The sequence below is a fragment of the Sorex fumeus genome, unplaced genomic scaffold, assembly GCF_029834395.1.
Source record: "Sorex fumeus unplaced genomic scaffold, SorFum_2.1 ptg000014l, whole genome shotgun sequence".
NCBI lineage: Eukaryota > Metazoa > Chordata > Mammalia > Eulipotyphla > Soricidae > Sorex > Sorex fumeus.
In genome coordinates this window covers 24,046,819-24,190,997 of record NW_026606071.1, presented here as the reverse complement: position 1 = coordinate 24,190,997, position 144,179 = coordinate 24,046,819, and the positions used below count along the sequence as shown (strand labels likewise).

Sequence of the window (144,179 nt, the reverse complement as noted above, 5' to 3'; positions counted from 1 at the left end):
AAACAAAAGAAGGGGAGGAAGAGCAGTCAAAGTGTAAATGCGGTTTAGCAATAGTTACGATGGGTTGCGTTCAACTTAAGGTCTGCTGTTTAAGAGCGAAACCAGCCTTGGTTACTGAAGTTCTCTGAAATAAATCCCTTAAAACAATGCCCAGTCTAAACTAGGTCTGAGAAACTTCTATGCTGTCAGGTACTAGAAAAGCAGGAGGGGGAATTATTTTTCCCTATTCTCAGAGGGAAAAACTACCTGGGAGAGCAGGTTCTCATCAGTTAGTAAAGAGTTTTTGTTCAGGTTTTTCAAAAGCTCAACTGGATAAGCTTTGGCACAGGATGGAATGCGAACCCCACTTTCCCAGTTTGGTGTGGTCAGACCTGGGGAGCAGGATGTTGTCGATTCTGATTAGATATATCCAGAGTTCCAAGCCTCGGGGGCCCTCTTCATGAAGTGTTTTTACAAGGAAATACGCAGATGAGCATAGACAAGGCTTGGGAATTTGCAGGTGCCTTGGTACAGAGCTGTGGGATGCACCCAAGCTAAGCCACTTTGGAGCAGTGGTCCAAGGGTGCAAGGAGAGAGATCCCAGCGAGGCAGCTGTGCCTGCAAGGTCCACTCTGTGATGCAGAAAGTTTTCTTCACTGTGCCATGGTTAAAGAAAATCATCTATCCCTTCACACTGGTAAGATGGTAAGTCAGGTTTTATTCAGGAACAGAGTGGGTATAGGAACCGCTGCAACTGAGACTTCATCGGTGAGGGAGAAGCTGGGCTCAGCTCCAAATATAGCACCAGCAAGTAGTACAAAAATAGCCATCGAGTTGGAAAGGGTCACTTTAAACAAGAACTGAGTGTTGGAAGTAGGTAAAGAGATATACATGATAACCTTTCAGTTACCCATATTGCAAACCATAATGCAGGGGGGGGGGGAGAGAAAAGAGAGAGAGAGGAAAAGTGTCTCAGAGGCAGACTTGGTGGGGTGGCAGGAGGGAAACTGGGGACATTGGTTGTCAGACATGTATGCTGATGAAGATTTTTTGGAACATTGTTTGAGACTCAATCATGAACAATTTTGTAACTATGCATCTTATGGTGATTTAATTTAAAAAGTTTTAAATGTAAGATAATAGTCATCATGGCCCACATCCCAAAGAACAAAAGCAACCGGTGTTGGCATGGATGTGGTGAGAAAGGGACTCTCCTTCACTGCTGGTGGGAATGCCAACTGGTTCAGCCCTTTTGGAAAACAGTATGGACGATTCTCCAAAAATTAGAATTGAGCTTCCATTTGACCCAGCAATACCACTCCTGGGAATATATCTTGGAGAGGCAAAAAAGTACAGTCGAAATGACATCTGCACTTCTATGTTCACTGCTGCACTATTCACAATAGCCAAAATCTGGAAAAAAAAAAACCCGAGTGCCTGAGAATAGATGACTGGTTAAGAAAACTTCGCTAAATTTACACAATGGAGTACTATGCAGCTGTTAGAAAAGATGAAGTCATGAAATTTACACACAAGTGGTACCACAAGAAAAGTATCATGCTAAATGAAATGAGTCAGAAAGAGAGGGATAGACATAGAAAGATTGCACTCAGCTGGGGAATATAAAGTAACAAATTGGGAGACTAACACCCAAGAATAGCCAAGATAAGTACCAGGAGGTTCACTCCATGGATTGGAGACCAGCTGCACATGCTGGGGGAAAAGGCAACTCAGATAGAGAAGGGAGTACCAAATAAAGGGTGTTGGGAGGATCCTCCCAAGATGAGAGACTATAGACCATGCTGAAAGTAGACTATAGATCAAACCTGATTGCCACTCAATGCCTCTTTTGCACACCACAGCACCCAAAAGGAGAGAAAGAATAAAAGGGAATGCCCTGCCACAGGGGTGGGGTGGGATGAGGGGGTGGGGGAGTGTGGAAGGGATTCCGGGAGCATTGGAGGTGGGGAATGGGCACTGGTGGAGGGATGGGTACTCAATCATTGTATAACTGAAACCCAATCACAAAAATCTGTAAGTCTACAACTGTACCTCGTGGTGTTTCACTAAAAAAAAAAAAAAAAGAAAAGAAAAAAATTAAATCCAGTTTGAGAACTCAACTGACAATAAATAAATAAATAAATAAATAAAATAATAGTCAACAAAATTAAAGAATAGTTATCAAAATTGCCCTGGCCTAAAAACAGATGCACCAGCCAACCTGGATTCGATCCCTGCCACCTGTTTGGTTTCCCCAAGACTGCCCTGACTGATTCGTTTGTGCAGAGCCAGGAGTAAATCCAGAGCACCATTGGGTATGGCCCCAAAACAAAACACCAAAACCAAAATAATAATAATAATAATAATAATAATAATAATGATGATGTATAATTTAGTTTATGCATTCAAGCCCTAAAATAAACCCAAGAGTATATAGCGATTTATTCTTTGGCTAGGAAGGTAGGAATACTGAATGGGAAGAAGTGAGTCTTATTAAAGCAGAGTTTAGGAACGTTATTAAAGTAAAATGAAATATTTTTAAAAAGCGTAGTTTAGGGTAGGGAAAAGTTTGGGGGGCTAGGAATGGAAGTCGTGTTCAACAGCTATAGGGTTTTGGTTATATAAGATAGGCAAGTTAAGAGAGTTGAATGGAGTGCCATTAATTAATAGCATTCTATTATACAATTAAGAGGATAGGTCTCCTGTTAAACGTAGTCCTCCACACCCACAGAAAGGCAAGAGAAAAAGGCACAAGAAACTTGGAGGTGATGAACAGGTTATTACACTGATCTTGGAGATGATGAATAGGTTATTACACTGATCTTGGAGGTGATGAATAGGTTATTACACTGATCTTGGAGGTGATGAATAGGTTATTACACTGACCACTGATCGTGCTATATGGGCTGTTCATATATGCAAACTCATCCAATTGTTTTTGGTTTGTTGAGGAGGTGTTTGGTTGTTTTGTTTTGTTTTTTGTTTGTTTGTTTGGGATTTTTTAAAATTGTTTTGTTGGTCTGGTGTTTTGTTTTCATTTTGGGTTTGAGTGCACCCAGCAATTCTCAGATATTATTACTGGCTCTGCGCTCAGGGTCACGACTGGCAGGGATCAGTAAGCAACCATATGCAGTGCTGGGGATATCAAACCTGAGTCAGCACCTGCTGTGCTAGCTCTCCACACACTCATCAAATTGTACGCATTAAATATGTGCACTCTTTTGTATCTCAATTAAACCTCAACAAAGCTGCTTTAGTGGACAAAACACACACTAAAAATGGTGTTCTACTTTTGAGTGAGTTAGTTTGCCATTAAATTAACCATGACTTTAAAGACTGATCAAAAGCATCTGCCTCGCAAGAAAGAGTAAGGCTGCAAGTTTGAGCCCCCTCCAGCTGCCCACATTTGTTGGGTTGTTTGTCTCTGCTGTTGCAATGGCTGAGACTCCCACACAGGAGCTTGGTCAAACATTAAGCTGTGGTGCTCACCAGGACTTCCGCAGCAGGGTCGCACAGCTTGCACGCGAGGCCACTGCTCCTGAGACTCATTCTTTCAGTTGCGGTGCTCAAGCACATTCCAGTTGCAATGCTCACTAGGGGTCGCTGTAGTGCTTACACACAAGTTTGCCACCGAACACACTCCAGGCCGCAAGGTTCGTCCAGTACGCCTTGGAGGATGGGGAGGGGGTATTGCTGGACCACACCCAGAGGTGCTCAGGGGCTGCTCGTGGCTCTCTGCTCAGGAACACCTCTTGGCCATACTCTATTTGGATATCAATCAAACCTACCTGAGGTTTAACTGATACACAAAAGAGTGCACATATTTAATGTGTACTATTTGATGAGTTTGCGGGAGAGATAGGTGCTGACTCAGGTTTGATATCCCCAGCACAGAGATCAAACCACAACTGGTCAGAAGCAGTAGTTTGCAATGCAAGTGCTATTAACCCCCATGCTAGCTCTCGGCCCTTTTGCTTGTACAAATTTTTAACAGAAGAGTTCACCAGGGTTTACCCATTTTAGTATCACGACTCAAACACTTGAGGCACTGGGAATCACAGATACTTTAATTTTTTTTTTTGGCTGGGGGGGTGGGGGCCACAACATACAATGGTCAGGACTTACTCCTGGCTATGTGCTTAGGGATGACTCCCGGAGGACCTCAAGGGACCCTATGTAGTGCCAGGGATCGAAACGAGGTTGGACACGTGCAAGGTAAATGCTTTACCAGCTGGACTATCGCTCTGGTCCTTGGGGATGACAGATAGCAGAGCTGCGAGGGTCAGTCACCCCGTGGCACATGTGGTGGGTCCAACATTGAGTGCTTATGTTTGCAGGACAGGAGCTTTCCATTGAGCAATCCCCTGACCCACTGTTTTTCTGATTTTAAAATGGTCACAGATGTGTGTGCTTTATCTCTGAACCCCCTTGGCAGGGGTCCCAGTATCCAAGCATAGGCTCTGCAGTCAGTAAATAGGAAAACCAAGTGGCGTGGTTCTGAAGCTGGAGATCAAGGAGGCAGGTTTCTGCAAACGGTGATTTCCTGACTGGTGACACTGTAACTGATAAAAACTGTTGTGGAAGCTTTCCACTTCAGCAAATATCTTTCTGATAATAAAATACATAGCCGCTTCCTGGGTCTGCAAATTTGGCTTTGAGATTCATTTCTACACACTCAGCAAAGAATCTATTTGTTCAAAGTCTCCAAATTGTGACTGCTTTTCTAATGAGACCAGCTTGAATGACTCCGTTCTCTCCTAAAGAACCAGCCATACAGCAACTTTCTATGCCCTATAACAAAGGGCTGTGAGAGTAAAGGAGGAATTCCAGGCCGGCGGATCATTCAATAGACTGGAGTGCATGCTTTGTGTGCAAGAGGCCTGGGTTCAATCCCCCGCACACACAGCTCCCAAAGCACCACTGGAAGCAACCCTGAGCACTGAGCCAGAACACTTAGATGTGGCCCTGAAAACAAAGGGAAAAAAAGAATTCTAAAGGTTTCTTTCTAATTCTCACAGCAACACATTTGATAGGATTCCATTTGAGAAGAGAAAGTAGGCTAAAATGAATGTTACTGGGTCATAGTCATAATCATTGAAGAGCAGAAGTGGAATTTGGTGCCTTATCCATCTGTGTGCAAAAACTCAGGCCTTCCAGACACTCGAGAACAATGTAAGTCCAGCCTGACAATCAGATCCTCCGGCTCACTGTGGAGTTAGCGGTAATACTGCTGCTGCCTCTGCTGCTGTTGTGATCATTTGGAGGAAGGGTGGCAGTCCCAGCAGTGGTTAAGGTTCATGGGGTGCTGAGGATCAAATCCAGAATCTCACACATACAGGGCATGTGCTCTACTACAGTAGTTTTTCAATCGACAGACCAGTGAAAAATAGAAGCATTTCTAAGACAGGCAAAATGGTGTCTCCATCCAGCCCACAGGTGAGGCTCCTCTGAGGGAGCACTATGGAACGCCACTGTGTTATCCAGGTGTATTGTGTGTGAGAGGCTGATTAGTTATTCCATCACTGGCAGGAAATTTCTGCAGACCAGCACCTGTTCACAGAAGACTGACTGAAAAACACTACCCCAACCCTCCAGGCCCCAGGGTATTTCTTTTGTTCGTGGGGAAGCACCTAGCAGTACTCAGGGGCTCCTGTCTCCATGCTCAGGCACCACTTCTCTCTCTCTCTCTCTCTCTCTCTCTCTCTCTCTCTCTCTCTCTCTCTCTCTTTATTTATTTATATTTTTGGTTTTTGGGTCACACCTGACTATGCTCAGGAGTTACTCCTGGCTCTGCACTCAGGCATTACTCCTGGTGGTGTTTGTGGGACCATATGGGATGGTGGGAATCGAGCCCGAGTCAGCCGCGTGCAAGGCAAACGCGCTTATCTGCTGTGCTATTGCTCCAGCCCCTCAAGGGCCACTTCTGAGAGTGTTTGGGGGACCATATGTAGTGTAAGGGATCACACTTGGGTTGGGCTCATACAAGGCAAGTGCCTGAACCCCTGTATTATCTATCTGGCTCCCAAGCATCTTTCTTTTTTTCTTTTTTCTTTGTGGGTCACTTCCAGCGATACTCAGGGGTTACTCCTGGCTCTGCTCTTAGAAATTACTCCTGGCGGTGCTTGGGGGGACCATATGGGATTCTGGGAAATAAACCCGGGTTGGCAGTGTGCAAGGCAAAAACCCTACCCACTGTGCTACGCTCTAGCCCCAGCATTTTCATGCCCCCCTTCTCTCTCTGCCTCTCCCCCCTCTCTGTCTCCTCTCTCTCTCTCCTTCCCTCCCTCTTACCCCCCCCTTTGATGACTCTCCTCACTCACTCACTCACTCCTTCACTTTTTTTTCCCCACAGGTTCCACCTGACAATGCAGGTGGGGAACCTGAAGGAGAAATTTATACGTCAGGCCCTGGAAGGTCCCACTCGGGTCTAAACTGGGAGGAAACAACAGCTGATGGCAGAGAATGGGTGGCTGAGTCTGGAGATGTGGTGCTTCAAGTCTTTGGGCAAAAGCATCCTGCAGAGGTTGCAAGCATGGCTGGGAGAAAGCCCAGTTCCCTGAGAACCTGCCACAGGTACACTCTTGGAGCTAAACCTGGAGATGCAGCTGAAGACTACTGGGTCCCACAGTGCTGAGCTCAGGCCCGAGGCACACTTGCCCTGCATGTGGCTGACCTGGTTTTGATCCCCAGAACCACATATGGTTCCTCAAGACCGCAAGGAGTGATCCCTGAGTGCCTAGTCAGGAATAACTCCTGAACCTGGGCTGGAGTGATAGCACAACAGGTAGGGTGTTTGCCTTGCATGCAGCTCACACGGCCGTCCTGAGTTCAATTCCTCCACCCTCACACCCCCCTCGAGAGCCCGGACAGCTATGGAGAGTATCTCGCCCACACGGCAAAGCCTGGCAAGCTACCCATGACGTATTTGATATGCCAAACACAGTAACAACAAGTCTCACGATGGAGATGTTTCTGGGCCTGCTCGAGAAAAATCGATGAACAACAGGAGGACAGTGACAGTGAACCCCTGACCCTCTCTGGGTATGGCCTCGTTTCAAAAAAAAAGTCCCCCTGGTGGGGGCGAGGGGGACTCCTGTCCTGATCTTACTGGGGACTACTGGAATGGGAACCAGCTTCCCAGGAGCCACTTAAGCAACGACCATTTTTCCTCAGCAGCCTAGAAGAATCCTGGCAGCTGGAGCTACGTCCCCTCCAGAGAAGGTGAGGCTAGTGCCTTGGTGGACGCACAGAAGTCGCTGTCTGCTGTGCCAGAGGCTGGGTCCCTGTTCTTGTGGGCCTTGCTGCAGCCCAGAGGCCTGGGAGGTGAGCCCAGAGTGGGAGTTCCTCCTCTGCTCCACCTCCTCCAGAGGTGAGTGAGAGCCATGTTCCAGGAAGCGCTGTTTCCCAGTTGTGACTCTGGGTACAGACCCCCGGGGCTTGCCTGCTTGGCCAGAACTCTCACAGTGGGCCTCTCAGGACTGGGAAGAGTATGTGAAAAGTTGGCCCTCCCCTGGGCTGGTTCAGCTCCTCTGAATGGGGTAGAGCCTCTGGCTCTAACAGGAACTACTGGAACGGGGAAGTTAGTGGGTATACTGGCCCCCATACTGGCCCCCACCCACTGTGTGTGTGTGTGTGTGTGTGTGTGTATGCGTTGGTAAAAAGATTTAGGGCGACAATTCTGCTGTCCCCACCTCTGCCTGCCACTAAACTCTTTCCTTGCTCCGGCCCCTTGGCATTTTCCTTCCCTTGAAATCCTATTTTAGAATTATTTGAAGGATGGGGCCGGAGCGACAGTACAACAGGTGAGGTATTTAACCATGCCAACCCAGGTTTAATCCCAGACATCTGATAAGGTCCCCCTGAGTCCTTCAGGAGTGATTCCTGAGACCAGAGCCAGGAGAATGCCCTGAGCACTGCCAAATGTAGTGTGAAAAAAAAAATAAAGAATTTTTGGAAGACAAGTCATTTTATTTATTTATTGCTTTTTGGGTCACACCCGGCGATGCTCAGGGGTTACTCCTGGCTCTGCACTCAGGAATTACTCCTGGTGGTGCTCAGGGGACCCTATGGGATGCTGGGAATCAAACCCAGGTCAACCGCGTGCAAGGCAAACACCCTATCCACTGTGCTATCACTCCAGCCCCAGACAAGCCATTTTAAACTATTAAAAGCCTATTTTACATATAAAGTGCATATATGTGTACACGGGCTGGAGCGATAGCACAGCGGTAGGGCGTTTGCCTTACAAGCGGCCAACATGGCCGACCCGAGTTCGATTCCTCCGCCCCTCTCGGAGAGCCCAGCAAGCTACCGAGAGCATCTTGCCCGCACGGCAGAGCCTGGCAAGCTACCCGTGACGTATTCGTATTCGATATACCAAACACAGTAACAACAAGTCTCATGACGGAGACGTTACTGGGCCCACTCAAGCAAATCGATGAACAACGGGAGGACCGTGACCATGATAGGTGTACATATAATAAAAAAGGAGGTAAAATTTTACTCTCAAATCACCACCAAGTCTTCTACACACAAACACATGTATACAGCCACAAATCATTTCGTCTTCTCTCCTTAAGGCTGGAGTGATAGCACAGTGGTAGGGCGTTTGCCTTGCTCACAACCAACCCAGGTTTGATTCCTCTGTCCCTCTCGGAGAGCCTAGCAAGCTACCAAGAGTATCCCGCCTGCACAGCAGAGCCTTGCAGCTCCCCGTAGCATATTTGATATGCCGAAAACAGTAACAAGTCTCACAATGGAGATATTACTGGTGCCCTCTTGAGCAAATCGATGAACAATGGGAGGTGCAGTGCTACAGTGCTCCTTAAGGTTACCAATGACCTCATTATTACTTTTTTAAAGTTTTTTAATGCTTTTATCTAACTTTGTCTTGGGGCCACACCCAACAATACTCTGGGCTTACTCCTACCTCTGCACCTAAGAATTACTCTTGGTGGTGCTCGAGGCACCATATGAGATGCAGGGGATCAAACCTGGGTTGACCCAATGGATATGCAAGGCAATCGCTGTAGACCTTGTGCTATCTCTGTAGCCTCTGACCTCATTGTTTTAAACACAGAGACTTTTTCCCCTCTCCACCCTCGGTCATCTCTGAAGTGCTTCAACCTGATGGCTGAATTCTTATTTAAATCCTTTCTTTATTATTCACAGGGTATTTGCCTTGCACATGGCCAACCCTGCCAAGCCAGCCTGGTTCGATTCCTCTGCCCCTCTAGGAGAGTTCGGCAAGCTACTGAGAGTATCTCGCCCACACAGCAAAGCTCGGCAAGCTACCCGTGATGTATTCGATATACCAAACACAGTAACAACAAGTCTCACAATGGAGACGTTACTGGGCCCGCTCAAGCAAATCGATGAACAACGGGAGGACAGTGCTACAGTGCTTTATTATTAGGACATTGGGATACTTAAAAACTTAGATATATACTGAAACTATAAATTCTTGAGTATGTATTACTAAAACGGTTCTTTTTGTATTTTTTTTTTTTTGGCTTTTTGGGTCACACCTGGCGTTGCACAGGGGTTACTCCTGGCTCATGCACTCAGGAATTACTCCTGGTGGTGCTCAAAGGTCCATATGAGATGCTGGGAACAGAAACCTGGATAGAACTCGTGCAAGGCAAATGCTCTACCCGCTGTGCTATCACTCCAGCCCTGTATTTGTTTTTCATTTTTATAGTTTAACAACATAATTAGAAGGGCTGTATAACAAGCCACTTGTTCGTAATCATCTGACAAAATTAATAAGGATTCCTTTATTTTTCTTACCTAATGCCCAGGATATATTTAAATATTATTTTTCACTATAACATAAAGCAATCAGAATTTAAGTAATATTTACATGTTTTATTTGTTTATGATGATCTCTAATCTTTATTTTATGATTGTCCTCCCTAGCCCTTTCTCCCTTACCTCATTGATTTACTGGAGACACAGTCATCTTTTAGACTGCTACAAGTATTGGACATGGTTGAAGGCTTTCTCACATGTCACTGAACTTGCCTCCATCCCCACATTTCCCATAGGACGGTCGTTAGATCTAGGCAGTGGATTCAATTTGTCCTGATTCTCTCCTTGTAGATGTTTTCACCAAAGGCTCCACAGAGGCGCAGAGACACAGCTCAATGGGCAGAACACATGCTCTGCATTCAAGAGAACCTGGATTCGGTTCCCTGTACCACATCGTCCCCCTGAGTGCAAGAATGAGGAGGAACCCCTGAACACTGTTAGGTGAGATCCCCCCCACCCCCGCAAAAAAAAAAAAATCCACATCCCATAAAAGATGCTGGAAGCCGCCGAACCTAGCAGGCCTGGTCTCTAGACCCAAAAGTGGGGCGGCGTGGTCAAACCCTTGCCCCGTTGGAAAGCGCCGCTTTCACTCACCCACTGCTGCTTCCGCTGGACTTTACAGAGCAATTTCGGAGATCCATCATCCAACTATGCATCTCACCAACCGATCTCGGAGAAGAGCCGCAGCCACTTGGAACCCCGTAGACCTGGTCTCCTGGTCCAGATCCCTGGAGCCCTTTCGGGAAGGCACAGGTCGCATCCTTGCGGGGGTTGCGGGGCTCAGCATCCCACTCACCCATGCCCGCTTCAGCTTGCATTTTACCTGCCCGGGACCATGCCTGATCTCAGGGAGAAGCCGGTCCATTACCGGGATCTCTGTGGCGGTCTCTGGACCCCCACCCCGGGAGGCCGAGTCCCCGCCCCGCCCGATGTGGTTCACACCCACCAACTTCCGCTTCCGGGCTCGGGACCCATCACAGAAGTCATCACCTCACCGAACCTGGGAGGCCCCAAAGGGTGTGTCACTCATCATCCTAGTGACAGAGTTGCTGGAGTCCAAGGCTGATGATATGCGACTTCCATGGGACTTGGGTACCAGACCGAGAGGTCAGCGGGTAGAGGCGTTTGCCTTGTTGGCGGCCAAGATGGTTTGGTCTACGGCATCCCATGTGGTCCCGTAAACCCGCAAGGAGGGATCCAAGTTGCAGAGCCAGGATTCGGTCCTGAACACCGCCTGGTGTGGCCCACAAACAACAACAAAAAAAGAATTTGGGAAAGGCACACTTTATTTTTTTTATTTTTTTTTTTTTTTACTTTTCCACCTCTAACACTCTCTCTCTCACACACACACAAAACCACAAATCCTTTTGGTCGGCTTTCCTTAAGGTTACTAATGACCTCCTTATTTTGAACAAGGAACCCTATCCTCACTCTACCCTCTGGTAATCTCTGAAACGTTTCAGCCTGATGCTGTACCTTCTCTGTTGGAAAAGCTGCTGGTGAAAATCACTGGTATCTCGAGTTGACCTCTCTGGTATGGCCCTGGCACAATATTCTGTCCTTAATTCTGTTTCTTGTTTGTGGGCCTGGGGGAGCTCTCTTGTTTGCTCCTTTTTCTGCTGTCTTGGCCATGCCCTCTGAAGATCTTTCTTTGCAGGATAGAAGGAGGTACTCCATAATGGTTCTGGGGCATCATTAGATTACACACACTGGTGCTCGGGAGGCCATGCATTGTAAGGGATTGAACCTGGGGCCCCATGAAGGCAAGGCATGCATTTCAGCCTTTTGAACCAGCTCCCTGACTCCAGTCTTGAAATTCTTGAGGCAGGAAGAATGCCAGAATCTTTACACCACCAAGTATCTTGTTTCTTCCAAGATTTATGTCTTTGAAGTTACTAGTACTTTGAGTCCTTTTAAGCCTCTCACCCTTGAAAACTGCTGTACAGTCTCTCCTTTGAGAGCCATCTTGGTAGAACTATCTCTGCACCCTGCCTTCTTATATTCAAGAATGATCTCCTTCCCCAATAAACTTTGTTTGGGAAAAGAGTTCTGGCCTCTTGAACAACAAATTTCTATTTTTTTTCTTTTAATGTTTTTATTTCCCTGTGGTTCTGAGTATTGAACCCAGGTCTCACACATTCAGGGTAAACCTTCTATTTCTTGAGAACCTGAGTTCTGCAAGAGATGTATAACTGGAAAGCATGTTGGGGGATTCGTGGCAAATAATCATAATAACATAAAGGCTGGAAACATTTCTCCCTTCCCTTCATTACTTTTGCTGTTGTGAGGACCAGCTTTCCCACACATGCCTAGCTGTTAAGCTCTCACATTTTTTTTTAGCTCTGGTGCTGGCCAGGGGTTAGTCACACATCAGGCTGCAGTGCTCTGCACACTTGGCCAAGATGCTTGCTGAGGGTTGCACTTCTTTAGTAGTGATGTTTGCACACATGCTCTTCATATAATTCTCTGAGCACCACTAGGAGAGATTTCTGAGCACTGCTTGGTGTGGCCCCAGAACAAAAAGAAAATTCAGTTTCTCATCAAGCCCAAGATTTTGAAATAAGTATGCAATGAAAATTAGTATGCAATGATTCCCTCTCATTCCCTCTGAAACAAGTGACTAATCACTAAATTGAGAGTCTCTGATCTAGCAAGGGAAAAACCCTCTTCAGGAAGACGTGTGGTTGGTGCCTTTCTATATCAAGATGAAATATTACTTAATTTATCTGATTTTGCTTTTACTCTCCATAAGTCATTGTGGGGGTATGGGTTGAACAACACCTGAAAGTGCTTGGGGACTACTCCCTGCTCTGCACTTGTTGGGGGTGGGTGAAGATTATGCAGTTCCAGGAATCAAACAAGGGGCAGCAACATACAAGGCAGACACTTGACAAGTCATTTCTTCAGTGCTCTTATCATATTCTGTTTTAGCCAAATGTGCCCTGTTGTTGCATTTATTAACCTTACATGCTTCAGTATAATGATAATTTTGGATTTTCTTCATGGGGAGTACTTATTGCAATGTTTTGATAGCTTAAATGACAGGGAAAATAAGATATTAAATATGCTCTTTTGATGATCTCCTTAAATTCCGTAAATCTATGTTCACTGGAGATGACTGGTAGATTTTAAAGCTATAAATTTGCAACTCTGTTGCTAACTGACTGGAAGGATGCAAGAGATGCTTCCAGTTTTCCATGTCACTGTGCTTGTAATTCAACAAACAAATTTATCCTCACTTTTCTTCCTGGACCTCATAAAATGTAAATGGAAAATATTAAATGGCTTAATAACTGGGCAACACCAAATAGCATGCTTGGCGTGACTTAACATTTCTTAAGTGTAGAGTCTCATTATATTAAATAGATCTCATTAGTGTAATTATACAGTGCAAATAGAGTGTACAGCACATCATATCATTATTTCATTTGAAGGAAGAGCTTTCTATGTTGACTGTTGACAGTACCAGGTTCTATTTCTATTTGTCTAAATAATACGTATTATTGGTATATAAGAGGTAAAAAGAACAACTATGTCTTCAGTTTTCTATTTTATTTTTGTGGTTCTAGGGAATCAAACTTAGGGCAGTGTCCTTACAAAGCAGTCTTCTACTCCTGGGCAACACCCCTGCCACTTTAGCAGTTTTCATAAATAATGAACAATTTTGGCCACAAATATCTGGGCTACAGTCTGATATGATCATACTTTATGTAAATAATTATCTAGTGACAGTGTTCTGAATACTACTCCCAAATCTGGCACCTTGGCAAATGGGATCATGAAGGAATGTGAGAGGCAGCACTGCAGGAAGAATCTCTCACCTTCCACTGGAAATACTAAAACTTAGTGTGGACATTGTGACCTGCCTCAGAGGTCACAAAACCTGATAAGAACCTGATGAGAAAGGTAACCTCTCTTCACTCAAGGAGGAGACTTTTTTTTATGTGGGCATCATTTTATTTTTAAATTTTTTTAAATTATCATCATTTTTTTTATTGAATCACTGTGAGATACAGTTACAAAGCTTTCATGATTGAGTTTCAGTCATACAATGATCGAAAACCCATCCCTCCACCAGTGTACATTTTCCACCACCAATGTCCCCAGTGTCCCTCCCACCAACCCCACTCAGCTCCTCCCTCTGCCTCTATGGCAGACAATTTCCTTCTTACTCTCTCTCTACTTTTGGACATTATGGTTTGCAATACAGATACTGAAAAGCCATCATGTTACATACTTTATTTACTTTCAGCACACATCAAGGAGGAGACTTTTTTTTTTAAATTTTGTTATAGAAAAACATTTTCTTCAGAATTATTTTTATTTACTTTAGTTCCAATAGTGTAAATATTTATGATATCATGGTGCAAAACTACTAAACCCCACTAAGTGCCCGTGACTCTTCATTCCTGTTCCATGTTTCTTCTGGTTGAGTCTTCTTCCCCTCCCTATTGTTTGCTAATCAATGATTTTATAATCCAATGCCCAGAGTTTGTCATTGTTTATTATTATTCTCTTCTTTTGACTTTCTGTGATACAGAGGTAAGTCAGATCATATGATGTCTGTCCTCCATCTGACTTATTTTGCTTAACATGATAACAAGAGGACATCCTTATGTTCATGATACCAAGAGGAGTTGGTGTGACCAACTCCAGCTGTCTCTTGCCAGCTAGTATCCTTTGTACGTTATTTATTTGGGAAGGTAGGTCAACACCTTACAGTGCTCAGGGGCTATTTCTGGCTCTGTGCTTAGGAATCACCCGAGGAGTGCTTGGGAGACCATATGTGGTTCCAGGGATCAAACTGGGTCAGTCAAATGCAAGGCAAGTGCTTTTACCTTTAGACAATCTTTCTGGCCCATTAGCTAGTACTCTTTCTATCTCTCTCATTTTCATCACATTCTTCTATACAAAATGCTGAGGTTTAACTCCTTTCTTTGAGTCTTCATTTCCTTGCATATCACGTCAAACGTATTAAGTTGGTAAGTTTCTCTTAATATGTCTTTTGCAACAAGAGTCCTAATTGCGAACTTAGATGGAGAGGGGAAAAGATATTTTCCTCCCCTATGTCAGTATGTGATTTGATCAAAATGAATTTTTATATTATTTTTTTTTGTTTGTTTTGGGGCTATACCTGGGTGTGCTCAGGTCTTACTCCTGGCTCTGTGTGCAAGAGTCACTCCTGACAGTGCTGACAGGGATCATATAGGATGCTGGGGATTGAACATGGTCGGCACATGTAAAACAAGAGCCTTGCTCTAGTATCTCTCTGATCCCCAAACTGAATTTTAATACAGTGGACAAATCTGGAGAAGGTACAATGCTGGCTACTATTAAATCACATCATTTGTAATGTTGTTACTTGTTGAATCAATATTTAGCTTTAAAGCAAAGGTCTTTTTTTGTGGATTTTAGGCACACCCAGAAGTACCCAAGGCTTACTCCTGGCTTTCTGCTTTGGGGTCATTCCTGGGCAGTGCTCAGGGGACTATATCATATGTGGTGCCAGGAGTCAGTCGGGGAGTTGAACACATGCAAAGGAAATGCTTCACTCGCTCTACTTTCTCTTCAGACCCCAAGCATAAGTTTAAAAATAAACATTATTCATTTTTTAGCCTTCCCTTCTGTTGCTGTTGCGGCAATGACTGGAGTTCCACACTTCGTTGGTTAGGATGCTCACACACTTGGTTGTGGGCTGGAACACTTAGCCTCTATGCTCACTGGAGCAATGTGCTTTTTATTTCAGTGCTTGAAACCTGCTCCTGGAAAGCAAACTCTTAGCTCTGCTGCTCACACACATTTTGGTAGTTGTACTTGTTCACTCTGGTCCTCACCGGGGTGGCACATCTGGGAGCAGTGCTTGCACATCTTTAGTTGTGGTGCTAACACACGCCTGGCTGTTTGTAGGCAGTTCATAGGCTGTTCAACGTGTTCCAGTGCCAGGTAGTGCCACACAGCAGAGCTGTTGGGACCACACTCACTTTGTGTGGGTGGCACAGGGAGCACAAACTTGTGGTTTCATGCTTGTAAGGCTGGCATTTCTGATCCTTGCAAGCATGGAGCCATCCCCTGAACCCATGATTTTTTTTTTCTTTTGTTTTACAGATTTGTTTAAAAAAGAGTTAGGGGCTGGAGCAATAGCACAGCTGGTAGGGCATTTGCCTCGCACGTGGCCAACCCGGGTTTGATTCCCAGCATCCCATATGGTCCCGTGAGCACTGCCAGGGGTGATTCCTGAGTGCAGAGCCAGGAGTAACCTCTGTGCATCGCTGGGTGTGACCCAAAAAGGAAAAAAAAAAAGAGTTAAATGCTCAGGTATAGATAGTGAGCTACATGAGGGACAAGGTTTTTTGCTAACAGCACTGGCCAATAAGTGAAGTTTGGTAGTCATTCTTGCTACTGAGAGACAGAGAGAGACAGAGAGTTCATCTATAGACTGAACTTTACATGTGCCAAACAAAATTAGTGCACTTTGCAATAACTCTTTTCTTCAGTTTTAGAGTTCAAATATAATTTTTGGCGAGAGGAACCCCCCTCCCTCCATCACCAATCCCCTATCCCCCCATCCTCCACCCTGGTGCTCAGGGATTCTTCCTGGTTCTGTGTTCAGGAGAGACTTTAGGTGGTGTGCATATTCACTGCCAGGAATTTGAACCAGGATCAGCTGCATGCAAGGCAAGTGACTTAACCCCTGAACTATCTCTCCCTTAAATATAATTCTAAACACCAAGTGGTGGCCTGGGACAAAGAAGTTGAATGGCCTTAAGTTCCCTTTCTCCATCTTTACTGTGATTGTGTTTTTAAGGCTATTATTTAAATGTCAGCATAGGTGAATCAGAGGAACTGTGCTCGTGGTTGGATCCATTACTGTCTTTATTTAGCTAAATCCCTGAGAAAGAAAGAGACTTAGAAAGCATAAGTGAGTCCACAACATGGCACCAGGGTGTCTCTGTAGTTGAGAATTTTGTCAATTAACATCTATGTAAAAGTTTATTGTCTATTAAGGAGTAAGTGACAAAAATCAAATTAAGAATAAGTAATTCACTTTCATGTAAAATGTATAACTATTACAAATAAATTTTATAAATGCATAATTAAGACTCACAGTAATAATACCAATTTTTCAGGATCATTTAGGGGAGAGTTTTTTTTTTTTATCATGGCTCTTCTTTAGAATTGCTGGTACATGGCGATCACCAAAAGCAGCAGGACTTTAATTGATTTTATTATTGTGTTTAAATTCTCCACAGTGTATTCCCTTATTGCCTGCTCCTGGATCAATGATTCCCAGTTGCACCTCCTATGGTTCCCCACTGTTTCATAGTTAAGCTGGTTAAAATTGTTCTTGTTGATGTCGTCAGATTTTATAATGCGTTCAGGGAATCAAGAGGACTCCTCCCCCCTTCCTAAACAAGCAAATCTAAAATACCTTAGGTACTAAAACATGATAGCCCAATAATGTGCTGTTCTGTGTGCTCAATTTTCCTAAATGAAAGCACTCAAGAGTAAAAAAATATATATAAACAGACATAAGGATCAAAAGTACAAATTCCTGAAGGCCCAGACAAAAGTGAGCAGGTGGGCCAGAAGCAAGCTCAACACAACCTCCTCCTGCAGGATCTTTGCAGGGACACGGCCCATTATCACCCCCAGATGGTATTCTTTTCTCATGAGGAGCTGACCCTCCAAATGACTATGTAAGATCACCTGATTTTAAAATGTGGAAAATTAATTCAGACTCTAGAAAACACTCTGGGGGCCAGCAAAACACATTTGCAGCTGCCACCCCCCACCCCAGGCAGCCGATTTCCTAGTGAAGAAATCAGAAGTAGTGATTAAACTATTACAGAGGTCCAGGAAATATGTTTGATTCACTCATCTTGTTCCTTGCCCGAAATATGACATTTTAGAAAAATTCTACTACACTTACATCATCTCCATAATCTGCAATTTAACAAGAAAAGTAGCATAATTAGAGTGGAGAGTTGAGGCTAGTCTAAACTCCCAGAGCAATCCTTTCTCTTTGAATAGTGCCAAGGATGGCAGCCATATGCCTACTCACTAGTGAAACAGCAAACTTATTTAACCACTGGCAAACCTCAGTTCTTTTTTCCAGTGCAATTAATTAAAAGATCACTTTACCTCCCTTGGTTATTAAAAGAGGAAATCCTTCTTCCTAAGCTCAGGAGAGCAGCTACCAGTTTCCCCAGAGAAAGGATTATACCACAAAGATTCTAGCACAGAGTTCCACATCTTTGCCCACACATCTGCTCTGCACAATGCAACACAGACACCTTTCTAGAGGTGAGCACCTGTTTCGGCCCCAGTAGTTCTGATCCTGTATGACTGTGAGGAAGGATCTGTTAAGTTTTGCATACATCTTTGGGCATAGATCTCATTTGGCATTTTTTACGGAACAGACATAACTGTCTTGATTGAACACAAAAACTGTACTCACGAAATGACTAGCATTCACAAAATGACTGAACTTATGTCAAGCCAGACTCACTGAGAAAAATGTTTATAATCTGAAAGTTGTTTTATAATGTCAACCATATAGAATGTGAAGTATTCCACATAAGTCACAAGAAGCATGTGAAAGAAAATAAAATGTTTCAAAAGTAACAGGGAATAGAAATTCTATAGCAATAGGAAGAGGATATAGAATAGATTGTAGTATTGACACTCAAACTGTAGGTTTAACCACATCAAACAAGATGTACATAGATAAATGAATGTGGATTAAATATCACTGTTAGTTGGAAGAGAAAATGTATTAATTTATGAAAACAGTCCTACTCCTCATCATGTTCCATAAACATACAGGAATAAAACCTGTAGAGCATCCATTCTGGGTAAATAGATATTTATTATCTAAAGAAAGTATTCACCAATGGACAGCTAACATATATACACTCCATGCTTTACAGCCATCACTCAGACCATCTGAGATAATGATAACTAACTTAAATTACATAGTTTATAAAACTGGGTATTTTATTTAGTGCTTTTTTTTAAATTTTGGGAGCCAGGCCCAGCAGTCAGCTTACAGTGGATATCCTTGTCTTGTGCCTGATCTGAGGAGGAAAACTTTCAACTTTTCACCATTGGCTGTGGGTTTGTGGTAGATGGCCTATACTCCTTTGAGGTATGTTTCTTCTATTCCTATTTTGGGGAGAGTTTTTTTTTTAATCATAAATGGGTGTTGGGCCTTGTCAAAACCTTTCTATGCATCAATTGATATGACCATATGAATTTTGTCTTTTTGTTGATATGATATATTAATTGATTTGCATATATCATCCTTGCATACCTGGGATGAACCCTATTTGATTGTGATGTTCAACTCTTTTGATGTATTGTTGGATTTGGTTCATTAGAATTTTGTTAAGGATCTTTGCATTGATGCTCATCAGGGATATTGGTCTATAACTTTTTTTTAGTAATGTCTCTGCCCATTTTAGGTGTCAAAGTCACATTGGCTTCATAGAAGGAATCAGGAAAATTTCTATTTCCTATATATTTTGGAAGAGTTTGAAGAATATGGGGACTAGGTATTTAAAGTTTTGGTAGAACTCACTACTAAATCCATCTGGATCTGAGCATTAATTCTTGGGGAGATTCTTAATTACTGTTTTAATTTCTTTACTTAATATTTCTTTATTCAGGTTTTCTGTTTCTTCTTGGCTTAATCTTGAGAGTTTATATGATTCTAAGAATTTATCTGTTTCTTTTGGGTTCTCAATAAAAGTTATTTGTAATAATCTCACGATTTTTTTGTATTTATGAGGTGTCTATTTTGATTTCTCCCTGTCATCTCTGATCCTATTTAATTTGATATTTTTCTCTTCTTTTCTGAATGAGTCTAGTTAAGGATTTGTTGATCTTGTTCACTCTTTGAAAGAACCAACTCCTGATTTCATTGACCTTTTACAAAAGGTCAATGTTTGTTGTTGTTGTTGTTGCTTGAAATTTCTTATCAGGTTTCCATGCCTCCTGATGTGAACCCTTGACTGCAATTCCAGAAATCCTCATGAAAAATATTTCTATAAACAGGAAATGGATTGTCTTGTACAGACATAACTGTCTTGATTTGGACACAAAAATGAACTAAAAAAATATCTAACATTCACAAAATCTTAAATTTACGTATTTTAAGACAGATTCACTGAGAAAAAACATGTTACTGCCTAAGCATTTTTTTGAAAACAGTAAGTAAAAAACATATCTGAACCGCAGTTGTTTACTGATTTAAAAAAAAATGGGTGTTAGAGTTTAAAAACATAAACTACTGAGGATGAAATAGCGAAAAGAGCAGATAGTCAAGACAAGAAGACATAACAAACTAAGGTTATAGAGCAAAAAGAACAGATGGTTGATGAAAAAAGAGATGTAAGCAACCTAGGTGAGAAATATAAAAATGGGCCTCAGAGAGGCCATTTTGCCAAGCTCAGAGCAACCTCTAGTACAGCTTCTGACTGCCAGACCGCCTCACTCCAACACCACATAGCTTGGTCCCTCGATAAAGCTGACACTGTGGTTGATTCTTCAGTAGACTTTCCACCTGCTGCTAATGACACAGAAGCCTTGATCAGATGCTTGTTTTTCACCTGAAAAATAATAGTTACTGGAGAAGACGTCAGCCTTTTACTGTTTTTAGCTGATTTTGATTTTACTTACAATGCAATGCTGATTCTGTGTGTGCTACCACATAAGAACCTGCCTTTTATTTAATTAAAGCATTGAGAGTTTATTAACTACTTTACCACCTCCTTTGATAAAGAGTCTGTATCTTATTTCGCTAGCTGCAAAATTGTGCTCTATCCCTGGGAAGCAGGAACAAGGACTCTAGATTTCAGTAGAAATGTTTCTTGTTAGAAATGTTTCAATAGGGGGCAGATAGATAGTTGCTGAGAACGTGGCTAGAGTTTTAATCCTGGTTCAAATCCCAGCACCACATATGGCCTCTCCAGTATCTCAATCAGGAAATATTTAATTAATTTATTTATTTATTGCTTTTTGGGTCACACCCAGCTGATGCTCAGGGGTTACTCCTGGCTCTGCACTCAGGAATCACTCCTGGTGGTGTTGGGAGACCATATGGTGTGCTGGGAATCGAACCCAGGTCAGCCGCATGCAAGGCAAATGCCCTACCCGCTGTGCTATTGCTCCAGCCCCAGGAAATATTTTAAAAGATAAGTTTTATTCAAATTAGAATTAATAACATAAACTCTTCTCCATATTCCTGCAGGGAATAAGAGCTCTCAATGCTTTTTTCTTTTATTCTCCTAACTTTAAGCACTATGATTTACAAAACCATTCATAAACCAGTTTTCAGGTATTCCTTGTTCAAACACCAAACCCTCCACCAGTGCCCTGTGTGGTTAAGTTGCTCCTGGATGTGAACTCCCAAGCAACTGTGTCTCTGACTATAAATTCCTTTTACTACCTAGGAAAGGTTTCTCAAGGTTCTCTTCAATCTAATAAATGCTCAGGAACATATTGCAGCCTTGTCTATCTAGCAGAAACAAGCTTAAGAAGGATGCTAACACAAGGAGATAGGCCTCTCCCTGTACAAGAGAGAAGACATGGAAAACAATAAAGTCTTCCCTTTTCCTAAACAGCTTTTATTATATGATATCCAGTGTATTATAATGCTGTTCAAAGTGGTTATGTCTTGGGCTTACCTTTTGCTTACAGACAACAAAAGTTAGAAAAGATTATTGATAAAAATCAACATCATATTGTAATTTCTGAAGTAATTTATGAAAAATTTCTATTACCAGGGGGCTGGAGTGATAGCACAGCGGGTAGGGCATTTGCCTTGCACGCGGCTGACCCGGGTTCGATTCCCAGCATCCCATATGGTCCCCTGAGCACCGCCAGGAGTAATTCCTGAGTGCAGAGCCAGGAGTAACTCCTGTGCATAGCCAGGTGTGACCCAAAAAGCAAAAAAAAAAAAAAAATTCTATTACCAGATGTCTGGGCCAAGTGTGATATTTTAACATCACCCAAGAAAGAAAAAGAATAATGATATCCTTAATCCTATTAAATGGAGAGAGACCAAGTTACTAACCCATCTTTCCTTATGGAACCTCGGTGGAGAAAGTGAATGGTTCTAATAAAATTGACCAACTAACTCCATTAGAGCTTTATTAGATTAACACAAAGCTTCCTTTAAAAAAAATTTTTTTTGTGATTGTTACTGTTGTTTGGGCCACACATATCCATGCTCAGGACATCATAAAGTGCTGGGAACTGAAGCCAGGTCTCATGCATTCAGAGCATGCACTCAGGCTAATTAACTGTCTCTCTATCTCAGCTCCCCTTCTAAAATATCATTCCTTATGACATGTATATTGATTTAGGAAACGCAAACAGTTCCAAACAAAATAAACACAAACAGAAGAATGCCAAGCATATTATAATAAAAATAGTTAGAACTAAAAAGATAAATAGGCTCGTAAAGGCAGAAAGGGAGAAGAAAAAGACAGATATATAAAGGAATGGCCACAGAGCTTACATCAGAGTTCTCAAAAGAAATTCTATAAATAAGGAGAGAATGGTAATGATATAGCCAAAGCCTTGAATGTAAAACACCTCTGACTAAGAATCTTCTCTCCTGCAAGGTTATCACTAAAATGTGAGGGAATGAGAGGAAATGATAAGGGGAAAAAAATTCACATAAACAACAGCCAAAGATATTCACGGCTTCTAAGTCAGCTCTGTAAGAAATACTAATTAGTCTTCTATAAATGGCAAGTCATGCTATTTAAAATCAGAAAGATACATTTTTTAAGAGCATAAAATGGGGGAAAGAAGGAGAGGAATGAAAAGTATGATTAGAATGAACTGAAGACTTACTTGCTGTCATCTAAAACAGGAACTAAAATTAGGACTTCAGGTGTACACTATATGGTTTTCTCAAAGTAAAACTACTTTGGTTTGGGACTAGAGTGATAGTAGAGAGAATAGGGCAATTGCCTTTTCCCCAGCATCCCATATTGCTACCTATGTACACTAGGAGTGATCCCTGACTGCAGACCCAGGAGTAAGCCCTAAGCACCAATGGATATGACCCCAAAACCCAAAAGAAAATAATAATGATAAAATTACTTTGAATAAATTAACAAGAAAAGGTAAGTGAAAGCAGATTGCAATGCAAATAGTATTTAAGTGCAAGTCATGAAAAAAAGGAAAACCAAAGAAATAAAATTAAACTGCAAAAACACCCATATTTTCATAGAAAAATGGCAATAAATTACCTTATGTCAATAATTTACCAAAAGGTAATGGACTTAATTCCCCAAAAGGCAGAGTGATTGCATGGGTTGACAAAGAAAATATAACCATCTGCTGCTTATAGGAGATGAGCTTTAACTTTCAGAACAAATAGCCAGTAATCACAGAGGTAAATGGTACCCTATAACAGTACCTAATAAAGACACCCATATTTACTTCAGCCAAACTATTGTTCAAACTAAAGATGGTAATGATAGAGAGACATGAACATTCTGTGCATATTAAGATTTAATAAAGGGGAGGCTGGAGTGATAGCACAGCAGGTAGGGCATTTGCCTTGCACGCAGCCAACCTGAGTTTGATTCCCAGCATCGCATATGTTCCTCTGAGCACTGCCAGGGGTAATTCCTGAGTGCAGAGCCAAGAGGAACTCCTGTGTATCTCCTGGTGTGACCCATAAAGCGATAATAATAATAATAATAATAATAAAGGTTAGGAAGCAGGAGTCATCCACTATTTTGCCCCCCAGGTCAGGACCCCTGTGAAAGGAAAGGTTGCTTAACTTGGCTCTGCCCCAACCCTCAATCTGAGCAGTGTATTGGAGGCCTACTTGTTAGGAAGCAGTACTAAGGAGTCTCCCGCCATTTTGTCTCCCAGTCAACTAGCCATACAACAGCACACAAGAATAGCACCTCCTGACAGCACAAATCACAATGGGAAAGCAATGTAGATTCCCACCACACTTAGTGAGCAAGGACAATAGTCCAGAGGACTCAACCAATAATAACCAAGTAGGTAAACTCTGTGATTTAGTTATTTGTTTATCTTATCTTAAGGATAAGATAAAATCTTTATCTCTGATAGATTTAGGATTTAGAAAATTTTGAGGAAATTGAAAAAGCTCAAAGAAACAATTGAATAGGCAGGCAATAAAACACAAAAGGAAATAAGAAGAAATGAGAAATGAGCAGAAATGAGAAACCTGCAAGACAGAAAGAACTTAAGAGTTTGGTATGTGGGGGCTGGAGTGATAGCACAGAGGGTAGGGTGTTTGCCTTGCATGCAGCCAACATGGCCAACACAGGTTCGATTCCCAGCATCTTATATGGTCCCCCGAGCACCGCCTGGAGCAATTCCTGAGTGCATGAGCCAGGAGTAACCCCTGAGCATCACCGGGTGTGACCCAAAAAGCCAAAAAAAAAAAAAAAGAGTTTGGTAGGTGAAATAAAAGATTCGCCTGAAGTTCTCAGTAACAAAGTATCAGTAGCTGAGGACAAAATCAGTGAACTCCAAAGTGAGATGCAGAAAATAAGAAAAAAAAAAAAGCCCTCAAAATAAGTGTACAGCAGACAAGAGAACTCTGGTTCTTGATAAATTCAAGAAAACAGCATAAGAATTCCAGGGGTCTCAGAGACCCAGAAAACAGCATAAGAATTCCAGGGGTCTCAGAGACCCAGGAAGGCAATTCCAATGAAGAAGCTTTAGTAAAAGAAATTGTTACTGAGAAGTTTGATTACTGGAAAAGCAGAGTTGAAAAGCACATGCACCCAGATTCAAGAGGCCAAATGATATTAGCTAAAAGAAACCTAAATAAAATGACTCCAAGATGCAACCTAATATAGAATAATGAAAGCACCAAGAACAATGAAGAAAATTACATACAAAGGAATATCCTTAAAATTTACAGCTCCCTTCCCATTTGACCCAGAAATACCACTCTTGGGAATATATCCCAGAGAAGCAAAAAAGTATAGTCGAAGTGACATCTGCACTAATTTGTTCATTGCAGCACTCTTTACAATAGCCAGAATCTGGAAAAAACCTGAGTGCCCAAGAACAGATGATTGGTTAAAGAAACTTTGGTACATTTACACAATGGAGTACTATGTAGCTGTTAGAAAAGATGAAGTCATGAAATTTACATACAAGTGGTACTACATGGAAAATATCATGTTAAGTGAAATGAGTCAGAAAGAGAGGGATAGACATAGAAAGACTGCACTCGTCTGAGGAACATAAAGTAACAAAATAGGAGACTAACACCCAAGAATAGCCGAGATTAGTACCAGGAGTTCTGCTCCATGGCTTGGAGGCCAGCCACACATGCTAGGGGAAAAGGGAGCTCAGATAGAGAAGGGAGCACCAAATAAAGGGTGTTGGGAGGATCCTCCCAGGATGGGAGGAGCATGCTGAAAGTAGACTATAGACCAAACATGATTGCCACTCAATGCCTTTTTTGCAAACCACAACACCCAAAAGGAGAGAGAGAACAAAGGGGAATGCCCTGTCACAGAGGTAGGGTGAGATGGGGGGGATAGGAGGTGGGAGGGATACTGGGATCCGTGGTAGTGGGAAATGGGCACTGTTGGAGGGATGGGTATTTGATCATTGTATAATTGAAACCCAAGCACAAAATTTGTAAGTCTACAACTGTACCTCATGGTGTCTCACTAATAAAAATTAAAAAAAAAAATTTACAGCTCCCCAAAGCATTATACAGATATAGTGCAGTCCCTATCAGGCTAACCATGATATTTTTCAAAGAAATATACAAAACACCCCTGAAATTCATATGGAACAATTACCCCCCCCCCCCCAACGAATGGAGCGATAGCACAGCGGTAGGGCGTTTGCCTTGCACACAGCCAACATGGCTGACCCGAGTTCGATTCCTCCGCCCCTCCCGGAGAGGAGAGCCCGGCAAGCTACCGAGAGTATCTCGCCCGCACAGCAGAGCCTGGCAAGCTCCCCGTGACGTATTCGATATGCCAAACACAGTAACAACAAAGTCTCCAATGGAGACGTTACTGGGCCCGCTCGAGCAAATCGATGATCAATGGGAGGGCCTTTACTTTACTTTACCCCACGAATAGCTAAAGCAATCCTTGGGGGAAAAGCAGATGGATGACATCAACTTCCCTAACTTTAAACTGTACTACAAATCAGTCGTAATTTAAACAGCATTTAAACAGTAATTTAAACAGACCCGCAGACTAATGGAATAGAGTTGAATATTCTAACACAGACTCTCAAGTATATGATGACTTAATCTTTGATAAAGGAGCAAGAAATGGAAAGTTGAGCAAGGAAATCCTCTTCAACAGTGGTGCTGGGAAAATTAGACAGCTACATGCAAAAAAAAAAAAAAAAAAACCACTCAGACCTCTGTCTAATGCCACACACAAAAGTCAGATCAAAATGGATTAAAGATCTCAATATCAGACATGCATCCATAAGATACACGAAGGAAAATGTAGGCAGAAACTTCCATGATATTGAAGCTAAAGGCAGCATGTTTAAGGATGAAACATTATTGACCAAGCAAGTGGAAACAAAGATAAACAAATGGGACTACATTAAACTAAGAAGCTTCTGTACCTCAAAAGAAATGGTGACAAAAATACAGAGAGAGCCCATGGAATGGGAAAATTTATTTACCCAATACCCATCAGATAAGGAGTTAATATCCAGGATATACAAGACATTGGTAGAACTTTACAAGAAAAAAATCTTCCAGTCCCATCAAAAAATGGGGAGAGGAAATGAACAGAAACTTCCTCAAAAAAGAAATACAAATGGTCAAAAGGCACAAGAAAAAATGCTCTATATCACTAATCATCAGTGAGATGAAAATCAAAATAATAATGAGATATCATTTTATACCACAGAAACTGACACACATCAAAAGGAACAAGAACAACCAGTGCTGGCATGGATGTAGGGAGAAAGGGGCTCTCATTCATCATTGGTGGGAATGCCAACTTGTCCAGCTTTTTTGGAAAACAATATGGACATTCCTCAAAAAACTAGAAATTGAGCTTCCATCTGACCCAGCAATACCATTTCTGGGAATATATCTCAGGGATGCAAAAAAGCACAGTAGATATGACATCCTGCACTTGTACGTTTATTGAAGCACTGTTCACAATAGCCAGGATCTGGAAACAACCCGAGTACCTGAAAACAGATGACTGGTTAAAGAAACTTTGGTTCATCTGCACAATGGAATACTATTAGCTATTAGGAGAGATGAAGTCATGAAATTTGCTTATAGGTAGATGGACATAAAGAGTATCATGCTAAGTGAAATGAGCCATAAAGAGAGGGACAGACATAGGATAATCACTCTCATATGCTGGATTTAAATATAGTAGGGGGATAACTGGTGCCCAGTAGAAATAAAAATGAAAAGCAAGAGAACTGGTCCTTGGTAGGAATTTTGCCACCGAGGGAGCTCGCGGTGGGGTAGGTAAGGTGGAATAGTTCAGGGAAGGGATCACTGTGACAATGATAGAGGGAAGTGGCTACTCTGGACTAGGTCTAGGTAAAAAAAAGGTAGGTCTAGGTAGGCCAAAAGAAAAAAGGTAAAGTGACATGCCTATTACCTTATCAGTAACAACAGTATGGTAAGCCACAGTGCCTAAAAGGGAAATACGGAAAATGAAAAACAATAAAGAAAATAATGCCTGTCGTAGGGCCAGGACGCAGGCAGGAAAGAAACTGGGGACATTTGTGAAGGGAAGGGGACATTGGTGAAGAAATTGGTATTGGAACATTGTACACCTGAATGAAAAACTTTATAATTCACAGTGATTCAATAAAAAAAATTAATAGAATGAATGGGAAAGTATTTCACTACCTCAACATATATGCACCAAATGAATGGGCAGTTCTACAAACAACTGCCAACCTACCTGAGGAGATGCACCAACCAGTCTGGCCCCATTCTCAATGTATTTTCTCTGTTTTAGAGATTCACCCGGGTATCTAACTGAGATGTATATATACTTTCCTCCTTCTCTTCCTCCCACATCCTCCAATCCCTACCACACCCTCATCTCCTCCCCACACAATTCAATAGAATATCTTAAAGCCTCCCTCTTTTTTTTAATTGTTGTTTTGGTGCCACACCTGGTGTTTCTCAGGGTTTACTCCTGGCTCTGAGTTTGGGAGCACTCCTGGCAGGTCGGGGATACCATATGGACTTCTAGGGATTGAACCCAAGTTAGACATGTGCAAGGTCAGTGCCCTGCCACTGTACTATCACTCCAGACCAAAGACCCCACTCTCAAGGGCCGGAGCAATAGAACAGAGGGTAGGGAACTTGCCTTGAATGTTCTCGACTCAGATTGATCCCTACCACACCATATATGGTCCCCCAAGCTCTACCAGGAGAGATTCATAGCTCAGAGGCAGAGTGAGCCCTGAACACCAACCGGACTGGCCCCATTCGCAATGTATTTTCTCTGTCTTAGAGATTCATCCAGGTATCTAACTTAGATGTATATATACTTTCCTCCTTTGCTTCCTCCCGCATCCTCCAACCCCTACCACACCTTCATCTCCTCCCCCACAACCCTGTTTCCGACTCTATAAAATAAAGAGTTGAGAACAAAATTTCATTCTTATCATTGGACAGATCAACAAGAGAGAAAATCAGTAAGAAAACACACAGATCTCTAGGAGGGATTGAAAAAAACTGCGATTAACAGATATGTACAAGGCTTTCTACCTCAAAAAAAGCTAAGTACACATTTTTCTCCAGAGCACAAAAACATTCTCCAAGATAGATTACATGCTAGGGCATAACTTGTGTCCATAAAGTCATGAACATAAAAATCACATTGGGGCTAGAGTGATAGCACAGCGGGTAAGGTGTTTGCCTTGAACGCAGCCAAACCGGCTTTGATTCCCAGTATCCCGAATGGTCCCCCAAGTACCGCCAGGAGTAATTCCTGAGTGGAGAGCTAGGTGTAACCCCACGCATCGCCGGGTGTGACCCAAAAAGAAAAAATAATCACATTAAGCATCTTTTCAGATCACAATGCTGTGAAGATAGAAGTTAATCATAGAAAGGAATTTGGGAAAAGCTCTAACATTTGGATACTAAATAATGTATTATTGACCAATCAATGGTTCAAAGAGGGAATCAAAGAAGAAATAAAAATAGTCTTAGATATGAAAAAGAATGAAAATGCAAACTATTAGAATTTATATGACATAGCCAAAGCTAGAGTAAGGGAAGTTCAAAGCAATACAGGCTTACATGAAGCAGTTGGAAAAGATAAAAATCAATTATTTACCTCACATCTCAAGAAATCAAAACAAGAACAAAAACTGGAACCCAAAGTAGGTAGAAAGAAGGAAAGAACAAAAATTAGAGTAAGGTCAGAGCTATAGTACAGAGGTCAGTTCTTATCTTGCACGCAGCTGACCTAGATCTCATCCCTGATACTACATATGGTCCCCTGACCATAGAATCAGGAGTAATCCCTGAGCACTGCTAGGTGTGGACTCTTCTAAAACAACAAAATAAAATTAGGCATAAATAAATGATATAAAAACAAAACTATTACAATCTAGAAAACAATACAAAAGATTGATGAAACCAAGTGCTAGTCTTCCGAAAGAATAAACTAGATTGATAAACCCTTAGTCAAACTCATGAAGGAAAAAAAGATTATTAAATTAGATCAGAAATGAAAATAATACATACAACAGATACCTCATAAATACAAAATATACTAAGAAGATACTATGAACAACTTTATGCCCCTAAACTCTAAAATGTAGAGGAAATTAATAGTTTTTTTTTAATATTTATTTATTTATTTACTTTTTGGTAGGAGTACTGCTATCTACTCAGCCACTGATTAGCTGATTGAATTGTGCATGAACTCCATCTTACTTTTTTTTTTTTCATTTTTTATAACTTTATTTATTGAATCACCGTGAGAGCAGTTACAAAGCTTTTGGGTCTAAGTCTCGGTCATACAATGAAACACCCATACCTTCACCAGTGCCCATTCTCCACCACCAAAAACCCCAGTATACCCCCATCCCACACCCTCCCCCTACCTGTGGGGCAGATGATTTCCACATTACTCTCTCTCTACTTTGATCACATTCAATATTTCGACACCAGACCCACCATTATTATTTGAGATTTTACCCCAACACTCAGGTCTGCTGAAAAGGCAACAGTAGACAATTTGTGTTCTATTGCTGGTTATGAATAACATATGATGTCGCGTGGCTGCAGTAGGGCCATGTGGTTTTGAAATTCCGAAATTTTAACACTTAAATCTGGAAGGATTTCTGCCAAAAGCCACTGGGTTTTGAGATTTGTTTCTGAGTCTCTGGGATCATGACTGTTAAGCAGCTTGATCAGGAGCCAGAGAGGCCATTCATGGGCGATGACTTGGGGTCTCATTGGGGTGGGGAGGACAGGCCCGGCTCCCCCCCCCCCCAATCCCGTGAGGCCCAACAAGTTTCATCACTGTGGGCCCAAGCCTGACTGTCCAATGGCCTCTGGAGGATGACGGTCACCAACCCGCCAAGAGGGAGCAGGCGGAGGGACAACACCCTTTCCCCCCTGGGGTGGCCCGGCAACAGTAACCTACTGTGGGGTCCGGATGCATTTCTGCCAAAAGCCACTGGGTTTTGAGATTTGTTTCTGAGTCTCTGGGATCATGGTCGTTAAGCAGCTTGATCAGGAGCCAGAGAGGCCATTCATGGGTGATGACTTGGGGTCTCGTTGGGGTGGGGAGGACAAGCCCGACTCCACCCCCATCCCGTGAGGCCCTGTGTGTCTCGTCACTGGGGGCCCAAATGTGACTATCCAGTGGCCTCAGAAGGATGGCGGACACTGGGCCGCCAGGGGGAATAGGCCAAGGCACGAAACCTATTCCCACCTGGGTTGGCCCAACACCGGTATCCTACTGCAGAGACCAGATGCATTTCTACCTAAAGCCGCTGAGTTCTGAGATTCGTTTCTGAGTCTCTGGGATCATGGCCATTAAGCAGTTCAATCAGGAACCAAAGAGGCCTTGCCTCCAATTATATAGCTGAACCAGAGGTGGTTTGTGAGTGTGTTTCCCACATACCTAACTTTTGGCTCTTTACTTTCTTGGTAAACTTTGCCCCAAGTTTTTGGAGTCTGGCCAAAGGCACAGCAGCAATTTTGGGGTATCTGGAAGTCTGAAGGCGCCATGAGACTGCTGATGCACTCGCCTCACAGGTACAGATTGACCTGCTGGCGGCACCATACCCTCTAAATTAATACAGTTTTGAAGTAAAAAAAATACTCCCAAAGCTGAATCAGAAGGAAACAAAATCTGAAATGACAAGTTAGTAGTAAGGAAGTTGAAACAGTAATTTAAAAAAAACCCAAGTGCCTAAGGACAGATGAGTAGGTTAAAGAAAGTATGGGATAAACATATAATCAAACAATACTGAGCTGTAAGAAAAGATGAAATTTTACTTTTTGCTAGAAAAGATGAAATTTTATCTTTTGCTAGAATATAGATAAAGCTATAAGGGTTATGTTAGCCAAGTAACTCACCAGAGGGAGAAGCACAAGTACTTGATGATCTCCTTCATACACGGCACATAAAGAAGCAAACCAAGGGAATGAACATAGCCAATGAAAATTTAAACTTGGATCATGACAACAAAGCTGAGGTTACCAAGTGTGGTGAGGGAATCTAAAGTGTGAAGGAAAGGAACATCTAATACGAACAACATTGTAAAAAAATTGTTTTAATTTAAAAAAGACTCAAGGTGGGAGAGTTAGGCCCTTTCCCACTGTGCTCAGGGCTTGTTCTTTCTCTGTGCTCAGGGATCATTCCTGGCTGTCCTTAAAAAAAATAGTTGAGAACAAAATCCTACTCTCATTATTGAACAGATCTACTGGTTCTCAGCAATCATATATGGTTCTAGGGATTGAACCCAGGTCAGCTGTGTGCAAGGCAAGTACCTTACCATGTACTATCTCTTTGGCTCCAGTTTAGTTTTTAAAAAAATTATTATGTCTTGTGGTTGTTTTGAACCATACCTGGCAGTACTCAGTGCTTATTTTTCGCTCTGTGCTCAGGGTGTCCTTGGCAGGACTAAGGTATTATATGTAGTGTGGGGAAAGCCAGGGTAAGCAGTATGCAAGGATGGTACAGACCTTAAGCCCTGTACCATCTCTCTAACCCCCAAATTGAGGTTTGTTTTTTTTTTAAAGAATAATTTTCTAATTGTAACATTCCAAATACCAGTAGTGATGCTGTCTTAGGGAAAGGAAGATAGTGTTCCCCAGAATAATATGGTAAACCCTGTTTCTTCTCCTCTGAGTAGTGTTCCCAGAAGACTTTCTTTTACATCACACACACACACACACATACAAAATTTTTCTGAGACCCCCTGTCGATTGCCTCGAGCAGGCCCCAGTAACGTCTCCTTCATCCTAGCCCTGAGATTTTTTTAAAAAGTACCATATTCAAGGCTCTTTCAGAGTTAGGAGAATGAGACCCTTCATTGTTACTGGTATTTGGCATATTAGGTACGCCACGGGGAGTTTGCCAGACTCTGCCGTGTGGACAGGTTACATTTGGTAGCTTGCCAGTTTTCCAAAGTAAGAATGAGATGATAAGATGTCACACGGCCACATGCTTCCGGGAGCTGGGTTTTATAGTCTCTGAGTCTTGGCCGTTGATGGGATTACACGGCACCAGGGGGCCAGTTGGTGGGTGTGACCCCCGACTACTGTAATTTGAAGGATCTGGGTGGAGGATGCTCAGCCCTGATCCGAGTAGGTTTGGAGATTTCAGCCCCGGGACCTGCGTGCCTTTGTTCCTCTGCCGGTACCTTCATGTGTGCGGAGAGTGGTCTCAGCATGGTGGTGGCTGGTTCTGGAGGTCTTCGGCTGCCGGAGCCCTGGTCGGGGCAGGGAGGAAAACTCAACCCGCTCCCCTCCAAGGGACCCCGGCAAGGACAGCCAGCCGCGGGGGCAGGAGACTCTGCGCTGTTCTCTTCTCTTCTGAGATCCCTGGAAAATACTAAATATGGCAGGTTTCAGAAAACATGCAATGATTCACAAAATAGTAAATTTCCCTGAAATCCTTTTTTTAAAAAATTTTATTTATTTATTTTTGCTTTTTGGGTCACACCTGGCAATGCACAGGGGTTACTCCTGGTTCATGCACTCAGGAATTACCCCTGGCGGTGCTCAGTGAACCATATGGGATGCTGGGAATCGAACCCAGTTCAGCTACATGCAAGGAAGGCAAACACCCTACCCACTGTGCCATCACTCCAGCCCCCTGAAATCCTTTTATTTGGTAGATGTTATTCCTACCTCTTTTTATTATTCACTAAAATATGGAACTATTTTCTCAGAGTCTAATTATTAAGCTTCATAATGGCATAATATTAAGAATCAGAATGCCTGGGGCTAAATTCTAACTCTGCAACTTACAGTGAAGTTTCTCTTATCAGCTAATGAGCTGACTTACTAGTTTAACCAAGGCACCCTACTACCTAGCTAATGATTGTTGCACATGTTACATGCTTGAGGTAGCCTGTAAGTTATCTCTAGAAGATCCACACTTTAGCTTCAACCACCTTTGAATAACATATCAACTACAAGGTGTGCTTAAAATGTCAAAGTGAAGCTAGCCTGAAGAAATTAAGACATTGTTAAAGGGTTTTGGGTAGTTTGGTGGGGGTACGATAACTGTACATAACAACTGTAAACATTATGTAATACTTATACTGCCTAACCTATAGTAATAATGTTCAATTTAATAGAAACCAGAAAACTTTTCTGGAAGGAATGGTTGAAAATGTTGAGAATGCTCCTCCACTTTCCTCCTAAAGGATAAGTGAGCAGAAGCAATCATCAGAAATCCAGAAATCTTCATTTGTACTTATATCAGAAGTGTGTTTCAGAGGACCAGCTCATGAGAAAATTCACTGATTTCTCTGGTGCCCACCAGTCTGCAACCACCCATCCTAATAATGAGTTATGTTCTCTTTCCCTAAAAAAATTCTTCTGTGATCCTTCTGGCAAGAGGACAGAAGTCTGCCATCTTCCAACCTACTGGCTTGTTGCCAATAAAAATCTTTCTTGACATGTCACTGTCTATTGGATGATTGGCCCCTTAGCAGAAGAACTGAACATTTGTACTCACAAAATGGGGAGTTTCTCAGAAATGCTCAACAAACTATAGGGAATAGAATTAAAAGCCCAGAGATAAGCCTTCAGCTACATGGCTAGTTAATCTTCAACAAAAGAGCTAGGTGCATGAAATGGAGAATGGAAAACCTCTTCAATAAATGTGTCCCAGATCCATAAATGACACTGAAGTAAACATAGGCAGAAGTCTCCATGATGTTGACTTCAGAAACCTCTGCAATGATTTGATGCCGTTGGTTTAGAAAGCAAACACAGACACACAGATACAGACACACACACACACACACACACACACAAAAGGGACTACATTAAATTAAAAAAATTCTGCTGCTGAAAGAAACTTTAACTAGGATAAAAGACATTCAACTGTTTGGAAGAAAATATTTGCTCACCACACATCTGTCAAAAGGCTAATATCCAAAATCTATAAATAACTCACAAAACTTAACAACAGCTTTATCAAACAGAGACAGGAGCAGAGCACGTTCTTCTTCACAAGATACACAGACAGACAACAGGCATATGAAAAAGTACTCCACCACTTATCATGGGGGAAATGCAAATCAAAACAAAAATAAGATATCATCCCACAACAATGAGATATCAGCCCAAGGAGATTGGCATACATCAAAAAGCTCATACACAATCAATGCTTGTAAAACCCTCATCCACTGGTTGGTTCAGCCTATGGAAAAGAGTTTGAAAACATCTCAAAAAATTAAGAATTGAGCTTTTCTATTATCCAGTGATTCCACTTCTTGGCATCTCACCAAGATTACAAAAACATTCATTTTAATAGGTATTTGCACTCCTTTGTTCATTGCAGCATTATTCACAATCTGGACACAACACAGGTACCCCAAGTATGATTAAGTGGATAAAGAAGTTGTGCAATATAGAAGCTGGAGAGATAGTACAATGGTAAGATGCTTGCCTTACACACAGCTGACCTGAGTTTGATCTCTGGCATCCCATATGGTTCCCCAAGTACTGCCAGAAATAATTCCTAAGTCAGAGCCAAGAGTACCCCTAAGTATTGCCAGGAGTGGGTCAAAATTTTTTTTTAAGTTATGCACTATATATACAAAGAATACACTCAGTTATGAAAAAAGATTAAATACTTCAGTTTATTGCAACTTAAGTACATCCATCATGTTGGAGCATCATGTTGACCAAAGTGAGTCTAGGGCAAAAGGACAAAAATCAACTGACCTCACTCACATATGGAGTGTAAAGAACTATAATAAAGGAATAGACAATGGCCAGCGATAATAGATGCTGAGAGTTTGCTTATAGGACTGAGTTTTCTAAGTGATGGGGTAAAGAGGGGAAACTTGGAGTGAAGGAGAGTACCTGGGGACAGTGGTGGGAGAATGCATGTCCTCTGATGGTGAAACAACATCGATATTCCTGAACCATTACTGTTTCCCCCCCCCACTTAATTTAAACACTGTGGTCTACTAAGTTGTTCATGATGTATTTGTTATAGGCATTCAGTATTCCAACACAAATCCCACCACCATTGTGACCTTCCTTTCACCATTGTTGCCATTTTCCTAATCACCCCTCAAGCTTATACCCATAGCAGGCCCACAGTAATTTATTTTATATTGCTTGTTATCACTAAGTGGCTAATGGAATTACAAAAAAAATTCCTCGGTAAAAGAAAATTTGTGAAAATTGTTATATCTCACCATGGGGACATTAAGTCCTTGACTGAGGGTTTACTAAACTGTTGTTTCTAGTTGAGCCTTCTATGTTAATGAAACATTACTATATTGTAACTCACAGTCCCAAAATAAAAAGGAAGAAATGTTGAATTTTAAAAAGGGCTTTCATGTGATTAGAGTTAATTGCTAGAACTATTGGTAAATACTAATATTGCTGATGCAAAGGAATGACAAATGGTGACTAGATAGGCATTTCCAGCAGAGAGCTGTATGAATACCCCATTATTGAATTGGGCATTCAATAGGGTATCTGTCTGTGCTCAGATAATACTGAAAACAAATAAACTGAGATTATTAGCAGTGGTTTCTGCGTAATCAAGGAACTGGGCAAATATGGGAGAGTGTACATCCTTATGGACTAAGGAATATTGCAATTTGAAAAAGCTTGTTTGTCCCAAGCTCCAGTGTTACTCTGATTCATCACTACCCCACTCACCTTGACTCCATTAGAGGTATAACAGCCTAGATTTTCTAGGCATGGTGTTGTAGGGAGGGAAACTAATTTTCCATGAGCCCTTCATGGTCTTTTGCTGAGACCCTCTGAAAAAAGAGATAACACAATTATGTATGTATAGTAGCACTGTCCTCCCGTTGTTCATCGTCGATTTGCTCGAGCAGGACCAGTAACGTCTCCATTGTGAGACTTGTTGTTACTGTGTTTTTCATATGGAATATGTCATGGGTAGCTTGCCAGGCTTTGCCGTGAGGGCGAGATACTCCCAGTAGCTTGCTGGGCTCTCCAAGAGGGGCAGAAGAATCGAACTCGGGGCGGCCGCGTCAGCCACGTGGAAGGCAAATGCCCTACCCACTGTGCTATACTGCACTGTAGCACTGTCCTCCCGTTGTTCATCGATTTGCTCAAGTGGGCCCAGTAACGTCTCCCTTGTGAGACTTGCTGTTACTGTGTTTGGCACATTGAATACATCACAGGGAGCTTGCCAGGCTTTGCCATGCAAGCCTGAGGTACTCTCAGTAGCTTGCCGGGCTCTCCCAGTTGCTATACTAATTCACAAAAATATGACTCAAAAGCAGCCAGATTACAGAGCATGCGCTTAGCCAGACCAAAGTTCAGTTACTGGGACTGAGATTTCCAAAGAGGAAAGGAGGGAAGGGGATATTTATAGTCAGCAAAGGTTACCCTGATATATAGCTCAGAAGAAGACACCTTCTCCAAAACAGACCCCGCTTTTGTAATGTAAATTTCCTCTATGAATGTGGATTCCCATTTCACAGAGTTAACTTCTAATCCAGTATGGGATTATCTATATCTAAAGGTTTTGAAAAATAATCAGCTCAAGAGAATCCTTATGCCAAAGAGGCACATTTTGGGGGTGGCCAATTCTGTAACTTTCAGTTTTTCCTGGCAAACAAGTCCAAAATTGTGTGCTTGTCTGACCACTCACTTAACAAGCACAGTTTGATGAGCTAGCCTAAGAGTGTTATCTCACCTAACAGTGTTCAGTTGCCAATACACACCGTAATGTTAGACTTCCCAGAAACAGTTCGCTCTACTGACAGAAGCTAACTACATCAAGACTCGCTTATTACCTTCAGTCTCCACATTTACCATCCGCCGAATTTCTGAACTCTGGGTCTTGTCTTCAGTGCCAGAGTGCCCACACCTGCCAAGATCACAGATGAGATGAGGGATAAATATCAAAGCTTTCATTTCCTCAGAGCCCGAAGTGTACTTTCTTAACCCACCAAAGTAAAGAAATAAAAAACTAAACTACACAACTTAAGCGAGATCCTAATTCGTCCGTTCTCGAAAATACCCTGAAACCAACTATGAAATCTCTCTCCTAATGAGCCCTGGAGTCTGCAGAGCATTTGAAGAGCTCTCCTTTGATAGGCCAAACTTCTTTTCATTCCACTGTTGCTACTTTAACTTGACTTCATAAGCAAACCCCCTCTTGCCCCCCAAAGAAAGAACAATCAGAGCCTTGCCTATCTCTGATTTCCAGCCAGCAGCCTGGCAGCCAATAGCCAGGATTTCCATTCCAAAACCAAAACACACACACACACACACACACACACACACACACACACACACCAGAGAGAGAGATTGTTGAGCAAAGGAATTCATTTTGTACAGCATGTTCATTGCCTTCCCACTTCCCACTCTTGGAATATATGATGACTTATTATGGAGTGTGATGGAAGCAAGGAAGAACCACATTTAAACCCCAACCTCAGTCTCTCCCACTGTATCATTGCAAAACCAGATTTAAAGAAGCCAAGCGAGGAGTCTGGAAAGAGTGTGCACCACGTAACAGTGCCGAAAACCACCCTCATTCCTTTCTAGAGGAGCTGGGTGGTTACACCCGGCTTCACAATAGCGTCTCTCCTCTCAAAACTTAACTGCTAAGTGCCTTCTTGTTTATTCTCTTCAAACTGATTCTTTGGCAGCTGACCTGAAGAGGATTCCTGCAGATGATCTAATTACAAAGCAGTTTTTTGGACTAACTTCTAGCTAGAAAAAAAAAAAAGTGGGGGGGGAAGGACTCTCGCCGCAGCAAAATTGTAAGTGCAGATTCCTAGTTTGGGTCCTGTCAGAGTCCTGGGGTTTGTGACAACCGAAGACAGAATCTTCCAACCCTGAGACACAACGTTGCTGGGCCGGGGAAGTGAGTACAAAGAACTCTCAGTGATTTTTGTCCTAGCTTTCACCTTGACCATTTTAGTCCATAAATGCGTATTTTAAATAGTTGTGACCTAGAAACAGTTTGTGGCAAGTCTAAGGCAAAAAAAAAAAAAAAAGAGCAGGAGGAAATGGTACTTAGATAAAAAATTGATTTTGCCCTTAGATTACGAGGTGGGAAGAAATTTGTCCATTGAGCTGTAATGTGGTTTGGTGGGTTATTTCCCCCCCTCCCCACCCCCTTCCTCCTTTTAAGATGAATAAGCTTGTGGTTCTTGAAAAACCCAGGTCTTTGTTGTTGCTGGTTTTTAAAAATCTCATAATCAATTGCCAGGCATAATCAATTGCCTGGGCTCTGCTAATGAGGGACAAATGAGTAAATGCTGGCAAGGAGCTGAAAGAAAAGGTCTAGCTACTGAATTGTTCCTTTGGTGGTCAAACAACTACAGCAGAAATTGCCTTTTGTCTGTAGTTTTATCCTTTGCTCTAAATGCAAACTAATGAAAATGGAATATAGTCTGGTCATGGAACTTTCTTCAGTAATTGCTCTCTTAAATTGGCCCTTTTCTCTTAAAACAAACTCATCCCACCCTAGTTCCCACAACTTGTTGCTAAGAAAATCTTCTAATATGTTTCCATTGTTGTAACGTGTTACTAAATGAATCTTCTAATATGTTTCCATTTTTTTAACCAACTCAAGTAATTCCTCTTATGAATAATTTTTCATCCTGTTCGCATATCTTTCAGACTGTATGAGGTTTTTAAGTTTTTTTTCATGGCCTACATGTATGATGATTCCATCTCAGATTTAGGTCTTTCAGTTTATAAAAGAATGGCATTCATTTTTTGTGTTGTTTTGCGACTTAATCGTCCTCTGTCTGAAAAATTTATAACCCAAATTTCCCTCTTTAAGCCAGCAAGGGCAATCATTTTTGTGAACGCCTCTTCAGTATGTTTATGCATTGGGGAACATATTTTCTGTCTTTGATCTGTCAGTCCTCCTTTTATATATGTCACATATGGAAGTAATTTTAAGAGGACAGAAAACTTTTATTTTTTTTTTTTTTTGCTTTTGGGTCACACCCAGCGATGCCCAGGGGTTACTCCTGGCTCTGCACTCAGGAAACACTCCTGGAAGTGCTTGGTGGACCATACAGGATGCCGGGGATTGAACCTGGGGCCAGCCGCTTGCAAGGCAAGTGCCCTACCCGCTTTCCTATGGCTCCAGCCCCCAGAAAACTTTTATGCAATTTTTTTTTCTAATTTGAGAAGTAAAAAAATTAGAAGCCATCTAAATCTCTAATAGGAGTCTGGCTAAAGAATTGACCATTTGACTAAAATTATTTGCAAGCATTAGAAGATCATCATTTAGAAGATTATGTAGCATGAATGGTTGCTTTAATTGAAATTACAATTTTATTGTCATTGTGTTATTGTAATAATTATTTAAAAAGCAAGTGCAGTTGAAGAAAATGGATGGCAGGTGAATTTATAGCAAGGGAAGGAAACACTTTTCCTCTATATTCAATTTTATTCTAAAGGGATGCATAGTAAATGGAAAAAGACAGGTTACCAAGAGAAAACACAAAATTTAATCATGTATTTATTAACAGGCACCCAAGAATTGACAGAAAAATGTGATTCTGGTATACAAAGGCCAAAGAGGTAGTACAGGGCATAGGGCACTTGCTCTGCACACAACCAATCTGGCTTCAGTCCCTAGCTTGTCATATGGTCCCTGGAGCACTTGTAGGACTGATATCTAAGCACAGAGTCAGAAGTAAGACCTGAGCACCTCCGAGTAATAATAATAATAAAACAATAGTAATAATAAAATATCATATATTAGAATATGAGGTTTAAGTACTGTCAATACAACAAAAGGATGGGAAAGACCACTTCCAGTTAGTCAAATAATGTTTGTTTTGGTGCTGTATGAGTTTCCGGGATCGCACAACTAGCTTCTATGGGGGCAGGGTGAGGCACATCTGTCAGTGCTCAGGAGATCAAGTGGTGCCAGGATCAAATCTAAGGTTCCCACAAGTAAAACATACACTCTGGCCCTTTCAGTCATTTTGACAGCCCTCAAATGAGTTCTTAATAAGGGGAGAAGGCAGAAAGGATATTTAGGGGGAAAAAATTGCTTTCTGGAAAGATGAGCAGGTCTCTGAAGGAGAATAGATGAAGATAGGATAGATGGATTTTTATTTTGAAATGTTTCTAGATTTGGGGTTTCATTTTTTTCTTAAACTCTTTGTTCCTGAATCACACCCAGTGGCACTAAGGGGGTACGCATAGCTCAGTGCTCAGGGGTCACTCCCACTGTTTTGGAGGTGAGAACACAGTACAGAGATCAAACTCAGGCTTCCTGTGTACAGTGACTTGGCTCCAGCCCTTTGAGCCATCTCTTCAGCCCTAAAAAATTCTTTATAGGGTCTATACCCAGCAGATCTTGGGGCTACCAGTCCTACATCTGGCAGTCCTGGGTATTAAATCCCTAACACCACACATACTAGGTATGTGCTCTACCACTTGAGCTATTGAGCTGACCCAGCATATTTTTTATAATTGTCTGTGTGGGTATAGAGTAGAGACCTCTCATCTTTTGTGATAAGCATCTGTCTTTCCTGGTGCTACTGGAGGGAGCTTGATGAATGACCACTGGGTTTCCCTTAATTCTTCTGGAAACTCAAATATTTTCTGGTCCCTCTTCTCACAATAATTCTTATGCCCCAGTGACAGACTGGACCCTTTCAGTTGAGCCCTTCAATTTCTCCCAACTTTCTTCTATTGTACATTAGTAACTTAGAAACTTTACAGTATTGAAATTTTCTTTCCTTCTTTGCTTCTTTTTTCTTGGGGGGAGGCTTATTTTTAAGCACAGAGATATTAAAATTTGAAAAAGATTATTTGCTCCAAGCTCCAACATTACTCTCATTCATCCCACCCCACTCACTTTGCCTCCAATTGTGGTATTACAGTCTAGATCTTCTAGGCATGGTCTTGCTGGGCAAGCACCTTTACCACTGTGCGCTCTCTCTCTTACTCTTTCTTTCTCTCTCTCTCTCTCTCTCTCTCTCTCTCTCTCTCTCTCTCTCTGGCCACTGCCCTAACTTTTTCTTGCCATGCATTACTTTAGTTATTTAGTAACTTTATCATATTATGGAGTTTTTGTTTGTTTGCGTGCTTTTCATTTTTTGGGCAATGCTCAATGGTTGCTCGTAGTTTTGCATTCAGGAATTACTTCTGGCAATGCTCAGGGACCATATATGGTGACAGGAATCGAACCCGGATTGACCATATGCAAGGCAAGCACCATACCTGCTGTGCTATCTCTCTGGCCTCATATGTTTTCTTTTCTTTTCTTCTTCGTCTTTTTTTTTCTTTTTAAGAAATGTTGTCCTTTTTTGTTTGTTTGGGGGGGGGGGGGTCACAGCGATGAGTATTAAGGGCTAATTCCTGACTTCAGGAATCATTCTGAAGGGTTCTGGGGTATGTATGCCGTGCAAGGGATCAAGCTAGTATTAAGGGCTAATTCCTGACTTCAGGAATCATTCTGATAGGGTTCTGGGGTATGTATGCCGTGCAAGGGATCAAGCTAGTATTGAGATTTTATATTCAATTTTCTTCTTAGGCCTCAATTTTCACATAAACTATATGAAGCTAAACCCATTCAATGAGGCTTACCATTCAATGAGGCTTACCAGGCCTAATTTACTTGTTTTCTTTGGTGAATTAACTTCGGCAAAGATTTTATGCCTCATAAAACTTCTAAAAAGTAGACAAGTCACAATAGAACCAAATACAATAAAAATTAGGGAGTGGGGCAGTAACTCAGTGGGAGAGCATGTGCCTGTCCTGTGTGAAACCCTGGGTGGGCTAATTGCTCTTCTCTTCCTCCCAGATGAAACAGAGAAGATAATCAGTCCAATAAAGATTATAGTACACCTGAGCATTCTCTTAAATGGAACAGTTTCGATTATGCCTCAGATCTATGGTACTTAGTATCTTTTTACTTATTAGTTTGATTTTGCCTGTCACCCCCTTCCCTCACTGTCCCAGGAGTTGCAGCACCAACTCTGTCTCCCACCTGCTTTATAGCCTGAGGACCAGAATCTCTGGGTCTTAGTTTCTTTTCCTGTAAAATAAATGTGATGGGTTAATTCCCTCCAGTCCTCCCAATTCCACCTTCTTTCCCAGTCTTTTTATTTTTTTAACAAATTATAAAAGATATACATACAGTGGGTGAAGCTCTTGCCTTTCCCACAGCTGACCCAGATTCAACCTCCAGCACCCCATGTGGTTCCCCAAGCACTTCCAGGAGTGATCACTGAGCATAGAGCCAGGCGTAAGCCCTGAGCACTGGTTGGTGTGGCCCCGAACCTCCACCCCCCAAAACCCCCCCAAAACCCTTTAATTTAAATATATTTTATATTATGTCACTTGTCACTTGTCATCCCATTGATCATTGATTTGCTCGAGCAGGCACTGGTAATAACTGCATTCATCCCTGTTGCATGCTAGCGTAGCCCAGTGACATATTGGGGGGCACTTTCAGGGTCAGGGGAGTTAGGCCTGTTATTGTTGCTGTTTTGGGCATATCATCATACACCACAGGTAGCTTGCCAGGCTCTGCCATGTGGGCAGGATACTCTCGGTAGCTTGCTGGGCTCTCTGAGAGGGATGGAGGCTATTGGGGTGGCCTCTAATCACTTTTACAGGTGTTCCCAGTCTACCGAATGCAAGCTTTTGGTCTACTGGTTGGCCACACACTCCAGGAAAAAATGCGTTGCTTTCTTCTGTGAGCTTTGTTTTATAGTCCCTGGATCTTGGCCGTTGATGAGATTACATGGTGCCGGGAGCGGGTTTTTGGGTACAGGGGACCTGAGTGGAGGAGGCCCAATCCAAGCAGGCTTGGAGATGTCAGCCGCAGGTACCACATACCTGGGTTCCTCTGTCGGTTCCTTCATGGGTGAAGCTCGTGCGAGCATGTGGAGGGTGGCTTTGGGTATGGCTGTGGCCGTATTCTGGAGGTTTTCGACTGCTGGGGCTCTGCTTGGGACGAGGAGGGAAACTCAACCTCCCCCCTCCAAGCGGCCCTGGTGAAGACAGCCTGGCATGGGGGCAGGAGATTCTGCCTTATATTATGTATTTTATTTTATTTTTCTCCTTCTCATTCCTGACTTGATGTTGTCACGGCCCAGGTGGAAGAAGAGACAATATAACTAACACACACACTTGATTATATAGTGCTCACACCTTTGCTTGTGATGCTTGCCAGATGTTGCACACGTTCTAGCTGTGGCGTTCTATTACAGATTGTGGCTGTGTGTAGCCTGAAAACATTTGCAGGGCCAGAGGTCACAGAGAGCAGAGCTGTCAGGCATAAAGAGCAGAGCCTCCAGGCTCACTCTTGCAGGCAGCACCAGACACCAAACTTGCAGCCTGACACTTGCCAGGCACATGCTTTAACTCCTGAACCATCTAGTGATTCCTTTCTAATCCTTTGTTCATTAACAAAACTAATAAACTATTTAGTTAAGTAGTAGTTTGTTAATAAACAATTAACACGCAATTTAAGTAATAAGCTCTTCTGTACCTAGTTTATTAACTGTTAATTTGCATGATAGCTAACTATTACTTAGTGTGAGGTATGTAATAGGTACCTAACGTGTACACTGAATATGTAGTAAATATTTGGTGAGACAAATCTTTCGTTAATTTTTTAAAACACAATTCTTTCAAATTTCCTTTCCCTTTCTCCTTGCTATTATTGATGATTTTGTTGGAATAACTAAGGATTACACACATCCCTAATTGTGGAATCAGACATATTTACCTGTGGTGCTGGCTGAGGGTTGCACATCAGGTTGTGGGTATTTCACTCCAAACTGCAGTGCTCATCAAGGCCATGGTGCTCAGTCATGTCCTCAACAGGACGTTGTAGGAACCACAGAGATAGTACAGCAGGTAATGTGCTTACCTTGCACATAGTTGATCCGGGTTAGATCCATGGGATACCATATGGTTCCTTGAGCTCTGTCAGGATTGATTCCTGAGTTCAGAGCTAACAGTAATCCCTGAGCATTTCCAGGTCTGGCCCCCAAACAAAGCACAACAACAACAAAAACACGGTATTGTACCTTTTAAATGAGACACTCAAGTCATGGTGTTGGTGCATGCTGGGGGTTGCTATTGTGCTCACACATGTGTTTGCCAAGGGTCATACTTTCTGGACATGACACCCACACACATTTTTAGTTGCATTGCTTATCCAGAGCGCTTGGTAGTTATCCCTCTGCAGTGCTTACATACATCTGACTGTGGTACTGCCAGAAATCACTTATATGCAAACCATAATGCCCCAAATGGGATAGAGAGAGAGATACACAGAGGGAGAGAGACAGAAAGAAGGAAAGTGCCTGCCATAGAGACAGACGGGGCTAGGGGGAGGAAGGGTGGTGGGAAGGAAACTGGGGACATTGGTGGTAGAAAATGTACACTGGTGGAGGGGTGGGTATTAGAACACTGTTTGACTGAAACCCAATGGTGATTAGCTTTGTAACCCTGTATTTCATGGTGACTCAATTTAAAAAAAAAAAGAAATCACTTACAGCACTGTTTGCAATTCAGTGATAGAGCATCCGTTATTGTTGCCAGTGTATGTGGACACTAGGAATTCAAACTCAGGACCATACATTTGCTAGGCAGATACTCTAAGTCACTGTGTTGTTCCCCAGATAAAGTTTTGTTCAGACTCTGTTTTATTCATATTCTTTGATGATCATAATGTTTTGATTATTTTATTGATAACTGAAATAAGATGATAGATGTCCATTTCTTTTTTGTTTGTTTGTTTTTTTAGATACTGAAAATTATTATTTTTTTTATTTGTGAAACACCATGAGGTACAGTTGTAGATTTACAATTTTTTGTGCTTGGGTTTCAATTATACAATGATCAAATACCCATCCCTCCACCAGTGCCCATTTTCTACCACCAGGGGTAATATCCCTACCACCCCCATTCCCCCATCTCACCCTGCCACTGTGACAGGGCATTCCCTTTTGTTCTCTCTCTCCTTTTGGGTGTTGTGGTCTGCAAAAGAGGCATTGAGTGGCAAACATGTTCAGTGCATAGTCTACTTTCAACATGCATCTCCCCTTCTGGGAGGATCCTCCAAACACCCTTTATTTTGTGCTTCCTTCTCTATCTGAGCTGCCCTTTCCCCTAGAATGCCCGGCTGGCTTCTAAGCTATGGAGTAATCCTCCTGGTGCTGATCTCAGCTATTCTTGGATATTAATCTCATATTTTGTTACTTTATATCCCCCAAATGAATGCAATCTTTCTATGTCTATCCCTCTCTTTCTGATAGATGTCCATTTCTAAAAAAAATATGGTATCTGGGGAAGCAAAGTGTACATAATTCAGGCACAAGATTAGAGAAATAAAGTCCTATGATACAGGAGTCTAAATCCAGGACCTCACAGATATGAGGCATGTGCTCTACCACCTGAATCACATCCCTGACCCCAGGAATAAGCATTTTGCTAGCTACTATGAAGTCCTTCCTTTAGCCAATAAAATGGCCAATGATTAAAGAGTAGAAGGACAGGGGCTTAATGGTGCCTCATATTGACTATGGGAGAGTTTATCTTTATGTGAACTGAGCTGATCCCAGGGATTGCAAACCATCCAAGCTCAGTGCCATTGGCCACTTGGTCAGAAAAACAATATCGTCTAACCCCTCTGACCTTGAGTGTGTGAAACATTGGCTCAGGGAACTCTCTACTGGATGAGTACAAATTAAGACTTTATTTGAAACAGAAATTCATCCAAGTGAATAAAAGAAGTGAGGGCTTTTAAATGGTTTAAATACTGTTTGGCTTTTTTTTTTAACTCTGTTTTTATCTCCATAGTCAAGCAAAGGAAGATGGACATTTGGAGATTTGATTACTGATTTTTGAAGTCTGCAATTTTTTACCTTCTGGAGGGAGGGAGGTTGATCCTTAACTGAGAGGAGCCACTGTTTGTGTCACGTTCAGAGATGAGAATTTTAATGGAACTTTTTGCTTTCTGAAAGTTGGAACTGCACTGCTAGGAGATAGAATTGAACTCCAAAGTACACATAGTTTCTGCAGACTACAGGTTTCAGAAATGGGAGGGATGGAAGTGAATGGGAGCATTTAAGAGAATTAGTTAACAGAGGAGGTGGGCTGCTAAGAGAAATCAGCATTGGTGACCTATGAGGAGTTTTTGTTCTGTTTTGTTTTAGTGTGGCTTGGCAAGGAGTTCCCAAGTGAAACCCAAGAAGTCCGAGGGCCCCTCCTAGTAATTCTCAGCAAACCTGCGCTTAGTTCAAAACAAGAACCAGAGGATACAGTGCTGCTTGGGTCCTGTGATGCCAGGGATTACCTAGCTAGCTCAGCAGTGCTGGAGATCTCCAGGACCATTCCCAGAGGTTCTGGAGAAAGGCCTTCAGGGTGACATCTAGTGATGCTTGGGGGACCATGTAATGCCAAGCATTAAACCCATGGTAGGCTTGTGCCCTAATGACTGTACTTTCTCACAGCACCCTCATCCTGGGTTTTAGTGAAATGAAAATGTCGTATTTGATTGAACCCCTAATGGGAGGGCCTAAGGAAGTTGTTCTCAATCAGAGGAACACTGTGGGTGGAAGGACTTGCCTATGAAGGAGGAATACGACTAGCCTTTGACTTCTGAGAGGAAGAGGGTATGAGAGCGAAAAATAAATATGAATTTTGAGAGTGAAGAGCTGTTTACAATAAAACGTCAGGCACAAGCAGGCCTGAGTGGGGCACTCTCTAACAGCAACAAAAAAATATTACAAGAGAAAAAAAACCTCTCCTTGATTCCCAATTCTCCCCAGGTTTGAAAAGACAAGTAACCAAGTACTCTGCTAGCACCCCTGAAAAATCATGCGCAGAAAGAAGGAAACATATACACAAACACATTATATATAATATATATATGTATATATATATAGTGACTCTTAAGTGTGACATATTCACTAGATAGGGATATATTGAGTACTGCCTCAATTAATGGAAAGATACCAACAAATTATGAACTGAAACTCTGAATTATAATCCCATTGTGCCCTCTTTCTTTCTTTCTTTCTTTCTTTCTTTCTTTCTTTCTTTTTTTGGGGAGGGGGGTCACACCCAGCAATGCACAGGGTTTTTCCTGGCTCATGCACTCAGGAATTACTCCTGGCAGTGCTCGGGGGACCATATGGGATGCTGGGAGTCAAACCCAGGTCAGCCGCATGCAAGGCAAATGCCCTACCAGCTGTGCTATTGCTCCAGTCCCTGTGCCCACTTTTGACTGAAGATGTTTACAGCTTGCAATAAAATATACTTAGCATTTACGTTCTAGATTTTGAGTATAACTGGATAGACGCAAACCACTCTACCCCTGCCCCAAATTGGGGACCATCTTGTTATCATGTTTTCATCGGCAGAAAGTCAATCCCTAGAGGAAGTTCCAAACAAGATGAAGAAGAAATGAATTTCACAAAGTTTAATACATAAAGAATTCTTTTTTTATTTGATCACGATCATGATCACGACCATCCTGTTGTTCGTTGATTGCCTCGAGCAGGCCCCTGTAACATCTCCTTCATCCTAGCCCTGAGATTTTTTAAAAAGTGCCATATTCAAGGCTCTTTCAGGGTTAGGAGAATGAGACCCATCATTGTTACTGGTATTTGGCATATTGGGTACACCACGGGGAGTTTCCCAGATTCTGCCATGTGGGCAGGATACTTTTGGTAGCCTGCCAGTTTGTCCAAAGTAGGAATGAGATAATAAGATGTTGCGCAGCTACGAATGCATTTAAATAAAGTTTTTATTTGAAACTTTATTTAAATGCTGTGATTTACAAAATTATTCATAATATAGTCATTTCAAGTATTCAATATTCCAACAGCAATTCCACCACCAGAATGGCCTTTCCTCCACCAATATCCCATGTTACCCACCCACATCCCTGTCTGTCCCCTTAGCAGGCACAAAATAATTTAGTTTGCTTATTACAACACACATTCCATAGTGGTGTTACTAAAGTCATTATTCAAGAATTTGCTAGTTGAGCCTTCTATGCCATTGTTCTCACTCAGTGAACTTAGTGGGCTTCTATGCAACTTCCCCAAGTAATTTTCTATGTTTTTACTGTACTGTCAGTAAGGTGAACTTTGGCATGTGGCCTTTTATGCAGCCGAGCACTCCAGCAATGGCCTCACGAGGATGTTTTAGCAACATTATGGCTCAGGCCTATCAGGTTTGGTTCAGCTGTGGCTTCTCTCCAGGATTGGTCTTGGGTCCAGGACATTTAACTGTGAGTGGAAGCAGATGAAGCGGGAGCACTGGTCCCTCCAACAGGACAAGGACTCAACCTACCCTATTCCAAGAAAGCTCCAGTAATCTGGGTCCGGAGACTGTGCCTGCCAGGTTGGCTTGGCTGTGACTTCTCTCTGAGTTAATACATAAAGAACTTAATAATTCTTTTGTTAGGACTCATGCAGATGCAAAACATGTTGCACGTGTTGCCAGGTTTATTCTCTGAAGTTCTGATTTTGTTCCTTTTCGTGTGAAAGAGAAAATAGTTATTAAGGAATTGCTCATGGTTGAGCAGATGACCAGCTTGTATGATCATTAAATTCCTTGGGTATTGTTCTTCATTATAAGGTCATCACATAATCACCTACGACAGAATTCCATATGCAACAAAAAGCCGTCATAATAAATACATATAAAATGATCATTACAAAAGTGAGGAACATTAGGGAGTGCATTAGAGTTGGGGATAAAAGCAAAATTTATATATAAAATAGAGGACTTTGTGGAGAAGCGATTTTTGTATATAACTAAAATTTGACATAGATTTTTTATTAAGTTCTACCACATTAAAAAAAATACTGTTAAAAAAATACTGTTAGTCGACCTTAGACAGTTTTAGCTAACAAAATGGTAATTTGTTTTGCTTTGACATAAAGTATGGATTACTAATTTAATAAATACTTATGTTATATGTAATTATTTTATTATGTAAGTATTTGAGCTTATTTTATTTATACACACACACACCATTGGAAATTCTACCTAACATTAAAACTATGATAGACATCCTATAGTCTTGATCATTGAGAACACTTCCTCCTTTTTTCACCAAACATCTTTTGAGCACTTACTATTTTCACTACATTCTGCTTGAGATTTTTCTTCCCTCTTGTCTTCCCATTGTTAATGGTGGTGATGGTGGTGATACCAGGGAATGAACTCCAGTCTCACTCACAGAAGGCAAGTACTTTGTGCTTGAGCTGTAAGAATGTAGAAAACACCAAACCACAGACTTGATAACACTGAAAATATGAGATTCAAACTACACAACCCACCAAACTTTAAAATTTGCCTGTGAAGGTGGCAGGCTGGTATAAGAGGTCAGTGGAGGTGGTGAAAGAGAATTTAGAAACATTGGCGTAGTGGGGAAGTTGACACTGGTGGTGGGATTGGCGCTAGAACACCGTATATCTAAAATTCAACTATCAATAAATAACTTTGTAAGTTACAGTTGATTAATTAACTTTAAAATGTTTAGATTAAAAAAAAGAAAGGGGCTGGAGTGATAGTACAGCAGGTAGGGCCTTTGCCTTGGACACGGCTGACCAGGTTCGATTCCCAGCATCCCATATGGTCCCCTGAGCACCGCCAGGAGTAATTCCTGAGTGCAAAGCCAGGAGTAACCCCTGTGCATTGCCGGGTGTGACCCAAAAAACCAAAAAAAAAAAAATTGAAGAGGAATGGAGGAAATAATTCCGCCCTCACAGTTTAGGAGAGGAAATAAAGATAGGAACAGTTAATTGCTACCAAAAGAAGGCCCTAAAGTCAGAGAGACCCAGAAATTTAGTTTGGGCTTTTCTCCTTCTGCTAATTATTCAACTTCTTTTAGTCTTTCAGAAATAATACTAGTACCTCACAAGATTGTTGTGAGCATTAATTGTGAAAAATTACATGTCAGGTTGTTTGCATTATATAGTACTTAAGAAGTACTCAGGAAATGTGAGATATTAACTGCAATGTGTTAAATTACATTTTCCAACTGGGGCTATTGGGAAAATTACATAAATGGGGGGACCTTAGCACAAGACTAGGGATCCAACTCAGAGGAAAAGGCTGGGGTTGGGGGAACACCCCACAGGAAAGAAACACTGTGGGAAGGAGATCACATCAGAAAAAGACTGAGAAACACAGTCTTTTTAAGTGTTAAGTGTTACTTTTAAAATTAGGTGCACGTAGTAATTGCTTCCCTTTGATTGTAGTGTGGTAAACTGGTTTCTTACCACAAGCAACAAATGATTAGATATTCATACAGTTTATAGTAAACTGGTTTGCTCTTGAGAATGATTTAGGGAAAAGCCTCATCAGCTTTCTCACTTATGAACCAAAAGTCTTGTGCTAATTAAATTTGAGTAAAGATGCTTGTTTTCCTTCTGTACAAAACATTCTTCTCACACCTTCAATGGGAAAGACCTGAAAATAGGTACTAATGAATTTGACAATAATTAAGAACTTAAATTAACGTCTCAAATTCACTTTTACCTCTCCGGTCTAAAACAAATACTAGTTATTACCCAAATGTTTATGAACATGAATGTCTTTATTAAACCACTAAACAGTTTTATTTTTAAGCTCTGCCATTTACCAGTGGCTCTGAGGTGGTAGGTTTGTGTGGGGAGTGGGGTGAGTGTTAACTGTAAGCAAAAGTTCAGCCTGATCATGGAGACAGATATTCACCAAATAAGCATTCATGTAGATAGATATAAGTATGTAAAATTCAAAGTTGTCAGTGATGAATGCAAGGCAAAAACTCTAATGGAGATTAAGTAATTAGAATTTAGAGGCCATGGAAGCATTCAGTCTGAAAAGACATGGACCAGGGAGAAGGTTCAAAGAGCTGAAGTGCATGCAGAAGCCCCACACTCAATCCCCTGTGCATATGATCTCATGTGCACGGCTGGCAGTAGCCCCTGAGCACCACTGGGTGTGATCCCCAAACCCAATTGTGTGTGTGTGTGTGTGTGTGTGTGTGTATGGTATAATTACAGTGTGTGCCTTAGAATTATTGATTTTCTTTTCCTTAAACACAAAAATCACCAGCAAATTCTGAAAATAGAAACTTAGCAAAATGAGTTGCTTGATTACCTCATGGAAAACACTAAGTTGATATAAATGATTATTTATTATCTCATCATATCTATAATACAAAAACATAAATTTTTCTCTTTGTTCGTCTTTCACCCCTCAAGAGCTTTTATTTTTTCAACTCTATTTCCAAAGAAAACCACCCACCCTGAAATGATTTTTATCAAAGCAATACACACACAAACACTTGTATACTTAGAGTTCTTTATTGTACTACCGAGAAAATGGGAAGATTTCTAGATGATTGGTCCTATGGCTAACTTCTCCTCCTCTTTGTGTCCAGGAGGGAGGCTTTGCACTGGAACAATCTGTCATGTGTAAACCTGAACAGACATTATGTATAAGCCTGAAGCTTCATGGTTCCCCAGTATATGCGTGTTGGCCTAGTTTTGTGAGTATGTCTTTGTTTCTGTTTATTCATAGCTTTGATTAGTTTGTCTGCTCCATTTATATGCTTGCAATCAAGCCACTTAGGAAAGAGTCAGCTCTATAGTGTGAAGAACACGCATAGTACTGTTTCTCAGGCAAGGACCAACAGGGGATGTCATGAAAGAAAACAGAAGGTGCCCTTATTTGGAGTGAGTGGGTGGTGGGAGTCCATAGCAAGGCAGAGGGCTCAGAAAGCTGGGGTCAGGTGTGCATGAGAGGTGGGAGGGTGGGTGAGCTTAAGGGCTCTTGTAGGTTGCACCAATGCAATGCATTTATTTCCATGGAGATGGCTTCTTGTGACAGCCAGCTCTGCATCATGGTCCCTGGGGTCTGCCGGTGATTTTTGTGACTTTATAATCTCCCCTCCTGCTAGATGTATTCCTTTGGGAATTTTTATTAAAAATAACAACAAAAAAAGAAGTCCCCATGGTTTGCCTTTTATTTTCTGAGAGATTGAATGGGGAAAGAGCAGGGGGTAGTGGGTTTCTACATACATATAAAATTGCTTGTCTCCTGGTTGGGATCAAAATACACCAAGCATTGCATAAAGAAGGCATTGTCAGATTTTTCTGAATACATCAGAAAATGTGTTTTACCTCCCAGAATACAGGGAGGAAGAAAGATGATTATACCTCCCTTTTACTTTGTACTAGGTATATTTGCAAGGATATGCATATCCATTTATTTGTTCTTTAAAATAGATTAAAGCTTGATTTTAAAAGCACAAGATCTAGTTTTTGAGTCATACCAAATGGAATCTGTTCAAATTCACTGAATGTTTTTCTACCATTGCCTAGAGAATGACCATTTCTTCCTTCTTACATTTTTTTTCTCCAGCAATCCATAAATAACTCATTCATTAAGCTCAAGAGTAAGCCCAAAGAGAATGTCTTTGGAAAAGCTGGGCCTTTGCTTGCCGAGCCAGACAATTGATGTGCTCTTCAGCAGTTGTATTTTAGCAAGTCAGTGAGAGTAGAGCAAGAAGCCCAGCTATGCTGCACTGGTTTTCAACACAAAAAATGAACTCATCGATGTGAATCATTTGATGCAAAATAAACTCCATTAGCTGAACATTATCACAGGATCAGAATGTCCTGTTTTCTCAAGAAAGGAATGAGTACACTAAAGCTTTACTGTAACTGTAGGAAACCATTATTTAATTGCTTACCATGGTATTTTTCAGCTGAGTATTATCTTAGGATAAAATGTAACTCTACAGTGTTATTTAAACTGATCACAAAAATATTAAATGATGTCATTAGAACCACTAATCATTAAATTGGCTGGGGTCCCTGAAATTTGCTACTTTTCAGCAAAATTTATGTTGGTTATAGGAATTATTTAATAATGCATACTAATAAAAGAATGAATAAGTAAGATAGTAACATCAATATTTTACAACTTATGAGCATTGTAATTAACTCTTTTGTACATTCTCTTTCTCTCTCTCTTTTTATTTTCCACTTTTTGGATCACACCTAGCAGTGCTCAGGGGTTAATCCAGGCTCTACACTCAGGAATACTCTTGGCGGTGCATGGGGGACCATATGGGATGTCAGGAATTGAACCCAGGTCAGCTGTGTGCAAGGCAAACATCCTCGCTGCTGTATTATCACTCTGATCCCACATTATCTCTTTTCTTTTGTGGGGAAGGTCTGGGAAGTTCTGGTTACTCAGTGGTTACTCCTGGCTCTGTGCTCAGGGAAGTGACCCTTGGCAGTGCTCAGGGGACCATATGTGGTGCTTGGACTGAGCTAAGGTCAGCAGCCTGCAATGCAAATGAATGCATCTACTCCTAAACTATCTCTCCAGGTCCTCCTTACATGCATTACCTTGTATAATTCTTTGGGGAGGGGATCTCCCAAGTAATGCTGAAGGGACCTGTTGGACTATTCCTGGTGAAATTTAGTCCAGCTCTGCAGGCTTGATGGTTCAAAGCTTGGGCCTAGTAATGCAGACTTCCAGGAACCACAAGGGCCAGCCTTGAGGTGCTGGGGTGGAGGTCATGTAGAGCTAGGAACCAAACTCAGGATGTTGCACATCAAGTCATGTTCCCCTGATCCCATTGCTGTCTCCCCAACCCCTCTCGTGTAACTCTTACAGAAACCTGTAGTAAATAACTGATAAGTCTTTTTTCTCCAGATCACAGATGAATAATCTGTAATTGAGTAATAAAAATTTTTGACATGGAGAGGGCCAGAAAGATAGCTCGATAAAATGAGTGCATGCTATGCATGTACATGGCCCAGGTTCAATCCTTGGCACCCCATGGTCCCCTGAGAACTGCTGGGACTTACCCTTAAGCATGGAGTCAGGAGTGTATCAGTTATGGCCCTGTAGCACCAGTTATGAGTCCCACCAGTTACGGCCCTGAAACAAAACAACAAAATGACATTCTACTTGTGACCACTGTCTAGGATTCAGTACTGGGAGACCGGAGATTGCTGTGTTTGGTATTTGCTTCTTTTAGATGCAAAAAGGGTATGCCCTTTATACTTAATTTCCTGAATTCTTGGCTGAAACTTCTACAATTAAAAATGGTTAAATATTGGAGAAATAATACAAGGTTTAAGGTGCCTGCTTTGCATCCAGCCAATCCCAGTTCAGTCCCAGCACCACATTTATCCTCTTGAGCACCGCCAAGAGTGACCCTGGTGCATAGAGCCAGAAGTAACTCCAGAGTCTACCTGGATATGAACCAAAACTAAACCCAAAACAGGTTAGGGCCAGAGAGAGAGAAAGAGAGAGAGAGAGAATGGGGGGTTAAGGCACTTGCCTTATAGATAGCCAACCCCAGTTTGATTAGCTATACCACATATGGTCCCCTGAGTTCTGCCAGAAGTCATCCCTGAGCACATGTGTTAAGGAGGCATTTGTGGACCCCAGAGTCCCATATTTGATCCCTAGCACTTCTAGTGGTTTCTCAGCACCACTAGAAACAGCTCCAAGTACTGCAGGTATGACCTAAACCACCTGCCCCAAAAGAAAAACATGGTTTCATGGTTTTTGCTTTAAAGGTGGGGGAGGGGGCACTTTTTATTACTCTTAATGTTCTGATAATTATTTAAATAGGTAATTCAAAATTTATATGATGATCTAATTAACACATTTCAAAAGTTTTACAATGTGAGAGAATCAGCAAGCCATTACCATGAGTTTAAAGGTAAATTCAAAGTATCACACATATTTAGGCTATCAGGGATGTTGAAATGAATTTATAAACAGTTGCAAAACAAGCTAATACTCACAGGGGAATAATCAATTGCATTTTAGTAGCCAGAACCTATCTGTATGCCTACAACTTGCACAATTGTAAAAAGACTACAAAAACAAAGTAATAGAAAATCTGGGAAGGCCAGCTAGGGTACCACCAAACTTTTTCCCCATTTTAAAGTCCTTTGTAATTTCCTTGGACAAGCCGTAAGTACTGGGGGGTGGGGTGTGAATGAACCACTTCTTCTTATACAATTATATATATATATATATATATATGTACACTTGGGCCGGAACGATAGCACAGAGGTAGGGCATTTGCCTTGCATGCAACTGGCCCGGCCGAGCCGGGTTCGATTTCTCTACCCCTCTTGGAGAGCCCGGCAAGCTACCGAGAGTATCTCGCCCACACGGCAAAGCCTGGCAAGCTACCTGTGATGTATTTGATATTCCAAACACAGTAACAACAAGTCTCACATCACAATGGAGATGTTACTGGGCCCGCTCGAGCAAATTGATGAACAATGGGAGGACCATGACTGAGTGATATACACTTAAATATTCACCAAGACAGTGGTAGAGGGAAACACACCGTCAGGTGGAGGACATGATGTTAGAATACTGAATGAAACCTTATCATTCACAAAATTGCAAATCACAGCAACTCAAATTTTTAAAAATAGACCAGCCCAGTCCAAAACTCACAAATTTTATTATGAAAGTAAAATAGTTTCTCTTTTTTTTTTCTTTTTGGGTCACACCCAGCAATGCTCAGGGGTTACTCCTGGCTCTGCACTCAGGAATTACTCCTGGCAGTGCTCGGAGACCATATGGGATGCTGGGGATCGAACCCAGGTCAGCCGCATGCAAGGCAAACTCCCTACCTGCTGTGCTATCACTCCAGCCCTGAAAGTAAAATAGTTTCTTTCCAGAATTTCTTACAGCAAAATTATCAGTCAACCCAGGGTAATTGTTTTTCAAATGTCTGACCTTCTTGACTTTTGCCTCTTAGCTGTCCTCACCTATGCTGATTTTGTAGCTCCTCTCAGTAACTGTTCTTGGCACAGTGGTGACATCTGGACTTAGTCCTCTTACAGGGCAAGCTAAGCACAGGTAAAGTATTTCTTCATGGAATGCATCTACTAATAAAACAGAAGAAACATTAGATGACACTATCACTGTCCATGGGAAAATATCTGTGATCAGTCCCAACAATAAATCCTGTTTTTCAGAGCCTCTACATCATCAGCTGTGTCTTCCAGTAGATCTCTGAACTAAGAAAAACTGTGCTGGTTTTCTTTGCAGAGTTCCACTTCAGCTATCAAGTGGCTGAACAGTATGGCTCTTTATAAGCATTATGATAAGATACCACCTTGAAAATGCTTTGCATATTTGCTAAAGAATAATATTTGGAACCAGGGGAATAACTCAAGAGGATGAGCTGCATGCCTTGCATGCAGGAGCCTTGGGTTTGGTTCATGGTACCACCTGGTACCCTGCAGGGAATAATCCCTAAATACAGAGCCAGGAGGGGAACTTGAAGGACCACAAGGTATGCCCCACAATTGTTTTAATTATTATTTTTTAATTAGTAGAGTTGGCAGATTGCTTGCTTGCATACAGCCAACCCTGATTCAATCTCCAACCATACAGTGGCTCTCAAGCCTGCCAGGAGTGATCCCTGAGCACAGAGCCAGGAGGAAGCCCTGAGCACAGCTGGGTGTGGCCCCCAAACAATAACAACAACAAAATATTCGGGACCAGAGAGATAATATAGGAATTAAGGTGAATGCTTTGCCTGCAACCAACCCTAGTTATGTCCCTAGTGCCACATGATACCCCGAGCATTTCCAGGTGCAGCCCTGAAACACCACCCGGGCAACACGTGGCACTACAGCAACCTCAGGTCCTTGCACTGAACTGCAAGCCCAATTGGCTGAGAATCTCTGGGAGGGGTCCAGCATCCCCTCAAATAATAATAAAATGAAATACATTTAACTACTTGGCAATGATAATATTTGGTCACTCAGCATAAAATAATTAGTATCTTAAGCAGGACAGGAGAGATAGCTCAAAGGACTGTGCACATGTTTTGCATGCAGGACACTCATGTTCTAGCCCAGTACCACAGAGGTCCTCAGCACTGCTAAAGGTGATCCCAGACCCCACCACTGTGACCCAAAGCCAGAAAACTAAAAATCTAAGCAAAATATTTGAAACAGAAGTTGCCTAGCGAACAAGTAACTCTCTAGATTCGCACAAGAGAAGGTGGGAGCAGGATGAAAGAAGAAAAGATGGAAAGTTGAAGACTCTGGGTTAGATCTTGGTCAACTCTGGCCGATTCTGAGCTGGAGCTGAACATAGTTAAGGACACTGAAAAACAGTAGGTGCCAATCATGCTCTGAAACAACAAGAAAACTTACCGTTTAGAAGTCCGAGTCAAGTTGTTGTTTTGGGCCCATACCCAACAGTGTTCAGGGCTTCCTCCTGGCTCTGTGCTCAGAGATCACTCTTGGCAGGATTGGGCGACCATTGTGTGGTTGGAGATTGAATAGTAGAGTCGGCCCACTCTACCATTGCTCTAGTCCCTGGTCCCAAATATTAAAAAAAATAAAATATAAGAAATTGAGGGAACACCCTGTCCCGAGCACCATTAACAAGTCGTGGGGTCTGCCTTGGGGTTTGGCGCAAAAGACTATTTGCTGGTTAACGCTTCTGCCAGTCCCAGCTGGGCAACCAACCAAATAGGCTAAAACTGATGTCACAGGCTGCGGCAGCTATTTCCACATCTGTTTCCTCTTGGTTCTTGCTCCAATCCTGATTCCTGAATCCTCACTCCTGGCTGATCATTCTTCTGCGGTGTTATTTATTCTTGGGTCTTCTTGCGGCACGTTGCTCACTGCCACGCCGTATTCCTCTGACTATTCCTCTGACACCTGGCCTTACAGGTGATCTTCTGATTTCTTCCCTCCATGTTCATGCGGTAAGCGTCGCTGCTGCTTTCAAGCCAGCCTAATCCCGTGTGGTAAGTTTTCCCCTCTCAGGTCATCTGAGGCTGCATCTCTTCCCTCAGGGCCATTAACACCCAAGGGCCCCACGAGCCTGGCAATGACGAAGTTCTCTGAGGCTCCCTCCAGGAACCCTGGAGCACGATCTCAAACTATTTCCTGGCTCAGTTTCATTCCGATTGACTTCCTTGGCTTCTCAAACATCTAGCATACACATTCTCCCACCTTGCAATAAAAAAAAGAGGAAGCTGGACAAAAGAAGTAAACCACTTTTCATTCTGAGCATAATGATAGGAGTTGATTTTAGTATTAAGCATATTATTAGCCTTTCCGAAGATCATAGTTATTTTAAGATTTTTTTCTCATTTGTTCTTTCAGTAGATACTTACTGTTCATATTATATGCACTAAGAATTATTCTTATGGGACTGTGGAGATGACTTACTGTGCTGGAGTCCTTTAATTACATGCAGAAGCCTGGGTTCAGTTCCTGAGCACTGCCAGGAGTATCCCAGGAGCACTACTCCGGTACAGCCCTCCCCCAAAGAACATTATAGCAATAAAGGGCTTTGCAGAGAATCTTTTCATTTTTTTTTTAAATAAAGTTTGGAATTTCTTAGAGAAAGAAGTAAATTAATAATTTAAAGAGTTTGATTTCTGGAGGGGAACATTTAAAAATCTAATTAGTATGCTTGCTCAATTAATCACAGTTAAGGTAACCATTAAATGCTGAAATAAAACCACAGTGAGTTAAAAAGAGTTAAGCCATAGTAAACACCTTGCTTGTATTTGCTCCCAATTTTTATAAAAACTTTCAGATATTCAGAGAAAATGAAAGAATAGAATAGAGAACAATGATCTATGTGTAATCCAATTGTAAATATTTTACTACATCTGACCGATCTGTAATTATTTATATGTTTAAATGCTTTTGTTTGAAAGTAACCTGAAGCTTCCAGAGAAGTTTGAAGTATAAAGAATACTTACATATTTTCTTTCTCTGTCATCTCTCTTTCTGTGGTTAAACATTTAATATGATCAACTCACCAATAGTTAAAATCTTACCTGATTTGCGCTTTTTTTTGGGGGGGGGTCATACCCAGTAATGCTCAGGTGTTACTCCTGGCTCTACACTCAGGAGTTACTCCTGATGGTGCTTGAGGATGAGATGCCGGGGATTGAACCCAGGTCGGCTGCTTGCAAGGCAAACACCCTATCTGCTGTACTATCATTCCAGCCCCCTGATTTGCTTTTACACTCTTAAGTATTGTATAACCATTTGATAGGATGTTACATGCATTCTGCCCCCTTCTCTCAGCATATTTTAGTGTCCATTACCTTAGAACATGGCTATTCTCCTACCTATCCATGACTGGGGATTTTTAATCTATGCAATACTTTTAATCTCATCTACAACTCACATTTAAAATTTTTGTCAAGGAATCCAATCATCGTATTTCCCTTCAGTAGAAGATGTGGTCTGGTTTTATATGTTACATTACAGTTTGCTTTAATTTGGGGCATACCATCGCCTTTATTTTTAATAACTTTGCCATTTCTGCAAAAACAAAAGCCAAAGTGAAAAACAAAAACAAACACCCCCCCCCACCCTAGAAATTAAAACCATTGCTCCTCATTTGGAAGCTATCTCATGTTTAACTCCTGCTACAGGTTGAGTTTTCTGAGAACAGGACTCTAAACGCAGATGAACATGAAAAAAGACTTTCTAAAAGAACGGAGTCCAATGTCTTCAGAACTTACTATTTCCCTGGGTATTGTAAAATCAAAAAACAAAGTCACAAGTGGTAAAGAAAACAGTATGTGCCTTTTCTCTGATTACTTCAACTACCCATACAGATAGTTTTTTAAAATATGGGCTATCCCACTCAATGCCTCTTTTGCAAACCACAGCACCCAAAAGGAGAGAGAGAACAAAAGGGAATGCCCTGCCACAGGGGTGGGGTGGGATGGAGAGGTGGGGGGGGTGGGAGGGATGCTGGGAGCATTGGAGGTGGGGAATTGGCACCTGTGGAGGGATGGGTACTCAATCATTGTATAACTGAAACCCAAGCACAAAAATTTGCAAGCCTACAACTGTACCTCATGGTGTTTCTCTAATAAAAATTGAAAAATAAATAAATAAAAATAAATAAAATATGGGCTATCTTTGCTAGAGTAGTAACTGGGAGACCTGCATTTATCTATTATGAAAAAACAAAGAAGTAAAGAAATACAACTATAATACTAATTGTATTACATATCTATAAAATGTAGTTTTTAACAGATTTATATATGCGTGTGACATACACTGTCAGATTTTTTTACATTTTCTCTAAGAATGAAACAAAATTTTAAAGCTGTTTAGGTTTCTTAAATTTTGCTAGTAAGGACACAACATGTTAAAAGTCACATAATCTTAGCGTACCAGAGCATGTTGTATCATAATCATATTATAGAGTTACTGAAACCTCTTCGTCCTTTCAGTATAACCCTCTCATTACAAGCAGTGCTAATCTTCTTAAAATATTATAACTCATTTACTGTTTCCAAATAGAAAAAGCATGTGACATAAGAATCTTTTCAGTTTATTTCCAAGTAGACTTCTTTAATTAATATCTACTAATTAAGTTGTTTGTAAACTTTCTGATGGAAAATAATGACATGTTTGCCTAGTATCAGTCAAAATGGCTTCAAAGTTTGTCATTTGGGCACCAACTTGACAACTCTCATGCCTCATTCCTCTTATTTCTCCTTTCTCATTTCTCCTGGACAAAGGTTCTGCTATTAAAATTAAATTATTAAAAAAATAAATTAAATTATATAGGTCTGGAGATACAGTGGATAGGGAACTTGTCTTGCACTCTTGCATGCAGACAATCTTGATTCAATACCCGGAACCCCATATGGCCCCCTGAGTCCCTCCAGGAATGATCCCTAAGCACAGAGACAGAAGTAAGTCTTGAGCACTGACATTTGTGGCTGAAAAACCTAAAAAAATTAATTAAATTAAATTATAAGATTAATTTTTCATCCAAATTATGAATATTCCTTGAAATTAAAAGAAGTGAGAAATCTCTTTACTATAAAATATCTTAATTTTTTGTGTATAGTAATAAAAAATTTATGTTCTGAGTAGCATATATTATAATAAAGAACAGGTAATTTTTTTTTTTGCCTTTGGGTCACACCCAGTGAGGCTCAGGGGTTACTCACTGGCTCTGCACTCAGGAATTACTCCTGGTGGTGCTTGGGGGACCATATGGGATGCTGGGAATTGAACCCGGGTCAGCTGTGTGCAAGGCAAATGCCCAACCCGCTGTGCTATTGCTCCAGCCCCAAGAACAGGTAAATTTTAAGCAGGACAATGCTTGGTGCATCTGGAGTGCTGGATTTTTGAACATGTGACCATAAACTTGCAAGCCAGGAGAAAATAAGCTGCACTGCTACTATTCTGAACCTCTAAGTCTAGTATATATATATTATATATATATATTTGGTATATAGAATAATATATAACAATTTTTCTGCTTCTCTCAACACCAACCTCTCTCTTCTGGTAACTACCAATGAATTCTGTATATAATAATTTGTTATTTGTTTTTATTTTGTTCATTTGCTTTTTTTTCCTTAAATTCAACATATGAGTGAAATAATTCAGTCTTTCTTTTACTCACTTATTTTACTTGACATAATGCCTAATCTTATATCTGTCTCTAACTCCTGACCTTTACACTAAACTTCATCCGAACCCTATTGTTAACCCTGGCCTAACCTCGGTCTAACCCTACAAATACATTAAATTTAACCTCTGCCTTAATCCTAACTTTCATTCTCAATTCTGGCCATGCTAAACTTAAGCCCTAGCTCTATCCTTATTCTTAACCTAACCCTAATGTAGCTATAAAACTAATCCTGACCCTAACCTTGGCCTCACCCTACCTATTACTCTAAATTTAACATTCACTCTAGTCTTAACTTTCATTCTTAAATTCCACCATGACCAAACCTAAATCCTATATCTATCCCTATCCCACCCCTAACTCTAATTTAAACCTTGACCATTGCCTTGGGTACCCCTCTCAATTGCTCTAAATATAACATTCACCATAATCCTAACTTTCATTCTCAACTTTGACCATACCCAAACCTGGTATGATCTAGCTAGGTCTAGCCCTAACTCTAAAACTAATTCTAATCCTAAACTCAAACCTAATACTAACCCTGACCCTAGCCTTAGCCTAACCCTTCCAATTACCCTAAATTTAACATTCACTCAAATTTTAGCCTTCATTCTCAGCTTTAACCATAGAAAAACCAAATTCTATGTCTCCCTATCCCTAAGATTTTTTAAAAATATATTTTAATTGAATTACTGTGAATTACAAAGTAACTACATTATTCATGATTAAGTTCCAGGCATATGTAATGTTCCAGCACCAATTCCTTCACCAGTGTCCATTTTTCTTCCAACATCCCCAACTTCCCTTCTGCCCCCTCAGTATGCCAAACCTAATCTTAACCCTAGCCCTAATACTAGCCCCGATCCTATCCTTTTCCTAATTCTACCAAAACCCAAATTTACCATTTGACTGAATCCTTACTTTCCTTCTCAATTTTAATAATTGCCCAAACTAAACTCTATCCTTAACTCTATTCTAAACCTAAACCATAACTCTTACCTTAATACTAAACCTGACCCTATCCCTGGATATATTGGTCACTTGGTCTCATAAACCAACCAAATGGGGCCAGTGAGGCAATATAGGATATAAGGTTGTTGCCAGTGAGGCTTTGGTCAGTGGCTAAGAACCACCAGGAGATAGCCCTGAGGGCAGTGCCTGGGGATATCCCTGAGAACAGAACTTGAGCCCCAGCAGGTCAGGGTCCTAGTAGTTTTCAAATATACAGAGTCTAACCAAACTCTACCAGGCGAAATTCACAAAAATGGGGGAGTAATGACCTTGGAAATCTTTTCCATAAAAACTGGAATCTAGGAGTTGGAGAGATAGCACAGCCGGTAGGGCGTTTGCCTTGCACGTGGCCAACCCGGTTTCGATTCCCAGCATCCCATATGGTCCCCTCAGCACTGCTAGGAGTAACTCCTGAGTGCAGAGCCAGGAGTAACTCCTGAGCATCGCCGGGTGTGACCCAAAAAGAAAAAAAAAAAACTAGAATCTAGGGAGCTGGGTGATAGCAAAGCTGGTAGGGCGTTTGCCTTGCACACAGCTAACCCTGGTTGATTCCCAGCATCCCATATGGTTCCCCGAGCACCGCCAGGAGTGATTCCTGATGATTCCTGAGTGCAGAGCCAGGAGTAACCCCTGAACATTGCTGGGTGTGACCCAAAACCAAAACAAAATAAAACAAAACAAAAAACCGAATCTAGTGACGGAGCCAGAGAGATAGTACAGGGGTTGGGTGCTTGCCTTATATCCCAAAGACCCTTGGTTTGAATTTCTGGCACTACATATGGCCCCAGCACTGCCAGGGGTCATTCCTGAATAGCCTCTGAGTACTGATGGTGTGCCCCCCCAATAAAAAAGATAAAACAAAACAAAAATACAAAACAAAACAGAAAAACTAGAAACTAGACAATTGGTCATAAACAATTTCAGTACTCTGAAAATAACTCAAATGTTTGTAGCAACAATCTGGAGTGAATTTATTGCTAACAAAAACAAAAAAACAGAGGATATGGCTCAAGCAAGTAGACACTGATTTACATGTGTGAGGCCCTGGGTTTGATCTTCAACACCACATGGCCTCTCTAAGCAGAACTGGGTGTGACCCTGAGTATTGCTGGGAGTGGCCCCCCACGAATAACAACCACCAACAATCCAAATAAAAGTAAGAATAAACACTCCATCCAATGTAAGCAATGAGAATTTTTTTTTTTTTAGGTTGTCCCAGTCTCATCCTGGGCTCTCCCTTAAACTTTTTCAAGAAAGTTCTTCTTGAAAACTAACAACCTCTGTCCCCAGTGAGGACCAGTAATATGCAAGCCCTTGGAAGAAGCAATAAGGAGTTGAAACTCCTTGAGAGCTTCATTTCCAGAGAATGTTATGTGACCTATCTTGTGGTTCCCTAGAAAACCTAATTACAAAATTATCTGTATTTGACCTAACTTAGAACTTGTGTAGTATAAAATGCTTTTTTTCCTCATAAGCATTTGTCAAGAGCAATTTTAGGCAATTACTTAACTTTGCAATTATCTGGGGCTATGAATAACCAGTTGGGGAAACACTTAACTTTGCAATTATCTGGGGCTATGAATAACCAGTTGGGGAAAACCATTGAAATAAGTAAAAAGTTTTAAATGGAAAAACTTGAGAGATGAGACAACAGAGGGGAGTTGTAGAATTCCTGACATGTACCTGGTATCAAGAAGGCCTCATCCTCGTAGAAGGGGGCACTCACGCTAGGGCTCTGTGCATTGCTGAGAAAGATCTGGAAAGATATTCAGTTCTTACCTCTGGGTGAGCTCGAGGCTCTGTGTAGGTAGAAAGAAAAAATTAAGGCAGAGTAGAAACTGCACCATGCATACCCACAGAGCCCCTCACCAAAAGACTGGGAAATTTAATAGCTCAGACATGTTAGGGAATTTCTTTCCAATCATAAGCCTACTGTAAACAAACTAGGGAGAAACTTCAGTGTTCATACAATGCAGAAAGACTTTGTTGAACTAGGTTAAAAATTCCTTAAAAAAAAGAAAGCAAGCAAACCAAACCAAACAAACAAACAAAATAAAAAATAATGTCAACAAACAGCAATAGCAACAAAGCCTGGGAAGAAGACTGATTTCCAGAATTAACTGTCTTTATCTTCAATGTCTAGAAATTAGTCATGTAAACAGATGAGAAACTATATCCTGGGGCCAGAGAGATAATACAGCAGGTAGGGTGCTTGCCTTGCACATGGCCAGTCTGGGCCCAATCCCCAGTACCAGAGATTGTTCCCTCAAGACTTGACAGGAGTGATCCTTGAGCATAGAGTCAGGAGTAAGCCCTGAGCATTGCATTTGTCCCCAAAACCTAAATAAACAAAAAGAAATGATAACCCATAAACAGAAGGGAAAAAACAGAGAATAGTCATTAGAAACTGTACTTGGGAAGTTTAGATATTTAACTGATTAAACAAAGTTCTTCAATAAGTGATTTTAAATATGTTCAGTGTGGGCAGGAGAGATAGTACAGTATTACAGTGGATAAGGTGTTTGACTTGCCTGTGCTGACACGGGTTTTATCCCTGACAACATGTATGGTCTCTTGGGCACCACTGGAGTGTTTTCTGAGCACAGAGCCAAGAGTAAGCTTTGAGTCAGCCAGGTATAGCCCCCAAATTAAATAGTGATAACAATAATATGTTTAATGGACCAAAAGAAACTATTCTGTAAGTGGAAAAGTAAAAGATGAGCCCAGAGTCAGGTGTAAACACAACTAAGTGTGCTCCCCCCACCACCAACCTCTGGCCAAAAAAAAAAAAAGAACCAGAGGAAGGAATGAGAATGCTGTCTCACCAAATGGAGAATATAAATAGAAAAATAATCATTAAAATTATGTGAAAAGAACTACAGAGCTAGAGAAATAGTGTAAGTGTTAAGATACTTGCTTGTGAGTTACCCTGATTTGATCCCAGAACAAGAAATGGGCCTCTGGACCCAGAGTCAGGAATAAGCCCTGAAGATAGTAGGGTGTGGACCAAACAAACAACAAACAGAACTGAAAGAACTATATCAAATGGTAAAGTTGAAAAGGATAATAAAGAAGTAAATCGAATGGTAAGGTTGAAAAGGATAAAAAACAAGTAAATTGCCAGAGCTATTCAATAGCAAATAAGAGCAGGTAGAAGGAGAAATCACCAAACTGAAGACGGTTTGCCCTCAAACTGGAAATTCTGAGGTTATCCAGATTATGTACTGGGGTAGTGGGGGGAGGGTGAAGAATAAAGCCAACTGAACAGAGACTGATGGGACAAGGTAGTGCTACTTATTTCCAAAGTCTTCCTTCTCTCTAACAATCCAGAATGATCTATACCCAGTTCTTCTCACTAGTGATTTCAAGACATTTAATGACTATGCAGAAAACAAAAGGTAGTCCAAATGATGGGATATAATATCTTGGGTTTTTGAAACACTCTTAGAAACAATTATTCAACATCCAAGTTTCTATATTTGTTGTTTGTAGATTTATAGAGTTGAGAGTCATGTGAGGGGTATTATACATAGACACAGTTCCAAACAGGCATTCCTTTACGTAACTTTCAGGATGTCACTGTTTCCAATTTTCCGTTTGGATTTGCATGATCTTGTTTTGATAGTCGATTGAGCAAATTCATTCTCTTTTCCCAAACATCCAATTACCAGGTTATGGTTTTAGTTAGTTCTACAGCAATATCAAGGTAATCATCCAAGGACTCATTAAAAAATGGTTGCTTTTTATTTATTTAATATATATATATATTTTATTGAATCACAGTGAGATACACAGTTAGTTACAAGGTTGTTCGTGATTGGGTTTCAGTTATATAATATTCCAACACCCATCCCTTCACCAGTGTACATTTCCCACCACCAGTGTCCCCAGTTTTATTCCCCACCCCACCCCATCCCTCCTTCCTCTGTGTCAGGCACTTCTTTCCCGACACCCCTCTCTTTCATTTTGGGCATTATGGTTTATGACTGCTTTTTCTAAAGATTGAGATCCTCAGTAATGCTGGAGGAAAGTCACTAGTCTGCTTAGTATTGGATGTTGATAATAACTATCCATGATGTTCATCTGCATTCATTAACTCCCAATTGAGACCTTTTCTAAACATTTAATTTGAATTATTACTTTCCTTACAGGTTTGTCTCTATTTTACCTTGAAGTTGATTTTCTCTGATACTAACACAGTTTTGCCAATAATTTTGCTGTTGTTGGTCTTTGCCCAGCTTCTCATTTTTCATCCTTTAACTTCTTATTTTACTGTGTGCTTCTGTGTCCTCATTTAAACAAAATCCTAGTAGATTCTGTATATTATTCATGACAGCAATTCTTTTATTAGATAAGTTTGTCATTTTACACTTATTTGATTAACAATACATCGACATTTGTTTCTAACACCTTAGTTTGTGTTTTCTTATTAACCTCTTTTGTACATATCTTCTTTTTTTATTCTCTACAAGTTTGGAAGTTGCACACTCCATTTTTATCATTTGTGTATTACTCAAGAAATTATAACATACATGCTTAACTTATAAATGTTTAAACTTAACCACTAAATTAACCTTCTTCTAGAGGAGTAAATTGATTAATAATACTTTAATGCTGAGCTTCTCCATTTATTAGATATTAAATTTTTGTTCTATATTTGACTCTTTCTCATTATTTTTAACTTTACAAATTATACATTATTGGGGCAGGAGTAAGAATACAGTGGGTAGGTTGTTTGCCTTTTACATGGCCAACCTAGGTTCAATACCCAACATCCCATATGGTTTCCCAACACAGCCAAGAATGATCCCTAAGTTTCAGAGACAGGAATAAACCCTGAGCACCACCTGGTATAACTCCCCAAACTAAACAACCCAAAAAATAACTGTCTATTATTATCATATTGTATTTATTTTTATTAATTCACATGGTTACCTTTCCCCTCACCATTGTTTCTAGCTTTGAATTAAATCTGAAATATTAAATTTATAATTTTTAAAAATCTTACTTTATTTTGAATAAAATCTGACTGGTAGTTCACAGAGATAGTTCAAAGGGCTGGAGTATATGCTTTGCATGAAGGTGACCGTTTTCAATTTCTGGCACTATGTAGTCCCCTGACCACTGCCAGGAGTCAATTCTGAGCAGTGAGCTTGGAGTAGCCCATGAGCACTGCCTGGTGTGACCCCAAAACAAACAGAAAGTCATTTTTTAATAGTGACTTGTCTTTCATTAGCTGTTTCAATTCTTATTTGGTATATAAACATATAAATGTACTTAATTCTTCATTTGATTTTAACTCAGTATCTGAAAATACTTTGTCAATCTAATTCTGTTGCTAGTTTTTTCTGTTTATTCTTTCTAATGGTATTGTTTTCTCGTGTTATTTACTTTTATTTTTAGTCATGAGCTTATGTTCACTTGAACTTCATCCAGGATTTGAGACCTAGGTTGAAAATGTGTTCTTACAGAGACGATTTTTTCCCCCTGCTTTTTGGCAGGAGCTCAAAGGACACTGATGATTCAGGACTATTTAAACTCTATTCTAAGCTTAGAATTTTGTATATGTGTGTATGGTGCCAGGGATCAGACCCAGGGCTTCACACATGCAAAGCAGGTGCTCTACTCCTCAGCACATCTTAGCCACTCATCTTGTGGCTTTTTTAAAGCTATAAATTGACAGAAGAAAAAATTCACATCACAAAGTTGCAGGGCATACTTTTTTTTTTTAAACTTTGACCTAGCACTAAAGTTGAAGTAGTCAGGGAGAGTTACTTACCATATATTTTTTCTTTTTATCTTTTTCTGACTCAATAATTTCAGTTTAATTCAGGGGTCCCTGGCCATACAGTCTTGTAGCCTGGGTGCTCCGTTGTATCTGTGTGCTTTGCAATGGCCCTTTGTGTGCCAGGGTAGCCAACAGCTCTGGGGACCCTCTGGTTCCTTGCTCCTCTTTCCTCCTGTTTCAATGCAGACCAGTAAGGATTTTCTTGACTTTCTTGCCAGCTCAGATATATTAAAAAATGTGTATTTAGCCCAGTGCTTTTGGAGATTTTGTAGCAAACTTTTAAAAAGAATACCTAGAATATCGAGTACCGCATTGCCAAAAACAACTCCACCCCAGCTTTGAAGCTGTAACCCTCCCTCTGTCATCTTGAGAAGGATCGACATTACACTGCCATTTCTTATCTAAATATAGAAGGACCAGGATTCCACAGACTGCAGTGGTAGCATTGTTGGGATATCCCACTGTCCTTTCATATTAGTAAGTCTCAGAGCCAGACTGGAACAAGCCCTCAGTGACTCTTTCCTTTAGGAACCCCAGTCCTAAAGGAACACTTTAGGACTTCCATACTTCCCAGTTGTTGATTCTTTCCACCTCTCTTCCCCCAAATCTCCCAATGTCCATATTCTTTAAAATTAATTTTTAGGTATTTGATAGAGTATAGCAGGAAGGACTCTTGCCAAGCACGTGGCCAACTCAGGTTCAATCCCCGGCACCCCACATGATACTTGGGGATGGGCCCCTCTAGGAGTGATCCCTGAGTGCAGAGCCAGGAGTAAACCCTGAGCAATGCTGGGTGTGTACCAATCTTTCCCCCAATAACATAAAGTTAATTTTACTCTAAGGTTTTTATTTATAGCATTATTGAAAAATAATGGGGTGCCTGGGATTGAATATGGGTCAGCCATGTACATGGCAAGCACCTTATCCACTTGCCTAAAAGATAGTAATTTCTCCAGCCCTGAGAAATTTAGAAGTATTTCCTAATTTTGCAAAGTGTCTTATAATCTTATAATCTGAATGTTATCACAAAAGAACAATAGATGTCCTTCTTGCCAGAGGACATTTGGAAGCTCTGAGGGTCACCAAATTGAATGACAACCACATCACTCATCCTCTCTCCTGGTAGGGAAGATGGTGAGCTTTCTGTTCTTATCCTCTGTTATGATATGCTCAAAACACCCTAGTATGAAGTAGATTCTGAATGTAACCACCTTGTTTTACCCACCTTGTTAACTCAAGGCTTTTTCTCCTTTTGAAACTGATAAACTTAAGCTTTATTCTCTAGCATTTCAGTCTTTCTCTCATCTTTTCTGTCTCCTGGTATTTCATGTCACCTTCTGAACAAGCTTTTCAAATATATCTCCTGAATTACATTCTTTCTTTGAACTAGGTATAAATTATTTTATATTCATTAAAGTAGATGCTCTCCCTAAAGTCCTAGTAGTTGTTAGTGGTTCTATCTTTAGTAGTTGGATCTTTTTCAGCTTGTTATTTTTCTTGACCCACCGGGGTCACACCTGGTGGTGCTCAGGGCTTACTCCTGGCTCTGTGCTCAGAGATCACTTTTGGTGGGTCTCAGGGGACCATTTGGATCAAACTTGGGTTCAGTGCATGCATGGCAAGCACCTTATTTCCATACTATCTCTCTGGCGCTTCTTAGCTGGTTTTAAAGATGAGCTTAGAGTTGATAAACTTTTCAACTGGCGACACAAATTCTTAAAGTTTCAGAAAGTCAGACTTAAGATTTGAAGTGATGTTTTTGACTTTGACTTCTTAAAGAAAATATGTGATAAATAACAACAACAAATAAAGATAGGAACCTGGTTCTTTTCTCCTTCAACTCCACCCCCCCCACCCTTGACCTTTCTTTTCAGAAAGAAGAAAATAGAAAGTTTGTGCCATGTGCACCAATATTTTCTCTTCCTATGTCCTAGATATAAAAACATAATATCACTGTCATTGTCACTGTCCTCTTGTTGTTCTTCAATTTACTCAAGCAGGCCCAGTAACATCTCCGTTGTGACACTTGTTACTGTGTTTGGCATATCGAATACATCACGGGGAGCTTGCCAGGCTCTGCCGTGCGGGCGAGATACTCTTGGTAGCTTGCCAGGCTCTCCGAGAGGGGAGGAGGAATCGAATTCGGGTCAGCCATGTTGGCTGCATGCAAGGCAAACTCCCTACCCACTGTGCTATTGCTCCAGCCCAAAAATATAATATAAGAACAATTTAGAAAGTAGGGATGCAGGTGCTGGAGGAGTGGTCCAGGGGCTTCACCGCATGTCTTGAAGCCTTGCCAACATTGACCTTGAATACAAATTCCTAGAGTCCTTTATGCCCCGAGCACTTTCCTACAACTCCACAGTTTGAGTCTGGCAGCTCTGCTCTCTGATCCCTGGAGGAACAAAGGAAAATGAGAAAGAAAGGGAGTGAAAAAAAAAAAGTGGAGATTCTATCTTCCCTGCATTCTACAGCTGTTTTGGTCTGCTTAGTGTTTGTAACCTTTTTTCACAGATGTTACACTTTACAAAATGTGACTCATTAGGGTGGTTCTAGTATCTAAGAGATGGAAATAAATCCCAGGAGAGCTAAATTGTTACACAAGTCTGGTTCACTCAAAACCTGAAATATCTGAATAATTCTTTTCCTGGGATTAAAAAGAGAAGGCAGTAAGACATTGCCCTATTTAAGTCAATCCAACAAACCAATGATTTAAAACTCATTCTTTTTTTTTCCCTAGGAGAAATGAGAAAGGGAAAAATAACCATGAAGTGGTTTGTTTTCTTTTGCAAAATGTTTTTAATTTGCCAAAGTTTTTGGTTTGGGCCTTCTTCCATATTTTTGTCCCAAAATATATATTTTACTAGAAAACAGATTTTTAAATGTTCACTTCTACAGATCGCTGAATTTGGTGCTACTTGGGGGTATGGAAAATAAGAAAAGAACTACAATACGTTGTCCTACCATCTTTGTTATTTTTGTTACTTCTCATAAAAGTTGGGCTGGAGCGATAGCACAGCGGGTAGGGCGTCTGCCTTGCACGCAGCCAACATGGCCGACCCGAGTTCGATTCCTCCGCCCCTCTCGGAGAGCCTGGCAAGCTACCGAGAGTATTCGATATGCCAGACACAGTAACAACAAAGTCTCCAATGGAGACGTTACTGGGCCCGCTCGAGCAAATCGACGATCAACGGGAGGGCCTCATAAAAGTTTAAAACTAGAGGCCTGGGGCTGGAACAATAGCACAGCGTGTAGGGTGTTTGCCTTGCACACGGCCAACTGGGTTCAATTCCTGCATCCCATATGGTCCCCCAAGTACCGCCAGGAGCAATTCATGAGTGCATGAACCAGAAGTAACCCCTGTACATCGCTGGGTGTGACCCAAAAAGCTAAATTAAAAACAACAAAAATAACTAGATGCCACCTGCATTTTCCACATGACACAATTGGGGCCTCAAATAGGAAGATCAGATTCCACAAGTATACAAGCTAGTGACATACAAAACAAAAACTTAAAACCATCTCTCCTGGGTCCCAATACTTTTTCAGTGCATCAAGCTACCTGGTACTTCTGGCTGTAAGTGGAATTAAGCTCATGGCAAGTTGGAACTAGGAGGAGGCAACAGAAAAAAAAAATTAACAGGCACCAAAAACAACTCATTAATCAAACTTAATGGGGAAAAAATAAGTCATGATGAATAAAGTATCCAATTTTTAACTGAAAGCAGGATTTAACCCTGCAGTTCTATGATCTGATATAACTTGCTTCATGGTAATCTTGTCAGTCTGAAATTTTGGGTGGAGCAAGTAGAAAAAAGGATCAAGAAAATATACCCATGTCCGAGATAACAGTCTGGAATGCCAAGACAGTTAGCCAGGGATAGATCCAGGGTTGACTGCATGGAAGGACAAATATCTTACTACCTGAATTATCTCTTCATCCCTGTTTTAATTTAAAAAAAAAAAAAAAGGTCATAAGAGGAAGGCTGGAGATATGGCCATGGGACCTGTCTTCTAGGAGGCCTTGGTCCCCCGATAAGCAAGTTTCCCTTTAAGGGTTCTGCTAGGTTGAGGACAAAATGTAGTTCTTAGGGCCTAACGGTGGAGTTTGATCAGAGGGCTTTGATCGAAGCTAGAATCTGGATTAAAACTCTCCTTTCAGGGCTGGAGTGATAGTACAATGGGGAGGGCATGACACAAAGGGCCAAATAAATAAACAAATAAATAAAGTGTAGGATTTAAAATATAAATAAATAAAGTAAAGGTTTTCTTTTTTTATTATTATTATTAGTGAAACACCATGAGGTACAGTTGTAGATTTACAAATTTTTGTGCTTGGATCTCGGTCATACCACGATCAAATACCCATCCCTCCACCAGTGCCCATTTTCCACCACCAGGATAATATCCCTCCCCCCCCATCCTCCCATCCCCCCATCCCCCCCTGCCACTGTGGCAGGGCATTCCCTTTTGTTCTCTCTCTCCTCCTGGGTGTTGTGATCAGCAAAAGAGGCATTGAGTGGCGAACATGTTCAGTCCGGTCTACTTTCAACCTGCATCTCCCCTCCTGGGAGGATCCTCCAAACACCCTCCACTTGGTGTTCCCCTTTCTATCTGAATTGTTAAAGGTTTTCTTTTCCTTTTCATTTTCTTCTCTCTCCTTGGTGTTCTATACCTAAAGGCTATATCAAGACTAGGGTTGTGCAGTATTTGAGAGTATCTTTGGCTTGAGAAGACAAGGGAGAAAAATCCATAGCAGGGTCTAGGAGGAACGGAGAGGTCATTTAGCAGTGCAGTCTTCTAGGTTCATCTGTTTCCAGTTCACTAAGAGCAAACTGTCACTGTCCCTGAGGGTGGTCACCCACCCATCTGTGGTGACCTGAGGATCTCCTTGGTGTGTTCGGGACCTATCACCTTCCTCCTGGCTAGCTGATAGTGATGGACAAATGAAGGAATGGGAGCCACCAGGCTGATTGATAATCAGTGGCCATTTATTTAAGTCTCACAGTATTAGTCATAGAGAAATCCTGAAGGGTTGGAGGTAGCAGTTACACATAGATGTGGTAGAACATTATCATAAACAATGAATAGATGTACAGTCCTTCCTTCAGGGGGAAGTTCTCCTAGGAGATACTCAAGGACAAAATATCACCTAAGTGCTCAGCACTCTAGATTCCTGCTAGAAGATCCACCCAAGGACAGAATTCTATCTAAGGATGTATTGCTTTCTCCTTTCCTTAGCCAGTATCTATTTAAGTAATCATCTTAAATTTACTTCTAATATTTCTAGTCATTTTGTATGGACACAGTAAGAGATATATTAAGCTTAAAGGGTGGCTCTTCCTGGGGACATATCCTATATATACACCAGACTACAGTCCTCAGGCCAGGTTAGTCCTTCCTAACCCCAGCAGGGTCCTTATACAGTCACTTGTTTTGAGGTTGTGTCAGAGTTTGTTCCATGACCGTGCTCCTAAGTTATTATACTTTTTTTTCCTTTTTGGGTCACACCCGGAGAGGCACAGGGATTACTCCTGACTCTGCACTCAGGAATTACTCCTGACGGTGCTCAGGTCACCATATGGGATGCTGGGAATTGAACCCAGGTTAGCTGTGTGCCAAGGCAAATGGCCTACCCACTGTCCTATCACTCCAGCCCCCAGTTATTATACTTCTATGGCATGTAGACTGTCCCTTTTTGATGGACCCAGCTAAGCTTGCCTGGGGCCTATCATTGTCCCTCACTGGGTCCCCCCTTTTGGGGTGTTAGGAACTAAGGGCAACTGAGGCTTAAGTCAAGTAAACACGATGGATACCCAGGAGTAAATATTATTCGGAGTCTATTAATTCCCAAGTTACAAAAGCATAGCATTAACTGTCTTGTTGTGTCTATACAAAAAGGACATTGTACTAAAATAAACTACAAAAGGACATAAAGAAAAGAGAAAAACAGTATTTCACTTACATATGCAAAATCCGGAGTCCTCAGGAGAATTTTACATTACAAGTTACAGGGTCTGATTTGGGGATATGTGATTAAGGAGAGCACAGAGGAGAGGTTAATGATAAACACAGAGAATTGGGAGTGCCTGCTGGAATTGGGTGTGCCTCAGGAGCACTGTGATGGGTGTAACTCAATAAATTGAAACTTGGGAAGGATACTGGGAACATTGATGGTGGAGAATGGGCACTGGTGGAGGGATGGGTACTCGAGCATTGTATGACTGAAACACAAGCATGAACGTTTGTAAGTCTGTAACTGTACCTCAAGGTGATTCACCAATAAAAAATTTAAAAAAAAATCAAAACTCCCTGTGGGTGAGAAAGGACAAACCAATGCAATCCAACAGCAAAGGGGCTTTGGAACTTAATCTACCAGGCAGCAATAAAGAATGTGCATTTGCGTGGATGTTCTTAGAAACTGCTGTCGGGAGCTAGATGGAAGTTGCTTTACAGGTTCCTGGTCTAGCAATCTGGTTCTTCCGGTTTCTCTATTTTTTGTAGTGACTTAACAGTAGAGTCAGAAACAGCCCCAGAAATCAGCTGGATTCTGGGTAGCTGGATTATCTGACACAGTACTCAATGGTAAGAGTTGCTTTATGCTGACGAGCCTGAAAATGGAGCTGGGAGGTAGGCAGGGATGAGGAAGTCTCTAAGATAGACTAGCTTCTTTTTTCACTGTCCTAAATTTCCTCCTATGCAGTCATTCTCACTTGATAGGAATAAGTGGTTTATTTTTGTTTTGGTTAGCTTTTTCATTCAGCCATAGACACTACTTGTAAAAGAAAGCGAAATTGTTCTCTAAATTTAGCATTATCTGGGGTCTGAGTGATGGAACAGTGGATAGGGAGTTTACCTTGCACACGGCAGACCCGGGTTTGATTCCCAGCATCCCATGGTCCCCCATACACCACTAGGATTAATTCCTAAGTGTAGATCCAAGAAAAGCCAAAAATTAATTTATTAATAAAAATAAATTCAGCATCATTCTCAGAAACTCAACTGTTTCAAACACTCTTTTGAAGGGCTTCTATGCTTCAGGTCACTTAATCACTTAAGTGATTAATATACAAATAAGAAAAATGTAAACCATATGATCAGAAGGGGGCTGGAGAAATAGAACAGCACGAAAGGCTTTCACCTTACATGTAACTGACCCAGGTTTGATCCCTGGCACGGAATATGGTTTCCCTAGCTCTGCCCGAAATGATCCTGAGTGCAGAGCCAAAAGTAAGCACCGAGCAAAGTTGGGTGTGGCTCAAAAAAAAAAAAAAAACAAGAAGAAAATCTTCCGGACTAGAGATGTACCTCCATGTGGCTCCCATTTCTTCATTTGTCCATCACTATCAGCTGGCCGGGAGAAAGGTGATAGGTCCTGAACACACCAAGGAGGCCCTCAGGTCACCAAAGATGAACAAAGGGAGTACAGTGCTATATAGTGCTTTACTTAGCAAGTAAAAAACTGAGTTCTGGAGGTAGTAGGTGATTTGTCTAAGATTCCACCTGTCAAGAAGAGATAGGTCTGAGATTTCAGACAGACAGCCTCATTTCAGAACCCCTGGAGCATTTTATGGTCTGATATTTGAATTATGTCTGTATGCTCATTATCCTAAAGTTTTGCAAGACAATTAAGCCTAAAAATTTCTCCCTGACCCAGGGTTAATCATTCAATCTGTTTCCTCCTAGCAATCAACAGAGCCAAAGGGACTGTACTAGTCTGCTGGGTGGAGCATCAAAACAACTGAAAGTAAGTGGGTGTTGGCTTTCACATTTTTCACACATAGTACTCTGTCCACAATGGCTTCAGAAAGGCAGGGCCAGAAGCTTGGACCTGCAGGCTAGTCATAAGTGCTTTTTTATAGAAAAAAAAAACCAGTTTGAAGTAATTGTTGCATTTTCATAAAGACAAAACTTTTCCTCTCCCAACACCTGTAATTTTAAACTGAATTAAACATTTGCATGCCTACAATCAGTGAGATTTTCTGTCTGAGGTTGATTTTCAGTGCCAAGTCAATAAAAAATGTTTTTAAAATTGTGATTAGACTGAGTTTAGCTAGGCGTCCTGAAAGATTCTATGAATGTCCTTTAAGTATATCTTCCTCGTTGTCATTCTAACAACTCTCTTTAGCTTCCGTTGTGGCAATATTCTCCTAAATGATGCCCTGGCTTTTTTTCTCATCCTTTGCCAATGTATCTCTTGAACTGTTACAGATGGTCTTTACAAAAACAAAGATTTGTTGATGTCACTCCCTGTTACAAGCATTTTTTATTTGTTCCCAATTTGGCAGTGAAATAAAATCTAAATGCTTAAACATGACATTCAAAGACCTTTATTACAAAATACACCCTCTCTTTCAGCCCAACCAAAGTATTTCCATTTTTTCTGATATAACAGGAAATACTATAATTTGTTTAAATGCCTGATGCTAAGCAATAAATGACATGAGGCTACAGAGAAGCAAGATACTTCTCTATTGAAGGATCCCAGATCTGGATACTAGAGAATAGAATCTGATAATCACTTTTCTACCACCTTCCAGCCAGCAGCAGAAATCAGTAATACCTTTCTCAACCTTCGGTTCCTAATTTAAATTCCCTTTACTTCCCTTGGGTGAATAAACAGGGCATCTTTATATAAAATATTGCTGGGCTAATTGACCTTCCAAGTAGAGGCCATTTATCCAAAGGGCAGTAAAATATTCTACTGGTGCTAAACATCTTCAGATCAATCTGGGTGGGGGATATACTTTATAGCTAGTGGGAAACACTGAGAAATGCCGCGGATAACTTCATACCCTATTCATATGCTTTTCCAAAATATCCCTCTTCCCTGAGAAAACAGACCCTGAAAAATCGTTTGCTGACCTCATGTCTTCTGATACGATCAGAAGCAGAATACATGTTCCCTCAAGGACAGTTAGGGTTTTTATGGGAGATGTATTCAGTTCTTAAGTTCATTTTACCAGGGCATATGGGGAATCCACAGAGACAGCAACCTACACAAAGGTCAACAACTTCATACTTTTCTTTTCAAAGAAAACTAGAGCTGCAGCCAGAGATATACCTTAATGGGCTAAGAACATGCAACGTATGCTTTGCTCCAGAGGGCCTCGGTACAATCCCCTGCCTTCCATATTCCCCCAAGCATCGCTAGGTGTGCTCCCACCCCCCCAAAAAAAAAGAAAATTAGTTTTATTCTAATTTATCTTAAGATCCTGCTATATATATATATTTGCAATTATATTTTTTAAAATATCTATCTTAATCAAAATTATGAAAATAACATTAAATCACTCAGCAGTTACCAAATGTTCTGCCAGAGGAATCTTTTTGTGGTTTTTTTTTTTTTTTGTCAAGGTAGATAAACAAACTGTTTCCCTCTGTGGCCAATCCTCATTTACAGCTACATTTAAAAAAATAATTATTATTCTCATTTCTACCAGATGCCCTTCCCCCCAAATAATCTCAATTTTATAGACCATTTATCATTGCACTTTCTGCCAGAACTCTTGCAGTAAAATCTGTTTATTTAGAAAGAAATTTCAGTTTTACCACCTATTAAATCTGATTAGATGAGAAGCCAATTTGTTTAATTCAATAAATAGTTCTGTACTTTAGTCCTAAACACTTGCCACTTGAGTAGCTGGGTAAATGTAACCCAGGAACATGATAACTCTGGTCCTCACAGCAGCTGAAAGCCTGAAGTAAATATACCTCATGGCATTCTCTGGACACCAAAGCCTCAGTCTTTATGAACAGTTTGCCAAACTTGTGCCACACCCAGATTTTCCACACACTTCTAGCAGATTTGGATGGGCCATGCATATAGTCATGTCTTCTGTGAGGCCTGGCACCTCCTGAAAAGATATTACCATCAGGCCACTCTTTATTTGTCTTAGTTCAGTCAGAGAATTATTTATTTGCCTTCAACTGCACATTTGGTTTAAGACGAGCACAGTAGCTATTTCCTCCTTTCTGTCAAGTCTCAAAGTCTCCTCCTGGCGTGATAAATTTGCTCTTGCCAGTACTTACAAACTGAGCAGACTATAGAGTGACTCATTGCAAACTCACTAACAGTCAAGACCACTGGACTGACTTCTTTCATAATGGATGATGTCTCCTTTAGCCGTAGGCCCAATAACCTATTGTTTGCCTGCTCCCCTTCGTTTCTAGGTTCTGCCTAACCAATCTGCTGTTTCCTAAACTGCTGACATTTCTTCAGTTTCACCAAGAAGTCTTTATTCACATCCTTCCATCGCTTTAAAAAAAAAACAGAAACAAAAGGATATATCCAGTGGTAAGGGTCAGAATGATTGTATAATTAGCAGGTACAGCACTTGTCTTGTATATAAACATCTCAGGTTCAATCTCTGGCATTCTATTTAGTCCCTCTAACCCTGCCGGAAGTGGTCCCTAAAGTGATGCATAGCCAGGAGTAAGCCCTGAGTACTGCGGGGTGTGGACCCCCCCCAAAAAAAGAAAAAAAAAGGAAAAAAGTATATATACATATATAAGTATATATATATAAGTATGTATACATATGCATATACACACATAACATGGCTAAATAAAGGACAAATCTCCCTGTATGGTCTTTCTTCTTTCTTTTTTTTTGGAGCCAGGGACTTTCACCTCCCCTGCCAAATATACACTTCTGTCTTTTGAGAGATCTCCCTGGACCCCCATATTTTCTTTCTGTGTCCTTTTTGTGTGTGTCTTTTCTCTCTTATACCACCAAAAATAAGCAGATAAGTATTAAAAACATCACCGATGATACATCAGAATGTAATGTTTTTGGGGGAACCCCACCCAGCACTAGTCTGGGAAGAGGGCTCTTAAGCTACATTCCTGGCCCTAAAAAGTTTTATAAGAGTTTTACAACCTTAATTTTATTTTATTTTTAGTTTGTTTTGGGCCCACGCCCAGCAATTTTCAGGACTTACTCTAGGCTCTGCACTCAAGGATCACGCCTCCCATCCAAGTATTAACCAGGCCTGACCCTGCTTAGCTTCCGATATCAGCTGAGATCAGGTGTGTTCAGGGTGGTATGGCTGTAGACACTTAAGGATTACTCCTGGCAGAACTTGGGGGACTTTATGGGGTTCCAGGTTTTGAACTCCTATACTATCACTCTAGCCCAACACCCTTAATTTTAAGTTGACAGAAATTCAGAAAGTAAGCAAGAAGCTTTCCTTGTTGACCACATTTTTACTTGGAACTCACAGGTATTATTTTGAGATAAGACCTCAAAACATCACACACTTTATTGAAATATTTCTTATATTTGTATAGTTTTAATTTCTTCAATGGTTTCTGATTTGATTTCTTATGACATACAAAGCACAATGTCAACAAAAGTCACAACATTCAACATACTGCAACTTGAACTGCTGACAGCAACCTGAAAATGAGTGATTTGGAATTGGTGGTGACCATGGCAACAGCACCTCTGGGGCCAGAGGGATAGTACTGGGCTTAAGATATTTTCTTTGCACAGCCCCCACATTTGATCTCCAGAATCATGTGGTTTCTTGAGCATCACTGGGTGCAGCTATTGACCTGTAGAATCTCAGACAATCATCTGCACCAAAAGAACCAAGTAACACCGTATCGTTGGGTCCACTGGCCTTGTTAGTAGAGAACTGCCAGGAGGGCCTCTTGGGAGTCCCCCAAAAGAAAAATTGTCAATAAGAGCTAAACGCTGAGAAGTTTTTGTAAAATCTCCTAATATTGAAATATTAGCATCTACAGCAAACATTTATGTATATGTGTGCTCTTCTTTTTTTTCAATTGAGGCATCACTATTTACAAAGTTATTCGTGATTAAGTTTCAGACATAAAACATTCAACATCAATCTCTTTATCAGCATCCACTTCCCTCCACTAATACATAAAACATTTTTAACACTTGTTAAATACATACATCAGGTCCAGAGAGAGAGCGAGATCTCAACCACCTCAACGCAAGTTTTAATGTAGGTGACCTGAATTCATCCCCAGCACTACATGGTCTCACAAGCACCAATGGGAGTGCCCTCCAAGTACATACTAGGAATAGCCCACATGCCCCTCTCTATGTGGCTCTCAAAACAACAAGCAAGTAAATAAACACAGACCTGGAACTTGCAAAGTCTGTAATTGCATTGTTGAGCTGATTATGGGATATACTAGACTAGCATAAGCCAAGACTCCAAGGTGAGAACCCCCACAAGTAAAGGACAGATTCAGCAGCTGGAGTTCAGACTGAATATTATGAATAGAGGAGGGTTTCTTGTTAACTTTAGTACCTTTGGTTTTGGGGGCAAGATAACTCTTTGTTGTAGGTAGGGCTATATACTATGGGATGTCTTATAGCATCCATAACTTTTATCCACTAGATTCTAGTAGCATATATCCTCCCTCCCCCAACTCATTTTGTGACAGTCAACATATCTAGATATTGCCCAGTAGTTGCTGAAAAGCTGTTCTGGACTAGGAACAGCTGGTACAGAATTTGATGGTAAAAGGGATGGGAGTTAGTGTCAGAGCAATGCCTCCTGTGAAGGTGGTCAGGACCCCTGCCCCACATGGTACTGGAGAGTGCAAAGGAGCAGAGTCACAGACATGGCAACAGAGATCAATGTTGTCCAGAGGACTGGAGAATAATAATTGCTGTGATTCAAAATGACAGTCCCCGTGAATATAGTAACAGGCATTGCTCTGACACTAACGCCCATCCCTATTACCATCTAAAAGTTGAACCTATTTAAAGCACTAGGAATAGACAATAAACCAGTCACCTGTAGGTTAAGAGAACTGTCAAGTTATACTTTGCACTAGGAATGAAGTTGAGTTTGTTTTGTGGCAGAGCACATTTTACAAAGGGGAATGGACAAGCAATGGGGATTAAAGCCACACTAATGCAGTCTTTTTTTTTTAAATTTTAATGAATCATCGTGAGATACTAAGGCCGTCTTCTGAGCAGAGAGTTCTGGAAGCAGAGTGAGGCTCATTTACTCACCCACCCACCATCTCCTTTCAAGCACTAGTAGTTTTTGTCACAGCTCCAGAGAATAGCGCTGGTCCTTCTGCTGATCCATTATTTGGCTTTTCTCAGCAGTGTCATTCTTGTCAACTCTAATTGAAACCCCCAAAGCCAGAATCATGTTCATGACATTTGTTTTTTCTTGTGTAAAAGTTTTCCCCGCTTGTAGAGCCTGTCTTCCATATATAATTAAGTCAGAAAGTTCATGTGGGGCTCTCTCAAGAGGCTTCTGAGAAGCATTACATTTTACAGTTGCTTCCTCGTGACCTGGGGCACATCATTCACAGAAAGTCAACTCTGAGTTTACAGTTTAATGTATAGTTTTTCTCCTTCTCTGTTGAAAAAGTCAGCAGTGTCAAGAGTTTGCTGCCCTCGGGCCACCAATTTGTAGCTGTGCTGAATGCAGCCTCCAGCTGTTTCGCTTTCAAACAGTAGTATGCAAGTTGGAAGCTTTAAAAAGTATATATAGATATCCAGCCATTCTTCTGAAACTGTGGCACGACTCAGCTCGCATTTTCCACATGGGAACAGTTGGCTGGAAAACCAGTCACGGAAAGCACATCCACTGCTCTTCAGTACATTGATACCCCATTGTCTCCCTGACCTGGACCACTGCACCCATTAAAGCTGCCTGCTCCTGGCGACATTTAAATTATGGAAGTAAAGGGCAGAACATGTTAATGTGACTGAAATAGTATCAGTCTAGCAAATTCCCAGTAACATGGACTATTATTATAATCATAGCAATTATTATTGCAATTATTTGAGGGAAGGTAGTTTCAGGAAATATGGCATTTGAGCTGAATATTAAGAATTCAGATGCTGGCTACATGTAGGGTTGGGAAGATGCTAAGAAATTTTTTTGTTTGGGGTGCTTAGGAGATAGTACAGGGGTTAGATCCCCAGTTACTCATAGTCACTTGAGTGTCCTCAGGTATAGCCCAAGAGCCCTCAAGCTTCCCCAGGTGTGACTCTGCAGTTCCCAGAGCCACAGCTGGGCTGGCCCTGGTGCTCCCTGGCTCTCCAGGGTAGCACCACATTCTTGGGCCCTAGTATTGAAGCTCAGCCCAGTTGGTTAAGTACAGTCAGAAGCCCGTGAGTCCCCTGAGTTTATGAGAACCTCCAAAACTGTAGCACTGTAGCATTGTCCTCCTGTTGTTCATCGATTTGCTTGAGTGGGCATCAGTAACGTCTCACAACAAATTGTGACATTTGTTGTTACTATTTTTGGCATATTGAGTACATCACAGAGAGCTTGCGGGCTTTGCCGTGTGGGCGAGTTACTCTTGGTAGCTTGCCAGGCTTTCCGAGAAGGGCGGAGGAATCGAACCCAGGTCTTCCCTGTGCAAGGCAAATGCTCTACCTGCTGGTGCCCTCCAAAACTAATTAAGAAAAAATACATGGGTGAAAAACAGTGAGGGAAACTCTCTAGTGCTTGCATATGAGTCAGGGTAGATGGGGCTGAGGAAGCCGTTGAATTTGTCTAGAGCTTGAGCAGTTAGAGTTCAAATACAGGTTTTGAAGTCATCTCTTGGTAATACTAACCCGTTTTCTTTTGCATCTTCTAGTAAATAATAATACACAGTAAGAACATATTAAATGCTTGTTGAATATTAGACTCACTTTTAATCACCCCTATAAGCATTATAAAGAAATTTCTATTATTAGTGTCCATCACTTAAATTTACTCTATGTTGAACACCTTACAAATCTTTGAGAATAAACAGAAGAAAAGCAAGGTTCACCAAACCTTGGATACCAAGAGTTTAATCAAAGTATTATCCTATGCGAAAGATGGAATATTTTTATCCTGTGTTCTTTATCATCTGCTGAACATTTCTTCTCTTTAAAATTGTTTTCTTTTTCCATTTGCTCCTATAGATTTCCTTGTTCTCCACTTAGCAAGATCATGGGAGATCTAGAGGAAACGCAATATGACGACTATGAAAACTACACCTATACCTCAGAATATTATACTCCAGAGCCTGACTTGGAGGAAAAAGTTCACTTAGGGGTTGCTCACTGCATCTCTCTGGTGTTGTACTGCTTAGCCTTTGTGCTGGGAATTCCAGGAAATGCTGTTGTCATTTGGTTCACAGGATTCAAGTGGAAGAAAACTGTCAGCACTCTGTGGTTCCTCAATCTGGCTATTGCAGACTTCATTTTTCTTCTCTTCCTACCCCTCTACATCTCCTATGTGGCCATGAATTTCCACTGGCCCTTTGGCAGATGGTTATGCAAGGTCAATTCTTTCATTGCCCAGTTGAACATGTTTGCCAGTGTTTTCTTCCTGACAGTGATCAGCCTGGACCGTTACTTTCACTTGATCCATCCTGTCTTATCTCACCGCCACAGAACCCTAAAAAACTCCCTTCTGGTCACTATCTTTGTTTGGCTTTTGGCTTTTTTAATGGGCGGTCCAGCCCTTTACTTTCGGGACATTCGGGAGTTCAATAATCGCATTCGTTGCTACACTAATTATCATGAGCATGATCCTGACCTGATTATGCTAAGGCACCACACTCTGATCTGGGTGAAAGTCACCGCTGGCTACCTCTTCCCCTTGTTGACAATGAGCATTTGCTACTTGTGTCTCATCTTCAAGGTGAAGAAGCGAAGTACCTTGGTCTCCAGTAAGCATTTCTGGACAATCCTGGCCGTCGTTACGGCCTTTTTGATTTGCTGGACTCCCTTTCACCTGTTCAGCATTTGGGAACTCACAATTCACCACACGGGCTCTTTCCACCAGGTGCTGCAGGCTGGAATCCCGCTGTCCATTGGCTTGGCATTTCTCAATAGTTGTCTGAACCCTATCCTTTATGTACTGATTAGTAAGAAGTTCCAAGTGCACTTTCGGACATCGGTTGCCGAGATACTAAAGTACACACTCTGGGAAGTCAGCTGTTCAGGCACCATGAGTGAACAGCTCAAGAACTCTGAAACCAGGACCCAGTGTCTCCTGGAAACGGCCCAATGAAACAGCACTCTTGCCCAAATCGGTATCAGGCTTTTGTGTGGGGCCCCCTGACAGATGCTGTCAGATTATTTGCTTCCCAGATATACAGCTGACCCTAATTTGTTAATGTTTTAGTCAGTTTGTTGGCAACCCATTTCTAACCCCCACAAGTTAAAAACAGACTTCTCTTTATTTTTCCCTTTTCTCAGCAATTTAAATGATGTGTCATTCTTGCTAAGTATGCAGTGGATTCATCAGCAAATATTGTTGAGGCAATATTAGTTATTGTATTTTAATCTTTCCTTAAATTTATAAAGCTCGCATGACATAGATGAGGAATGCACTTAAAACATGTTATTAAAGTATATTTATGTATTTTTAAGAGCGGGTCCCACTGAGGGCTACAGTGATAATAAAGTGGGTAGGGTTCTTGCCTTGCACGTGGCCGACCCAGTTTTGATCCTGGCTTTCTATATGGTCCCATGAGCACTGCCAGTAGTGATTCCCGAGTGCAGAGCCAGAAGTAACCCCTGAGCATCACCAGATGTGGCCCACAAACAAAATCAAAAACAAAAAAACAGTGAGTGTGAGAGATTGAACCCAGGGTCTTAGACAAGTGAAGTATATACTCTACCACTGAATCTTATCCCTGGATATTCTTAAAATGAAACTAGTCTAATTTCTTTAGTTTGTGTTATTATTTAGTTTATATAGACATTGAAATTAACTATTCTTGATTATGTGTATCTGGGAGTGATCCCTGAGCACAGAGACAGGATTTAATCCTGACAGCCAGGTGTGACCTCCCCCCCAAAATCTGCTCCCAAATCTAGTTAAAACAACAATTAATTTGTTTGTTGTTATTATTATTTTTATTATAACAACTCACAACACTGATGGTCAAACAGAAGAAAAGATTATCTCTCTACTGCATAAATACCTGGAGACTCAGTTAAACTGCAAAGACCCATCTGGCTTTTGGAATAGCGGGACACGGGCTGAGCAGATCTCTCTCCTTCCTTGCAAATCTCTCTCCTCTCCCACACTGGTTTCTCCCTCACCCTTTCTTCTCTTCTTCTTCTGTACAGTTATTCTAATGTGGCACCTCAGGGTAGCCAGACAAAAAAACAAATGGACGTTTCTACTGCCTTTAAAGGCTATGCCTAACTGTTGATACAGTATTATTTCCACAGTACTCCATGAGTCAAAGCAGTTACCTGACAGCTCAGCTTCATTGCAAAGGGGTACAGACTCCACCACTCGGTGAGAAATATGCTTCTAATTTTAATCTCCTTGACATCATGACAATTAGATCTAGTTTGGGATATCATTCCTCTGAAATGTGTGGCACAGTTTAGTATATCCCAAACTTTCATCATGCCCCAGATTTCATGGTCTCTGCCTTCTTGGTCCTCCTGGGACAAATCCTAGATCCCATGATCAGGAGAAAAGCTAAAGAATCCAAGAAAGAAAAAGGAACCTCTGAATTTTACTTGCTTAGCCACAAAATAATTTTGATTTTTATCAATTTTATGTGTATCTGAATCACCTCCTCGTGTAATTTAGCTTTTTGTATTTTAATAGCATCTTACTGTGGTATTGAATGAGTCAGTTTTAAACTCCTAAACTGCCCAGCGCTAATGAAAATTATGAAAATTAACAAGACTTTAGTCATTGGAATCACTTATGGGGTTTACAAAAATGTTGTGCTCGATTATCTTTTTTTTTTTAACTTTTTTATTGAATCACTGTGCGATAGACCATTACAAAGCTGTTCATGATTGGATTTCAGTCATACAGTATTCCAACACCCATCCCTCCACCAGTGTACATTTCCCAGCACCAGTGTCCTCAGGTTCCCTCTCATCACCCCTCACCCCTCACCCCCTACCTGCCTCTATGGCAGGCGCTTTTCTTCTCTCTCTCTCTCTCTCTCTCTCTCTCTCTCTCTTTCTCTCTCTCTCAATTATCTTTTTCTATTTCCTGCTTCAAAGCAAGAAAACCTTCCCCCAGCCCACACCTGCCCCTCTGTAAATTTCTTGGTTTTGGGGGCCACATCCAGCTGTGCTCAGTCCTAGCTCCTGACTCTGTGCTCAGGGTTTATATGTGGTGTCAGGGATGAAATCCAGGCTGGACCTCTGCAAGGCAAATGCCCTCTTTTGTACTATTCCTCCTTCCTCAGAAAATCATTTATTTTCCGTATGTCTATGTTTCTGAGTTCTTAGACTCAAAAACAGCTCCTTCTGTACACTGTCTGATATGTTAATATGAGCACTGTTCATGACAGCAAGACAATGGAAAGCAACCTAGAGAGCCAAAGGACAGGTTAAAATAAGACAACGGATTATGTAACTTTAAAAATGGTTGTATGTTTTTATGTACTGGTATGGAATATTTAAGATATAGATAAATTCCGAGATATTCACGACTATTTCTAGGAACCAAATGCAAAGTGCAGAACAGTTATGTGTTGTATGTTACAGCAGTCTTGGCATATGCTTAGATTAATTCTAGGAATAGCTAAGAACCTGGTGACATTGTGTTTATAAAGGTGAACAGGAAGCCTGAAAGACAAAAAGGACTTCATTATATAATCTCTCAAATTCTGAACTCTGTTAATGTATTGTTTTAAAATATAAAAATTATCATTAAATATTTTATTCCAGGCTCTGGACTCTAAATTTTAATCACATGCTTCATCGTTCACCACTTATTTTATCTGACATTTATAGTTTAACCATTCTAAAATTTCACTCTCAACTAAATTGTTAATTTTCTTATCACTTTTTGGTTGAGCTATTTGTTACTCAATCCCTCTTATATGTCGTAGTGTGAATTATTTTTAGTTTCTATTCACTAGGTTCAACACCGCACTTTGCAGCATTGAAAGGAAATTTCCAGAATCCACAGGCTCTCTGATTTTCTAGAAAGTGATGTGCTGCCCTCTGCTGGTCTCTTCGACTAAATACTGGTTAGTGGGGATTTTATTCAATACACTCATGTCAAATTTAATTTTCCTGAGATTTTAAGCAATTTCCTACATTCAAGGTAGTGACACATAAATGAAATCAGATTAAGATGGGGAAAACATTGTCTGCAAGAATGTTCTGATATTTTTTCTTCGGCCTACAATGACTGCAATGATATTATAAAAATAAAACCTTCAAGGTCAGGTATTCACTCTTTCCTAAAACCACTGTAAAAGAGAAGTTACATATGCGCTCCCCTTCCTCCCCCCATGAACTGTTTTTGTTTTTTTTGGGGGGGGGCTACAATTGATGGTGCTCAGGGCTTCCCTCTGACTCTGTGCTCAGGAATCACTCCTGGCAAGGCTCAGAGGACTATATGCAGCCCCAGCTCAAACGCATACAAGGCATGCACCCTACCTGCTTATCTCTCCTGCCACCTGCAGCTGCAAACAAAATTCTTATATAATTCTTATAAAATTCTTTGTAGCATTTGACCATTACTTGACCAGATGAGCTCTTCTACCAGCAGCAACTCAGTACAATAGGTCTGTTTCACTGAATGAGTCTGTATAAAGTGGATGAGAAGATTCCTGCCCGTGGGGCGGGGTAGACAGTACAGGATTAAAGTGCTTGTTTTGAGTGGAACTTGGTACTGCATATGGGCACCTTAAACCCTGCCAGGAGTGCTGAGCAGTAAATTAGAAATAAGCCCTGAGCACAGCAAGATATGGACCAGGCCAAGAAGTAAGATCCAGTCCAGTCTGTGAAATGTGCATGCTTCTCCATCAGTGAAGGTTTTCTGAATATTCTTTTTCTTCCACATACCCAATATATGCACATACGGTTAATCGGTATTAAAACTGCCCTAAAAGTGTGGGTGGCCAAAAGGAGAGAGTAAAACGGAATGCGCCTGCCACAGAGGCAGGGAGGGGGGATAGGGTGGGGTGGTGGGAGGGATACTGGGGACAATTGTGGTGGAGAATAGGCACTGGTGGAGGGAAGGGTACTTGATCATTATATGACTGAAACGTAAACATGAAAGTTTCTAAGTACAACTGTACCTCTCACTCAAAAAAAAAAAAAAAAAGTGTGGGTGGAGGTTCAACTCTATCCAGTGGTGGCTCCTGGCTGGTGCCCTGAGCTGCAGTTAGTCAACCATATTAGATCTGGAACTGAAAGCAATGGTTTAGAAAATAAGTTAAATTAGGGCAGGTTTGGCTGGTGGTTGGGAAAAATGGAAATGATAGTGGTGGGAAGGTGCAAAGGTGGTGGGATTGGTGTTGGAATAGTGAATATAATCAATCATCATGAACAACTTAAGTGCTGGAGTGATAGCACAGCGGTTAGGCCGTTTGCCATGCACATTTCACAGACCTGGGGTTCAATTCCTCCGTCCGTCTAGGAGAGCCTGGCAAGCTACTGAGAGTATCCCACCCGCACTGCAGAGCCTGGCAAGCTCTCCGTGGCGTATTCAATATGCCAAAAACAGTAACATCTCACAATGGAGACGTTACTGGTGCCCACTCAAGTAAATCGAACTGGAGGACAGTGCTACAGTGCAGTGCAGTGGCCAGAAATAGGAACCTAAATTCACATGGGTTTGTCACATAACCTATCAAGTCATTGCAACCACACTAGGTTGATTTCAATTCCAAGTTAGACCTCTTAACTAGTCCAATCTGACACACCCAGGAAAGCTCAGGAACCAGTCTGAGAATCAACACAGAATCCTCAGAGTGCTACTGTAAATCATTCTGACTTAAAAGTCAAGTTCTCCCTTACATCACATGAATCTTAACACTTGCACCATGTGCCCAGACTTCATGACCATTTGGGGGGTGATGGGGAGGGAAAGACTGGGTGTTTGGGCCACACCATTCCTAGTAAATTTACAATGACCCATATTGAATGTCAGAAATTAAACCCAGGTCAGCAGTGTGTCAGGCACATGTACTGTATTTTCAGCCCCTTCATGACCAAATCTTAACAAGCCTTCCCTGATATGGCCTCTCTCCATCTCTGGGTTATGGAAGATTTTAAGGTTTTTTTTTTTTAACTTTTTTAATTTCAAAAAAAACTGGCTGGAGGGTCCCAGCCAGTTCTTTTTTTGGCTTTCTGGGTCACACCCAGTGAGGTGTAGGGGTTATTCCTGGCTCTGGACTCAGCAATCACTCCTGAAACCATATGGGATGCTGGGAATCAAACACAGGTCAGCCTTGTGCAAGGCAAATGCCCTCCCTGCTGTACCATAGCTCCGGCCCCGGGCCAGTTCCTCTTAGCTCCAAATATTTCACTGACTGGCAACTTGACCATCATAGGTAAAGGTAAAGGCCCTCCCGTTGATCGTCAATTTGCTCGAGCGGGCCCAGTAACGTCTCCATTGGAGACTTTGTTGTTACTGTGACCATCATATAGGTCAGTATTTCAAACAAGTTCCAACTCAGGAAAACCAGCATGAAAATGAACTTTATAACTCTCATAAAGCCCCAGAGCTGAATGACAAAGTCTAGTTATCAGAAACTATAGCTATAGGATTTCTAAAAATTGAGCTCCCTGATTCAATTAGACAAATACAATGTATTCTGGGGGGAAAACTGCACCATAGTATATGAAGATATCATTAACAAACAGATACTGTTCTAAATTTAAAGTCCATTTCTATCAGTTTTAGAAATTTTGCTTGTGTAATATATGAAATACTGAGGTTTATAGGGCTGTTTGTTCTCTTATGCCAAATGCGTTACTTGCAAATTATACAAAGTGAAGTTTTTCCCATCACAGTGGAGGAAAGCGTCATTCTCATATTTAAGAGTCACAAGCCAAGGATTGTTCCTTCAAGCCTTTATTGAAGAGCAGTGATCCATAATGGATTTAGATCTTGTTGAAAGCAGCCACATCCATGGACTGCACGTAGTCCTCAAAAGCAGTGATCTGCTCCTCTAGCATATCTGTTCCAACTTTATCATCTTCAACCACACACTGTATTTGAAGTTTTCTAATTCCATATCCTACTGGTACTAGTTTAGCTAAAAAACAGAAGGAAAATCTCAAGTTAGGAAAATTCTAACTGAAAAAAAAAAAAAAAACCCACCCTGAAACCACATGCAGACCCCAGATGCCAGTTTTGGAAAACATTAAACTTACAAGAGCCCCAAACCAAGCCATCCGCTTGAATGCTTCTTACACACTCCTCTAATTTTGCCATATCCGTTTCATCATCCCAAGGTTTCACATCTAATAAGATGGAAGACTTGGCAACAATTGCAGGTTCTAAAAAAAGGTAAGAAATAGAATTATTCAAACCCTCAACTGCAGTTAACCACATCCCAAACTCAAAATCTGAAACTGTATCATCTCCATAGTGTTGTTCACACATGTATATGCCTACATTCTATTTTGCCAAGAAAGAGGCATTTAATTGTGCTACAATTTCTTTTCCACAGAGGAATGCCACAACTGCCACATTTAGAGCAGTTGCAGACCAGTAGCTGTGGTGAGTTTTAAAACGACCAACTCAATAAACGGGACAATTACTTTGGTGACGAGGGATGTCAAGCTTAAACACGAATTATAAAGTGACCTACTTTTGGCTTTCTTTGATTCATACTGTGCAAGGCGTTCTTCTCTTAGCTTCTTTGCCTCTTCGCTCTCCTGTAAAGAAAAAACCAAAAGCTCTTTCGCAAAGCTAGTTGTTTCTTGGCTGGTGTCCTCGCAATAAACTCCACTGTTATCAGAAAAAAGCAAATCCATCAGGAACTCAGCCGAAAGATGGTGATTGGATTTTCTTCATCACACAACCAGCAAGAACTTTTTTAAAAGGCAGGGTAATATAATTTATGCCAGGAACCAAATCCAGGCAATTATGTTACCGAGCCTGTGCTTCAGCAAGCACAATAGCCCCGAACTTATCAATTTCTGCAATACCTCCTCATCATCAGATCCAAAGAGATCAATGTCGTCATCATCTTTACTGTCCCCAGCTCCACTTCCTGTGGTGTCCTCCACATTAGCAGGGCCGTATTTGCCCAGAGCTTTCTTCACCCCTGGCAGACTGGGGTGGGGGAAAAAAAAGGGAAGGGGGCACAAAGTGAAACGCAACAATCTTGACAGAACGTAGTTTTAGAGTGAGAACTTGCTCTATCAAGACTTAAAAAAAAAAAAAGAGACCTCCCCCCTTTGCACTAGCAATTGATCAACATTCCCAGGTAAGAATAACTTTTATATACTTAACTCCTCCCACAACCAACATTAGTAGCATGTTCCAATGATAGTATATGCAATACTCACTATGATTTACTCTTTCAGTATCAAAGTTTCTGTTTGAAATTTTAAGTACGCTCAGTTCCATTCCTAGTTAATTGGAGTCCACTTGCCCAAACTTCCACCCTGGTTGGCGGTTTCAGAAGAATGGCCAAGAACTGAACGAATGAGCCACCCTCTCACCCTAAGAGGTGGGCCCGCCCCGGTCAGGGTGGAGGCAATTGGCAGGGCAGTGTGGGGACAAGTTGCATTGCTGCTGTCCATGTTCTACCTGTTCTGTGAAAAAATGGAGGACTTCAGTCTCTTGGCCTCCTAAAGGAACAGAGAAACTCAAGCTTAACAATTACCCGCCTCCCCTTCCCCGCAACACTGTTCTAAAAGGAACCTGGGTCCAATTCTCTGGCCAAGTGAGGAAAGGATTAAAAAAAAAAAAATCCTTACGTCTCAACTTTTGGAAAGCGGTGAAACACGGTGGCGGGAGACCCAAAAGGTCAAGTTTACCTGGCCTTCTCCTTCTCGAAGGACTTGATGTGGTTGTACCAGCGAAGGGCATGATACAAGTCTGCAGGGGGTGGGCCAGACACCGCCTCAAACACCGCCACGTCGGCCTGCGACGGCACGTACCTGCCGAGGGCACCAAGGAAGATGAGCGCTCACCCAACTCATCCATTTATGAGATACCCCCTCCTCCTCCTCCGACACAAACTGGCCGCCCCACCCAACGCAGCACCAACGCCACCTCGGCCTAATAAACTCGTGGGAAGCTAGGCCATATGGCATCCGGCCCCGAAGGTGCTCCAGTCTGGGCTTTTTTGTTGTTTTTAACACACACACACACACACACACACACACACACACACACACACACACACTCTAAATCAAGGCCCCTATGTTCACATCTCTGCAAGATACGGCTGGGGACGCCGCCACCGTACACCACCTCGAAATCATCTTCCATAAAGTTTTACTCTGCCCAGACGCGTGGCAGCCTGGGCGCGTGCCTTGGGAGGGGCTGCCAGCCAGCGCATCTCAGGCCCTTCTCCCCCCCGGCAGGCCGGCCGCCCGCGGCCCCCGGGGGAGCTGGACCTTTCCCTCCTTTTCCTGCAGCGGCCGCACCACGTGGCTCCCCCTGGCCCGGCCGCTCACCCCTCGATGTAGCTTTTGTCCGCCAGGTAATCGTTGAGCACCTGGAGGCCTGCGGGACTCTTCAGATCTCCAAAACCCATGGCGCTTGGCTGCTGCTGCTGGGGCGAGTCCGCCGCGGGAGAGGGTAACGCGGAGCGAGGAGGCGAGAAGCGCTCGCCGCTAAGAGGCAGGAAAAAAAGGGCCGCAAAAGGCCGGAAAATCCCTTATATAGACGCGGAGGCGTTTCCCTCCGCTGCGTCCGGTCGAAGGTGAAAGGTCAAAGTATGTTCATCGGTCCGTTTCTCAGTGTGAGAGTCTCAAGCTCGTACTGTCATCATCCAGCCATTTCCCCCACTCCCCCAGGGCCTTTTTTTCTTTCTTCTTCGTGGACGTAAATAGCTAGCTGAGAGTGTACTTCTTAAATAACGATTGCCGCGGCACCCCTCCAAGCGCCGGAGCCGACTAAAGAGGCCCCGCCCTAAGGACCGCCCACTCACTTCCGGCGGAACTGAAGGTTCCTTCCGCTTTTCCCCCGCCGCCACCGCCTACTCGCTGCGGCGTCGTAAGCCCGCCCTTCATCGGGTGGACGGGAAGTGTCGAAATCAATCCTAGAGGGCGACTTGTCGGAGCCTGAGGTTTCTGGTCCCTCCTGGCTTTCCGTCGCCCAGGTCCGCTGACGGAGGTGCCGAGGCCGCCATATTGAGATAGCGGCCGGACCTCTGAAGGCAAGGGTCAGGCGCAAATCCTGCCCCCCAGAGCGGTTTCCGCGGCTCCCGGGAGAAGGTGAGGTTGTTTTCGGACGAACGGAGCCCAGCAGGCTCGGCTCCGGGAGTTTATTTATGCACAAGACTGTTCCCTTGGGCCCAGGTGGCTCTTTTCTCCTCTTGCCCTTGACTGCGCCGCGTCCCCCGCCCCCTCCCTTCTCCCCGGCCTCGGGAATCCCTCACGACCTCCGGTACTGATGGAGCGGAAAGGGAAAGGATGAGGAGGTTGCGGGGAGCGCCGACCCGGGTGCAGGCTTGGGGGGCGGGGGCTGAGTGCGGGCCGGTCGTGGCCCGCAGAAGAGGCGCCTGTACGGGTCAGGTGACGTCGCCTGAAGGCCGAACCCTTTTTTGCGCCCCCCACCCTCCACCCCCCACCCCCACAGCCCGGGCTCTGGTTCTGGACCTCCCGGGAGTGGCCGCTGTCGCCTTGGCAACCGTGCGCGTCTCTCTCTGGCTATGCGTGGTGGGGCTTGGGTGGGGGGAAACCCGGGCGGCGAACGCAAGATCGCGAGTGATGGCGCTGCCGCATCAGCTTTCTCCCGCGCGGGATGGGGAAGGTCCGTTCCGCGCGGGGGCGCCTGGAGTTTGCTCTTTACTTGGATGCCCGTGTCCTTTCGCCCTCTCCAAGAATTGTGTGTGTAGAGGTGGGTCGGGGCGGGGGGCGGTGCTGTGAGAAGTAGGAGTTGGAAAGCCGGCCACTGGCGGTGGAATGCGCTCTTAGCAAGTTGCTTCTGGCACGTCTGTCCCGAGCTGGAAACGGGACTCGGGAGCAATCGTGGAGTCAGGAATTGTTACTAACTCGCAAACCAGAGCTTGTTACGTTGAAGTGTGGTGCACGGGGCTTACTCCTTGGCTCTGTGCTCAGGAGGGATCACTCCTGCAGGGACTCCCAGGATTGCACCCCCAGGTCGGCCGTGTCCAAGGCGTCCACCACCCGCTGTGCGCTCTCCAATCCCTCGGGCAACATTTGAAGAATGACACTTGGGGAAAAAAAAAATGGAGAGTTTCACTCTTGAGATCTCAGCGGGTGGAAACTGGAGTTGGCAACTGGAATAGCCCTCCACGCCGGCTCCTTGGAGGACACGAGTCGTGCCCGCAGTGTCCAGTTTAGGTTGAGAAATAGTGCTTGTGAATATTTTCCCATCTGAGCACCTACATGCTACCAGTGAGGATCACTTGAGAGATGTGTATTTCCTCTTTGGGGACTCCGCAGTGTTGTGTCTGATACTGGTCAATCTCCACCCCAGTTCCCTGTGGCTTCTTGCAGTGGTCACTGTTTGTGTATTGTTTGGGGAGTGAAAGGATGGCTTTTCAGGTTTTCTTTCATATTGTAGCGTGAAATGTTGATTGTTGGTTTTTTAATTTTTAGTAGCTCTAATGTCGCCAATTCTGTTTAAGTTTACCATCCCTAGATTCTCAGAGAGCATATAGGCTCTCATCCTGGGAATTTTTTTTGGGGGGGGGGTCACACCCGGCAGTGCACAGGGGTTACTCCTGGCTCTGCGCTAAGGAATTACCCCTGGCGGTGCTCAGGGGACCATATGGGATGCTGGGAATCGAACCCTGGTCGGTGGCATGGAAGGCAAACGCCCTACCCGCTGTGCTATTGCTCCAGCCCCAATCCTGGGAATTTTTTGATGAGACTATTTGATAATTTCTGCTAAGGCACTGGGCAAGTTCCTCAGAAAAGGGAAATGGTGAAAGTGTACTGTTCATTGTCCAAGAGTTTATAAAGTTGAGCAGGTACTGAAGTTAGTAACTATCCTGCAACTTTGTAGGAAGTATAATAAAGGTAATGTGCACTGTTTATTAATAATAAAGAGAAGGGAGGTTAACGAAGAAACCTGAAAACATTTTCAGGAGCCAGATAGTATAGGAATTAAGAAACTTGTCTTGAACGTGGCTACCCAGGTTTGATCTCCAGCATCACAATGGGTCTCTAGACACCTCTGGTAGAGGGTTCCCTGCACACTCCAAGATGTAGCAAAAAGCAAAACTTTCTTTCCTCTGTGAAAGAATTACTGTTTAAGTTGAATTCGGCTCTAACTAACGTTGAGCTTGTACTAATAACTCACAGTCTAGGATCTACTGTTTTTTTCAATTATTATTATTATTATTATTATTATTATATAAAGCAGAAACGGGTTCACCACAAGTCACGCTGGTAGATGACAGAGTTGATGTTTTTAAATTCTGTATCACAGGGTCCAAAGTGCAACAGGTACGGCACGTGCATTGCTTCCGGCTGACCCAGTTTAGATCCCCATCCCCTAAGTACCACCAGGATTGATTTGTGAGTGCAGAACTAGGAGTAACCCCTGGGCATCCTTGGCGTGGCCCAAAACCAAAATAATTAAATTCAGTATCACAGGGCCAGAGTAATAGACAAGGTGCTTGCCTTAGACGTAGCTGATGTGAGTTTGGTTCCCCAGTCCCCTATTGGTCCCCCAAGCACCACGAAAGAGTGATCCCTGAGTACAGATCCAGGGGTAAACCTTGGGCACCACTGGGTGTGACCCCAAACCGAAACAAAGCAAAAAGCATACCAGTAGGCAGTGAAAGCAGAAAAGGATACTTTATTTTATGTAACTTAATTGTGAGTTCACTGTTATTCTTGAAGTTTATTTTACTGTACAATAAAAGTAGTACTTCAGTATGCTTACCCTGCACATGACCTATGTGGGTTTGATCCCTAGCACCCCATATGGTCCCCTAAAGCTAGCAGGAGTGATCCCTGAAGACAAAGCCAGGGGTAAGCTCTGAGCATAGTCAGGTGTGCCCCTCCCCCCAAAAAAAATTAAAAAAAAAACCTTTGTAAATTACTATGTGTTCAGCTTGCTCAGTTGTTGATAGTTGGAAATCACAACAAAATTGCCTCTCTTTTTTTGTTACTTGTTTGCTTTTGTTCTTTGGGTTTGGGAGTCTCATTGACAGTTCTTGGGGGTTATTGAAGGAGTGTCCTGGTGGTGCTCGGGATTCGCACTGGGTGAGCAAAGGGTATGGCAAGCTCCTTTAACCATTTCAACCATCTCTCACCCCAGATTGTCCTTTGTTCTAGCTTTTGCTTCATTCTGCAAGTCAGTTCATCTCTTGAGAGTGGATATTTTCATCCATCCAAAGTATTTGAGGGATATATTAGAACGTGTATATATATATATGCACACGTTCTATGAAACATGTATGTGAAATATTTAAAACCATATTACAGGGGCTGGAGCAATAGCACAGCGGGTGGGGCGTTTGCCTTGCATGCAGCTGACCTAGGTTCGATTCCCAGCATCCCATATGGTACCCCGAGCACCACCAAGAGTAATTCCTGAGTGCATGAACCAGGAGTGACTCCTGTGCATCGCCGGGTGTGACCCAAAAAGCAAAAAAAAAAAAATAAAAATAAAATAAAACCCTTGCCCGCACGGCAAAGCCTGGCAAACTCCCTGTGACCGTATTGAATATGCCAAACACATATTCTCACGATGGAGATGTTACTGGGCATCGAGCAAATCGATGAACAACGGAACGACCGTGACCGTGATATTACAAAAAAAGTATTTAGGGTTTCTTTCCCTATAATAATATAATTCTCTTTGTTTTATTTTTAGCAACATGTTAAGAATACCTGTAAGAAGGGCCTTAGTTGGCCTTTCTAAATCTCCTAAAGGATGTGGTGAGTATTTTTTTTATGCATGCTTATTTGTACGTACGGAGCATTCTCTCTTTGAAAATTTCATAGGTATATGGCATATTTCTTGAAAGTCCTTAAACCCTTGCTTTTTGAAAAGGAATGAGAGGCAACCAGAGTGACAGTACAGCAAGTGATTTGTTGTCTTGCACACGGCCAACCAGGTTTGATTACTGGCACCGTATAGGGTCCTATGAGCCCTGAAAGGAGTGATCCCTGAGTGTTTAGATCCCTGAGCACTGCTGTGTTTAGCGTCTCCCCTCATCCCCCAAAACAGATGACTTGTAAAGGGTTTTTCATTTTGATGGTGGGCTTTTCGTATGCTATCTTTGCATCCCTAACATATATAAATATTTACTCTTGTAACCCATTGCTACTCAGTACATTATATTTTTTGGTTTATGGACCAACCCAGCTGTGCTCAGGGCTTACTCCTGACATTGCACTCAGTTTGTTTCTGGGGATGTAGGGGGACCACATGGGATGGCGGGGATTGAGCCCAGCTTGGCCGCATGCAAGTCAAGCACCCTACCTGTTATACTCTGGCCCTCAATTTTAAAAATAAAAACAGAAAAAGTAAGTAGAAATTATTGTAGATTAAAAAGTAGTAGAAATTGTCCATCGGTGCCAAAATGGGGGGGAGGAGTCATTCTGCTGTTGAAAATTAGTCTTTCTGCGTATGTATTTTATGAATGTTAAATTGTTCGATTTAAACCACTATTAAAAGTAATTCCATATCCGATAGAGAATTCTCAGTAAAGAATTAGTATAAATAGTTTAAAATGAGGAAAGAATTTTAGACTTGTAGAGTTTAATTCAATCCATTCTCTGTTGTAATAATAATTAATTTTTTTTGGTGGCAATATTCTTTATGCTCAGTTCGAACAACCAACACTGCAGCGAGCAATTTGATTGAAGTGTTTGTTGATGGTCAGTCTGTCATGGTGGAACCAGGAACTACTGTTCTCCAAGTAGGTATATGGAGAATCTCTTTCTGTTTTATTTTTTTATGTTCTGATTTTTTTAAAAAAAAACGCTTATTTCTTTTGTACAGTTTGTTCTAAAATTTTATATTATTTGATACTCATAAAAAGGGGGCTGAGGGTGAGGTATGGGGCCAGAGAGATGGTACTAAGGATAAGGCACTTACCTTTTTTTTTTTTAATCTTTTAATTTTTTAAAATTTATTTTTTTTAATTAGTGTAACACCATGAGGTACAGTTGTAGACTTACAAACTTTCGTGCTTGGGTTTCAGTTACACAGTGATCAAGTACCCATCCCTCCACCAGTGCCCGTTCTCCACCACCAATGATCCCAGTAGTTCTACTCCCCCAACCCCCACCCGCCTCTGTGACAGGGCATTCCCTTTTGCTCACTCTTTCCTTTAGGGTGTTGTAGTTTGCAATAGAGGTATTGAGTGGCCATCTTGTTCGGTTTATAGTCTACTTTTAGCACTCATCTTGCATCCGGTGCGAGTCCTCCAAACATTCTTTACTTGGTGTTCCCTTCTCTGTCTGAGTTTAAGGCACTTACCTTGCCTGTAGGTCACTTGTTCTTTGCACACCACATAGTCCCCTGAGCACGGGGCCCAGAGCCAGAAATTTTCCCCAGCGCCACTAGGTGTCACCCCAATCTCCCCCCATTCCTAAATAAAAAAACCTTTTGAAGGAAACTGTGGGTAGTAAAACCATTTGAAAATAAGTTTGCTTTTTAAAAAACCTTCACATTTTGGGAGGAGGGGGGAAAAAGAAACCTTTACATTTCAGGGCCAGAGAAATAGTACAGTGGCCAAGGCACTTGACTTGCCTGTATCTCACCTGGAATCAATCCTCGGCCTCCCTCATGGTCCCTTGAGCCTGCCACGAGTGATCCTTGAGCAAAAAAGCCAAGAGTAAGCCCTGACCACAGTTTGGTATGACCAGAAAAACAATAAAACACAAAAAACTTCACATTTTGTACAAACGTATCCTTTACATGAGGGGTCCCTAAGCACCAGGCAGTGTCGGGACCGCACAGTGCCTGAACTCTTACATGCAAAGTATATACTCCAGCCCATATAACTATCTCCAGCCCCAGACAGGGAAATTTTGTATATGGTGGTCCAAAGTTAAAATGGGAAAAAAGCTTCAGCTACTGCCTGCAGCTACTTCATTCCTTTTGTACCATGCAAGGTATAGGCACAGAATAGATGAGGACATAGATATTTATAGAAAAGAGTAGTTATGCAGGTAGGGGATGGCCTCAGTTTTAGATTTCCTATATTTGATAAGACAAGGATAAGATAAAGTTATCTTACACATTTTACTTTTGTCTCAACAGGCTTGTGAGAAGGTTGGCATGCAGATCCCTCGATTTTGTTATCATGAAAGATTGTCTGTTGCTGGAAACTGCAGGATGTGCCTTGTTGAAATTGAGAAAGCTCCTAAGGTACTTGATACCTAAAATTCCACACCATGCTATAGAAGGTAGAAATTTTTAAATTTTGCAGCCAACTTTATTTAGAATATTGTTATAGTGGAGAATCTAGCTGTTTTTTTCTACTTATAAAATTAGGATTCTTTTTTTACTTGTTGTTGATTTTTATCTTTTTCTTTTTCTTGGGGGTTTGGACCATATCCTACAGTGCTCAGGAACTTTTCCTCGGTTTTTCGTGGCTCTGTGACCTATGGTGGTGTGGGGAGAGGAGGGTATATGCAAATGCTTTATAAGGCTAAGTGCCATGTAATTTAGAAGTTTAAATAAATTTAGAAATTTAATAACTGTCAATATTTCCAGATGACTCTATAACACACATTTTGGATGTGAAATAGTCAAGCAATACATTAGATTTAAGCCATTGCCACTTTTGTAAGTGGAAAAGGTTGCAATGAAGATTACTTTCAATTTCATTTTAATTAGATCATTAGTTTTTTTGGTGGAGAGGAAGATGCTTGTGGCCCTGGGGGCCCTTCCTGCAGTTCTTGGCCAGTCAGGCAGAGCAGGTTTGCACCTTGTACCCTGTGGTGCTAGGGATAACCCGATCAATCTCTGCGCTAAGTGTTTCCAGGACTACATTCTGCAGTGTTTGGGGGTCTTCAAGCTGCACTTAGGAGACTTGGGAGGACCATGTGATGTTAGGAATGGAAGTTGGCTCATCCTCACATACCCTCTGTACTATCTCCTGGTCCCTGACTATGGTAGTTTTAATTTTATAGTACCTTGACACCCTTGTAATTTAGGAACCTCTTGTAAAAAAAATCGTGCTGGGGGTTGGTAATAGGCCTCAGCAGCAGATCATTATTTGCCTTGATCTCTGAGGCAACACTTCCACCAAAAATAAGATAGATACAGCTGTTGTTCTAGATTAAGAAGTAGAATGTCGTTGCTTCCAAGACAAACACAAAGTGCCAGGTAATTATATTGAGAGTATGGAAACTAAAACCTTTTTCCGTGGTGACAAGGTGACTAAGTCATTGGCTTCTTGAAGCTAATTCCAGGTAAGTGCATAGCTTCTAGTTCAAACCTCTGGGCTAACTATCTCCACTTGCAAAAGTCATTCTGATACAGCTCCTTGATTTGCCATGCTCTCTATGAGAGAAATAAGAATTGGTATGATGGTTAGGACACCTGGGTGCATCCCTGGAAAGCCCCAGTAGCACAGGGCCAGAGCAGCATCTCATCCTTAGGCCCTTGCATTGATCTGATGGCCCTATTCACCAGGAAATGCCAGTGGGGCTTCCAGACTGGAACACTGCATTGTTAATCACCCCCACCTCCAATTGGACTTTGAAAAAATTTTGTTCTTTGTTTTTAAATATATAATGTGCATTGGGTTGCTTCTAATTGCTGATAAATAAAAATACTTACAAATTTTTGTGATTGAAATTTCAGGTTGTGGCTGCTTGTGCCATGCCAGTAATGAAAGGTTGGAACATCCTGACAAACTCTGAGAAGTCTAAGAAAGCCAGGTACTTGATTGTGACTCAGTGTAACTTTTAGTTTTTTTTGTTTTGAGGTCACATCCAGTGCTTCAGGGCTTACTCGCAGCTCTGTGCTTAAGGGATTACTCCTAGTGGTGCTTGGGGGGCTATATGGAGTGCTGGGTATCAAATCGGGGTAGGCAAGTGCTTATCTGCTGTACTATCTCTAGCCTGCAGCATAGCATTTTTAGAGCAAAATTTGTGGATTTTAATATTTAAAATCTCATAGAAATTTGGTACAGTTTTATGAAGAAGTCATATTTGGTTTCTGAGAATGGTAAAAATAACGCACACTGTAGGAGGTGAAGTTACAGGTTTTTAGTATTAAGGTAGGGTCAATGCTAAAAACAATGAGAGAAATTGTACAGGGGTTAGGCATGTCCCTTGCATGAGACCAACCCAGGTCAATCCCCAGCACAGCATATGATCCTGCCATCCCTCGACCATCCAATACTGCCAAGAGTGATCCCTGAGTACCACTGTTTATGGCCCAAAATCCTACCAGACAAAAATTTAAAAAAAATAAGAATTAGTGATGGGTTTGTTTTGTGATTAACAATGAATCTGGGAAGTATTTTATTGCTCCACTGAAATGATTCTGTGTTTCGTGTTTGTAGTGTTTCAAATTGACGTAAATACTTTTTGAGGACAATTCATCTACTTTTTGTAATTCTATTTTGTTAAAAGTCAGAATTTAATGGGGGCCAGAACTGTAGTATAGAGTGTAGGGTGCTTGCCTTGTACATCGCAGACTCAGGTTTGATCCCAAACATGCCATCTGATCCCCCAAGCACCGTGAGAGGTCATTCGTGAGTGCAGAGACAGGAGTAACCTCTGAACACTACTGGGTGTGGCCCCAAAACAAAATCAGAATTTACTTGGGGAGGGATGAATTATACAATTTCATATTTTCAGTTCACGAACAACACAGGACTTATACAAAACTTTTCAATGTTATGTGTTTAATAACTACTGAAATAATTACATTAGCATTTCTGATAACTTCTAAAAGTAAGACTACATTATAAACTATAAGGCCCAAAAGGAAAGAGAGAGGGTGGTGGGGGGGAGAAAAGTACCTACCATGGAGACAGTGGGGTGGAAGGGAAACTGGGGACATTGGTGGTGGGAAATGTACACTGGTGAAGTGACAGGTGTTGAAACATATGACTGAAACCCAATTGTGAACGACTTTATTAATGTGTATCTCACTGTGATTCAATACAAATTTTTTTTAAACATAAATACATAAGAGAGAATACATTTTTGAAGGTTATTTAAGTATTCTAGGTGTAAACATTTTGAGTATCAGTAACCTATGTCATTTTACATGCTACAATTTTCCCTCCAGAGAAGGTGTGATGGAGTTCTTATTAGCAAACCACCCATTGGACTGTCCTATTTGTGACCAGGGAGGTGAATGTGATCTGCAGGTATGTATATATAATCCTCGTTTTTTGTTGTTGGCTGAATTGTTCATTTCATTAGCAGCATTAGATTAACACTCATCATCTATTTTAAGGACCAGTCCATGATGTTTGGAAATGATAGGAGCCGATTTTTAGAGGGGAAGCGTGCTGTGGAGGATAAAAACATTGGACCGTTGGTAAAGACCATCATGACTAGATGTATACAGTGTACTCGCTGCATTCGGTAATTTTTTTCCCCTTCCCTACTGGATTATCATTTGTATACTTAATGGCAGAATTTGGTGGAGTAACACAACACATAGAGAGGATGAAAACTTTAGTTTGGCAGGGAAAGAAATAGGTCTTTGAAATTTTTTTCCCACAAGCTAAAATTCAGTTAATATCAACTTCATTTGCATTTAAAAATCAAAATTGGCAAGCATTAACTTATAACTTGCTGAGCTATACACATGATGGACAATTTTCTTTTATGTTATGCCTCAAGTACAAACACATTGAATTATTTTTTATTCAGTATCTAGGCTTGCCATTGAGAAATATATGCATGTATTTTAGTAGTTAGAAAACACTTCTATTTGTGATTGTTAATAGGAAAATTTCTTTTGCTGGATGTGACTGGTGATGCATTTTTATTTTGCAGGTTTGCAAGTGAAATTGCAGGAGTAGATGATTTGGGAACAACAGGCAGAGGAAATGATATGCAGGTTGGCACATACGTTGAAAAGATGTTCATGTCTGAACTCTCAGGGAATATTATCGACATCTGCCCTGTAGGTGCCCTGACCTCTAAGCCTTATGCATTTACTGCCCGGCCTTGGGAAACAAGGTATTCTTTCATCTTTGTATTTTTTAGTAATTGTCTTTTTGTTGTTTAATCTACTGTTAAGAAGTTATTTTCCTTCTGGTTATTTTGATCAGCTGATTTTTACTTTAAAGTGTTTGAATTTTTTGTAAATATTTGCCATCCCTTCGGTTGGGGTCGTATACACTTGGTTGTGATATTCACAGGGAATAGCACACTTTGTTGTGGCATACCTGCAATCACACTCTCTGTTGCAGAGCTGGGGGTCCCAAGCTTTGCTGCTCTGGTGCACAGGGCATTGATGGCAATTGGAAAGGCAGGTACTTTTACAACACTGTGCCACTTCAGGACCTTTTAAGTAAAGTCCCTTTGCAGGAAGATAAGGATCAACCTGTGCAAATTACCCTTAGCATTCTTGCCTTCTTTTATTTTTGTTCATTTCTTTCATGGAGGGCATCAGGGGATTGAATCACACCTGGGTCAGTGCTCAGTGGCTATTCACTCTTGCAACATTCAGTGGACCATCCGTGGTGGGAATCAAACCAGGGTTGGTGGGCTGCAAGCTCCTTCTCCACCGTATTCTGTCTCCAACCCAATTTCAAAGTTATTTCAATCATACACTTAGTCACTTATTCTTTGAAATAAAACTGATTTTTTAAGTTTGTAGTTTTTCATCATATTTTCAATTTTCTTATGTACCTATTTAGTCAGATTCTATTATTAGACAGTTTATTGAAAAACTAAGGTTAATGTTCCTAATTTGGGGCAGATCCCTGATTCTCCCGATTAAATCAAGAAATGAGGTATGGAGTAGGCAATGAGTAGGAGGCCTTATTTTGTTAAAAGAGTTGTGTGTGTGTGTGTGTGTGTGTGTTTAATTTTAGTGAAACACCATGAGGTACAGTTGTAGACTTACAAATTTTTGTGCTTGGGTTTCAGTTATACAATGATCCAGTACCCATCCCTCCATCAGTGCCCATTCTCCATCATTTACATTTTTAATTTTTGTTAGTGAAACACCATGAGGTACAGTTGTAGATTTACAAATTTTTGTGCTTGGGTTTCAATTGTACAATGATCAAATACCCATCCCTCTACCAGTGCCCATTTTCCACCACCACGGGTCCCAGTATCCCTCCCATCCCCAATCCCCCCGTCTCACCCTGCCTCTTTGGCAGGGTGTTCCCTCTTGTTCTCTCTCTCCTTTTGGGTGTTGTGGTTTGCAAAAGAGGCATTGAGTGGCAGTCATGTTTGGTCTGTAGTCTACTTTCAGCATGCTTCTCCCATCCTGGGAGGAGCGTCCCAACACGCTTTATTTGGTGCTCCCTTCTCTATCTGAGCTCTCTTTTCCCCTAGAGTGTGTGGCTGGCCTCCAAGCCATGAAGCAAAACTCCTGGTACTAATCTCGTTTTGTTTTGTTTTGTGTTGGTTTTATATTCAGTTATGAGCTTACTCCAGGCTCTATACTCAGGAATCATTGCTGGCAGGTTCTGAGTGAGGTGCCAGGATTGATCTTCTACTCAAGGAAGATTTTGTCTGCCGTTTACACAGCCTGCCCCACCTTGCAGTGTACTGGGAAGAGGCTTAGTTAGGATTAGAATACCACAGGTTGTCATGCTTCTCAGAGTTTCACAGGTTTTTCCCATACATAAATGCATCTTAGAATGGTGTATGTCTTTAGACTCCTGCATGCTAAATTAATTTCAGGTTTTCTTAGCTTTATTTTATTTGTGGGCAGCACATATTTATTAGGTTTTGAAATCCTGTCATCAGTTGCCCCAGATTTGGCAATTGGAACCCATTCAAAGTGATTTCTGGGTTGTTTTTCTCATTTTGGTTGGGTTTTTTTATTTAGTTTGGGGGCCACACCCAAGTGCTCAGGAACTTCACTGGGCTCTTTGCTAAGTAAGTGACCACACCTGGTGGTACTTTGGAAATTTGAACCTGTGCTATGGTCTCAGCTGCTAGGCAAGCACCTTAAACTTTGTACTCTCTCTCTGGCTCTGTTTTCAAGTTTCCTTTTGTGATTTAGAAGTTTTGCTCTTGCATTAAAATATGAGGCTACACACATTTTATTTATTTTTGTTTTTTATTTTATTAGTGAAACACCACGAGGTACAGTTATAGACTTCCAAAGTTTTGTGCTTGGGTTTCAGTTATACAATGATCAAATACCCATCCCTCCACCAGTGCCCATCCTCTATCACCACAGGTCCCAGCATCCCTCCCACCCCCCATCCTCCCCATCCCACCCTGCCTCTGTGGCAGGGCATTCCCTTTTGTTCTCTCTCTCTCCTCTTTTGGGTTCTTACACACACATATTTTTAATGAGGAATTCTTTTGGGTCCATTTTTTTCTGAAATTCGGAAAGTAATTTTAATCGTTTTGGGGAACAAGTATGTCGCTCAGCCAGTAGAGTATTTGCCTTGTATATATGATGTCCTGGTGTTTGATCCCCACCACCACCTACACGCTAAAAAATAATTGAGGCAGAGGGGTGAGGAGATTGCTTGAAGGGCTGTAGCATGTACATTGCATGCAGAAGTCCTGGATTCAGTCCCTGGCATTGAGCGGTTCTCCCAAAGCTCCACTGGGAGTGTTCCTCCTCCCCACCCCACCCTCACATCCCCCCTCCCCCCAGCAGTGCACAAAAATACGCTCTGAGCACCATCAGTTATGGCCCAAAACCAAAGCGAAAATTAAAAATTGATTTGAGACGGGTCCATGATTGGAAGCTTGCCACAAGTGGCTATTTGGAACTTGTAGCATAGGGATGAGAGTGCAGTTAGGACAGAAAAAGAACCACTATGACAATGATTGTTGGAAATGATCACTCTGGATAAGAACTTAGTGTTGAAAGGAGATAAAAAGATAAATGTGACAACCTTTCAGTATCTGTATTGCAAATCACAGTGCCTAAAAGGAGAGGAGGGAGGAAGGGAGAGGGGGGGAGAGAGGGAAAGGGAAAGAGAGCGAGGGAGAGGAAGGAAGGCAGGGAGGGGAGGGGAGGGGAGGGGAGGCTGGGCTGGAGGATGAGGGAGAGAATGGGTGAGTCGGATGGCAGAAGGGAAACTGGGGACATTGATTGTGGGAAATCTATAGTGGTGAAGGATTGGATATTAGAACATTGTATGACGAGCAAGACAGGTAACAAACATTTCCCCCATTTCTTATTCTCAAAACCATAAATACCTGTGTGTTTTTTCTCAGAAAGACAGAATCCATTGATGTCATGGATGCAGTTGGAAGTAATATTGTGGTAAGCACAAGAACTGGAGAGGTGATGAGGATTTTGCCACGGATGCATGAGGATATCAATGAAGAGTGGATCTCTGATAAAACCAGGTATATGCTATACTGTTTCCTTTAACGTCTTGGTTGATTTAAAGGAGACTTTATACCAATTTCGTTTTTGTTTTTGTTTTGGAGCCACACCAATGGTACTCAGTGGCCACTCCCAGTTCATCTGTTGGGAATAGGTCTTAGCAGTGCTCAGGGAACCAAGTTCAGGTCTTCTGGAGGCAAAACATCCTCAAGCCTACTAACTGTCTCACCAACCCACTAATTCTAGGTTTGAAGAATTAGCTCATGTTTGCAAATGAGCTAGTGAATATAGATTATTGGAAACTATAATGTTTATATAGAGAATTCAATAAAGCTGATATTAATAGTCCTAGATATATCACTGGCTTTTACATTAACTTTTGAGCAATATCTCTTTTTCATTTGCAAAGAAATTGATGTAGATTAAGGTACTTAATCTATTTTCATTTGTTCATTGGAGAAAAGAGGACAAAAGGAAAGAGGACAAAAGAGCTTACATAATTTTGACGTCTAGTGGTATTAAAGTCTTTTAAAAGGGTTTGTCTTAGCTATCATTGTAGTTTATTTAGGTAGTTTGTTTAGGTAGTTGAAAATAACTTCTTTGGTTGTGTTTTACTATTCTATTTTGAGTTGATAAAATATACTTGTTTAGCTCAGAAAGAACTTCAGCAGTTAGGAGTCTAGCTCAAGTGGAAGAGCACATACCGTCCATATTTGAGGCATTGAGTTCAGTCTGCCACCACTTGGCCCTATATCCCGGAGCACAGCCCACTAACATGGCTGCTGTAAATTAAAGAAAAGCCTAGAGTAATGATTTCGATCCATCGATTAACGTTTTGATTTTAAACCTGAAAATGATAGTTGCCTCCAGCCAGATTTCAGAAATTACATACAATATAATTTCTGTTATCTAGATTTGCCTATGACGGACTAAAACGCCAGAGACTTACCGAGCCGATGGTCAGAAACGAAAAGGGGCTTTTAACCTATACCTCCTGGGAGGATGCGCTCTCTCGTGTAGCTGGAATGGTAACATTCAAATATAAAATAAGTAGTATTTGTGATTTTTAAAGGATGTCTTTGTAGAGAAGAGAGGAGTTATGTCTGTTCACTGCTTTTCTCTTACCAAAATTACCTTTCATTTAATTGTTTGTTGAGAAATAATTGTTATGCAAGATATGTATTTTTTGCTTTTTGGGTCACACCCAGTGATGCTCAGGGGTCACTCCTGGTTCTACATTTAGGAATTACTCCTGGTGGTGCTTGAGGTACCATATGTGATGCCATGCCAGGGATTGAACCCAGGTTGGCCGCATGCAAAGCAAACGCCCTCCACACCGTTTTATCGCTCCGGCCCCACTACTAACATTTTGATCCCCACCTTCCACAGTCTGATAGTTGGGAAGATGCATAACTAGGCAATTATAGTAAGTTACTGTGTGTAGTTGTGCAGGGGATTATATAAAAGAGAGCACTAGGAGGGAATCTTTGACTGATTAACCAAGGATGCCTACATAAGGTGGTTCTTTGAATATGCTTGCTGGCCAGAACAAAAGTAGAGAAGTTGGTTAGAGAAGGGCAATGTACATAAAAGACAAGAGGGAATGGAAGATAACTTTGACTTATGCTTAGTGATGATAAGTCCACACTATTTGTTCTCCAGACTTCATTTTGCCACTTTGTTCCTAATTTAAAGTAATATCCAAACAGACTGCTGTTAATAGCTTTGGTGCCACGTATACTTTTGTTTCTCAATTTCAGATTAATAATTGGAGTAAAATGCTTGCTTTAATAGCACATAATACTAAAATTGAAATACCGAGAAGATTCTTTTGGCCTCTGTGCAAGGGTGACACAAATTCCTGAAGCATTCCATGTTTAACAGAAGGCTTTTTAATACTGAAAAAAAAAAATAGGAGTAAAACCTTCCATAGTTTTTTTGTTGTTGTCTTTTATACTTAATTTGAGAATGAGTTGTTTTACTTTTTTGAACAGTTCACTAGGTCTTTGTTGAATTAGAATTTCTTGATGGTATCTTTTTATTTGTTGTTTTGGGGCCACACCCAGTGAGTGGATTTCAGGGGCCACTTCTGGCAGACTCCGACACCAGACGGCGGGGGGGGGGCGGGGGACGGGAGGGGGGCGGGAGGCGGGCAGGGATGGAACAAGGGTTAGCGTTGGGCAAGGCCTTATACTCTGTACTGTTTCTCCAACCTGTTCATACCTTTTTTGTCCACTTTCAGTTGCAGAATTTTCAGGGCAAAGATGTGGCAGCTATTGCAGGTGGCTTGGTGGATGCAGAAGCCTTAGTAGCTCTTAAAGATTTACTTAATAGAGTGGACTCTGACAATCTGTGCACTGAAGAGGTCTTCCCCACAGCAGGAGCAGGGTAAGAAATATCAAGGCTTTCTTTTTCTTTGGTTATAAGTTGTTGGGGAGGGGGGAGGAGGGGAATTACAACTGTAACATGTCCAAGGAAAACAAGTTAATTTTCACATACAGATCAGAGTATGTGATCAAAGCTTCAGGAGCTATTGGGGAATCTAATAAGTATCTGAAGCTTTTATGTAATTTCAGAATGCGTCATAAACATTTCTTGCCTAGAAGTGCTGTGGGTTTGGTGACATAGTATTTCAGAAATTGTTTTGTGCATTAGCTTGAAAATAAACATGTTTTTTTATTTTGTGTTTCTAGCACAGATTTACGTTCCAGTTATCTTCTTAATACTACAATTGCTGGTGTGGAAGAGGCTGATCTTGTTCTTCTGGTTGGTACAAATCCACGTTTTGAGGCACCACTATTTAACGCTAGAATTCGAAAGAGGTTAGTAAAAATATTTATCAGGGTTTTTAAATATTTGTAGAGCCAAGGAGGGAGATTAGTGGTAGAGCACTTGCCTTGTATGTATGAGGCTCTAGATTCAATCCATTTGCACTGCTAGAAATACACATCCATGTAGTTTGTAAAGTAGTTTGTCTATTTTATATATGAAAAAACGGTCTATCAGCTGATTCCTAGTAACGATAGTAGGAAGAGAATCCACTATATAATTGAAGGGCAATTTCTGATAGGTTCACTCTTAACACTTTTTCAGCTGATCACTTCCCCCCTCCCACTTTTTCTGTTTTGGGAGGTTTGTGTGTCTGTTTTTGGGGGGGTTGTGTGTGTGTTTTGGGACTATATCTGGTAGTGCTCAGGAGCCATTCCTGGCTCTGTGTTATCTGGTACTCGGTGGACCGTGCACTGCCAGGAACCAAACCTCTGCCAGCTGCATGCAGTGTAAATGCCTTCACATCCGAATCATGACTTTGGCAACTTTCTGTTGTTCAAGGTACTTGAAATTATCTTTGTATGCCCATTTTTGTTACCATTCACCCATATTAACTGATGTTAACATTTATTATTATTTTTCAGTATATATATGTGAGTATAATTTTTTGGAGACATTTTGAATGTAATTTATATACCAAGCCCTTTTGACCCTCAATTTTTGTCTTATTTTTGTTTGGGGGCCATACCCATTGGTACTCCCGGTTATTCCTGGTTCTCAGGAATCACTCCTGACTGACTGTGCTTGTGGGGGAACTTAACGGAATGCTGGGGATCAAGCCCAAGTTGGCCTCATGCAAGGCAAGCATCCTACCCATTGTACTATCTCTCCAGTATCTCCAAAAATCCTATTTTTGTGTGGATTTTTTTTGTTGTTGTTGTTGCTTTTTGGGTCACACCCGGAGATGCACAGGGGTTACTCCTGGCTCTGCACTCAGGATTTACTCCTGGCGGTGCTCAGGGGACCATATGGGATGCTGGGAATCGAACCCAGGTCGGCTCCGTGCAAGGCAAACGCCCTACCCACTGTGCTATCTCTCCAGCCCCCGTGTGTGGATTTTCTTAAAACAGATAATGTTTTCTTTAATCACTGTCACTGTCCTCCTGTTGTTCATCGATTTTCTCGAGCGGGCCCAGTAACATCTCCATTGCGAGACTTTGTTGTTACTGTGTTTGGCATATCGAATACGTCACGGGGAGCTTGCCAGGCTTTGCCGTGTGGCCGAGATACTCTCGTTAGCTTGCCAGGCTCTCCGAAAGGGGCGGAGGAATCGAACTCGGGTCGGCCATGTTGACTGTGTGTAAGGCAAACACTCTACCCGCTGTGCTATCGCTCCAGCCCCTTTCTTTAATAAAAAAATAAAATTTTTATTTTTGAAAAGGTGGTGGGAATTGGGCCCATTTACACATACTCAGGGGCTACTCCTGACTATAGTTAGGGATCACTTCAGGGGACCATGAATAGTACATATGCTGTATGCAAGGTCAATACCTTAACCCCTGTGCTCTGTCTCTGGAACCAAATATTTAATTATGATTGCAGTATTACAGCCAAAATCATTGTTTTCAGATTTTTCTATAATTTATTTTATATTTTTTTCCCCACATTCTAGTATGGAACAAATCGCAATTAGTCCTCTCTGAAATTTTTGTGAACAGCACACAAGTTATTTCATAGACTCCATTTCTTAGAGATACATGAATAGGTTGACCATAAAATCTCTTGTCTAAAGTGGGAGATTGCTGGGGCTGGAGACATAGCACAGCGGGTAGGGCGTTTGCCTTGCACGAAGCCAACTCAGGCTTGATTCCCAGCATCCCATATGGTCCCCTGAGCACCGCCAGGAGTCATTCCTGAGTGCAGAGCCAGGAGTAACCCCTGTGCATCGCCGGGTGTGACCCAAAAAAAATAAAGTGGGAGATTGTTGAGAGCAAAGGGGGGGTTAGTTATAGGTAAAATCCAGTATTGTCAGACAAACCAGAATATATAGTTACTGCATTTATAACTGTTTTGGAGGAACCCAATCCCTACTTCTTTATCATAGAAAATAAATATGAATAGTGTAGTTTAATTTCATAAACTTGGTTTACTTGGGAGACCTCATTTGGAGCAACACCCAGCCATGCTTGGAGACTACTCCAAGCTTGGTACTTGACTCTTGGTGGCTTAGGGAGCCCTGTCGTGTCAGGAGTCAAACTAGGGTTATCAAATGGAAACAAGAGCTTTAGCCCCATATACTATGTCTCTGTAGTTAAAAAAATGTCTTATAGGATACATAGGAAATAATTGACTACTGTGCAAATAGGGCAAAAAGAGAAAATCATACATTATAAACTTAATTTCTGTTTATAGTAGATTTTTAGTTAGCAGTCTTATATAGTAGAGTAATTCGTTAAATTTTTTACAGAGTAATTCATTGTGTGTTTTTGCAAGTTTAGACAGGTACATAATTATATCTGGGAATACTTTATATCTTCTCAATATTTGTAATATAAGTAGATTTAATAGTTACCTTTGAACTAATCAATAAATGCTTGAAAAGTTAGCTATAAAATATTTAGGATTATAAATTGTGCTGTTATTTTTATTTCAGCTGGCTTCATAATGACCTGAAAGTGGCCCTTATAGGCAGTCCAGTGGATCTCACTTACAGATACGACCACTTGGGAGACTCCCCCAAGGTTCTTCAAGACATTGCTTCCGGTAGCCATCCATTCAGCCAGGTGCTCTCAAGTTGAATTTATTAACTTGTCTTAACGTTTAAGTATTTTGTTGTTGGTACTTTTGTGTCAATATCTGATTACTGTTTAAAAGTAGAGCAGTATAGAAAGGAAGCCAGGGTCCTGGAAGATTGCTCAAAGCGTTATGATACACGGCTTTGCATGCAGGAGCCATAAGTTTTATTTCTAGCACCAGTGTTCCCGTAAGAACTGCAGGAGAGAAACCTTTAAGCAGTATTTTTGGGTGAGGAATAAAAACAGAAGCAAAAAAGAATATGGAAGCTAAAACTTTAGTTCATAATCCTCGAATAATTATTGATGAAATCTTAGTCCTCTCCATACATAGAATAAGTTGGGAGAGTAGATAGCCAAACAGCAAAGAAATTGTGCTCTGCATGCTATTTTTATTTACCAGTAATTATTAAGTATGAAAAATAAAATCTTTTTTGTTGTGTGTGTGTGAGGTGGCCTCCCAAGTATTGCTTGGACTCCCAGGGGTCTTCCTGGTGATAGTTAGCCAATGGGAGAGATGGTAAATGTGTAGACCCAAGGACTCATTGAGACTCTGGTGCCAGGAATTGAGCTTGAGGCAGGTGCATGCTAGGCATGCTAACCTCTGTACTGTCTGCAGTCCCAAATCTTATCCTTTGAGGGTGGGGATGTAGGGTTAAAGTTTTCTTTACTAGAAGAGATTAATCCTGGAGGAAATTTTCACCACTCCGTTTACTTGGTATTTTCATGACTGAGTTTTAATTTATATTTATTTCATTGTTTTATCTAGGTTTTTACAGGGGTTTTTGTTTTGATTTATTTTGGAGCTATGCCCAGCTATGCTTCGATTTACTCCTGGCTCTGCACTCAGGAATAAGTGGTGGTTGGGGGATCAGATGGGTTGCTGGGAATTGAACCAGGGTTAGCCACTGCAAGTCAAGCACCCTACTTGCTATACTATCTCTCTAGCCCCTATTTTATTTTTTTTCAAAAGAGATTTATCACTGCTTTATTTGGATTCTTACTTGCTTAAGAATGCGTTAAAAAAATACCTTTTTTTCCCCTCAGTAGACTGGTAACAGGATATAAAATTCTAGGGTCACCTTTTCCATTTAACATTATAGATACTGTTTAGCTGCTGCAGAGAAGCCTATAGTCATTCTCATTTTCCAGTGTCCTGATTTTTCTCGTGCATTTTCTTTGATGCTTTATGATTTATTATTCCTGAAATTTAATGATTTCAAAGAGCATGTGTCTGGGGGTAGAGGTGAAGGGAAGTTAACACAGTTGGGGTTCCCCCCACACACACACACTTTAGAGCATGTTTAAGTTTTTTTTTTTTTTTTTGATAATTTATATTTTAGGGATACAGTATAACCATACCCATCACCATAGTGCTGAATGTCTTAACATGTATGGTTCTGTTATGTTTCTTTTAAAATGGATATATATTTCATTCTGAAGGTTAAGTGCAAAGTTCTCCCTTTAGGGTTAGAGTGATTAAACTAACTACTGAAATAACCCTGGTGACCGCCAGCACATCAAGCCCATATTACTGGGAGTGACCCCCAGGCCTCCCAGCAGTGCTGTATTGATCCATATTAAGAAAAAAAGTGTGGAACTGGAGCAATAGTACAGCAGGTAGAGCATTTACTTTGCATGTGGCTGACCCGGGTTCTATCTCTGGCACCCCCAAACGTTCTCTGAGCCTACCACACGTAATTCCTGAGTGTAGAGCCAGAAATAACCCCTGAGCACTGTCATGTGTGGCCCCAAAACAAAACAGCCCAAAACAAAAACAAAGTTTTCAAGTCATTTACTACAAAGTGTCCTTCTTTACATCATCTGTTGGCCCCAGAACTAGTATTCTTTAGGAAGATTTTATTCATTATAGAATTTGCTATTTTGTTTTTTGGTTTGTTTTTTTCTTGTTATATGTGGAGAGAGAATACTGCATGTTATAAAAGGGATTCACTGGCCCACAGAGCCATTTATTAATGAAGATAATAGATCTCTACCTTTTCTATTATCTTCATTCTCTTTTTTGTTAGCTTTCAGTTTTTTTCATGTAATTTTTTCATGTAATTCAGTTTTTTTTCCATGTAATTTCTGTAGCTTGACTTTCTCATCTTGTGTTTCTGTGGGGTTTTTTCTTCTTTATTTACTGTTTCTGGAATGATGTGTTGATTTGTTACTTTTCTAATATTTTCTGACTCAGTGAGGAAGGTCTATTTTATAATACTATTATGGCACTTTTCTGAACCTATATATTATTTTATTTTTGACTTCATCCAAAGAGCTCAGGCCCAGTGGCCATTCTTTCTGATAATCAATGGGGCAGTGCAGGCCAGATGGTTCAGTGGCAGGATCCAGAGATTGACTGTTGCTCTCAGCAGTGCTTGAGAGCCATAAAGGTTAGTCTTGAGGTGCTTCAGGAGCCATGCCACACCCAAGATCAAATTCTGGGCTGTTAACCATGCATTCCAGTCTTTCAAGTTATCTCATAGTAGAGTACTTTAAGCTCCTTTTTTTCCCCCCCATTTGAAGTGAGAAACTTGGTGGATTAGAGGCAATGTTTTCTTGGAGTCTGATAAATACCTCCAACTCTGACTCTTCTTATTTTCTTGGGGAATTTATCTTGTGGTTAAATGTGTCTACTTTAGTGTCTAACCATATTTCTCTTGCTGATCCTTTCATTGGGGGTAGCTACTGAAGAATAATACAGACAGTGGACTGACATTGTGTTAGTGTAGTCTATAACTGATTCCTTATTTTTCTTTTCTCCATTCTATCATTTCATTTGCTCTTGGGTTGCACTCATCCCTGGCACCGCATAATTGTCTCCCAAGCATAGTCAGGTATAAGTCCTGAGCACTAGTGAGACCCCAAAACCTGAAAAATAGATAAGGACCGCGCATAAAGTTTTTAAGTAGTCTTTATTGTGACCTAGCAATTGTTATCTCCTTGTGTGGAATATGGTGAGTAGATAGAACACATAAAGTGATGTTATCTCTATACTGATAGTTCAGCAATTTTTCTAAGAACTATCTATAATCCTTTTGACTTAGAGCTATGGTTTTTCACTCCCAGTGTTTAATTCTAGAAAATCTTTCATCTGACACTTGTTTAGCTGTATCATCATAGTACTGTCAAGTTAATGATTAAATTTGGTTGTATTAAATTAAATCTATAAAGTAACATCAAAGAACTAAAACTTGGGATAAGATATTGTGATAACATTTTTAAGGTTTATGTTGTAATTTTTAATCAAACTATTTTTAAAAAATTGAACAGGTCCTAAAGGCTGCCAAAAAACCAATGGTGGTTTTAGGCAGTTCTGCACTGCAAAGAAATGATGGGGCAGCAATTCTTGCAGCTGTTTCCAGCATTGCTCAAAAAATCCGGATAAGTAGTGGTGCTGCTGGTGATTGGAAAGTTATGAATATCCTTCATAGGTATGTTGCATAAGTGTTTTATATGCCATAAAGTTCTAGTAATTTTGTATGTTCCAGTTAGATTTACCCTAAAATTTTGATAACTAGATTTCAGATGGCTTAATTTTAGCAACATTATGCTGTAAAGTAGAAATATTTACTTTCTATGTGGGAAGAACTCAAAATAATAAAAATATCTTAAATAGGAGCAGGGATGTAGTTCAGTGGTGGGGTACATGCTTATTGAAGCCTGGATTTGATCCCTAACGTGTAAATTGAAAATGATATATTTCTGTACTTTGGTTTTAAAATTGCAATTGTTGGGTCAGAGAGATAGTACAAGTAAAGCACTTGCCTTGCATGTGGTCTTGGTATCCTGTATGGTCTCCTTAGTACCACCAGGAGCCAGGAGTGATTCCTGAGGATAGAGGCAGGATTAACTCCTGAGTGTGACCCAAAAACTGCACTGTAGCACTGTCCTCTCATTGTTCATCGATTTTGCTTGAGTGGGCAATGGTAACGTCTCTATCGTGAGACTTGTTACTAGTTTTGGCATGGCAACTACGCCACAGGTAGCTTACCAGGCTCTGCTGTGCGGGCAGGATACTCTCTGTACCTTGCCGGGATCTCCGAGAGGGATGGAGGGATCGAACCCGGGTTGGCTGCATGCAAGACAAACACCCTACCCGCTGTGCTGTCGCTCCAACCTGACCCAAAAACTAGGGAGGGGGGAAATTGCAATTGTCTGACTTTGATTAAATGATAAAAATGAAAGCTGTCACAATCATTTGAAGTAAAGTTTTTTTTCCTGACTATAACGCAAGTTTAAGTTAGAAAAGTTGGGGCGCTGGAGCCTACAGCAGGTAGGGTGTTTGCCTTGCTCGCAGTCGACCCGGGTTTGATCCCCGGCTTCCCATATGGTCCCCCGAGCACCGCCAGGAGTGATTCCTGAGTGCAGAGCCAGGAGTAACCCCTGTGCATCGCCAGGTGTGACCCCCCCCCCCCAAAAAAAAATGGTTAGAAAGGTTGGAAAGATGAAGGTTTGTGCAAATGGAAATTATCCTTTTTTCTACAGTTTGCAGATAATTATTAATACTCTCTGGTACATTTTTTTCTTTTTTTTTCCTTCTGTTAATTTTTTTTGAGCCACATCCAGTGGTGCTCAGTCCTTACTCCTGACCCTGCACTCAGGTATCCCTCCTGATAGGGTTTGGGGCGGACTATATATTCAACCCCATCTGCTGAATACAAGGCAAGCACTGTACCCACTATACTGTCTGTCTAGTTCCAATATTTTTAAATAGTTATAATTGTGTTGTATGTGTATGTCTTTTTGTTTTATCACTTATTATTAAATACTAATTTTTTCTTTTCTCCTGTGGATTAGATATTCACTTTTTGGTGGGGAAGTCCCCCGAGTGATAATCTCAGGGAGCCCATGAACCTCTCAGACCAAATCCAGTAATGCTCTGATGAGGGGCTATGTGGCTGGGTATCAGACTGGGGTCAGAGTACACTTTTTGCACTCTGTGCTAACCCCGTACTGTCTCCTCAACACAACCCTAAAGGGTTGTGTACTTGATTTTGTTTGTTTTTAATTTTGGTGCGACAGCAGTGTTCAGAGACTGTTCCTGGCTCTATGTTTAGGATTTATGCCTGGCAGTGTTCAAGGCACCATGTGGGGTGCCAGGGATTTTAAATCAGTGTCAGCAGGAAATGAGCTTTAGCCCCTGAACTATAATTTTTTAGCCGTTTCCTTCTTGTGAACTTGCAAATTGATGCTACATGTACTGATCCCTTTGAACTTCAATGATTTGTTAGGGTAGAATTCTAAATCTGAAACTCTTGGCATGAGCAAGATAATATATCTGACTCCGTGCATACTCCCAGTTTGCTTTTGTTTGGGGGCCATACCCAGTGGTGTTCAGGGCTTACTCAGGGGTCACTCCTGGCAGGGCTTAGGGGACCATATGCATTGCAGGGGATCAAAACCAGGTTGACTGTGTGCAGAGCAAACGCCTTAAGCTTATAGCAACTTTATATTTATGAATGAGTTTTTGAATTTCACAGACACTGAACAGAATGGAAAATATGCGAATAGAGAAGTATTAATAAAATCTCAACAGCTATAGGTGATTTAAAATACTCAAACATAAATGTTAGACCCGAAAATGACATCTGCAATTTAAAATTCTCTATAATCTTAACAGAATTGAGATAAGGAGAGAATCTTATACATTTTTGGAGGCGTGGTAGTGATTACTCCCAGCTGTGCTTGGTGTTTATTCCTGCATTTTCAGTTGGGTATCAGTCTTGGCGGGGTTCAGAGAACCAAGTGGTTCCAGGAATTGAGTCAGCATTGGTAGCATGCTTGGCAAGCATCTTACTCAATGTACTCTCTTTCCAGCCTCTCTTCCACAATGTATGTTTGTTGTGGATCACACATTAAGGTGCTTGGGAGCTACTATGTGTGTTTTTTTGTGTGTGTATGTGTGTTGGGGGTGGTGAGGAGGGGGCGGTACATCTGGGTATATTTAGGGTTCACTCCTGGCTTTGTGCTCAGGGTACTACGGCTTTGTGCTCAGGGTACTATGTAGTACCTGGGAACTAGCCCAGGTCAGCTGAATGCAAGGTAAGTGTCTTACCATCCGTACTATTTCTGTGGTACTGAAGCACTACTCTTAAAGGTGCTCAGGTACCACATGGTGCCAGGGATCTAAGATTTCTGCATGCAGAGCACACACTGCTGCCCTTTGATTTATCTTCCTTGCTCTTTTAAGTATCTTAGTATTTCCAGGTGGAGGTTTCTTTAGTTTGTTTTTAGCAGGTGGGGAGTTTGGCCACACCTAGCTGTGCTCAGACCTTATTCCTGGCTCTGTTCTCAGTGATCTCCTGGGCTCTTGGTGGTGGGTCAGGGCATATTGGTGCTAAAGACTGAACTCTGGTTGACTGTAAGCAGGGTACAACTTCTTTTTTTTTTTCCTTTTTGGGTCATAACCGATAATGTTCAGAGGTTACTTCTGATTCTGCACTCAGAAATTACTTCTGGCAGTTCTCAGGAACCATATAGGATGCCAAAGATCAAACCTGAGTCGGCTGCTTGCAATGCAAATGCCCTACCCTCTGTACTATTGCTTTAGCCCCAAGTGTACAACTCTTTTTTTTGGGTCACATCTGACCATGCTCAGGGGTTACTCCTGGCTCTGCACTCAGGAATTACTCCTGGCAGTGCTCAGGAGACCATATGTGATGCTGAGAATCAAACCCAGGTTGGCTGCACGCAAGGCAAACACCCTACCCACTGTACTATCACTCCAGCCACAGCATACAACTCTTAACTGCTGTACTTCCTCTCTGGCCCCTCTTTTCCCTTTATAGATATCTATTTCTTGAGCATTCTTTTGAGGCCCATTTTGGAGATAATGAATTACTTTAGATACTGTCTAAAAAGCTCTGTTTTATTCCTTCAAAGCTGAGTGAGGGCCCAAGCAGTAGTACAGCAGGAAGGGCACTTGCCTTGCACACTCTGACTGGGTTTGATGCCCAGCAACCCATATGGTCCCCCAAGCACTGCCAGGAGTGGCTCCTGATTGCAGAGCCAGGAGTGAGCCCTGAACACCATCAAGTGTGGCCCCAAAACAAAAGAAAAGAAAAAAAACTGAGTGGTAACTAGCTGTATAGCATATTCTTGGCTGGAAATATTTTCTCTTTGGTTCTTGGTACAGATTGTGGCCATACCTTCTGGCCTGTAGTTTCTGTGGAGACAGCTGCACATAGTATTAGGAGGGTTCCCTTATGTGACTGATTTTCACTTTCTGTTTTTAGGATTTTCAATTTTCTACTTTAGTCATTTTAATTATAATGTGTCTTCTTATTTCTCTGTTTGGATTTATTTTGTTTCGAACCCATTGAACTTCCTGGATCCGGGTGTCTTAATTTTTTGGTGGGGATGTTTTTCTGGGCCATCGTGGTGGTGCTTGAGTTACTTCCAGCCTGTTGCTCAGGAATTGGTGCCAGTATGCCCAGGAGCCATGCAGTGCTAGGGATCTAACCCAGACCTCCTGCATGCAGACCATGTGCTTAGCCCTTTGAGCTTTCTCCCTACCCCAAAGAGCCCTAACTCTCTTTTTTCAGCTTGTAGATGTCCTAGTCTGTTATTTCTTCAGAGAAGATGTCTGCCTCTTTTCTCTGTCTCTCCCTCTGGAACCCCTTTGTGAATGTTCCTTCTGATGATGTCTCATATATCTCTTACATTTTGTTTTGTGGGGTTATATTGCTTACATCGGGGGTGGGGGGATTTGGCTGCACCTGTTGCTCCTCAGGGGCTATTCCTGGCCCTATGCTTTGGAGTCACTTCTGGTGATGCTTATGGGACTATATGCAATGCCAGGAATTGAACCCAGGCTGGGCACATATATGCAAGGCAAGCACCGTACCCTTATGCTCTGTCTCTGCTCCCACCCCCATTATTTACATATATATAATATATATTTTTTGCTGATCCTTTGGAGGTGCTTATCACTACTTTTTTAATTGAATCACCACTGTGAATAACAGATATTTTTGAGTGTTTCAGGTGCATATTGTTCCAGCAGCAGTCCCTTCACCAGTGTCCGCTACCAGTATAACCCTTATCTTCCCAGTCCCTGTCCCAGTGGCAAGCTTCCTACTAAAGACCAGTTCTCCTGCTCTTTGTTTCTGTTGCAGTTGGACATTTGATATTGCCCTATGAAGTCTCTCTATATCCTATATATGAGAGATCATTTTGAGTGTGTTCCTCTCCCTATGACTTATTTTACACTCAACATGATACTCTCCAGATCTATCCCCGTTAGAGCAAATTCCATGACTTTATCTTTTCTTAGAGCCAAGTAGTATTTTATTATTTATATTTGCCAAAAGCACAGTGCAAAAGACATCTGCACTCCCGTGTTCATTGCAGCACTGTAGACAATAGCAAAAATATGGAAACAACCCAGATGCCCGTGAACACATGACTGGATAAAGAAACTATGGTACATATGCATTTATTTTCAAGTTCATTGGCTTGTCAACTTTTCCCATAATCATAACCCCCTCCTCTGTACTGTATTCTGTGACCTGGATTTTCTCAGGCTTTTTCTCTTTCCTTTGTTGTTTTTTTTCTAGTGATCTTACTTCAGTGAGCATCACTAATGAGGACTATTACTTGAAAATCTTACTGAGGTGTATTGTATAGTTGTTTTCCCAGAAGTTCTTTCCAAGCTGCTGTCATGATTCAGTCAGTGTGGGTGTGTTCTTCCATGTCCCCATTATGTCTGGTGATCCTCAGGGACTTGTGTTTGAGTGAGACGAGGTGGTGGCCAGGGGATTACCAATAGAGTACTTGGAGACCCCTGTGTGCCAGGTTCAAGAGGGCCTAGTTGTCAATTGGAATTTAATTCCTGACATTGTTTGGTTCCATGAACAATGCACTGCTGGAAGGAATCCCTGAGTACTTTCGGGTGTGATCCAAAACAATTTATTACCTTTTCCTTCCCATTTTGTTGTAATAGCCTGAGATATGACATACTTGGTTTTTGGCCTGGGCCCTCCCAGGCCAAAACATACAGCTCTGCTACAATTGAACATCAGTGTAAGTGGGACAGGGCCTGGATTAAAGTCACTACTTCACACTTGCAAAGCAAGTACTTACCGCTGAGCCACCTGGGCTTCTTTCATTCTCTTTTGCCTTTTTTGACTGTATTTATAAGGTGTTTTTTCCCCTCCTCTGAGCACCTGAAGTTTGGAGGGAGGGTGGGAGGGTTGGGTCATATCCTCTAGTACTCAGGTATTATTTCTGGCTTTGCTTAGTAGTTATCTGTAGCAGTGCATGTAGAGGCCTGGTTTCCTGGTTTGATCTAACTAGATTGGCCATGTGTAGGGCAGGTGCCTTACCTCTGTACTATCTCTGGCACTCTTTTTTTTTTTTTTTTTTTAAACCTTCTGTATATCTAACAAAGCTTGTACTCCTCCAGCCTGTTGAACTATCTCTCTGGTCCTTGGTACATACTTTAAATGGCTTTTTTTTTTTAAAGGCCAAGGATGGTGCCAGAGAGATTGTATAGAGAGCAGGGCACTGATTTGCCCGTGGCTCACCCAGATTCCATACCCAGAATTCCACATGGTCCCATGTGTCCTGGTAGGAGTAATCCCTGAGTGCAGAGCCAGGAGTAAGCCCTGAGCACTACCGGCTATGGCCGAAAACAAAATGGAAAAACAGCACCACAATTAAGTTAATAATGCTGAAAAGGGTAAGAGAAGGTCTCTGGCAGCATGGAATGGAAACGAGACTAATTTTTTTATAATGAAAACACTGCAACTTGATTAAAAATTAATATTTGTTTTATAGGATTGCAAGCCAGGTAGCTGCTTTGGATCTTGGCTATAAACCTGGGGTGGAAGCTATTCGGAAGAACCCTCCCAAAGTGCTATTTTTGCTGGGAGCAGATGGAGGCTGTATCACTCGACAGGATTTGCCAAAGGATTGTTTCATTATTTATCAAGGTAAGTAGTACCTGTGACTCAGGATAAGAATAGAACATTGTGTATATTAAAAACTGTATGGCAGTTAGGAGGCAGTGTATTTTACATATGCATACCAGCCTTATAAAAAATCAAATCATGTTGGGACTGCAGAGATAGTGTAGCAGGTGAACTGCTTACTTTTGAGTCCAGCCCACATTTGATCTTGGGCATCCCAGATGGACCTTTGAGCCTGCCAGGAGTGATTCCTGAACACAAAGCCAGGAGTAGCCACTGAGCCCTACCTGGTGTGGCCCAAAAAAAAGGCGGGGGGGGGGGGGGAGTTGGAGAAATACTGCAAGGGTAAAGCACTTGCCTTTCATGCAGCCAGCCTGTTTTCGATCTTGGCACCAGATATCCCTGAGCACCACTGTTGTGGCCCCCAGACAAAGATAATTCTGTTATTGAGTTACTAATTTTCAGTGTACTATTTTCTATACTTTTCCATTTTTTTCCTTTTGAATCTAGTCTGTTTACTTTTCACGCTACCATTTCAGCCTACTAAATTTCATTAGTGTACATCTGCAATTTCCATACTATAATTATCAAGAGAAATAATAAACCTAGTGGACCACTATAGTGTGTGTGTGATCATCTGCATATTTGTGTTTTTGCCTCCCCCCTCCCCAGTTTTTATAAATTGGGGCCAGAGAAATAACTCAGGTGGCTGAGTACATGTTTTGCATGGTCATCCCCTGAGGACCAATAGAATCTACCTCTCAGTAGAGTCAGAAGTAGCTTCTGAGGAACACTGGGTGTGATCGAGCAAAACAGAACCCCCCCAACCCCCAAAATGCTTGCTTTAACAGTAATTTTTTGGGGAAAGGTAGTTCTGAGCAAAATAAGCTTTAATTTTTTAATCCAAATATTTCATCATTACTTTGGAGAGTGTAATGGGGCCTTACTCTTGGCATTGCCCAGGGGATTGTATTAGTTTATTTTTTAAAGTGTGTGTGTGTGTGTGTGTGTGTGCGCGCGCGCGCGTGCACACATACACACATATGTATATTTATTTTATTTGGGAGTAGAGTAAGGGCTACACCCAGCCTTGCTGAGAGCTCACTGCTGGATCTGCACTCGGACCATATGGGATATAAGAGTCAGGGGATACTTCCAAGGGTTGGAGCACGTGCTACTTCTGGGTTTGATTTCCTGGCACCGTGTGTTTCCCCTAGCACTGAACCAGAAATAGGCCTTGGGCATCTCTAGGTGTAGCCCAAAGACAGAAAAGCAATTTAAGATGGATGATTACTATATTTGCATATATGAATCACTTTTTACTAAAATGTATTTTTCCTCTCATTAGGACATCATGGTGATGTGGGAGCTCCAATAGCTGATGTTATTCTCCCAGGAGCTGCTTACACAGAGAAATCGGCTACTTATGTCAATACCGAGGGCCGAGCCCAGCAAACTAAAGTAGCAGTGACGCCTCCTGGCTTGGCAAGAGAAGACTGGAAAATTATAAGAGCCCTATCTGAGGTATTTGTTCTTAGTGAGGCTGCTAAAAGGATGTTGATACATTGGCTTGATTGATTTTTCACCGTAAAGAAAAGTTCAAGCCTGAAAGGCAGAGATGTTTGAATAATGTAAGGAAAACAGGAATTTGAAATTTTTATTTTTGATTTTTGTACCCAAAAATACGGTGGGTTTTTTTTTTTTTTTTTTTTTGCTTTTTGGGTCACACCCAGCAATGCTCAGGGGTTACTCCTGGCTTTGCATTCAGAAATTACTCCTGGCGATGCTTGGGGGACCATATGGGATGCCAGGGATCGAACCCGGGTCGGCTGCGTGCAAGGCAAACGCCCTACCCGCTGTGCTGTCACTCCAGCCCCCCAAAATACTTTTTTTCACTTTTCCATAAAATGAAGCATAGTGAGGTATAAAGTAATTAGATATAATTGTCTGCTGATTTTGTATACTACCAGTGGTAGGTTAGCAGAAATGTTTAGGTACAGTATAGCATTTTCTCCTTAATCATTTATTTCATAATCAGTCCTTTTTGTCCCCTTAGTGCTTGAGAGTTAACCCTGGTATTGCTATGGTGACCTCATGGTGCTGGAAAATAGGGATCAAACTATCAAACCTGGGGCACTGTCTCCCTGAGTTGTCTATCTCATTTGTTTATTTAGGTATATATGTATATGTTTGCTGGCAGTTGAAATCAGGTCTCAGGCATGCAGGGAAAGTGCATTTTTGCTGCCGAGCCATATTCCCAGCCACTATCAGTCTGTTTTTTTAATGATGACTAATGTATATTTATGAATTATTTTTGACAATTCCGTTTCTGTATGTATGTATTTATGTATATACATGCTTAAGAACACAAGTTCATTTTAAAAAGTAGTATTGCATTGTTTTGCCCAATTATATATAATTTGAAATTTCTTTCTGAGTACTGAAGCTTTATCGATTACTGATACCTGATTTTTAACAGATTGCAGGCCTTACTCTTCCATATGATACTCTTGATCAAGTCAGAAATAGATTGGAAGAAGTCTCTCCTAATCTTGTTCGATATGATGATATTGAAGGGGCTAATTATTTCCAGCAAGCAAATGAGCTCTCCAAGGTAAAAAAAAAAAATAATGCTTGTATGTGTAACTTACTGATTTATTTATTTTATTGAACCACTGTGAGATACACCATTGTTGATGATGGATTTCAGTCATAAAATGTTCAAACACCCATCCCTTTACCAGTGTACATTTTCCACCAATCATGTCCCCCAGTTCCCTCTTCCTCCACCCCTGGATAATTATTTTGAATGATCTAAGAAAGGGAGGGCTCTGGGAGGGGGTGAGGGTGGCCTCCAGGAGTTTGTTTGCTGTAGTTCGAAGCCTTTCTGAGGGAGAACCTTCATATTCTGAGGGCAAGGCCAGATGGAAGAAAGCCCTGTATCTATCCCTGGCCACTTTCTACCTATATATGTAATTTTTATAGTGACGTGTCCACCAGAATAGCTATCTGTACTCCTGTTTAGCCCTTCTTTTTTTTTTTTTTTTTTTTTTTTTTACAGCTAGTGAACCAGCAACTTCTTGCTGATCCTCTTGTTCCACCTCAGCTAACTATAAAAGACTTCTACATGACAGGTAAGTGATTAAAAGTATGGAAGATATGAAAGAATTCGGTCAGATAATTGAGAATTATGAATTATAAATCCAACCTGTTAGTGGTCCTTGAAAATTTTCAACTATTTGAGTTTATGTAATTGACATTTTTAAATTTTGCTCTTGGGCTGGAGAGATAGCACAGCGGGTAGGGCATTTGCCTTGCACGCGGCCAACCTGGGTTCAATTCCCAGCATCGCATATGGTCCCCTGAGCACCGCCAGGAGTAACTCCTGAGTGCAGAGCCAGGAGTAACCCTGTGCTTCGCCAGGTGTGACCCAAAAAGCAAAAATAAATAAATAAATTTTGCTCTTAATTTTTGTTTTTGAAATGTAAGCATAGTTTGAAAATCCAAGAGTAGTTAAAGGATTTTATGTAAAATTGCTTATAAAGTCACTCTGTGTAGAAATTCTGAGAGAAATTTTCTCAGTGGCAGTTGACTGAAGACTGCTGAGAACTCTAATACAATCAAATATTTGAATGTGAAACTCTTAAACAGTTCTTCTGATATGAATTGTTAGGAATGTTTTTAAGGAATCCAGTTTGTTGTGTCTTGGACCACACACAGCTGTGCTCAGGACTTACTCCTGGCAGTGCTCAGGAGACCATATGTAATCTTGGGATAGAGCCAGCTTGTTTATATGAAGAGCACATTCCAGTCTGTTGGAATTCTCTCTGGCCCAGGAATTTGTTTATGGGATTTCTTTTATTTTTCCTCAGGTTTTAAAACATTTTTCATATTAAATTTCTTTTCCTATTTTGTTTAAACACTGTGGTTTACGAAGTTGCTTGTGATGCATTTGTTACATACACAGTCAGTATTCCAGCACCTCTGTGATGTTCCCTTCGCCATTATCTTGGGTCCCAGATAATTCTATATATTGCTTGTTACCACTAAATTACTAATAGAATGATCAAAAAGTACTTAAGTAAAAGAAAATTTGTGAAAATTGTTGTTTTTCACCAGAGGGACATTAGTTCTTTTCTGAAGGTTTACTAAGCTGTTGTTGGTTGAGGCGGTTTTTAGCAGTTGAGCTTAGTTGGCTCCTATGTTACCTTCCCATCCAATCTGGTGTGCCCCTAAGTATTGTAGAATTTGAAGATGTTGCGTGGCCATGTCCGTGGCCTCATGCTCCAGAGAATCTAGAATATTTCATTGGGCAGTGAGCTTACATGGACGTGGAGGTGGAACGTGGGTGTGGCTTCCGGGATTTCTAGAAGTATGGGGAGGTGGGGCAGAGGTCACCCACCACCACTCTGATAACACCCAGAGATTTCAGCCAAAAAAACCCAGTGTACCTGAAATTTTTGTCATTTTGGAATCTCTTTAGAGCTCAGTTGTGAAGTGCTAAAGTCCAGCCATAGGCCTGATGGCTGGGGACTGGTATTCAGTAAAGTTTTGCAGCTATTGGATCTCTTTTGTGATTTAATTAGGAGTCTTGGAACAGGGCCAGTAGATGAGCTTACATAGCATTGGGATATGGGTGTGCTTTGATGAAGTTTTTATCCGAGTACTCTTAAGGAAGATTTTTAGGTATTTTGTAAGTTATATTCATTGTAGAACATATGGCTAAGCTGAAAAGAACAATTTAAAATTCTGTGATCCCACTACTCAGAAATAACTGTATTTGATTTTTTCCTTTCCCCTACATATATTATTTATTTAAACAAACAATCAGTAAGCCTTTTCAGGGGCCAGAGAGAGAGAGAGTACATGTGGTAGGGCGCTTGGCCTTGAATATGGTTGATTCTGGTTTGATTCCCAGCACCTCATATTTTCCCAAGTACCACTAGGGTTTACTTCTGAGCACAAAGGCAGGAATAAACCTTAAGTACTGTCAGATGTAGCTCAATCCCTCCTCCCACAAACAGAACAAAAAGATTATTCGTTTACTTTTTTTGGTAATGATTTTATTGAAATGTTTACACAGCATAAAAATTACCCATGACAGGGGACTGGAGTGATAGCACAGTGGGTAGGGTGTTTGCACTCAGCCGACCCGGGTTCGATTGCCAGCATCCTGTATAGTCCCCTGAGCACCACCAGGAGTGACTCCTGAGTGCAGAGCCAGGAGTAATGCCTGTGTATCGCCAGGTGTGACCCAGAAGGCACTGTCACTGTCCTCCCGTTGTTCATCGATTTTGCTCTAGCGGGCCCAGTAACATCTACATGTGACAATTATTACTGTGTTTGGCATATCGAATAAGTCACTGGTAGCTTGCCAGGCTTTGCTGTGCGAGCGAATTACTCTTGGTAGCTTGCCGGGCTCTCTGAAAGGGGCAGAGGAATTGAACTCGGGTTGCCCATGTTGGCGGCTTGCAAGCAAACACCCTACCTGCTGTGCTATCACTCTAGCCCAACCAAAAGGCAAAAAATAAAAAATTTTTAAAAAACTACCCATGAAATAAATGATTCAGTGGGATTTAATGCACATGCTGTTTTGTAATTTTTTTCTTCAGTAACATATTTCCTTTTCTGACCTTAATGCTTGAGTAGGGTGGGGGGCATGCCCAGTTGTTCTCAGGATTATTTTCAAGCAGCTGACTTGGGTATGATCCCCTCACCCCAATATGGTCTCCTGAGTTCTGCCAGCTGTGCCCTCCTACCCTGCAAAAAAATAGTGGCTATGTGGCTTAGCAGTACAGTACATGCCTTGCATGTGTGAGAGCTGGTACAAGCTAAAAGGGAAGTTAACAAAGTACTTAACTTCTTATCCTGTTGGTTGAATTCACTGGTAATTTATTTATGGGTGCATAAAATTTTATAGTACCTATATTTGTTCTTGATTATGTTCCAACAAGGAAATTTCACCATGTTATTTTGTGAAATTGTATTACCAAAATGCACGTTTTCTTGCTGTCTTTCAGATTCCATTAGCAGAGCCTCACAGACAATGGCCAAATGTGTCAAAGCTGTTACAGAGGGTGCCCAGGCTGTAGAAGAACCATCCATATGCTGAAAAATCTATTTGGAACCCAGTTTTGCTACAAATAATTAATGGACAATTATGTAGAGTGATTGTTCAGAGGTTTATCTCCTTAAAAATAACCTCAATGATGTACTATTTAAGATCCTACCATGCTTATTTGAAATTACTGCAGTTATCAAAGAATTTTGAGATTTCAAACACATGTATGTATTGTGTGAGCATTGTTGAATGTTTCAATAAATGTGTATACTGATAGTTTAAAAGCATTGATTACTACATTTTTTTTTTCTTTTTGGGTTATACCTGGCGATTCTCAAGGGGTTCTGCACTCAGAAATTACTCCTGGCAGTGCTCAGGGAACCATATGGGATGCTGGGATTGAACCCAGGCAAGGCAAATGCCCTACCTGCTGTACTATCCAGCCTCAAAGAAAATTTCTTTAAATGAGAATTTGTATTTGTCTTTATAGATCATTTATCTTTATAAAATGAATGAAACAAGAGCTTACTAAATTTAGTCTTCAAGAGCACCATTAGGATGATCTACTTTATTCTACTCTTTCTGGGCATTTAAGCATATATTACACTGATTTAAATAGATTGTATACATTACATACATGTAATCACATGTCAGCAATCAGTCTTTGACAACTGTAATTCAGCATTTTCAGTGTGCTAAGTACTCTGGTTGTACATACACCATTGTATTTTGTCTTTTCCTAGTATTACCTAGTATTTTGTTTTACATAAAAAATGAAAGCGGGATCCAAGCCAGGCCTTTGACCAAGATTTTAAGTAGCTTATCCAAAGCCAGGTAGCAAAAATGTCAGACACAGATCTTAGTTCTTTTGACTCCCAAGTCCCTGGGTCCTTGAGTCCTCTGTTTTTTTTGTTGTTGTTGTTTTGTTTTTTAACACTTGGAACTCCAACCCTTAATTGTATTTAAGGAGAAAGGAAAATGACCAGTAATTACACGCACAGTACAACAGAATTAGTTCTTGCTGCATAGGAAAAAAGGGTATGTACAAGTGATACTTGAATTATGCCTGAACATACCTCCCATACATCTGTGTATAGTGCCCTTTAAATTTCAAGAAGTCATTGTATCATGTCCAACACACTTGAATTATAGGGCCAGCAACGTAGCTCAAGTGGTAAAGCACATATCTAGTATGTGTGAAGTCCTGACTTAAGTGCCTTGTGCCCCAAAGCCCCCTGAGAACTGTTGGTTGTGAACCCTATTTTAAAAAATGAAGAACCTACATACAAGTGAGATTATACCTTATTTGTCTTCTCTTTCCATACTGATATTCTACCATAACAATCCATGATGTCACAAATTCCAAGATTTTATTCTTTCTTATATTTATGTAATATGTTATATATAGTAATTATAGTGGTATATAGTTCTTAATCGTGAATGTGATGTATATGTCACAGCTTCTTTACTCATTCATCCATCGCTGGACATTAGGATTGATTCTATAAAGAACATGGGGCTTATATCTTTTTCAGTTGTGCTCCCCCATTCTGTCGCTACCCCCACAGACCCACCCCACCCCCCACATAGTGTACCTTGGAAAAAAAAAGAAACTAAATTGCTAAATAATATCCACAGTTCTACTTTGAAATGTTTTGGTTTTGCTTAGGGGCCATGCCTAATGCCGCTCAGGATTTATTTCTGGCTATGCACCTAGGGATCACTTCTGATAGGGTACAGGGAATCAAACCCAGGTTGGCTGCATGCAAGGCAAGTGCTGTTACCTGCTGTACTGTCACTCTGGCGCTATTTTTACATACTTGGTTATGTTTTGGGGCCACATCACAGAGCACAGGGGTTGCTCCTACTGATACTCAGTAGTCAGTGCCAGGGATCCAAGCCAGGCCTTTGACATGCAAGGCATGGCATAGGCCCTTTGAGTTATCTCCACCTTCCTAATTTAAAAAAAAAATTTTTTTATTAGAGAATCACCGTGAGGTACAGTTAAAGACTTAAAAACTTTCATGCTTGCGTGTCAGTCATACAATGATCGAGTACCATCCCTCCACCTGTGCCTATTTTCCACCACCAATGATCCTAGCATCCCTCCCACTACCCTCACCCAGTCCCCTCCGCCCCACCCACCTCTGTGGCGGGGCATTCCTTTGTGCTCTCTCTCTCCTTTTGGGTGTTGTGGTTTGCAATAGAGGTAGTAAGTGGCCATCATGTTCGGTCTATAGTCTACTTTCAGCCCGCATCTCCCATCCCAAGCAGGCCTTCCTAGCACCCTTTACTTGGTGATGCCTTCCTTATCTGAGCTGCCTTTCCCCCCAGCATGTGAGGCTGGCTTCTAAGCTGTGGAGTAATCCTCCTGGTACTTATTTCTACTATTCTTGTCCACCCTCCTGTTTTTAACTCTTTGAGAAATTTTCAAACTTTTTCGTAGTAACTAATTTATGTTGCAAGGAATCAGGACAATTCTAAGGATTGAAGGATTGTGAATGATAACATTTTCAAACCAAGTGTTCTTAGGTGAAAAATGCAATCTGAAGAAACTTAAGGGTTATACCATTAGACTGGACCTAAAAAAGTACGATTAAAACTTTAAATATGTTTTCATAGAACGTTGCTAACGGGCTGGAGAAATAGTACAGCAGATAAGGTGCTTCCCTAGCAAACACTGGACCCATTCAGTCCTCGGGCACCACATATGTTCCCAAGAACCACCAGGAGTGAACCCAGAGAGCAGAGGCAGGAATAAGCTCTAAGTACAGCCAGGTGTGGCCCCAAAACAAACAGAAAGCAGTGCTAACAATATATATTAAGACCTAAGAAAAATGATACTTGGAAACACACAAAAGACTCAAGAAATGTCAAATAATTGCCCATGGTTGCAGAGACTAAAGATACGACAATTAGGGGCTGGAGACATGGTACAGTAGGAAAGATGCTTACCTTGCATGCTGCTGACCTGGGTTCAGTCGCAAGTATCCCTTGTGTTCCCCAAGCACTGCCCAGAAGTGAGTCCTGAGTGAAGAGCCAGGAGTAACCTCTGAGCATCTCCAGGTGTGACCCCAAGGTAAAAAAGATACAGGGCATTTGCCTTGCGCGCAGCCAGCCCGGCAAGCTACCGAAAGTTACCTCACCCGCACGGCAAAGCCTGGCAAGCTACCCGTGACGTAGTCAATATGCCAAACACGGTAACAAGAAGTCTCAAAAAAAATGGAGACGTTACTGGGCCCGCTCGAGCAAATCGATGAACAACGGGAGGACAGTGCAGTGCAGTGCTACAGTGCAATATAAAGATATGATAATATAATGGAGTATTTCTATTGCCCGGGTTGCTTCCTCCTCAGCCTACAAGGACCACCCCAAAACTAAATTTGAATGCGCATATATATAGATAGATAGATAGATAGATAGGTATCTCAAGAATTCATCTAAATATATTGTGAATCATTTTAAAAAAATCACATTATTACTGGGGCACATACATTATATGTGGGAGGCCAGGTTACATCCCTGGCATTGCATATGGGCCCCTAGGACATCCAGGTGCAATTTCCTGAGCACCAAGCTAGGAATAAACCCTGAGCACCTCTGGGCATGGGGGTGGGGGTGGGGGGTGGAATATATAGATATATATATATAAATGTATACACCTATATATATACACAAACATTATGCTTTCTTAACAATAAGGTAAAGGTAAAGGCCCTCCCGTTGATCGTCGATTTGCTCGAGCGGGCCCAGTAACGTCTCCATTGGAGACTTTGTTGTTACTGTGTCTGGCATATCGAATACTCTCGGTAGCTTGCCGGGCTCTCCGAGAGGGGCGGAGGAATCGAACTCGGGTCGGCCATGTTGGCCGCTTGTAAGGCGAACGCCCTACCCGCTGTGCTATCGCTATAAAATTATGTATTATTTTAATTGCAGAAACTGTTGAAATAATATTTGTCAGCCTTGGCTGATCTTGTTCCGTTTTGGAAGTTATTTATAAAAAATTTCTTTTAGCCAGACAGGTAGTATAGGAGTCCACCCAAGAGTCATGAGTGGCCAACCCCTCCCCACCCAAGAAAGGATTGCTTATCTGTAAAATAAAGATTAAAAATGATAAACATGATTTACATAGGGGCACTGGGTTCAGTCCTTGCACCATACGCTGCATCCCTGAACATGTTGGGGCAACCTCCAGTCACCCAGCGGGGAGTAGCCTCCAACCACCAATTTTAGCTCAACCTTATAAATTATAATTCCATAGGACTGGTGAAAATTAAAAAGTCTGTAAAATTCTTGATACATAGTATACGCTCAATGTGTTCTAATAGTCATTATAGAAAAACACACATTCAAGATTCTGCTGGTAAGTTTTAGAATGATCTTCATCCTAAAATTGAAAGTCGCTATTCCAAGTGAGGGAAATTGTATGTAAGATTACCACCTACTTATATTCTAAAAAATTGTAGAACTCAAAAAAAAAGGTATCCCCCCCCCCCTTTTTTTTTTTTTTTTTTTTTGGTTGGAGAAAGAGCACACCTGGCTGTGTTCAGGGTCAGGGCTTATTCCTATCTCTGTACTCAGTGATAATTCCTAGCAGTGCTCTGGAGACTATGGGATCGAACCTGGGTCAGCCATGTGCAAGGCAAGTCCCCTACCCACTGTTCTATCACTCTGGCTCCAGTATTCTGTTAAGAGCAGAGGAATTAATGGCTTGTTCAGTAGCAACACAATTGACAAAAACCTACTATAGACCACCTGCCATCTTATTAAAAGGAAGTATGTGAAATTCTTGTTTTTGTTTCGTGGTGCCAGGGATGAAACCTAGGGTCTCACACATGTAAGGGAAGTCTTTGCCACCAAGTCACGCCTCATCTTTGCTTACTTTATTGAAAATAGTTGGTCTTTTATTTTTTGGTTTGTTTTTTGGGGCCACACACTGCAATCCTCGGGGGTTACTCCTGGCTCTGCAATGAGGAATTCTGTACTTCTTTTGTAGAGAAGACATGCATGAAGGTTCAATGCCTGGAACCACTTGTCTGTCCCTGAGCAGCACCAGGAGTGACACCCCCACCCCAGCACTTAAACAGGAATAAATAGCCCCCAAGAAGGTGTAACCCAAAACACTAAAATCAAAACCAATTTCCAGGGGCCAGGGTAATAGTACAGAAGGTAGGGTTCTTGCTTTGCACACAGCCAACCCGGGTTAAATCCCAAGTATCCCATATGGTCCCCCAAGCACTACCAGGAATACTAAGCTGGCAGTACCACCTGGTGTGGTTGCCCCCCACCCCCAAAAAAACAGTGGTAACCAGGACCTAACAAAATTTTACTCAGGCCCAGAGTTACTTATCTGGGGAAATAGAAACACATGTTGTACAATATCCATTAAAATTTTAATGCATTTGGCGCATATGCTGCCTGAGCTCATGTGCTGCTTGCACCCATGTGGCCAAGCACATGTGGGCTGAGCACATGTGTCGCCTGTATCTCCCCTCTTGAGATGTATACTTTCATGCTTTCGTGTCTAATGCTAGGATGTGTGTAGGGGCTCTCTCCGTTCTTGGAGAAGCCTGCGTTCTCTCTTGAGTACACACTTTCTTGAGTACGTTACTCTCTCTCTCTCTCTCTCTTTCTCTTTCTCTCTCTCTCTCTCTCTCTCCCCCTCCACACCTTAAAAATCCTCCAAATAAAATCTGTTTCAAAAAGAAAATGTAATGCATTTTTGTAAGATTAGACAGTAATACATGGAAAGTATCATGTTAAGCGAAAAGAGTCAGAAAGAGAGGGATAGACATAAACAGATTGCATTCATCTGGGAGACATAAAGTAACAAAATAGGAGATTAATACCCAAGAATAGCCGAGATCAGTACCAGGAGGATTACTCCATGGCTTGGAGACCAGCCACACATGCAAGGGGGAAAAGGCAGCTCAGATAGAGAAGGGAGCACCAAATAAAGGGTGTTGGGAGGATCCTCCCAGGATGGGAGATATATGCTGAGACTGTAGACCGAACATGATTACCACTCAGTGCCTCTTTTGCAAACCACAACACCCAAAAGGAGAGAGAACAGAGACAGGGTGGGGGGGGGGGGGGGGGGGGGGAGGGATACTGGGATCCATGGTGGTGGGAAATGGGCACTGGTGGAGGGATGGGTATTTGATCATTGTATAATTGAAACCCAAGCACAAAAATTTGTGGGTCTACAACTGTACCTCATGGTGTCTCACTAATAAAAAAAATTTCTGTGACTAAGGTAACATTCACGATCCTCCCGTTGTTCATCGATTTGCTCAAGCGGGCCCAGTAGCGTCTCCATCATGAGACTTCTTGTTACTGTGTTTGGCATATCGAGTACATCACGTGTAGCTTGCCAGGCTCTGCCGTGCGGGCGAGATACTCTCCGCCCCCTCGGAGAGCCTGGCTAACTACTGAGAGTACCTCGCCCGCATGGCAAAGCCTGGCAAGCTACCTCTGATGTATTTGATATGCCAAAAACAGTAACAAGTCTCACAATTTGTTGTGAGACATTACTGGTGCCTGCTAAGCAAATCGGTGAACGGGAGGACAGTGCTACAGTGCTTAGTGCTAATCACAATTACCATAAATTATAATAGTTAATACTATATTATTTATTATTACAGTTCTTAATGATGTAATTAGTAATAATTAGCACAGCGGTAGGGCGTTCGCCTTACACGCGGCCAACATGGCCGGCCCGAGTTCGATTCCTCCGCCCCTCTCGGAGAGCCCGGCAAGCTACTGAGAGCATTCGATATGCCAGACACAGTAACAACAAAGTCTCCAATGGAGACGTTACTGGGCCCGCTCGAGCAAATCGACGATCAACGGGAGGGCCTTTACTTACTTACTTTACTATTCATAACAAGCAAAACAAAATAAGCTATTTAGATCAGGCTTTGGGGATAGGCTGGGGTGGTAGTGTGAAAATGCATAAGAATCCTGATGGGAAGGTGTAATTGTGGTGGGATTGGTATTGATACATTGAATGTAATAAATTATCGTGAATATCTTTACAAAAATAAAATAAAATTTAAAAAATATTTTAAATATTTTTAAATATTTAAATATTGCTGGAGTGATAGCACAGCGGGTAGGGCGTCTGCCTTGCACACAGCCAACATGGCCGACCCGAGTTCTATTCCTCCGCCCCTCTCGGAGAGCCCGGCAAGCTACCAACAGTATCTCGCCCGCACGGCAGAGCCTGGCAAGCTCCCCGTGACGTATTCGATATGCCAGACACAGTAACAACAAAGTCTCCAATGGAGACGTTACTGGGCCCGCTCGAGCAAATCGATGATCAATGGGAGGGCCTTTACTTTACTTTGCTTTACTATAATAGTTAATACTATATTATTTATTATAACAGTTCTTAATGATGTAATTAGTAATAATAATAACAAGTTAACTCTGTAGTTCAAGTACCATGAGGAAAGGAATTTAGGGCCGGGAAGATGCTCCTTTTGATATTAAGGCTGTGTGTAGTATGGTAGCACAATGATCCTCCCATTGTTCATCAATTTGCTCAAGCGGGCCCAGTAACATCTCCATTGTGAGACTTGTTGTTACTGTGTTTGGCATATTGAATATGTCACGAGTAGCTTGCCAGGCTTTGCTGTGCTTGCCGGGCTCTCCAAGAGGGGCAGAGGAATCCAACCCAGCTGGGCCAGGCTGGCTGCACGCAAGGCAAATGCCCTACCACTGTGCTATCGCTCCAAGGCTGTGTGTGTAGGTATGAATTTATATATTTGGGTTTGGGGGCCACACTTGGCAATGCTCCAAGGCTACTCCTGGCTCTTTGACCTAGGGTCTCTTCTGGTGGTAATGGGAACCAAAACTGAGTTTTCAGTATTCCAGTCCACTGAGCTATCAAGTCCTATTAAGGTTATTTATAGGGTGAAATGAGTCTTTGTCACGTTGCTTACAGATTGTTCAGACTGAATTGCCGTGGATTGGCTAGTATTTCTCAATATATTTAGTATCAAAGTTTTGGTATAATAATGGAAACCAAATGCGTCCAGCGTCTTCCATTTTCTTTTTTCTTCTTCTTCTTCTTCTTTTTTTTTTTTTTTTGCTTTTTGGGTCATACCTGGCAATGCACAGGGATTACTCCTGGCTCTGCACTCAGGAGTTACTCCTGGTGGTGCTCAGGGGACCATATGGGATGCTGGGAATTGAACCCGGGTCAGCCGCGTGCAAGGCAAACGCCCTACCCGCTGTACTATCTCTCCAGCCCCCCATTTTCTCTTTACAGAATTTACATTTGTGAAAATTAGTAAGCAGAAACCTCCCTTAAAAAATTTATGATTTTTGGGTCACACATAGAGGTGCTTAGGAAACCATATGTGGTGCCACCGATGGGACCCGGGTCATCGACATGTAAGGCAAGTGCCTTTCCACTCTACTATTGCTCCAGCCCCAGAAACCTCTTTTAAATGAGGTTGGTAAGTTAGAAAATTTCCATCAATGAATTTGTGGACTACAAGTTCCAACATGCCTTGCATCTCTGACAGGAAGTAATGTTGCTTCCCATCAAATGAAAGGAAGTCCTCTCTACCCAGCAGCAACCCCAAAGGTTATTTTAAGGAGGTGCTATCTTCTGTTATAGATGGAGTGCATGGCTGTATTAAGTCATGAACATGTACTCTCCGAGCTGTCTTTTTGTTGTTCCCGAATAAGCCCATTTTGTGGTGAAATAATTGCTTTTTTTGTATAAGGTCAAGATTCTTCAGCCGGACAAACTCAAACAGATATTATTATTACATTATTAATGTATGTAAATTATCTTCTGGATTTAAAAAGTGCCGAGTCATGAGGGCAAACTAGGACAGGAAGATCTTTAAACTCTTCCAAGATTTTGGGATTTTTCCTCACTGTTCCTCGGGGGTAGAGTGACCTTGGTCCATTGTTCTAGAACTGAAGCCATTACTGTGCTACAGGGCAGTCAGGATAACGTAGGAAGTCTGAAAGGAGCAGGAAAGCATGATTTAATTTCATTAATCTCCATTTCCCCTGCTGAGGGGCAATAAAGATCAGCTGTTTGTTGTTTTGTTTTGGTTTGCCTGTGTAAGACTGCAAGCAACCTGATCTCTATCTGAGGTATGTGTGGATCAAGTTAAATCATAGAACATATGTCTTCCTGTAGCTCCCCAACCCCTCAAACTACAATTCCCATAAAACGCCAAGTGGAAATGTATTGTTTGCTTAGTAGCAGGAACTAAACAGCCACACCCGTTCATGGGATGGGACTTGTTTTTTAACTGTAACCCTGGAGGGAATGGGGCGGGGGGGGGGGGGGGGGGGGGGGGGGAGAGCGGTGTTTCCCTGGGCAGCGGCATTCCCTTGGGTAAATGGGGCTCCTCAGTCACTCCTGCGGGTGTGACTTTCCTCTGTGACCCAGATTGTCTCCTTGTTTCCCTGTTTGTCAGCCAGATGTGTGCATCCATCTCACTTTTCCTTTCACAGGAAATAAGATGCTGACCTGGGGAGATGTCAATGGGTTAGTGGGCATGAGGCTGGGCCCACAGAGGCCCAGGTCTGATCCCTGCCAACACAGGATCCCAAGTATCACTGGGATCATCCCCGAACACTGAGCCAGGAGTAGCTTCTTCCCACCTCCCATCAAGTGTGGCCTCCTCCCCCCAAAACATTTTTTACAAAGGGGGGGACTGACAGTACAGTGGGTGGGGCTCTTGCCTTGAACGCGGCTGATCAGGGTTCTATCCTTGGTATCCCATATGGTCCCCTGATCCCCCTCAGGGGTGATCCCTGAGCACCGAGCCACGAGGAGGTGCTGAGCACAGTTGGATGTGACCCAAAAACAAAGAAAAAAAGAAAGAAAAATGGGGTGGGCTCCTTAAACCTTTCATTCTCTAAGTGCTCTGCCTCTCATGTTCTTAGCTACTCCTTAGCTCTCTCATACCCAGCCATATATGAAGTGCATTCTTTTTTTTTTTCTTTTTGGGTCACAACCTGCGATGCTCAGGAGTTACTCCTGGTTCATGCACTCAGGAATTACTCCTGGCGGTGCTCCGGGGATCATGAGATGCTAGGAATGGAACCTAGATTGGCGCGTGCAAGGCAAACGCCCTACCCACTGTGCTATCGCTCCAGCCCATGAAGTGCATTCTTACAGATTCAAATTGGTCCTTGTCCTTTCGAGTTACAGAAGTGATAAACATATGACCGAAGTTTACTTGTTCTGCACCTTTCTTTCATTGTGACTCCGCACACAAAAATAAGCTGTAACAATTCTCACCCCAAACTAGGATACTGGGACAATTACCTTGTTAAGAGAGTGGTTTTAGCAAGTGTGGCACTCTACTAAACTAGTTATCTGCCAGAGAAGCCTGATTGTTGTTGCAAATAATTTTAATTAGTTTTTGTTTTGGGGGACATAACCATTGGTGCTCAGGGCTTACTCCTGGCTTGCTCAGGGGGACTCTATGTGGTTCAATGGATTAAACTCAGGGTCGCTAAATGCAAGGCAAGTGCCCTACCCCCTATACTATCACTCTAGTTCCTTTTTAATTTTTTAATTATAGATACCTTTTTATTTACTTTTATTTGGGGGGTGGGAGGGGAGAAGGCAAACCACACCCAGCTGCACTCAGGGCTTTTTTCCTGGCTCAGGAGTCACTCCTGGCAGAGCTTGGGGGTACCTTAAGGAGTTCTAGAGATTGAAGCCTGTTGGCTGTGTGGAAGGCAAGCACCCTACCCATTGGACTGCCTATCTCTCCAGTCCCACACCTGATTGTTTTTTTGAATAACGGATTGAAGTCTGAGAAGTCCCATCTGGTCTGTGCACCTTTTTATTAGAATTGGTCCTTCCTTTCATGTTTTGTGGTTTAATTGCATAAATCTGCATGCAAGAAAAGCCATTTCCAGAAGGAAAATGGAAGATAAAGTGGGTAGAAAAATGCATTGCATAAGCCACCAAAGAGTTTGAGTCTCTATGCTGCTAATTCCAGCCCTGCTGCTGCCCTTAGCAGCTGGACAGTTACAGCCAGTAGGCAGATTCTGACCTGAGCCTACTCAGGTGTATTCCCTGGGCTGTGCCCAGTGTGTTCTTAAATTTAAATATTGTGATGTCAGTTGGGATGCCAGTGTCTCAGAGCTGAATAAAGCGAGTCACCTGCTCACCCCAGGACCCAACTCTTCATTCTTCCCAGGTAGCAACGTATCTATGGGACACTGGACGGGGACTTTTCCTCATGGCCTATGGAGACTCAGTCCATTCCTTTTCCCTTGAGGGCACCTCCCTCAGAGAGAGTGGGTGACTCACCCTCTGACTCAGCTGGATTCTACACAAAAAACACTTGGGAAACTGTTGTCCCTGCTCCAGTTTCTGGGCTCCTAATACATAAGTGCAGTGACTGGAAAGATGTAAGGGCTCAGTTTCCAGGAGAGCTAATAGTTCTTTCCTGGGTCCTTCTCTCCCCTGAATCCACCAGCTGACCTAATCTATCTCATTTCTCCGGAGCCCCATGGCTCCTCCTGGCCACCTCACTCAGAGACCCTCAAATGATTCTGTTTCCACCAGAACTCAAAAATGTTGCTCTTGGGTGGGAGGGATAGTACAGCTGGTGGAGCACTTGCCTTGCATGTGGCAGACCCGGGCTGGGTTTTGGGCATCCCATATGAGCGCCCAGACCTGCCAGGAGTAAGTCCTGAGCACTGTTGGGTGTGGCTCTAAAACAATAAACAAATGTTGCTCTTGGACCAGAGAGGGATAGTGTAATAGTTAAGGTACTTGCCTTGCAAGCCATTATCTTAGTGCAATCCCTAGCACCCCATATGATCCTTTGAGCACTACCAGGAATGATTCCTGAGCACTGCTGGGTGTGCTCCCCCACAAATCCCCACCACAAAAAATAAATAAATAAAATAAAATAAAAAGGCTCTGGGCTGGGGCGGGGCGGGGGGGGGTGGTGGTGGAGAGAAATGTTAAAAAATGTTGCTCTTGGGGCCTGGGATGTAGCTCAGTGGCAAAACGCAGACCTTGAAGCAATGAATCTACATTTGATCCTTGGTACTGCAGAAAAGAAAAGAAAAATGTCTTCTTTGTAGTCTGTTTTCATATATTAACTTGTCCCCTTCCAGTTAACTGCTTTCTTGGGTGTAGGAGAGAGGGAGACAAAGAGAATTGGCCAAGTTTGTATGCTGGTTGTTAGGTCTTTCAAGCATAGTTTCTTAGGGGTAAGGGTGTACCTTAGCAGTAGTGCAGTTGCCTTGCATATGTGAGGCCCTGGTTCAATCCCTGACACTGGAAACAAAAAGATTCAATGAAGTTTGGACCCAGGAAGATGGCTCAGTGGTGACGCAGTGCTTATTTTGCATAAGGGAGCCCCAGGTTCAATCCCAAGCACTGTGTGCCCCCCAAGCACCTCCAGGTATGGCTCAAAATCCAACATGGGAAAAAGGAGAAAGAAAAATCAGTTATCTAATATACCTGTGTGTCATTACCAAGTGTTATCTCAGTTCCCTATCAATAATAATGGAAGGGCTGGAGTGACAGCACAGCAGGTAGGGTGTCTGCCTTATATGGGGCTGACCCAGGTTCAATTCCCAGCATCCCATATGGTCTCCCAAGCACTGCCAGGAGTGATTCCTGAGTGCAGAACCACGAATAACCCCTAAGCACTGCTGGGAGTGACCCAAAAAAGCAAATAATAATAATAATAATAATAATGATAATAATAATAACGGTCCATAAATGTCCAATTGAGCATACACGATGGAATCAATTAAAAGCACAATGGAATTATTATTAGAGGAAACTGATACACTTGGTAATGACACAAGGTATATTAGACAACTGATTTTTCTTTCTCCTTTTTCCCATGTTGGATTTTGAGCCATACCTGGAGGTGCTTGGGGGGCACACAGTGCTGGGGATTGAACCTGGGGCTCCCCTATGCTACATCACTGTCCTCCTGTTGTTCATTGCTCAAGCGGGCACCAGTAATGTCTCACAAGTTGTGAGACTTGTTGTTACTGCTTCTGGAATATGGAATACGTCACGGGGAGCTTGCCAAGCTCTGCAATGCGGGCAGGATACTCTTGGTAGCTTGCCGGGCTCTCCAAGAAGGGCGGAGGAATCAAACCCGGGTCAGCCATGTTGGCCGCGTGCAAGAAAAACACCTTACCCACTGTGCTACAGTGCTACAATAATGATGATGATGATGATGATGATGATGATGATGATGATGATGATGGAAATGTTAGGGACAAAATTATAAATGTCAAATTGAGCATATATGATGGAATCAACTAAAAGCACAATGGAATAATTTGCCCATGATCTCACAGTTTGTAAACTGTAGAGATGGGATTTAAATCTGGGCAATTTTTATGCTATATTGCTTTCTGACTTATGGGCTATTTAGGGCTTTTAACTATTACAGAATGTAGTAATAAATGTATTTGCACATAAATATTTGCTGGGATAGGGAGATGACTCATCATGTTCTGCATACTGGAGCCCCAAATTCAAATTATATTCATGGCAACAAATCCTCTTGATTTATAAAGAACTGTACTAGTGTAAGTACTAGAAAGTCATCTAAATCCTTTACCAGATGAAGTAATGATCCAAGTGATTGTTTCCTCCTATAATCCTTGTGTTTGACTAAGAGTAAAGGAAAGAGTTCAAAGGGCGGAACACATGCTTTACACGCAGGAGGCAGGGGTTCAATCCCAGGCATCACACAGTTCCCTGAGACAAGGAACAACTCCCAAGCAGGAGTAGCACCCAGCACTGCTGTGTGTGGCCCGCCCCCACTCCCCGGCCTAAACCAATAAATTAGGAATAAAGCATGTGAATTTAAGCAAAGAGTCCTGGGTGATAACTGTTCAGCACATGATTTAGATGATGGGTTCTAGGTGCTGGAGAGATAGTATAGCTGGGAATCATCAGGGCACTTGATTTGCACATGGCAAACCCTGGTTCCATCCCCAGCATCCCATATGGTCTCCAAAACACTGCCAGAACTGAGTGATCCATGAATGCAGCGCCAGGTGTAACCTCTGAGCATCACTAGCTGTGGCCCCAAAACAACTCACCTTCTCCCCACCACCAAAAATAATTATGTGTTCTAGTTTTTTGTTGTTCATCTGTAAAATAGGGATAAAATTACTCTCTACAGTCAGACACTTGGAAATACAGGTTTTCATTTGTTTTGGGGCCACACCTGGTGGTGCTCAGGGGTTATTCCTGGCTCACCTGCATGTAAGGCAAATGCCTGCCCTGTTCTACTATCTCTCCAGTCCCAGACACTTAGGAATTTAAAGGCATAGATATAAAAGTGTATAAGCCTGTATCATTAAGAACACTTCCAAGGTAAGGATATCCTTTCAACAACCAACGTAAAGAACCATGGGTCCAAGAAAAATTTAAGATCTGAGGTAATTGTAGTTTAATAAGTATATGCAAGCACTTTGCTGTATCAGAAACTCTTAGCACACGACACTTTCTCAGCTAATTACTGTATGTGAACATCTATCACAACCTTCCTGGATTCATCTCCCTTCCTGAACCCACATGGTCACAAATTATGCCATGACCACATGAATTTCCTTTCATAGGAAGAAACCTTCCTACTTCTTTGCAGCCTACCGGGAATCCCATACCTCAAGAGCCTGTTCTTTAAAAACAGCTCAGGGCCAGAGAGACAGTACATGAATTATGGCCCTGGTGAGATTTCTCCAGCACCACATAAAGTCCCATAAACATTGCCAGGAGTAGCCCTGAGCACCTCTGGATGTGGCCCTAACCCCATCCCATAAAAATAAAAATAGCTCAAATGTGCCTCCTCCACAAAATCTCTGTTCTCTCTGGAATAGGGCATCTCTTCTGCGTTCCCTGGATATCCTGCATAGACAAACCACCATTTAATAGCTTCAGAGTACATTATTTCTTGCATAACGTGTACAGTTCTGAGCTAGTCGAAGGTAGGAGTGTTTGTTGTTTATTTCTAAACAGGTAGTCATATTTTTGGCAGGTTGGCTCTCTATGAGTGTTTTAAGAAAAAAAATAGTTTTTGACACTCATTCAGTTCCCAAAGCCAAGATTTATGTTTTCTCTAAAAAAGAGGGGGAAAAATTTAGTACTTTCTTCCTCATAAATGCTTGTATCTTTGAAAAAATAAAACATATAAAGTTGTGGGACTAGAGCGATAGTACAGCAGGTAGGGCATTTGCCTTGCAAGTGGCCAACCTGGGTTCAGTCCCCGGCATCCCATATGGTCCCCCAAGCACCGGCAGGAGTAACTCCTGAATGTAGAGCCAGGAGTAACCCCTGAGCATCACTGGGTGTGACCGCCCCCCAAAAAGAAAAAAAAACAAAAAAAATAAAGTTGTATCTTTGGAGAAATAAAACATATAAAGGGTCTTAAATTTTTGTTTTTGGGTGGAGAATGGGCACTGGTGAAGGTATGGGTGTTTCATTGTATGACCGAGACTTATACCCGAAAGCTTTGTAACTGCTCTCACAGTGATTCAATAAATAAATAATAATTATTATTATTATTTTGCTTTTTGGGTCACACCTGGCGGTGCACAGGGGTTACTCCTGGCTCTACACTCAGGAATTACTCCTGGCTCTACACTCA

General features: G+C 41.7%; 3 protein-coding genes and 2 non-coding genes across 6 annotated transcripts; 2 read left to right on the top strand and 3 right to left on the bottom strand.

Annotated features, from left to right (window-relative positions):
- Positions 1-38,261: 38,261 nt before the first annotated feature.
- On the top strand, positions 38,262-87,362 carry CMKLR2 (chemerin chemokine-like receptor 2). 2 transcript variants are annotated; one of them, XM_056111792.1, is made up of 5 exons: positions 38,262-38,351; positions 51,873-51,980; positions 76,404-76,464; positions 78,891-79,014; positions 83,623-87,362. In XM_056111792.1, exon 5 carries the CDS (start codon positions 83,651-83,653, stop codon positions 84,716-84,718), a length of 1,068 nt encoding a protein of 355 aa, XP_055967767.1. In that variant the 5' UTR covers positions 38,262-38,351; positions 51,873-51,980; positions 76,404-76,464; positions 78,891-79,014; positions 83,623-83,650; the 3' UTR covers positions 84,719-87,362. The 2 variants fall into 2 exon arrangements, with proteins under 2 accessions (XP_055967767.1, XP_055967766.1); XM_056111791.1 differs by lacking the exons at positions 38,262-38,351; positions 51,873-51,980 and adding an exon at positions 58,063-58,256.
- A 3,130-nt stretch (positions 87,363-90,492) lies between these two features.
- Positions 90,493-93,396, bottom strand: EEF1B2 (eukaryotic translation elongation factor 1 beta 2). The gene is made up of 6 exons (XM_056111782.1): positions 93,073-93,396; positions 92,428-92,550; positions 91,591-91,717; positions 91,251-91,317; positions 90,811-90,936; positions 90,493-90,692 (listed from the first exon to the last, which is right to left on the bottom strand). Exons 1-6 carry the CDS (start codon positions 93,150-93,152, stop codon positions 90,538-90,540), a joined length of 678 nt encoding a protein of 225 aa, XP_055967757.1. The 5' UTR covers positions 93,153-93,396; the 3' UTR covers positions 90,493-90,537.
- Positions 91,026-91,162, bottom strand: LOC130021203 (small nucleolar RNA SNORA41). The gene has a single exon (XR_008792106.1). It is a non-coding gene; the product is annotated as a small nucleolar RNA SNORA41 (small nucleolar RNA).
- Positions 91,391-91,467, bottom strand: LOC130021200 (small nucleolar RNA SNORD51). Its single transcript, XR_008792103.1, has one exon. It is a non-coding gene; the product is annotated as a small nucleolar RNA SNORD51 (small nucleolar RNA).
- A 284-nt stretch (positions 93,397-93,680) lies between the features above and the next one.
- NDUFS1 (NADH:ubiquinone oxidoreductase core subunit S1) lies at positions 93,681-128,828 on the top strand. The gene is made up of 19 exons (XM_056111608.1): positions 93,681-93,834; positions 97,415-97,479; positions 98,374-98,465; positions 99,815-99,922; positions 101,366-101,442; positions 102,806-102,887; positions 102,977-103,107; positions 103,525-103,710; positions 106,897-107,031; positions 107,925-108,039; positions 109,254-109,399; positions 109,705-109,833; positions 112,434-112,563; positions 115,846-116,006; positions 122,356-122,510; positions 123,835-124,010; positions 124,966-125,100; positions 125,548-125,620; positions 128,507-128,828. Exons 2-19 carry the CDS (start codon positions 97,419-97,421, stop codon positions 128,596-128,598), a joined length of 2,184 nt encoding a protein of 727 aa, XP_055967583.1. The 5' UTR covers positions 93,681-93,834; positions 97,415-97,418; the 3' UTR covers positions 128,599-128,828.
- Positions 128,829-144,179: the final 15,351 nt, after the last annotated feature.

Bases quoted from the DNA above. Each gene is read 5' to 3' on its own strand.
- NDUFS1 (XM_056111608.1), top strand. From the start codon at position 97,419: ATGTTAAGAATACCTGTAAGAAGGGCCTTAGTTGGCCTTTCTAAATCT. The intron at 99,923-101,365 runs GTACTTGATACC...TTGAAATTTCAG, and splicing joins AAATTGAGAAAGCTCCTAAG to GTTGTGGCTGCTTGTGCCAT. The intron at 102,888-102,976 runs GTATGTATATAT...ATCTATTTTAAG, and splicing joins GAGGTGAATGTGATCTGCAG to GACCAGTCCATGATGTTTGG.
- CMKLR2 (XM_056111792.1), top strand. From the start codon at position 83,651: ATGGGAGATCTAGAGGAAACGCAATATGACGACTATGAAAACTACACC.
- EEF1B2 (XM_056111782.1), bottom strand. From the start codon at position 93,152: ATGGGTTTTGGAGATCTGAAGAGTCCCGCAGGCCTCCAGGTGCTCAAC. The intron at 92,551-93,072 runs GTGAGCGGCCGG...TGCCCTCGGCAG, and splicing joins GACAAAAGCTACATCGAGGG to GTACGTGCCGTCGCAGGCCG. The intron at 91,318-91,590 runs GTATTGCAGAAA...TTTTCTTTACAG, and splicing joins TTGGATCTGATGATGAGGAG to GAGAGCGAAGAGGCAAAGAA.